Here is a 121,896-nt window from a genome sequence, read left to right as displayed (position 1 = left end):
CTAGCATTCTATTTCCAAGTTAGCAGTTTTGCAAAACAATCTGTCACGCAAGTAAAACAGTCCCCGCGAGATACACGCGAAGCGGCAAATCAGCTTCTAAGTGGCTTTATACAAGTCTAGGCATGTATTTTCAATATGAACATATTGGCCACGATCAAGGCATGTATATTGTGATTTAGCCTTCAAGTTGTTGTAGAGTTCACTGGTCATGCCAGGTGTTTCAATGTATGTAAAGTGACATATAGTCATATGGCGTGTTCATTCAAATCTCAGCCATTTTGCTAAAGTATTTAGTTGGAATTGACAAACATTATTGCGCTTTTATTCACAATTGATAGAAACCAATCGATTGTTACCATATTAGTGATATGTGAGCTATGGCTAGTTATATTATGATCATGTTGGGCCATTGAAATGTAAGAATGATTCACAAATCTTGTCAAATTGAAGAAAACTTAATATATTTCAAATATCAAGTAGGCTATTAGCCTTTTCTAGAATCATTTAGATTGAAAATGTTGATTTATAAAAGGAGCTTTCACTTGGCAGTTATTTTCATCTTGATTCAAGACTACACACCAATCATTCTTTTATGCTTCAAACTAATTTCATCTTATATTTGTTAAAGAAATATAAATTAAGGTATTTTTTATGTACAACTATTTAAAGCAGAGTGAAAATGCCAGTGGTTTCGGGGTTTTTGCTTCCTAATTTGGCTAGTGTTGCAAATGACTTTCTGCAATCGCTCTATCAAGCTCTATGTTGGCACGTGATCGTCATTCACAAATCATTAAGGTATTCTTGCTTTCTATTGGCTAATGGTATTCATACTCATGTCTTTGAAAATGACCTTGGTTTGATTCATTGCATTCATTACATTCAAGTAATCGTAGTGGCGAGTTTGCAATTCTGTGTTTTTGAAGATGACCAAAATACTTTCCATGAGATTGAATCTGCTCAGCTAAATATTTCAACCGAAGGTTAATATCATTCGTTATCTATTAGCTGCTCAAATTATAGTTACTTTTTAGAATTATGGCATTCGGTTGTTAATTGGTATTGCGCGTTGTACATGTTAATTCCTTGGACATTCAACGTCAATTTGTTGCTAAAAATTCGTTAAAATGTATTGTCGTAGTTAATCCTATCATACAAAATACACAAGTTAGTATTTTTTGTGGTTCGTGAGATTTCATTTCATTTACTTTCTGTTTAAAAAGTATTTATCTTCCTTGTTGCTGTCTCCAATCACAAATGAGCATGAACTGAAGTTCGAACTAGACAGACGCGCAAAAATGTGTTCACCATTATCGATTTCAATGAAATTCGAAGGAAAAAGAACAAAGAAGAAAGGCTTGGAATGGAAAATTGGGGAAAACCCAGAAAACGGGGAATTACCGTTTAACAAAAAATTTCGGGGAATTACCATTAAATGAGGAAATACATTTATCGAAATCTTTCTATGTATTGACGAAATTCCTTCTTATTTGATAACGCAGTCTTAGTTCTGGTGAAATGGGAATTTATCCTTCGAATTGAACTCCTTACTGCACAAATTGGCGTGCGTGCGTGACCGTGTTGAATATAAATTATAAGCCTTTCGCACAACCTGTACGAAGTGCTGGTTCACTGCTCTCGAGACTTCACTCGAACGATGGGACTGTGTTTTGACAATTGTATTTAACACTTGATAGGATATTTACAGTGGTTTGTGCACGATTTGTGACACGGAGTTCCAAACGTTGGTTCTTTGCGACACAAATATGTTATTGAAACGTTGACATTACGGCCAACCGTCAATCTTAAACTTGAAACTTATTCAAATGCTATCGCCTCCTGCGATACGACTTCTAACTTATCACTTTTGTACGTCTAACAACGTCTGTTTTTCCGAACGACGAACCAACGCTTGCAAGCTCTTATTTATATTATAATTATTAGGACATGATTTTTGGGCGTTTCCATGACTTGCAACTACGCCATTCCGTTTATAGAGTACCGTCGTTACCTACATCCTACCTCAATGCCACATTGGGTAGAAAAAGTGTTCCTAAGTATTTTGAATTTACGTACAGGATTTCCACTGAAACCACAGTTTAATAACTATATACGTATTTTCCTATTTGTCTAGTAATATATGACTAACATTTTACAATTTATCATACAATATCATATGACAATTTACAACAAAGCCTATTCCGGTCGTATGATGTTCACACGTCTTAACACTTTCCTTTTCTAGTAATTGCCATCATTGTCAGTTCTTTATAAACTCAATCGCTGATTGTTGTGGAGAACGCGTCTTTCGAAAACTTTAAAGAGATTGTGCTTTACTGATTCAACCGAAGGTAGATCTTGTTTATTTAATCATTTATTGATTTTATTTGAGTTTTGGTAGCTTGTACAGAAGATTGTCTCCTACTTCAAATTCCTAGTTGTCGTCGATATTGATACATCAATGATTGCACATGTGATTTCACAGACAATCATAGACATTCCACAGTAAATATATTGCTGAAAAAGTGTTAAATATGTTTTGTCCACACTATCGTTAAAAATTTATTGTTGATATTTAAACGAGTCGAGAAGATTCTACGCTCGCGGAAACTCATCCACTTACCGTTGTTGATGGTAAGATATACAGTAAAATTCAAATTTGATCTTTTTGAGAACTTAAACCTGGTAGTGTGGCCATCATTCGACTTCTTTCACGATTTTAAAGCGCAATATTCATTCCTAGTTTAATTACCCAGAAAATTCGGTGCTGTACCGAAATTTATGGCTCAGACGTCTCGCAAAAAGCCAAAATTGGCGTGTAATATTTTGAGTGTATCCTAATAATCCTATTTCCTAATGCCTTAGCCGAGGTTATCCTCAAAATAAGGAACGGAGGAAAGAGAAAGGGGACTCCGACTAAACAACTAGAGAATTACCGTTGGGCATTTATATTGACAACTTTACTTGTGTTGTACATCTGATGAAACAAGAAATTCGTCTGTCAAATCTGAAAGTTTTTTTGCAATTATTTATTGGTTAAGAAGATAGTGCTTTACATAAAGAAAAGGTAGATCTATTTTTAACAAGTATTATCTGCTTAGATGAACATGAGATTCAACATGAAAAGAGTATTTGGTTTCGATTCCGCCATGATCAAACGTCAAAGGCATACAAATTTTAGAAGCTCAGCTCTTTCCACCAAAGAAAATGACGAGAAAGAAAAAATCGAGTTGTCAAAAATTTACGATGTGACGAACGAAGTAAAAGGAAATATTTTGATTGCTGGCGGTTTGCCGAATGATTCCCAGAAAAGAACAGAAATATATTCCTGGAAGGACAAGAAATGGTTTGAAATTTCAGCAATGGAAAACAATCGTTTGCGGGCTGCGTCGTTCAATTATGGTGATAGTATATTTGTTGTTGGAGGTTGCAAGTCAATCGAGTCAATCGAGATGATGAATTTCAATTTGTTGCCCTTGACATGGCAGACATTCCCCATAGGGCTTGATTACAAATGCGGAAGCCACAAAATAATTGTTTTTAAACAGCAGGTTATTTGCATTGGAGGGTACGACTTGGATAACAATTCGATATCCTCTCTGATATGTAAAGTGCAGATTTGCGATGCCGCGTCTGATCTTTTCAAAGAGTTGTGTCATATGCCTGAACCACGAAGGAACTTTGGAGCTGAGATTGTTGATGATAAAGTTCTTATTTTTGGTGGATGGGGAAAATATGGCAATACTTTGTCCAGTGTAATTGAGTTTGATCCAATGACGCACACATTTAAGAAAATGCCTTCGTTACCTCATTCTATGACTGGAATGTCAACAGTTACATGGAGAGATCAGGTTGTCCTTCTTGGCGGTCGCACTGGTCATGGGAGATTCTTAAACGACGTCAAGATGTACGATAGTAAGACCGGTAAGATCACAACCTTACCACCAATGTTGGAAAAAAGATTGGAGTGTTGTGCTATTATTACAGGAGATACAATCGTCGTGATGGGGGGTCAGAATGAGGAAGGTAAATTTCTTAAATCAGTTGAGTGTTTTAATATTGAGATTAGTGACTCATGGACATATCTTCCTTCGATGAACAGTCCAAGACATGGAGCCATTGCTGAAGTTCTACCCTTAGGACAAAGGTACAAATAAATGCCCAACATATCGTCTAAATGTTAGCTATAACTTGGGAAAATTCTTCATATTTTTTGTCGATAAACATTTATACCTTCAAGGCTCAAGTAACGTTTGACTATTCAAATAAACTATTGCAATGATCAATGACATTTGTTTTTAAGGTAAAATTTGTATATATATTTTCAGATACGGTGAACTTGAATGTTAAATAGTTAATTATCTGTATAAATAAGTCAATTGATTAATTGACGAATGATAAAATTGATTAATGAATAAATAATGTATTGAAACAAATAGACCACAACTAAACAGACAAACAGTTTGTTTTGCTTCCTTCGACGTTAGCAAACCAGTTTTTTCCTTTTTTCTCAAATACGTCAACTGCGTCAACTAGGTAAACTAACAACAAGAAAACACAATAGGACCATCTCCCTTAAGTTAACACGTTGTTTTTAGAAAATGCTCTCCCAAATCAATGTTTATAGCAAGCTTGAGATTCAGACTAATAAGTCGCTGCGGAACGGATAGTATTGTTTAAATTTTTAGAACAAACTGAGAGCCAGCTTTAACAGCCATCGATTCTTCCAGAAATTTCTTGATATCTCCAAATTGCACAAGTCACTGATAATAAACCTTCCGCATTGACCTGCAGCGAGTCTAGCTATATGACCTTTGCGCTTTATACATGTTAGATCCTTTCATGAATGTTTAGCCTAGTAGCTTTCCCTCACAGCATTGCCGTATTGCAACATCATAGGAACCATCCAAAACTCAAAGGACTAAAAAACTTGTGAAGTAAAAGGTTGTATAATCGGACCATAAGCTGGCGAAAGTAAAGAAAATTCAAAATTATTCTCATTAAAACAAATTTTACCCAAAATTATACGGGCATAAATTGGAATTCCTTAGAAGGGGTATTTTGCCCCAGGCCTCCATTGTTAGTTTTTTAAGTTTCAGGACATGTTGCACAAATTTCTTGCAGTCTTTAATATTCAATATTGCATAAAGTCACAGGCCATTGGGAAATATTTTTTCCCGGATATAAATGTGACTTGTTCCAAAGCCATCATCTGAGAATATATAATATATTAATCCTAACACAGTTTTAATATGCACATGGAAAACATGTGACTTGGACGAGATTTGAAATTGCACCTTCGGGATACGAGTCCGCCGCTCTATCTGTTGAGCTACCAAGCCCACAGGGATTGGAGACGAGTCAAATCTCTTTTAAACTGCGTAAGGACGAGAGATTTTCGCCACTATAGCAGTTTTACTGGATGTTAATGGCTTGGTATATTAAAAACCGTGTTAGGATTAATATAGTATAATGTGACTTGCTGGTAAGAGCCTTGTTAACGGAATAGGGGAGATCTTGCATCAGGTCTCAAAGTGAGCTTAATTGACCTTGGGTCATGCTTTTTGCAAGGTATTTGCTTTATTGCATTGCGAAGCCAACAAGCCAGCTCAGTTTCATTGCTTTGCACAAATGTATTGTATTTACGGCTATTGAACTGAGAAAAAAATTGCATAGCAAGACATAAGTGGGCTGGTAGTGCTGTTTCACAGCAGAATTCAATGTGATTTGTATCTTTTATTTTAAGATCAAACATGCAGCTAGGCGTTCGAACTGGAATGGTTCGCTCTAAAGTTAACTGTATCTCTGGTATTAACTCGTTCAAACAGATGTTTAAGAAAATTTCGAGTGAAAATAACGCCAGAGAAGTGGTTAACGAGTGGTTTGTTTATGTCTACGTTCGAGACGAGTTCGGTAAAGATTTTTCGGCGAAAGATCGAGAGAAATGGATGGTAACGTACAAGAAAAATTTTAGCCAATCCGTTAAAGAAAGATTAATCGAAGATAATTAAAGGGAAAAAAATTCGAAACTTGAATAGTTCTCAGTCATCAAGTGTTTGATATTGTCAGTGTATTTGATAGCCAAATATTGTTTGAAAAGTGACCTAAAGCGGCTAAACTCGTTCCTTGGGTCTGTATTTTTTGGAAATGTGCAGGAGCGAAGCTAGAACATTAATTGGGAGAGTAAATATTCAAATAGTCATCTCTACCTTACTGATTTGGTATGTTAGCAAGCCATAGCTGAAGATTTTATTATTCACCGTCACGCCCCACTCACCCAATTGGTATTTTAGTTTTGCCCCTGGTAATGTGGTCTCGTGGCGGTTGAAATCCATCTTAATACTATTTATGAAAACATCGTGTATATCTACTATTTATCGCCATAATGTATAAAAAATTTTAACATTACATCACTCCTAATGAAGACAGTAGACTAAAGTGTATAAGAACTCAACTTTCAACATTAGATCATTCCTGATAAAGACACTACAATAGTAAGTCAGGACATACTAGTATATCTACACTAGTATATCAGTCATACGACGTTAAAATTAAACCTTGTTTTAGGAATTGGAATGCCTGTAGTCGATCTTGTTAAGTACATGGAAAATGTACATCTACGACATTGCCTTCCATTAAATCATGCCAGTGGTCTTGCCAATCTTCCAGTGAAGTATATATATGTCGATGGAAAGAGAAAAGATAATCGCACTACCAGGAGACTTCCTATCACAAACACGATTATTGATGGAAAGAAATCGTACAAAGACATTTTGGCTTTTTTTACTACGAGTGACATTACTCCTGAAAGAATAAACGAAATCGGACATAAACGATTAAATGTTCTCTATCCTCAGGTGAAGATTTTATTCTTTTGTGATATAATGAAGGAATATCTCAAACAAGGTTTTATCTCTTAAACGTAAAGAAGCGTTGGTTAGGCACACATTTAGAAAAAATATTAAACTCTCCCATATAGGATGGCTTTATCGAGTGTTAGTTTATTACATATGAAGGACAGACGAACTTAAGAATGTCCTTATTATCTTATAATTTGTCCTTTATTTATTTTTGCGTTCAATTCTCCTATGATTACTTCAGACTCTCCTATATAGGAAGGTTTCATCAAGTACTGGTTGAACATAAATGAAGGACAAATAGACTAAAGATTGTCAACTTTATTATCATTTCAAAAACTTCTTGCCTGTCTATTTACGTAAAATCCTTTTGGCGCCTTAGAAAACGTACCAAGTGCTGTAAAACTTTGTTCCCCTTTCCTTTGCAATAGGTTGTAGAAATAGCTAAAAATGTCACTGGACTGTCACATGAAGCCGCCGCCATAGCAGCTTTTCGTAAGATACTAGCAAATCAAACGCTATATTATAACAAGGAGCCTTTTCCTGAGATCGAATCAAATGCTACCGCCCACAAGCGCTGTACAGACATGGAAAGTGCTCGAAAGTTTTGTCCGGAACGCTACAAATCATTAAAAGTGTGGATGACGTCATGTCGAGAGGTCATGAGCATGCTTGCACCAAAAGTCATCAATTTATGTTATTGTACTGGTGAATGGATAACAGTACCTAACTGTCCTATTGAAATGGAGCCTAATTTTAATCCTTCATCCGGAGCCCAGTACTTTCAGAGCACTACAAAGGCGTGTACATTTCCAGCAAAGTTTGGTCTACCTTTTTTTCTTGAAAATCATGGTCCTAGGTTTTCGGAGTGGTCCGTAACTGCGCATGAGGCTTGGCCTGGACACCACACTCAAGTGCAAAGTGAGTTTTTAGTTCAACCCTGAAGTTAAAGCTTGTCAGTGTAGGTAGTGATAAATGAAAAAAAGAGAAAAAACAGCCTTAACATTATCTCAGATTTAAGAAATAAGGTAATATGTGTTAGTGTTGGTCAAGAGACTGATTATAAAAGATTATTGAATGAGGTAGAACATTATATGAAAAACTGATACACTTTATTTTATTTCTTATACTCTATATTTTAGATAGTAAAAAGATTGTCCTAGTTCTCTCTTGTTCATTCATCATTCATCCCTTCATGCACTGACACACGTTATCTTATTTCTTATACATTTTAGATGGTAAAAAGACTGTTCTCATTCTCTCTTTTTCATTCATCACTACCTACACTGACACACGTTATCTTATTTCTTATACATTTTAGATAGTAAAAAGATTTTTCTCGTTCTCCATTGTTCATTCATTACTACCTTTACTTACATATAACAGTTTATAACTTGGAACAGGACGATGCTTTGTAAAATATAAGCTTTTATCGCGGAATGTCGTGCGTGTGCTTGGCATTACGGTGTAGAATGGCTTCAGTTCGTTTCTCATAAAATGACATAATGATATTTGTTGAACGTTACATATTAATTGAGTCGAGAGTGGACTCTATAAAGGGGAATGTTGATTCGTACAGTTGCACATCATGATACGACTGAAAGCAATATGTTACAGAGGCTTAGGAATATGCCAAGTGCTTTAATGCATCCTTACTTGAAAGGCGACAGGCGTGTGTCTCTGTCTTTCAAATCACAGCAGTCTTTTATCTAAAGAAGAAACGTGGCTGGCAATTTACTTGTCGTGCAAGTTAATACTTTATGTACGCTATTGTGGGCACCGGCCGTCGTAGAATGATGGTGGTGGTGTGTGGGGGGGTCATTTTATAATTCTGTGGAGGTTGGTTGCAATCCAAGAATAAGAGCGAACGCTGTTCAATATTTTTTAATAACCTCTACTATTTTATACAAAGCAACACTGAACATTTTTGAATGCAATATTTGCAAAATATGTCTAGATACATTTGGGATTTGGGATGATAAAATAGCTATTAAACACTTTCTAATTCGCTCAGCATAAAAACTGAAATGACAAAACTTCGTTGAATTTTGCAACTTTTACTACTTTTTCAACTCGAATCTCAGCAATCAAAGTTATGTTTGTATTAACTATCTTAATTAGATATATATTAGTATCCCTTCATTTTTTGAAACGCGGTTTTTTAAAATTAGTATTGACTGCAAAACACAGTAGGGAAAGTTATCATTATCATATGAAAAAGTACTTAAGTAAAATTAAAAAGGCAAAAACGAAAAATGAGAAAACGAAAAATGAGAAAACGAAAAACTGGTGTGTAAAACAAAGGCAAAAAAATTCAGATAGAATCAGAGAAGCTTAAAGTATGGATGTTCATTTTATAAAGAAAGATAGCGTTAAAACATATCATTCCTTCCACAAAAAAAACCAATAAAATGGCTGTCACGCTGCGATTAACGCGCAATGCATCTTGATTGACACACATTCTTTAGAGTGCCTATGATGCGAACATTTTGCTAGTTTTATGTTGGCATTGACTAAAACTTTAGAAATGACAGCGTACTTTCTAAAACAGCTTATGCATGTCTACTTTTACTGTCGAAATTTTGAAGTTTTTCTTATTTCTAATTTATCGTCGCTCCCAGGCGTATTATGCCTGGGAGCGACAGACCTTGCGTCAAAGGAGATCACTCGGTATCAGGGTATACCAGGACTAGCTATAGAGTACTTTTTGAGTGGGATTGAGCTGTATTATAAAAGGTGATTTTCAACTTCTTTGTTCGTAGTACTTTAAAAAAAATCAAAATACGTCACTGAAAATCAGTTTGATTTCATTTGATTTTTAACCTTTTGGGTGAGAAGAGACTTTTTTCATTTGGGTTTCTATAATTCTATTAGCCTCTTGATTTTTGCTCCTGAGGAACGATGGCTACTAGAATTAATGGTGTACAAGCTTTTGCAACGTTAATAGATAAAATGTGCCGATTTATATTACGGAAACAGCCCACAATTGTTGGTATATTTGCCTAGGGAGGACCAGCTTTAGACAAGTTATAGTACACCAGCCCTATTAATTGATGAAATATTTTTTTTGAAATTCATAGCGAAAATGGCAAATATAATTTATTTTAACGATGGATACGTGAAGTACAACATGAATGCAATCAGACTTGGTTTGTAGTAACTATGAATTAGTAACCACAGCTTACATGAATATTCGTCAATTGTTGGTTCAAACCGCTGACAAGTAAACTTAAATTTGGGGGGCGCGTACTTTCAATAATTTCTATTGCAGCACAATGTACAACACAATTGACGGCGCTGTAGCAGAGTGACTGAATTTAAGCATATAAAATTAAAATATGTGCTTGTTTTTTAATTACGAGATAAACTCCGCAGAACGTTACCATGATTTACTTATTATTATTATTTTTTTTGTGGCAAACATTTGAGGTAAGACAAAGTTTGACTATAATTTTGTATGAATAGTTTGATCGTTTACATTTCATAATTTCTTTTATTTTGCTGCCTATCGGCAACATTCTTTGAGCAATCGTCTAAAATTTCATATTTTATTACATTTTCCTTCAAATATTTGTTGAGCATAGTAATGAGAGAGGAGAACGGATTATATAAAACAGAGTTTTGGTCACATAGGGTTGAAAGCAACATGGGTCATGCCACGTGTTCCAATGTATATAAAGTGACATATAGTCATATGGCGTGTTCATTCAAATCTCAGCCATTTTGCTAAAGTATTTAGTTGGAATTGACAAACATTATTGCGCTTTTATTCACAATTGATAGAAACCAATCGATTGTTACTATATTAGTGATATGTGAGCTTTGGCTAGTTATATTATGATCATGTTGGGCCATTGAAAGGTAAGAATGATTCACAAATCTTGTCAAATTGAAGAAAACGTGATATATTTCAAATATCAAGTAGGTTATTAGCCTTTTCTAGAATCATTTATATTGAAAATGTTGATTTATAAAAGGAGTTTTCACTTGGCAGTTATTATTTTAATATTGATTCATGACTATACACGAATCATTCTTTTATGCCTCAAACTAATTTCATCTGTGAAGATGAGTTTTCTTGATTAAGCTGTCGAAAGCATTCTTCTAAGATTTAAGTGAAATACTTTTTTCAATTTGGAAGTGGTTATGAATCCTACATTGGACCTTTAGGTTTTATGGTTATTGTTGATTATTATATAAATTTACAATTTAGGGAATTGTTGTGAAAGCTTATGAAGCTTGATGTTGAGTGTGCCTACCACTAGTCAGAGAAATCCCCACTGTAAGGGGATTTCCCCACAGTAAGGGTATTTCCCCTACAGTGAGGGGATTTAGTTGTTTGTAGGTAGTAGGGGAAAACTTTAAAATGTTGGTGGAGTGTAGGGGATCTTTTGAAATGAGAATGTCTATTCTCATTTTTGTGCAAAATACTCTTTTCTTCCTGTTTTCTCCCCATTTAACATGTGATTATAACAGAATCTTTCTTTTGGCACATTTTGTGACCATATATGGCAATAGAAATTTAGCCAATTTAGGATAAACTCAGTATGTCATTTAAGTCACTTGCATGTCATTACTTTTTGTGCCAAATTACTAACTTTGTCATCCACTTGTTCTTAGTTTTCAATATAATCTTTTTTTTAAAAACATACTAAAAAGTTCACTGGTCCAACCCGACATAGGTATATAATAAAGGGATATGTTATTGTGTATGGGAAAAGTAGGGGAAAACAAGGAAAATGGTCGTAGAGGAGGTAGGAGGAAAATAAAATTTTGGTAGGTGAAATGTGCATACACAGAATGGCAGGCAGGTTGGGATGACATGCAGGATGAATTTGAATTCCAAGCACATTGTCATTTATTTGCCATTTATGATAGACATAATTTCCTTATTAATATTGATTTAACTGTCCATTTTTATCAATGCAAAAGCTATGAAATATGAATAATCTTGATTCCTATGAGAATTCCACTGCATAAGCAAAATTAAAGCACATTAACCTGAGGATTATCGATATTTGTAAAAGTTATGGTTTTTAGGAGATGTTGCATCATTACATCTCAAATCAGCAAATTTTTTAGCAAAATTTAATCCCGAACTTTTGTTTTTTTTCAGATTTACATAAATCATTTTGGTAACAAAATGAACATATACAAAATTTGAGATTAATGTCTTAAAAGGTTGTTAAATTAAGGCTGTTTGAAAAATTGCTAATGTCACCTCATATTCATAAAATAGCACTTCCGCTGAGAGACTTCACTTTGAACAAATAATGTTCAATTGTTCTAGGGTTGTTCTATTGTTCGAATACTTCGCTACAGTAACGCGTATATGCAAGACAATAAATAAACAATATTAAAATTCGAGTTGTAAAAGTATGCGCTTGAATTTATCACTTCCGGTTGTAACACGTTTTTTATGTCGTTCCTTGGGTCCAATTTTTAACATTTCTCGGATTAAATTGAAGCAGACCTTTAACTTGGGTGATTTAATTAGGTGATGCAGAATACTTTTGCCAGACCAAACACAAAAAGGGCGTTGCCCAACAACAAATAAGGGGCACAACATTTGGGCGTTGTTGTCTTTCTCTTTAATTTTTTTGATTGCATTACTCTCCTACATAGGAACGTTTCATCTTGAGTGAACACCCATGAAGGACAGAGAGACTAAAGATCATCTTTATCATCTCGTTATTTGTCTTTCGTTTATCTTTGTGTTCAATTTACTTATGATTGCCCCAAACTCTTCTACATTGGAAGTTTTCATCAAGTCCTGATTCAACACACACGAAGGACAGATAGACTGAGAGTTTTTAAACATGGCGTATTTGCAAGCAATATTGATGCTTACAAGCTTTTAAGACTTCGTTTGTACGAAGTGATGTTTGCCAAACATTTTCATATCGTCTTCAATTGGTGAGGAAACAAGGCTTGAAAAGTAATTAAAATGCCAGGGGACGTCGTATGCTGTGTAACCGAGTTTTCGTACGGTTGCCTCATTGATGTTGCGGTACGATTTTCTAAAACGCGCGTATTATCGTTAAAATCTACATAGTAAAACTGATATTTGTAAGGTTGTAGTTTATCAATAGTATATAAGCGAAAGTGGAAAAATGGCGACAATGCAAAGAAAAATACATGGCATGTGTTAAATTAAACGGGGTGTAAATGATGAGGGAATAATGTGAAGACGTCGTATGCGAAGAAATGAATATCTGTTTGTCAATTTGTCATTCGAAGTGTTTGCAACTAAACGCTACTCTGTCCTATTAGATGCGAGCAATGATAAACAGCAGCAAGCTTAGGTTATGTACTGTCAGTGACTCAACCAATTCTGACACCTAAGATGGGTTGTGGGGGCTACATAAGTAGAAATCGAATTGAAAGCGAATTGCATCGTATTGTGTTTGTCATCGGTCTGACTTGGCTTATGATTCAGTATAAGGCAATATTTGATGATTGATTTAAAACTGTTGAGCATCAGCGATTCGGATAAAAGGGCTTTAAATGGTAGCTGATTAGCCACGTCTTTTTGAACAACGTTTTGCAGAACACACTTGCCAATTATTGAAAGCAATGCTGACCAATCTTGATGCTTCTAGGGAATTAAGGACTGCCTTTTGGAAGTATGGACGGCTAGAAACGATCTGGAGTTCAACAGGCTGATCGATTTTGTAACAGAAACATGACGGAGTCATGATTTTTCTGCACTTTCTGCATGTCTTCTATTGATCCTGTTCATTTTATTTTCAAAAAAATATTAAAATTTGTACGTTGGGTTTGCATCACTGCTTTATTGTTCGATGTTTGAAAAATCTTTTTTAGTAACCTTAAAGAGCTGTCGCAAACGAAAGACACCACCTTAATCGACAATAGACCTGTTCAAGTGAAGAGTACAACTTTATAACTACCTCTTTCATGCATAATCCTATCGATCACAGGGACACAAAGTATCATAGTTCATATGTCCTATGATATTTTGTGTCTCTGTAATCGAGGTTTGCGAGCAGATTAAATTACTGAACAATTGCAATGCTTGGTATTTAAGTTTTTATGTATAATGTTTGTAATTGAAGTCCTTGTATGTTAAAAAACATTACTTTTTATATTTGTTAAAGAAATATAAATTAAGGTATTTTGTATATACAAAAGCAGAGTGAAAATGCCACTGGTTTCGGGGTTTTTGCTTCCGAATTTGGCTAATGTTGCAAATGACTTTCTGCAATCGCTCTATCAAGCTCTATGTTGGCACGTGATCGTCATTCACAAATCATTAAGGTATTCTTGCTTTCTATTGGCTCATGGTATTCATACTCTGTCATTGAAAATGACCTTGGTTTGATTCATCGCATTCATTACATTCAAGTAAGTGTAGTGGTGAGTGTGCAATTCTCTGTTTTTGAAGATGACCAAAATACTTTCCATGAGATCAAATCTGCTCAGCTAAATATTTCAACCGAAGGTAAATATCATTTGTCATCTATTAGCTGCTCCAATTATTGTTACTTTTTAGAAATATGGCATTCGACTGTTAATTGGTATCGCGCGTTGTGCATATTAATTCATTGGACATTCAACGTCAATTTGTTGCTAAAAATTCGTTAAAATGCATTGTCGTAGTTAATCCAATCATACAAAATACATAAGTTAGTATTTTTTGTGGTTCGTGAGATTTCATTTCATTTACTTCCTGTTTAAAAAGTATTTATCTTCCTTGTTGCTGTCTCCAATCATAAATGAGCATGAACTGAAGCTCAACTAGACAGACGCGCAAAAATGAGTTCACTATTATCGATTTCAATGAAATTCGAAGGAAAAAGAACAAAGAAGAAAGGCTTGGAATGGAAAATTGGGGAAAACCCAGAAAACGGAGAATTACCGTTTAATAAAAAATTTCGGGGAATTACCATTGCATAAAAAAACGGGGAATTACCATTAAGTGAAAAAATACATTTATCGAAATCTTTCTATGTATTGACGAAATTCCTTTTTATTTGATAACGTAGTCTTAGTTCTGGTGAAATGGGAATTTATCCTTCATTTTGAACTCCTTACTGCACAAATTAGCGTGCGTGCGTGACCGTGTTGAATATAAATTATAAGCCGTATGACGTTCCGGTCGTATGATGTGCTCACGTCATCAACACTTTCCTTTTCTAGTAATCGTCATCATTGTCGATTCTTTATAAATTCAATCGCTGTTTGTTGTGGAGAACGCGTCTTTCGAAAACTTTAAAGAGATTGTGCTATACTGATTCAACCGAAGGTAAATCTTGTTTATTTAATAATTGATTGATTTTGTTTGAGTTTTGGTGACTTGTACAGAAGATTGTCTCCTACTTCAAATTCCTTGTTGTCGTCGATAATGATACATCAATGATTGCACATGTGATTTCACAGACAATCATAGACAATCATAGACATTCCACATCAAATATATTGCTGAAAAACTGTTCAATATGTTTTTTCCACACTATCGTTAAAAATTTATTGGTTGATATTTTAACGAGTCGAGAAGATTCTACGCTCGCGGATGAAGTTGCTCCAATATGTTCATTTTGTTTACTGCTTTTTATCAAGAATTTCACGAATTAGACGCTCAAAAAATGTACCATTATTGATTTTTATGAAATTTCGATGAAAAGAGGGCAAAGAAGAAAGCAAAACTGGGTAAAACCCAGAGAACAAATGGGGGTAACTTTATTGAAAAAGTTGATTTCTCGAGGCCTTTCTGTTTATTTTCGATCTTTATATTTGATATCGTAGTGTTAGTTCTGGTTAAATGAGAAATTTGTTGATAAAATTTCACAGATTTTATTCAATTATTGAGAGAAATTAGCGTGACTATGGACATGAAACATAATTTTCTATATTTCTTGTCACGCAGAAGTCACATGGCACTTCTCACGTGATCTATATTTTAATTTTTAGCTGTTGTATTTCCAGTTTTTTCGTCATTCAATTCCTGCTTGTGTTGGAGGGAAGGTCTTACGGAAAGTCGTGCTCAATATTGTCAATTGAAGGTAGATCTTATTTAATAGCAATGAGCTGTTTGAATTTTTGTATTTTGTAACATGGAATTATTCTTCATATTCTCGAATTCCATTTGTCACTGAGTGACTATAGTCTATAGATAGAACGTTTTATTTCCATGTACTTTCGACATTGATTATTTGCTTTTACGTTTATTATATTATTGTTGTAACGCTTTCGGCTAATATTTCCTGTGGCTTGTTAGGTTTTCCTCACTCTGTAATCTTGTTTATCGTCACTATATGAATTTATATGAAAGTCTGTTTTCTTTACCATTGATTTTGAAACTTATATTTTGCCATTTATTTCGTGGACAAAATACATTCGAAGAAATATTTTGGACTTTTGACAAAATTATCTTTCGTTTTGGCATTTTCGTCCAAAGATCCTAGTGATTATACGCATATGCTGATCTAGCGATAATGAATAGTTTTTTTATTGCGTTATCTTTCGAAACTCAGAAAGTTTTGATGAAGAAATGGCTTTCGGTTTTGGTATATACGCCATTGAGAATGACGAGTGTATTTTAGTGTACATTACGTCAGTTAAGAATGATGTAATATTTGTCTTGTATTCGCGCAATTCCCTACAACTAGAATTTTTTCATGTCAGAGGGAAACTTTTCACATTGCTTTACTGGTTATGAGAAATGAGAAATCAGTTGACGAATATTCACGCATACATTTTATTAAAGTATTATAAAATAGCGTGACTTAGGCTATCAAACATAATCCTGTACCATTTCCGGTCACGCAGAAATGACGCGGCATTTTTTGTGTGATTAATATTTTCATTTTTATTAGTCGTTTTCATTGCTGTTTCGTCATTCAATTGCTGCCTGTATTGGAGAAGAAGTCTAACGGCAATTTCAAAACGTCCCAAGAAATTTTCTAGAAAGTCGTGCTCAAGATAATCAATTAAAGGTAGATATCTTATTTCATCATCATCATCATCATCTTGCGGCCTAAGCCGAGATATATCTTATTTAATAACACTGAGCTATTTAAATTTTTGTGTTTTCAAATATGTAATAATTTTTCCCAACTCGAATTCTCACTCGTCTCTGAGTGACTATCGATTTCACATTTTATTTCCATGAACATTCGACATTAACATTTTGCTTTTAAATTATAGTATTGCAAATTTTAACCTTTAGGCTAACATTTTCTATAGCTTGTGAGGTTTATCCTCACTCTGTAATCCTGTATTAAATAAATTTCCCATGATTGCCATGATTGTTCATATTGGGACTATATAATGGCTAAATGATTCGATACATTAGCAATAAGTTTGCTGTTGTCGATTTTCCTACAATTGAAATATATTGCTGGTGGCAATATAAATTTACATAGCTAAAAGTCTGTTTTCCTGACTATTGATTTTGAAACTTCTTTTTCGTAAACAAAATAGATGAGAAGAAATATTTTTGACTTCTTGACAGAATGTCCTCTTGTTTTGGCATTTTCGTCTAAAAATCGATTGTTTTTGATGATCTATCGATGAAGAGTAGATTCTTATTATACTATGTTTTGAAACTGAGAAAATTTTGAGGAATAAACGGCTGTCATTTTTAGTGTGCATTACGCCATCAAAGAACGATGAAAATTTTGAATATGTATTTTTGAAACATTACCTCAGTAAAGGATGACATTTTTTTGTTGCAAATGCGACACTGCATGAGTTTGTAATTGTAATCAATTTCATTTAACCTTAACCAGAACTTTTTCACGTCAGAAGGAAATATTTGGCTTTGCTGTATTGGTTATAATTCGATATTAATGATAATTGCAGTATGCTTCAAATTATTACGGGTATTAAGTGCCTTTTTTAAGGCAGGCTCATGTACAAGCTTGACGTTTTATTCTTTATATAGTCAATCATGACGGATAACAATTGTAACGAGAAAGTTAATATTTTTTGCAACCAAAGTAAGTTGAATTATAATAGCGTTTTAAATATTCTAGAATGAGCCTGAAATGAAAATGAATGATAAATTGTTAATGGTTGTTATAATAATTTGAACATTTTTCATGATATTTCTCCCTAATAAACACATAACTAAGTATTTTTTACTTGGTTCCAGATGATATTAGTGAAAATGGTATTCAAGTGGAAAGTCGTCGTGAACTGAATCCTGTGGATCATATGAGACTACCTATAGATGATGTCCCTGTTAGCGAAGCCAATACTGAACTGATTTATGTGGACAAACAGATGGATCTACCCAATGTTGATATTCCTGTTCATGCTGAAAGTGAACTTGTTCCTGGGGACCAACATATGAACCCACCTGAAGATGATATTCCTGTTGAAGCCAGTAGTGAAATAGTTTCTGGTGATCAACACATGAACCCACCTGAAGATGATATTCCTGTTGAAGCCAGTAGTGAACTAGTTTCTGGGGACCAACACATGAACCCAACTGAAGTTGATATTCCTGTTGATTCTGGTAGTGAATTTGTTTCAGCATACCAACACATAAACCCACATGAAGATGATATTCGTGTTGATCCTGGTAATGAATTTGTTTCTGGGGAGCAGCGTATGAATTTTCCTGATTTTTGCATTTCAGTTGAAGCTAGTAGACTGGAACTGAATGTTCACGACACAGAGACACAAAATATCATATCTGTTGATGAACTAAAGCAACCCAATTCTCTTGTTGAGACAGAAGAAGATTTCTCTCAGGGAGAGCAGAATTCTGAATCAATGTACCTCGGCGTCGGCCTTCAGGTTGAGGACATCGGAGAAGAGGAAGTGATGTTTCATGATATGAATGAAGAGAGAGGTACATTGCTTGATTCAAGAGTATTGGTTGCTGAAAATTGGTCCATTGAAGAAGAAACAAGGGATCAGCCAATGAATTTTCATCACACAGAGACACAAAATATCATTTTGGTTGACGAATCTGATCAACCCAGTTTACTGGGTGAGATTGAAGCACACCTTCAGGGGGAGCTGAACTCTGAATTAATGCAGCTCTACGTCAGCCTTCTTATTGAGGACATGAGAGAAGAGGAAGTGATGTTTGATGATATGGATGAAGAAATGGGTGAAGTGGTTGACTCGAGAGATTTGGATGTTGAGTTTTGCTCCAGCGTGGAGCTTGATTGTCCATTAACTACGCCTGAGGTTTGATAATGAACTCGAACAAGGCATTTAAAAGTTATTATATTAGTAATTTTTTGACAGGGTTCGATTTAGGAGAAAAAATCGATTTGCAACGTTTTAAAACGTGCGTTCACTGAAAGTTCAAAATTTGTGTTCTAGCTAATACGTTGGCTCTACATATGCTTATGTTTGAATTTGGATAACAGCAGTAGAAGTTACGGCAGTAAAATTGTCACTGTAAACTGGTCGTAACGTTTTGGCATCGATCCATGGGCCAAACTATACTTCAGCACCAACATGTGGCAAAGGATTTTAGGATTTGAAAATTTGTAATACCTTTTGTCTTATATTATTTTTACCACGGTCTTTATCTGCGTAGCATTATTTATATTTGTGCTATTAACGTAACTACAGTAAATTATATGTTGAATGTTGAATGTAATTGCTGTTTTTTTGTAAATTCTTTTTCATCAAAACATTCACTGTACTGCGCTATTTCAATAAAACTTTTTCCGCTCGCGTATGAAGCATTCGCTACTGAACAGACAAAGCATATGAAAACGGCAGCCGTACTGTTCCACGTATAAAAAATTTCAAAATCGCGCTCTAATTGCATATTTTCAAATTTCTGTTCGCCAATTATTCATCTTCGATACGCTAAAGCACAATATTGGCTTGTAAAATGCGATGTGCTGATTCGAACCCTGTCACTCATTTGTATTGCAACCATAAGAAACAATGTTACATTCTTATGGAATACATAGAGTAAATCAGAACATGAATAGATTAATTCTTAGTTACATGCTTACTGTAGTGGTGGGAGTCGGTTGAGATTTCACAATCGGTTATTGAAATTGCCCAAACCGATAAATCGTCGATTATAATCTGACAGATCTCCTGCTCTGCCATTATAGCCGCCATGTTGGATTCGTCAACAACTGGTAAACCAGGCAGAGTTTCGAAAGGCCATTGGATTTAGCGAAGCGACATTTCGCGACTTTTAAATCGTTATTGTACCTTTCATCCGAAAAAACCCAAAAAAGTGAGGTTGAAATTTGTGTTTTGGTTCGGACGATCACATAAAAGTATTAAATGCACATTTTTATTGATTTTGATGCTTTTTACTTATCAATAAATTCAATAAATTTTCAACTTTTATGGCGATAGTAGATTAAGAAAAAACATAATCGATTGTCACTTTGCTTGAAATTTTTGATCAATCATCGATGATAATCGACCAGCGTCCCACCACCAATGTTTACTATAGATAGCATGAATCATTTACTAATTCTTTTTATCTTGTGTAAATATTCATTAATAATGATTTTGTATATTAATAATTCCATATAATTAGTTCACAGTAAAATGAAAGTTTACTAATGAATGTTAGTTATAAAAAGCCTTTTAAAAACACGAGTGCTGAGTGGTCAAATGCTATAAATACCGTGCTTACATAATGTACGAGAACTTTATTCTAGCAAAAATATAATCTTTTTAGAATATTCTAAAAAAAAGTCGTGGTGTATATTAAATGTGCATTAAAAATATAATCAGTATGTTGTTAAATATAGAGAATCAACAAATTTTTCTTTTTAGTATTGTTTTCAAAAGGCTGCTTTATAAATGAAATAGAAAACATATTTACTTGTTTCTATTGAGTTATAGAAACTCATGGAAATCTCTGGGAAGATAAAAATGCTATCCACACGAATTGAATTCAAAATAATTTGAGGGACTTATCAGTTCAGGTTTACAGTTTATTTTAGTAAGATTTGAATACTAGCAATCTTTGTATTTTAAACTGTCTGCCCAATGCGTTATAATTGGTTTTAATTCATTATATTTGTAATTGAATTCATTGCATGTTAAAAAACATAATCAGTCAGTGCACTTATTTTGCGCTATTGATTTTGGAAAATCCCAACCCCAGTCGGGAACTTTTTCTAGAACTTTGTCTTAGTTGGAAGGGGAATTCCATTAGTGGCTCGCCCTTAAACAGGAAACCTTAATTGTGTAACTAAAGTGATCGCTATTAAAACAGGAATACTATTTTCTCTAAGGAATTTATTAAATCTAAACATTTTCAATAAATTTGAGTGCAGTGAACCCCGTTAGCAATGCACCCCAAACATAAAGAAACGTTTACATAATATTACGCTGTTTCAAAAATCTTTAATTTAAAGGCAAGTAGCTATAAGTTGAATTTTGATATCTTACCGTTGTTGATGGTAAGATATACAGTAAAATTCAAATTTGATCTTTTTGAGAACTTAAACCTGGTAGTGTGGCCATCATTTGACTTCTTTGACGATTTTAAAGCGCAATCTTCATTCCTAGTTTAAATACAGAAAATTCGGTGCTGTATCAAAACTTATGGCAGTCCAGGGGCGTATCTAGACTTGAAGTAATGGGGGGGTGTGGAGAAAATTTGCCCTGCAAAAGGGCGTTGCCCACAAAAACCCCTTAAATCATTATGGCTAACAAATTATAATCATTTCTATTATTGCATACGTTGTTTATTAGTAAACATTATCGAAGATTAGGTTTCTAACACATACATTATTACAAAATCTGTTTTTGAAATATAAACCTTAACCGTTTCGGACATAACAGTAAAACAATGTATATTTGTTCTCATATCAAGAGTCTTAAGTGAGAATAATCTCAACGTAGTCTTGAGATGTTGCTTTTTACTTGAATTTTAATCTGAGTTTACGGTTTTTTCTGGCTGCCCAAGACTTTAGTACTACATCCAGATGAATTGTATCTGTTAAATCCTTCTCGGTTGAGAGGACAATGAGTTCTTCCAGCCTTTCACCTTTCATTGTTGAGCGCAAATAGTTCTTGACAATTTTCATTTTGCTGAATGATCTTTCAATATCAGCCACACTTACTGGAGCAGTAAACAGAAGTTTGTAACATTTACAAACGTTTGGGAAAATTTCTTTATTTTTGAAAGCAGTGTTTCCGGCGTCGTGGACTGTCTTACATTCTTTCTCTGTCTCATTTACAAAGTTAACAAAAATCTCAAGTTCTGCATACTGCGACATACAATCTACGCTAATTGATGGAGGAAAAAGTTCGGTGACCTTTTGAACTTGTTCAAAATTTGGTTTAGTCAGTCGAGGCTGAAGGATAACAGCTAAGGGTTTTATTTTTTGCAAACAACTTTTTATGTTATCTCTACATTCTCTGATGAGGGAATCGAGGACCTCAATCATGCATTTTCGATAGTTAGTTTTTAGTGACATAATTGCCAAAGTCTCAGGGTTGTCATCCAAACGTCTACTTAATCTTTTATTACTCTTTCTAGCAAACTCTTCCTCGGGATTAGAGCCTAGAGTCTTCGCAAACTCAACACTCGCATCTATTTGGTCATTCAATTCCGATTCATTGTGCCGTATTCTTTCCAGTGATCTAAAAGTTTCATCAATCAGTTGAAGACCATCAAGGATATTGAGCTCTGGCTTCTGCATCTGTACTGTCAGGATCTTGGTCTTTCTCATGATAAACCTCATAAACATAACTTCAAAAACAAACTCAAATTTGACCATTTTCTTACAGAGCGAGGTTGCTTTGGTTCTGGTTAATGAGTTGTTGTCAATTTTTGCTATTTCCGCTAAGGCATTTCGTATGGCTTCAAAAGATCTCCATACCGCTTCAATTGATTCACTTCTATACACCCATCTCGTCTTTGAGAGATTGCGCAATTTAAGAGCATTTTCAATTTTTTCCACATGTTCTTGCAACATAGAATCTCGTTTACAACTTCTGCTGAGAAAAACATACAGCTCTTCGAGCAAGCTATACATCTCAACAAATGTAGAGGCCTTTGAGCAATGCTCATTGAAATGGTTTGATCTAAAAACATATAATTGAAAAATTATTCAACGCAGAGACTAGTCTTAGAAATATTTAAAAAGATATAGTTAATGCCTAAGTAATTTATACGGCAATGTTTAATGCTGTGCATTTGACACATACCTATGGCCTTGACATGGGATGAATGGACATTTCCTGAAAATGTTGTTTCCTGAAAATGTTGTTGAACTCCATTAAAAGTCCCAGACATTGAAGCTGTGTAGTCGTAAGACTGATACACTAACCCATCGTGACAAATAGGTAATCGTGATTTAAGGGAATCAAGAATCTCTTTTTCTTGGCCTTCACCTGTTTTATTCCTTGTTTCTTTCATCTCCAATATTCTCTCGTTGGGCACGTTGTTTTCGTCAACGTAGCGCACTGCCACTACGAGGCGGTCCGCATTTGAAGTGTCAGGAGACGTGTCGGCCATGACTGAGTATATTTCAGATGAAACGATATCTTTTACGATGCGATTCCTTATGTCTTCAGTCAAAAGGCTAATAAACTCATTTTGTGAAATAGGTGATGGGTATTTTACTGAATAAGGTTTCATGTTCTTGTCTGACAGCCATGACTGAAGTCTAGGGTTATGCCTGGCAACAAGATTTGATATTTGGATAAAGTTTCCCTCGTGCTTTTCATTATGCCCTCTGAAAGCTAGCTGTTGTCGTGCCAATGTTCTTGCGATGTCTAAAAGGATCTTTATGGCTTCTTGGTTTCGCAAATTGTTTTCTTCTTGTTGTATTCTTACTTCTCTTAACTTCTTTTCCAACATTACATCAACGTTTTTCATATTGCATGCAAAGTGTGCCAAATCACTCAAAGCAATTTTGTGGGATTCGGAAGAGAAATGCTGTTGCATCTTTCCTTTTTTATCTTTACCCACGCTTCTCATCTTATCCCATGATCGAATTATTTCCACTTAGTAATCAATTAGTTGTTTTCGATGGTATGTCAATTTTTCTACTTCCTGAACACTGCCCTGCCACTTTACGGCAATATGCCCTGCAAAAACACTGTTTTCAGCAATTGGGGGGGTGTCACACCCCCCCACACCCCCCCAACAGTTACGCCCCTGTATGGCACAAACATCTAGCAAAAAGCCAAAATTGCGCGTGTAATATTTTGAGTGTATCCTAATAATCCTATTTCCTAATGCCTTAGCTGAGGTTATCCTCAAAATAAGGAACGGAGGAAAGAGAAAGGGGACTCCCACAAAATAACTGGGGAATTACCGTTGGGCATTTATATTGACAACTTTACTTGTGTTGTACATCTGATGAAACAAGAAATTCGTCTGCAAAATCTGAAAGTTTGCAATTATTTATTGGTAAAAATTATATGGATATAAAATTTAGTCTTTATTATTTCTAGTCACGAAGAGATCATATGACATTTTTCACGTAATTAATACTTTCATTTCCTAGTAATTGTCTTTAATTACCATGAAGGAATTTATTGTTGATTCAATTGCTGCTTATGGTGAGGAAGACGTCAAGCAGCAATTTAAGAAGATAGTGCTTTACATAAAGAAAAGGTAAATCTAGTTTTAACATGTATTATCTGCCTAGATGAACAAGAGATTCAACTCCCAACTTCGAACTTCTATATTTGTCACATATAGATCATACATCATACACATTATTTCCGTGGACATTCAACGTCATTATATTGTCAAAATCGTGGTCGAAAAGATTGCGCTAAATTTTTTAAGCAAAGGGTAAATAATGTTTAATAACTATTAACTGATTGAATTTTAGTGGCTTCAAAACATGGGATTGAACGCCCAAATTCGAATTCCTATTTGTCGCACAGTCGCAGATATATGTAGTTAGTAATTATTCTTTCCGTGGACATTTGTCATCAGTATATCTCTAAAAGTTAAACGCTATCACAAACAAGTATATTAGTTAACATTTTATAGCTCTTAAAGTTAGGCTCACGCTGATGCTCATCCATTTTGCTGACGATGTTGGTCTAAACTTTTTACTTTTGTTTTCTGCTTTCTTGAAACGGCAGGAACTGACCTTGTTCTTTACATAATAAGTCTGATTTGCAATAAAGACGAAATATTACACCATCTTTTGTTTCAAACTCATGTAATATCTTGAATATCAAGAAAACAAGATGTCGCTCTACGGAATTTGTTTTATTTTGTATTATTTGAAATTGTCTGCTTGTCCTGGTTATTGTAAAGACATTACGACCAACAAATTTGACATTCTTTAATAACTTTATTAATTTCGATAAAATGGAAAAATATTCATTTTAACTATCATTCTATAAAAAAGGTAGCACAGGGCCGGAATTAAAAACAATTAGATTCGGATCACCATGTCCTTTTAGTCGAATGTGACCATATGCGATTTAGCCATAAAGTCAAATGCCTTTGTCCACGTGTTACTAAGATTATAGTATATTACAACATTCCTACATTCATGTTCTACATAAGTTACCTTGTAACGCGTGGTTGAGAATTGTGTCCTTTAACGCAAAATAACCATGATTAAAAAGTTATTTCATGAACAATATATCAGGCGGAAAAAACTTGTTAATTTTGGATATCATTCTCGATTTCCATAAGTTTTCAATGATTTTGTTACGTATGCATGGACAAAAAACTAGAAAAATTTTTTTCCTCAAATTCATTTTGAGAAAGGCCTGCGTTTTAATTTAGAGCATTTAGTCAACATATGTATATTTCATGTTTATGTAAATTTCGTAGTTTCGAAATTTGAAAATGACAAAAAGTTAGTTTCCTTTCACTTTAATATGCATTACGTCAATAATAAATGACGTAGTTTTCATTTACCTCATAAAGCATAGATTTGCAAACGCAAAATTATTTAAATCATGATCTCCAACGTCATTTTGATTATTGTGGTTAAATGACAATTACGTAAATTGCTGACGTCAGGGGTGCATTTGTAGAGAAGTACTTCAACATGCTTTAATCTAGGAAACTACATTGCACTTTGTATCTAGTTTGGTCGTTTCGTTTTTTATAGAACACCAAAAGCGCTGAAAGTTTTCGAGAAATGATCGAGGAAGATGAAAGGAGTCAAGACGGAGGTCGTTAATTAATTACAATATTTCTAGAAAAAATGCGTGATCCGATATCAGGATTATACATAATGCAGTAAAACGTTCACTGATATAAAAAATTTTTATTGAACAAGCTTTTGCATGGTTCTAAAGTTTTTCTAAAGTTTTTCAGAGGAAACTACAGAACACAAAAAACTTTAGAATCATGGCACACTGGAATAACTAAAGCAGCTGATAACAACTCAAGAACACTTCCACCACATTATAATATTCTTTTAAAAAAACAGTGACTATACCTATCACATAGAACATTGTATCATATTACTTTATTTCCGCTTTTTTATTTATGTGTTTATATCGTGTTACACCCCATTCGTTTCTTTTATAACCCGTCGAAAGCTGTAGACAGACAGCCGAAAGCTTGTTCGATAAAAAAATTTTATATCAGTGAACGCTTTACTGCATTACAATGTTTTTGTTAAAAATATTGTATTATTGTCAATTCTAATTGCTCACATGTTTATAGTGTTTTTCAGAAAAAAAAAACATATTGAAACTCATGGAATTGGTGACAAATACAAATTACAAAAAATTACAAATACTTCTCGAAAGAGAAGAAGATATCTGTATGCTGATGAAAGAAATGGAAATCTTAAAGAAGTGGTACCACCACACTATTCAGGGCTTTCAATTTCAATTATTTCTGTATTTATATATACGTGCTTCGTCACTATAAAACATTTGGTTGCACTTGCAATCTTCATCTTTGCATTTCTCTAAGGCTGAAGCTAATCGCTGACCCAGTTTACTCTGGGCGCGTGTGCTTAGGTTATTTAAGAATTTATATTCACAATGACTTTCACATGTCACAGATTAGATGCTTCTCACACCTGTCATTTTTTACCATTCCTGTATCACAATAAAAGTTTGTTTCAGGTGGATATAGTGAACTTAATGCTGAAGAGACTAGAGATGACAGGCTTCCAAGCCAAATAATTGAACTGATGACGGTCGACCGTTTAACTGAACAAAATTTTAGCTTGGTCGTTGAGGAAATTGTGGAAGAACACGACACGTTAAATTACAGTGATGAAGATAGAAGCGGGACGTTGGATCAGAGAGTGATGAATGATGAAAACGAGTTGTACGTTTCGTCCATTGAAAGCTTCTGGGATGACTGGGAGCTTCCTTCGAGATTGTCAGCTACGTCAGAACTTTGAGGACCATTGACCTTTGGCAAACATTGTTGTAAAATAGTGCAAATAAAAACACTGCAATCAACACTAAAATGTCTTCAAGTAGATTTGCATTCGTGAAGAAAATTGATGACTTTGAAACAGTTTCAAAAACGTGAACATATGTTGTTAGATAGATAGATGGATAGATAGATGATTTATTTCTTAAAACTGGCAGCCATATTGCTGAAATACGTTTAAGATTACATATAATACATACATAAATAAATTAACTAAATTGCATCTTCAATGAGTTATAAGTTATAAACTATTTCTAAAACGTTTGGTATTAAAGTTAGTTTTAAATGAAGATTGAGTCCTAAGTTCCATAGTTGAACGTTCTAAAAGAGGAGGCAAAAGGTCATGAAGCTTATGTAAGGAATCTGCTACTATCTTCTGAAAGAACGCTGTTGTTATATCATTCCTCCTTTCGCTAAGGCGTTGCAAGTTAGTAAACTGCAGAGCGTTTTCATATTCTTGATGAGGCAGGATTATTTTAATGCTCGCTTTTGGACTGACTCTAGGCCTTTCCACTGCACCAGCCACTTTCCAACGTGTAACAGACATCGTGTTATCCGGGTTAACTTATAAAATCTACTTGTGTTACCTTGATGATGTCATTATTGTCTCGACTAAGACCACATCAAGGGGAGCCTGAAAAGCCAGCTAAAACCTGTGCAACTGTCCACTCAGATAGTATGAGTGCACCTGTTTATACAACTGTACGACTGCAGCTCTCAACTGGAAAAATTGTCATAATAAAGTTTGAAAGTGCGCAACCCTTAAATATTTCAGATTTAATAGTGCCCCATGTTACTAAGTTAGGAAACGAAAGCAAAAACCTACCCTCTGCAAACTGAAAGAACTTGCAAGGATCCTGTTTAACCGCCAAATAGTCTTGGAAGATCAGCATGCGGTTTATCCATTGATCCTACTTTGAAGTTGCATCATGAGTATTTAAGTGACCCCTGTCTTTCTAAACTAATTAACATGAAAAAGCGTGGAGTTACTCGCCCAACACGGGCAGAGGCTGACAGCCCCCTGTTGAAAGCATGGTACACCCACTACCCTCGCCTTTTCTTGCATGACGGTTTACTAGAGCTGTCCATACGAAAGCACACTACCACGCTTCCACATTATGTCATGACGGTACAACGAATCTGCATGAGACAATTTTAGCGGTAGTGCACGATAACCCCTTTGCTGGCCATTTAGGCATCACGCGTACAGAGGAAAGACTGAGAAAACGGTTTTCTGGCCTGGCATACGTCATGATTTTCAACAATATACTAAGAAATGCACCACATATGCTCACAATACAACACCAGGAACAATAAACCGAGCCCCCATGGAAAATATTAGTGTAGGAAAACCATTTACGTTTTGGGCAATGGATTTTATGGGACCATTGTCAGAGACTAGTCGCGGAAATAAACATATTCTTGTCATAGTCAACCACTTTACAAAGTGTTGTGAAGCATTCGCCCCCCTCCCCCAATAAAAAAGCAACCACAGTAGCACCACTTTAAACAAATAAGATATTTTCTCGTTTCGGTCCACCCGCTGTTTTGCACTCTGATCAAGGTCGCAATTTTGAGAGCGTTCTAATGAACGAGGTATGCGATGCAAAGGGGATTACAAAGACCAGAATGACTGCATACCATCCCCAGTGTGATGGCCAGACAGAAAGACGAAATAGGACACTTCAGCACATGCTTGCATCGTTCGTTTCCGAATGTTAAAATTATTGAGATTTACGGCTAGACAGTGTTGTTTATGCATATTACACCAGCAGACACGACGTTCTAGGATGTTCCTCTTATGAGGTCGTGTTCGAAGGCACTCACCGTATGCCACTTGAACTAGAAATTGAGATGCCGCTGTTCCACCCGGTTTCTCGTAACGATTACATTCGGGAATTAAAAGAGGTATTTCGTGACATTCGGAAGATTGCAAAGAAACAGTTAATGCGCGTAACTGAGGAAAGAACACGTCGAATACCAGAAACAAACACTTGGCAGTCCTCTCAAGAGGGTCAAACGACCATGTTGAGAAGGCCTAAAGGTTGGAAATTTGGGAGTAAGTGGGAAGGGCGTTTCAAAATTCTAAAAAGTACGGGAGTTGATTACAGAATTGTTTCTCAGGGTGGTAAAGACAAAGTTGCTCATCATAATCAACTTAAATTAACTTGTGTCCCTTTTCGACCGAGCGAAACACTTTGCCCAACTAGGGAAGTAGGTGAGTTCCAGGTGGTTGACAATATGCATGCACAAATGGAAAACCGCAGACTAAGGCCTGCTAGACTCAGACAACATGTTTGCCTCCCTGATTGGTATGGATAAACTAACTAATTTGCTTGTGAGCATGTTCTCGGGATGAGAACACTTAAGGAGGAAGGTGAAAATCTGTTCAAAACAGCTGTGTAAAATAGTTCTCTTTGTGTTGCCAAAAATAACATAAGCTTGAAATAATCCTCCCTTCCAATACACTCTTCCATTACGTTGTACATATACATATTTGATATAAAATGTTTCCTTTAGTCATAGTTAACGCCTAATGTGTTACATTATAAATATTGCTACTAACGTTAATAAAGTCAGTCCTGAACTGGAATCGTTTCTGTTATTGTCTCGGTACGCTACAGGACAACATTGGTATATGTATCCTTTAATCCCGTAGAAACAATTCATTTTAAATAAACTTAATACAGAAAAGCATGCATAATGAATAAAATCCCCTAACCTATATCTAGCTGATGACACCACTGGTCATTTATTCGTCAGCTCAATGAAGTACACTATGGTATATAGCAAATTTATAGATAGTACAAATAGAGAATAAATATAAATTGCTATGTTCAATTGTAAACATTGCCCGTGTTTTACTCTTGCAAGTCAAATATTTTTGTGTTCATTTACTGAAAAAACAACGATTGGAATTAATCTTCTAATGAAATGAATAATAACTTTGATGAAAAATATGTAACCCAGGAGTAGAAATTCGGGCGGGCTTCTTCACTGATGGCTTTCAACTTCTATAATAAGGTATATAATTAAATTGTTTTACAAAGTACTTATAGCACATTTTCGTTATACTGACGAGAGCATCAAAATAAAGAGCCTGGGTACTAATGATAAATTGACAAAATCAAAAGTTCCATTGGGTTGCTTTCTAGAAACGCGTTTGTTTGGCAGGAGAGCCTTAAATTCTGTAAAAGAATGTGTTTCTATTTGATAATATTGTTATTGGCATTTAATAAGCGTTCAGTCGTGCGATTTCAAACATAGGAGGACAGACAAGAATATGAAACGACGTATTGGTATTGTATTGATGAATGTCTGCATGAATTCAAGCCATGCGAGACATAATTTTCGCGAAAGAAGCTCATAGTGATTTGCTGTTGTTGTTGTCTTTTATTGACGAGCAGCAAGCGACAGACGTCTAAACATCGAAGTTATGAAGCAACCATAGAATAACTTCAAAATTTATCGAAGATACGGTTTGATTCACATGCAAATTTTAATTAAGGTAACAAATTTGAATTTTGACAATTTCAACCGCTGCTGCGACGTTGCCTTCAAGTAAAGAAACCTTTGTTTACACGCGTGATATATGAACATCTAAAGAAGGAAAATCCTTGTGTTGCTATTGAAGGGGTTGAAAAAAGCCCCTGTACTATTTATCATCATGTTATAAATCAGGACGCATTATTTTTCGCCTGTTACACCTCTTATTTCATGCATCTTACGACCTCCATCTCTGACCTTGAATGCGACTAGTTGTCACACTAATTACCTGAGAGACATGAATGTTTAGAATTAACATCGATAGATAAAGAACACTGCAATCTTCTTCGAATGAATGCAAAAAATTACAAGAGAATTAGCATTAAGCAGAAAATATTTGTACACATAACATGCCTTTATACAGTTAAGAATATCCTTTGACGATAATTACAGTTTCTGTTAATTTTTGTTTACACTTTGAATAACAATTATTTTATCTGAAAAGATAAAATATTCAGTTGTAAGTGGAGACGTCCGGTTTTTTCTTTAGTAAATTATGATAAGGCATTTCAATAGGGTTAGCTTCAGCAATATTTTATCGTATGATTTCATCGATTAATAAGAACTGTAAACGAGTCACCTTCATTTGAACAGGACTTATACATACTGTACTTTACACTGAATAACAAGTGCATGGGTGACTGCAATCATTATAGTTGCAAATTACAGCGTTTTCTTTTACCAAACTTAAAATGCACATAACATAATTATTTTATTATAATACACGACAGTTCTAACTTTTAGGTATAATTTATAGCATCGAGTACTTGTCTAACTACGTTAATTGTCCTAGTTTGATGTGAAGAGCACAAATTTATTTGCTTGTAAGCTACTTATGCGTGCACTCTTTTTAAATAAACAATCTACATTGCCTTTATTGCAATAGTGATTACGTATGGCAAAATGAATTCGTTCAAAATACTTCATGAAAGTCTATTTTCGTATACGCTTTCCGGAGAATTTCATCAAGTTATGCTTTTCTAGACATATTTCACGTAGCTAGAATCAGTTTGTTTGCCGGAAATTTTTAACCGTTTCTTGAATCTGCTTGTCTGAGTAATGAATAAGAAAAGGCTTTTACCTTACAACAATATACTCGATTTTTGACGAAAGTCTTTGCCACTGTTTAGCAAATTTAGACACAGTGACGTAAAAAGCCCACAAATTTAGTCGTGCTGTATTAATTTTTTTTGTTCAACAAATGTAAAAACAACAAATTTCTAAATAATTTAAATGTTCTGAAATTTACTCGATCAGCGGGACCAAAACTTGCAGGCTGACAGCGCTACATCCTAGAAAAGCTAAAACCACTATTAATTTTGAACCCTATACGTATCAAAAATGTCGAAGTGATAAAAATTAATTTGGGCTTTGTGGAGAAATGTCTAAGTTGGTAATCGTTTCTTTGATAAGGAACAATGAGATGTTCAAAAAAAGTTATGAGTAATTCATGTCACGCCGGGTTCCTTCAGCAAAGCTCTGTAAAAAATTAATTTTTAAAACAAAGGCTCTTTACAACTTAAAATATTTTTGTAGCAAAATACCTGCATGTATGTCATATAAATCTGTATTTAGAAAACTTGATTGCAGACGTCTCCCGTCACCGACAGTGTACGTCGAAGCATTTTTCTAGCTTACTCGTTATAAGTTTGAATACTAGGAATACAGGAGAATATAAGAAAATTAGCAGCAGATTTACACTGTTTACTCGGTACAACATGAGACTTTTCTTGGTGTTTCTTTTCATCTTGTTAGTGCATGATGCAGCGGGTTGGTGGAGAAGACGACGTTGGAGACGACCACGGTACAGGAGACGTTGTACACTAAGTCATTGGTCCAGTTGGAGTTCGTGTAATCATCAATGTGGGAATTCAGGTGTACAGACGCGAACAAGAAGGAAGATTAGTTCAGGCTGGTGGTTCGGACGCTGTTATGGTTACAGTTTACGCCAAACAAGAGCATGCAACAGAAATAAATGTCGAAATAGAGGATGGTCATGGCATGGTAGATGTATCTGTTATAGTGGCTGGACAGGAAAATGTTGCAACAAACGTAAGTGTTATGATGTTATTTCACCTTACCTTTCGCCGTGCATTGAAATATTGGGATTAACCATACTGGCTTCAAACTATGGTTGGGTAATAGCCATGTATATAATTATTCATTTCAAAATAATAACCCTGATTTCAGTTTCAAACATTTGCCACGTTGTCGTATATTCGGGATTATAATTTCAAGCTCTAGTGGTCTCCTCATAACTGCGATTAAATTTTTAAGAAAATATGATGTACCTGTATACTAAAGACAGAAATAAAAAAATGTATTGTGTTTCAGTAAAATTGTAACACCTGCTCGTATATCTAAGTATTGGGCAAATTTTACTTGGACATTGAGCTACAACAAATAAATTTTTTTTAAGGGCGTGCAAGAAATTGTGTAGTCAGTCAATGGTCCAGTTGGAGTTCTTGTAATCATCAATGTGGAAATGCAGGTGTACAGACACGAACAAGAAGGAAGATTAGGTCAGAATCTAATGGCGGACGTTGTCCATACAGTTTACGCAGAACAAGAGCATGCAACAGAAATAAATGTCGCAATAGAGGATGGGCATCATATGGTAGATGTATCTGTTATAGTGGTTGGAAAGGAAAATGTTGCGACAAAAGTACGTGTTGTAACATCATATTATTTTCCTTGCGCTTTGCGCGGAAAGATTGGGACTTTCTTCAATTTGTGGCGGGGAGGGTAGCCATCTAGTTATATTTAATTTAATGTGATAACCATGATTGCAGCTTCCAATATTCACTCCTTGCCATATGACCCTTATGATAAATTCAAGCTTTCGCGGTCTCCTCATAACTGCAATAGTATTTTTACGAAAAAATACTGTACTTGTCTACTTAAAGACAATATTCAAACAATTTTTCCGTAGGGGCATTGAGTAGTTAGATGATTTATAGTGCTAACTTGGGTGAAATTTATTTGAACATTGACTTGCAACCAAAAAATTTTTTTCAAGAATCTCCCATAAATTGTGTGGTGAGCAGTTGGACCAGTTGGAGTTCTTGTAGTCATCAATGTGGAAATGGAGGTCTACAGACGCGAACAAGAAGAAAGATTAGGATAGAATCTAATGGTGGAAGTTGTTCATACAGTTTTAGACAAACGAAAGCATGCAACAGAAATAAATGTCATAATGGCGGAAGACCAACCTATGGTAAATGTATCTGTAAGAGTGGTTGGACAGGAACATGTTGCAACAAAGGCAGGTGTTATGATATTTTTTCACCTTACCTTTCTCTGAATAGTTTAGTGCTCAATGCCAACCATTTTGATTAAATACTGCTATATGTATGTAAGGGGCACTGTTGATGAATAACTATCTGCTTTCGTGTATAATCATCAATTGAGGGAATAAAATCCAAGCGGTTGATTCACAGATTATTTGGAGGAACACTCTTTTCTACTAAAGCCAATTTGATTTTCAAAATTTGTTGTCATGCTTTATTATTACGTGTAGGCAATACTGTTTTTGCATTAAAAAGCAAACATTGCATGTATTTCTATGTAATTAACTCTGCAAGCACGACACACAGGTATGCAAACAAACAATATTTAAGCTCTAATACATTTTCAAACAGGCCTATTATCAAAATTAATTTTGATACCGTTCAAAATGAGTTTTCTCTTAAATTGTACTTCGCAAAAGGGTAAAAACAACAAGGGGAAAAGAGCAAACTAATACAAATTTTTGATAAAAATGAAGTAGAATAAAGCTTCAAGAAGTTTTCAAAGCTTTAAATCTGTAATTTAATTATGCAGTTATATTTTACATGTGCACATACACGTGCACAGTGTAAACATATCTAGTGTGGCGAATCTAATGCAGGTCAAAGTGAATTACTGGGTCTCATTTTTAATTCAAAATACTTTTTTGAGGAGGCTGTTTGTTAGCAATTTCTAATGATTATTTATGGCTGAAATACTTCCATTAAGAAAAGGTCTAAGTTTTTTGAAAGTGAAGATATCTTTTTTGTAATTTTCTGAACTTCTCCCAGATCTGCTGATGAATATCTGTGGTTTTTGACAAACCTTGTCCTAAATTTGACTAACTGAACAGGCTAAAGTTCTACTAGACTTTGATTTCTATTATTTTCCTCTGGCTTCATGAAACATGTAATGACGTAATCAGATCTAAGCGAGTCACGTGAGTGATTGAAGGACTTAGTTAGGCAAATAAGGAAACCCGCAACAGGAAAAAATTCATGGCAAACCGCATTCTTCCCCTTAGAAAAGCTTGTATTGCAATTTCCTATTTTTAATCAATTCTTTAACTTACTAGATTTTCGAAATTGCCAAAATTTTACCAATCATTAAGAAGTGGTTAATATGATTTTCATGAGATGTCGAAACATGTCAATTTTAAAAAGATCATCGTATATATTAAATGCATAATATGATTACACTGCATGCACAAGTAAATGCGGTAATTTGACTTGAAAATATGAATATTGCATGACATTGAACAAAATAGCTGATTTGTTTAGGTACCGAGTTATAATTCAATGTTTCTGTTGATAATGGCATCAAAAACATACATGGAAAGGGTCACAAAACTAAGATTATTTACAATAACAGTAGAATTACGTAAAGTTCTACGTGGGGCTTATGGTGACCGGTGACATTAAAGAAATGCAAAGCATTTTGACGATTTTAACAAAAGTAAAATGCCATATTGTTTTTTTATCTCAAAAACCATATGATATGATATACGATACTAAAATTAACAGTTTACGTATTTCTTTACAGATATTAATGAATGTACCCTTTCTACCCATAACTGTCACAAGAATGCCACCTGTACCAATAACTTAGGATCATTTTCATGTAAATGTAATGTTGGTTCTTCTGGAAATGGAATTGCGTGTAACGGTCAGTGTTTTAAAATCTGCTTTTGACAGTGCTCTATTGAATTGAATAGAGCTTCTGTGTATATGTTTATTATTGTTAGATATTGGTGAATACCTCGTTCTGTTCATTTAAAAGTTGTGTTCAAACTCATCATAACCATGACTACACTTTAAAACAACTTGCTGCCTCATCATAACCATGATTACAGTTTTAAACATTTGCTGTCTCATCATAACCATGGTTACATTTTTTAAACATTTGCTGCATCATCATAACCATGGTTACAGTTTTAAACATTTGCTGTCTCATCATAACCATGATTACAGTTTTAAACAGTTACTGTCTCATCATAACCATGGTTACAGTTTTAAACTTTTTCTGTCTCATCATAACCATGATTACAGTTTTAAACATTTGCATCATAAGCACGTAATGACGCAATCATCTCAAAATTTGTAATTTTGCTTTCTTTGCAGATATCAATGAATGTACCCTTTCTACTGATAACTGTCACAAGAATGCGATCTGTATCAATAACTATGGATCATTTTCATGTGAATGTAAGAGTGGTTATTCGGGAAATGGTGTTATTTGTACAGGTTAGTGTTTCAAAATGAGCTTTCTGCTGGGCTAAATTGAATTAAAACAATTTTTGTACAAGTGTGTATTATTTAAGAAATAATTAAGATGTTTACTGCCCTTACACGGGCTTATACAAACCTAGGAGACCTTTGGGAGAACTCCATAGCAGATCAGTACAAGCCCAAGACCGATGGTCAATTGTTGCTTCTGCTCGAGAGTTCTCACAAGCGAGCGTCTCCGAGGTTTGCATAAGCTGGTGCAAACACGATAAACATCTTTTATTTCTTAAATGTAATAACAATAATGCGAAGCAGACAAATTTAAAACAAACGTTTTAATTTCTCGTCCATAATGTGCTCATAATCAATTTGCAAATTCTTTTTGATTGATTGATTTAATTGGTTGATCCCAGATCTGTTTTGCACAAGCTAGCTAATACAAACACTGCTATAGACCAATCACCGTACGCGTTTAATTGTTTTTATTTTATAATGTTGGATATTGATGAGTTGATGGTTTTAAAATCTGTCTAATGAATCACATATGAAATGAAAATGCGTGCACTTTTTGTTATAGATATTGATGAATGTTCTCTTTCAATCGACAATTGTCATCAAAATTCAACCTGTGTCAACACCAATGGATCTTTTTCATGTAATTGCCATATTGGTTTTTCTGGAAATGGAACAGTTTGTGAAGGTCCGTTTTGTAAACTCAATGATTTTTTAAAATCTTCCATTCGTAATACATAAACGAAATTTAGTGCAAATACATGTATTGTTGTCAGATGTTGACGAGCTAGACAACTATCCAGTTATAATCAGTTTAATGTTATAACCCTAATAATAGTTTCAAACATTTGCTGCTTCATCATAACCTTCATTACAGTTTTGAACATTTGCTACCTCGTCATAACCTTCATTATAGTTTTCAATATTTGCTACCTCGTCATAACCACAGTTTTTAACTCTGGTTGTTTCACAACTACGATTACGTACACTTTAAGAAACCATACTGATACTGGGTGTTGGTCTATTAATATAGAATTTAAACAATTTATCATGTTTCTGTAAAAACGTCTGCACATATATGCAAATATTGGGTAAAAGTTATCAGAACATTGGAATGCAACAAAAAATTGTTTTCTAGAATCTGTAATAGATTGTGTACCGAGTCAATGGTCCAGCTGGAGCTCTTGTAGTCATCAATGTGGAAATGCAGGTTTACAGACACGAACAAGAGGAAAGATTGTGACAGAATCGGGTGGCGGACGTTGTCTGTATCATTTCAGACAAACAAGAGCATGCAACAGAAATAAATGTCGCAATGGAGGAGCACCTGCCTATGGTAGATGTATATGTAAAAGTGGTTGGACAGGAACATGTTGCGAAAATGGTAGGTGTTATGATAATATTTTCCTCGCCTTTCTCATTGGCAGTATTACTATCAATAATTGGCGCAGGGAGGGTGGGTGGCTCATATTTGTGTATAAATTTTATAATCCGTAGAGAACAATAGACTTCAAAAGAACTTAATACGCCATAACATACATACATGAATGCGAGCACCCTCAATTATCGATAGCACTATACAGCTCAGCCTTAATGGAAATATATTTTCGATCACTGCAAACTATTTCAATTAAAGAACGTAGTATGCAGAAAAGTAGCACTTCCGATAAATATCTGACTGTCGGTATATCTGCCTGTCGGTATATGATCATTCATTGAATAAAGATAGTAGCGGTTGATTAACTAGGGTTGTTCCATTGATCTAAATATATAACTGGAATGCTCTCCTTAGGGAAACATACCTATACTTGATGAAGCCAAATTTGAACTCTGACACGCGTGTTAGTGGGGGGGGGGGTTGAGAATCACGCAGATCGTTCAGCTTAGTAGAGTCCTGAGAGGGACTGTTGGTGCTGATGTTGACTGACGTTTCGACAACCTTAGTGCTAGTCGTCATCAGAGTCAAATGAAGTGTCGAAACGTCAGTAAACATCAACGCCAACAGACCTTCTCAAGACTCTACTACCCTGGACGATATACATTAACAAATATGTAACGATACTCCCGGTTTCAAACCATTCACTTCAGTTCAACGTGTTTTTCTGAGAAATTAAGGGACCTGGACCACAATTAAGTATTGGGCCCACATTTCTGTAACCCGTTGACACATATTACGATTTTCCTTTGCGTCTGTTTCCGTTTCGGGGTACAGGAGCAATCTCCTAGCAGCAGAGAATATTTCGTTCATATGCAGTTCCATAAGAAATTTGACTCTTTAAATTTCTTGGTAGCCTAAAAATTAGAGCGGTTGTCCTGTACCGAAAGGTGCAAGTTCAAACCTTGTCAAAGCCATATAGTTTTATGTGCGTATACAAATGCTTTGGAATTCACGTTTTAAGTTTTTTAAAGATTGCAACAAAATATCGTGAATCCGAAGAACTGAGTGCAGGTACACATTTCTACAGACCAATAACACATTTTAATCACGCAATTACTGATGAACTGCACTGCAATCAGCCAATCACAGACGAATAATATCTCAAAGTAGATTATTTTTAATGATGGTGAACAAAATGGTGCATTTGGTAGCAAAATTATGATTCACTTATTCCATCGATGATCACATGAAAAACATACACGGAAAGCATTTGAAAAACTTAGATATTTTACAATTCCAATAGCATTTCGTAAAACTATTTGGAGTATCTGACGAACAGTAGCGTAGCCAGGACGACTTTTTACTCCCGCTATGCAAATATCTTTGTGTTCACTGACCGTGAGAGCAATACATTTGTAAAGAAATCAATAACGGTAATCTTTCAGAATTTACATAGCGGGAGTAAATATGGAAGCTGGCTTCGCTACTGATGACGAATTTATAAAAAAATGGGCGGATTTAAGCAAAAGTTGATATGCATTTTTTCACTAGTGAAAAATTCGTCTATCCAATCAGAATGCAGATACAACGTTTTTCACTAGCGAAGAAAATCGTATGTCCAATCAGATTCTGAGAAACTTTAGCCATATGATTTTTTTCCCCCTTTTTGTTGCGCATAAATTCAATACTCGTATGATAAATGATAATAAGCATTATTGGATGAGGTTGAGCATGATATCAAGAATTATTCAGACCGAGGTCAACGTTATCTGCCAAAGCGAAAAACGAATTCAATACTTGTTTTATTATTCACTTCAACTAACTGAAGTATTATTAAAACTGATAGATGTAAAACATTTTGAAACCTTCGCTAATTTGTCGCTGAAACAAAACAGTTTTTTCAGTTCCTTCTCGTTTAAATATGCTGTAAATGTGCTCAAAACCAGTTTCGTCCCTTTTTTAGTGTGTTTCCCATGATTTTGCTCAAAAGCTTTCGTTAATCAAGTACTGTGGTACTCATCGCTATTATTTCATTTTTTTAAAACCGGCTTTTAATGGCGTCAATAATTGTAGAAACTGTTATCTGTAGATATGAAGTCATAGTTGCAGATATCGAGAATGATGACCAATCACAGCCGACATTGCTTGCATAGTGAATACTAATAAGTTTTATATATTTTTAATTTTTTCACAGATATCGATGAATGTGCACTTTATACCGATAACTGCCACAAGAAAGCGATCTGCATCAATAACAATGGATCATTTTCATGTAAATGTAACAGTGGTTATTCGGGAAATGGAATTAATTGTAAAGGTAAGAGCTTTAAAGTCAGCTTTCTGCAGTGATAAATTGAATTAAAACTATTTGTTGTGCACACGTCTATTATTTTCAGATATTGATGAATGCTCTTTTTCAATCGATAATTGTCATCAAAACTCTACCTGTGTCAACACTAATGGATCGTTTTCGTGTAGTTGCAATGTTGGTTTTTCTGGAAATGGAACAGTTTGTGAAGGTCCGTTTTGTAAACCATGAGTTTAAAAATAACCATTCCTAATATTTAAATGAAATCTAATGCAAATAATTCTATTATCGTCAGATATTGACGAATGTTCTCTTTCAATCGACAATTGTCATCAAAATTCAACCTGTGTTAATACCAATGGATCGTACTTATGTAATTGCAATGTTGGTTTTTCTGGAAATGGAATTGTTTGTGAAGGTCCGAGTTGTAAATTATGCTTTTGAAATTGAACCACTCCTAATATATAAGTTAGATCTAATACAAACACTTGTATTATTGTCAGATATTGACGAATGTTCTCTTTCAATCGACAATTGTCATCAAAACTCATTTTGTGTCAACACCAATGGATATTATTCATGTAATTGTAAAGCTGGTTATTCTGGAAATGGATATGTTTGTGAAGGTTCGTTATAAAAATTACGCTTTTGAAAATCATCCATACCTAATATGTAAATAATATCTAATGCAATACTTTTATTATCGTCAGATATCGACGAATGTTCTCTTTCAATCAACAATTGTGATGAAAATTCAACCTGTGTTAATACCAATGGATCGTATTTATGTAATTGCAATGTTGGTTTTTCTGGAAATGGAAATGTTTGTGAAGGTCCGATTTGTAAATTATGCTTTTGAAAACGAACACTCCTAATACATAAGTGAAATCTAATACAAACACTTGTATTGTTTTCAGATATTGATGAATGTTCTCTTTTAATCGACAATTGTCATCAAAATTCAACCTGTGTCAACACTAATGGATCGTATTTATGTAATTGCAATGTTGGTTTTTCTGGAAATGGAATTATTTGTGAAGGTTGGTTTTGTAAATAAATTATGATTTTGAAGGCGGTCTTTTGAACTATATATATGAAATGCAAATGTGCGTATTTTATTATTGTAGATATTGATGAATGTTCTCTTTCAATCAACAATTGTCATCAAAATTCAACCTGTGTTGATACCAATGGATCGTACTTATGTAATTGCAATGTTGGTTTTTCTGGAAATGGAATTGTTTGTGAAGGTCCGATTTGTAAATTATTCTTTTGAAAACGAACACTCCTAATACATAAGTGAAATCTAATACAAACACTTGTATTGTTTTCAGATATTGATGAATGTTCTCTTTTAATCGACAATTGTCATCAAAATTCAACCTGTGTCAACACTAATGGATCGTATTTATGTAATTGCAATGTTGGTTTTTCTGGAAATGGAATTATTTGTGAAGGTTGGTTTTGTAAATAAATTATGATTTTGAAGGCGGTCTTTTGAACTATATATATGAAATGCAAATGTGCGTATTTTATTATTGTAGATATTGATGAATGTTCTCTTTCAATCAACAATTGTCATCAAAATTCAACCTGTGTTGATACCAATGGATCGTACTTATGTAATTGCAATGTTGGTTTTTCTGGAAATGGAATTGTTTGTGAAGGTCCGATTTGTAAATTATTCTTTTGAAAACGAACACTCCTAATACATAAGTGAAATCTAATACAAACACTTGTATTATTGTCAGATATTGACGAATGTTCTCTTTTAATCGACAATTGTCATCAAAATTCAACCTGTGTTAACACTAATGGATCATATTCATGTAATTGTAATGTTGGTTTTTCTGGAAATGGAACTGTTTGTGAAGGTTGGTTTTGTAAATAAACTATGTTATTGAAGGCGGTCTTTTGAACTATATATGAAATGCAAATGTGCGTATTTTGTTATTGTAGATATTGATGAATGTTCTCTTTCAATCGATAATTGTCATCAAAACTCTACCTGTGTCAACACTAATGGATCGTTTTCGTGTAGTTGCAATGTTGGTTTTTCTGGAAATGGAACAGTTTGTGAAGGTCCGTTTTGTAAACCATGAGTTTGAAAATCATCCATTCCTAATATTTAAATGAAATCTAATGCAAATAATTCTATTATCGTCAGATATTGACGAATGTTCTCTTTCAATCAACAATTGTCATCAAAATTCAACCTGTGTTAATACCAATGGATCGTACTTATGTAATTGCAATGTTGGTTTTTCTGGAAATGGAATTGTTTGTAAAGGTCCGATTTGTAAATTATTCTTTTGAAAATAAACCTTTCCTAATATATAAGTGAGATCTAATACAAACACTTGTATTATTGTCAGATATTGACGAATGTTCTCTTTCAATCGACAATTGTCATCAAAACTCATTTTGTGTCAACACCAATGGATATTATTCATGTAATTGTAAAGCTGGTTATTCTGGAAATGGATATGTTTGTGAAGGTTCGTTATAATAATTATGCTTTTGAAAATCATTTATACCTAATATGTAAATAATATCTAATGGAATACTTTTATTATCGTCAGATATTGACGAATGTTCTCTTTCAATGGATAACTGTCATCAAAATTCAACTTGCATCAACAGCCATGGATTGTTTTCATGTAATTGTGATGCAGGATTTACAGGAAACGGAACGGTTTGTGAAGGTCAGTGTTTTTGAAACAGTTTTAAAATTTATTTAGAGTGGCCAGTACTTTAAATTGTCATTCTAAACGTATGTAGTTTATACATTAAATATTAGGGGAGATTCATATTTTCCCTGATACGATAATCTTTTTACAGAAATAAAACCGTGCGAGTCGAGTCCTTGCAAAAACAATGGTCTTTGTACAAACATGGGAGGTACATTCTCCTGTGAATGTGCTGATGGTTTTAAAGGCAAAACATGTGAAGGTTCGTTCATTTATGAGTTTTTGTTTGATAATGTGTAACGAAAATATTCTGACATGTTTATAAAATTGTCGAGGAAAAGAGAAGATACGTTTGCTATTAAGTATCACTATGAAATTTTTAAGGCGCTTTATATCTTCGCACTATCAAGCAAAGTACAAAATTTTACGTTATAATGGTATTATAAGATATAGTCAAATGTAAAATGTTGTCAAGTTTTGTACTTGGCTTGATATTGCGAAGATATAAAAGCGCCTTGAAAGTTTTGTTGTGATGCTTAAAATGCATATAAACCTTATAGGATTTTAGTATAGTTTGAAAGAGCAGTTCATGAAAATTACAAATTTAAAATACAAATGAACTGAGATCAAACTTTTCGTCGCATTTGCGGTTTAAAAGTCCAGATTTTCACTACATTTTTCCCCTAATGGGATCTGTAAGGAACACAGTCGTGTAGGCTCTATTCAAATCAAAGTATTTACTTTTTAAAATAGTCAATATTTTAACCAATTTTTCGAGTATTGCGTCGTTTTTTTTAAATGTCCTTATCCGGGTCGGAACATCATCTTCAAATTCATCAAAAAATGAAAATTGTGATATAGAGTTGGAGGACAGTGTGTTAGCGGTGTCTGTCCTTGCAAATTGGTATATCTCCTTGCGAATACATGGGCATTTGGCATAATGTGACAATAGTAAAGAAAAAAAATTGTTAAATCACTATAATGTTCAAACAAGCGGTTACCTACATGACGTGACCCATCCGCGCAGGCCCAGCCACTTAGCGGTAAAACCGAGCGCTTAAAATGGTATATTTTTGCGACTTTGACTGATTGTACAGCGCACAATATTTGTCCGATTACAATAAAATTTTAAATATAGCTTTTCACACCACTTACAATGGATAGTGTAAAAACCACATAAGGTTTATATGCATACTTATCCTCTGCGATCTTTAATAGCATACTTATATTCTGCGATCTTTTTCTTACGTTCCCAGTATTTCAATGTTTATATGGAAACTGATCATCGAAATTATGTGGTCCGAATTCAAAATTTTTTGACTTGCTTTTTCACTAGTAGTGTCAATGAAAATTTTCGAAATAATATCTTGGGTTCTAACTTAGTTTTTATGTTTGTTGAAATGTATCAACGAAATTTCCTTTCTCTTCTAAGATAATTTTTTATTATAGTTGGTGTTTGTGATCATTCTCCATGCAAAAATGGTGGCTCATGTCTTGTTTGTGGCAGTTCGTACAAATGTGTTTGTCTTCCTGACTTCATTGGTGCTCACTGCGAAAAAGGTAATTAGGTATTTAAATTTATATAATTCCTTATTAAGTCTCTATATTTCGAAAGATAAGAAAAGATAAGGAAAAAATAATTAAACAAATTAAACAAATCGAGAGATGATTGTGAACATGCGATACAAAGCTACAAATCATATTTCTTCAAGTAAAGACTTTGCTGTTTTACGCTATAATATTATATTTATAATTCCACCATCTTTACCTAAACTTCAGGCCAAAAGTTCATTTCCACTTCCGGTAATTAAACTAATAACAACGATGAACGAATGTTTGTGTTCACACACACAGCGTCATGAACAAACTTCACTTTAAAAAAGTTGCTTTTTGATTTTACAACTATTGCACAAATTTCGACAATTAGGTGCTATTATTTTTGAAATACTATTACAAACGAGCATTTACGTTTTTGGAGTAGTTTATTTTATGCTCCCATCAGATTAGGAAATTGTGTAGATCTCTCACCGATCCTTATGAAACACATTATGTACCTTCAAACGAAATTTTATGGTCATTTGAGGATACTCAAAAAGCCCATTATGTACCCGCAATAGATGTAATGACGGTTGTGACCATTCCATTATCCTCATAAAACACATATGCACCTGAAATGTAAATTGAATAAGAGTGTAATACAGCATTAAAACCATTAGGCAACGGGCGAAAATATTGTGGTATTTTAAACAATAATGCATGTATAATAATTATATTATAAGAATACAACATGAAACATTTAAGAATTTTCTATAATATTTCAATGCTTATTGTGTCAATATAAGTCGCATAAAATACCTCTTGTATGTAAACTTAAATGACATGTATTGCACTCTTTTTCCATCAAAAGTAAATTCCCCGAAAGTGGCCTTTTGAATAAAAAATTGCCCCAAAAGCTTGAGCACCCTCACCCCTAAGAAAAAGACTTTCACTTGATTCCTACGCCCTAGCTATTTAGTGCCTTGCTAAAATTTAGCTTGTTGCGTTTTCATATCTCGTTTCTGTTCATTTCAAAACAACTCTGAAAGAGGCCTTAGCACTTTATAAATGGGTTATTTTCATTATTATAATTCTGTTATTGTAGTTAAGCACAACTCCATTATTTATAGCTGTTTCTTCAAAAAATATAGGTTTACTCTGCTTAAGGGAAGATCATTTTTTACACAATTTCTTTTTTACTTTATTGACATAAAGTAAAATGTCTAAAATATAGTATTTTACTCTTGTTTCAGAGGTTCCAAATCCCTGCAAGCCAAATCCCTGCAAAAATGGTGGACAATGCAACGTATTGGGCAACATTTACACCTGTAAATGCAAGCCTGCGTTTGGTGGTAACAATTGCGAGCATTCTCAAAGTAAGTCGAAACCAAAATTATATTTATATGCAATTTTTTTCTAATTTAAAAGTCACCAATGATTTCTCTTGTTTAAATGATTTTTTCAAATTTGTTTACGGAAAATTGAATTTAAGGGGCACTCCTTATACCTTGTAGTACATGCTAGTCAATTTTGTTTTTTCTTTATAAATTATTTCAGCTATAATGACTGTATGATATGGTTGAAAAGATAAATGCACTGCGGAATACCGAGTGTGATGTGTTCGTTTACATTTGACAAATCATTTCACAACCGACTCTCCATTTTGAAACATGTTAAGATCTTACACGCTTATCATTCAATCCTTATAATCTAATTCCAACCCATCCAACATCTTCTATCGCTGTAATAATAATAATCCAAACCAACTCATCATCTTAGAAGCGCTTTTGATGAAACGCAATATGCCACAACTCAAAAGTTGTCTCAACGCTTCTAAGAAATTATTTCTATATTAAATGTAAATATTCCCTAATAAGTCTTGAAGCTCTCTTTTGCAATTATGTAACTGTCACTTTCATTTCTGCTTGTAAATAATAATATATAAGTTTCACAGCTTGCATTGTCAACTATTAGTCTGATGATGTCTTTGGAATAAAGACGAAATATTGCACAATCTTGAAAACAGCTGTTTTCTAAGCTCTTGTATCATCTTGAATATCAAGAAAACGAGATGTCTATATTCGGCATCTGTTTTGTTCTTTTCTATTTGAAATAAATGCACTCAGTCGATTTAGGGATTTTTAAGCTAGCCTCCGGCATCGTTGTTTTTAAAGACAGCTTTTAAAGAGATATTCATAATCAAAGGAACATTTCTAAAATAACTCTGCAATTTCAATGCAGCACCCGGGAGGACATAGTGAAAAATGCAAAATCAGTTATTTAAATAATTTTCAATCGTAAATGAACACTTCACACACTCTAGTCTGCCATTTTCATTATACCTACTTATTTTACTATCAGAAATAATCAAAGCTCGTGTTATTTTACAAAGTTGAATTTTTTTTCCTTTAATAGCAACATGTTCGGCGTCTGGTGATCCTCATTACACCTCATTTGATGGCAAAAGATTTGATTTCATGGGAGATTGCGAATACGAGTTTTCAAAAGACTGTAGCAAAAACAAACTTTTTACTGTCCTTACCAAAAACGTGCGTTGTGGACGGCGTGTGACCTGTACAGCAGCTGTAAAGATCATTATAGCTGGATACTTCATTCAGCTGACACGTCAGCGTGGTACAGCAGTTGTAAATGGAGTTAGGCTGTCAAAATTTCCAATAATTCGTCCTGGTATAAGTTTAAACGCTTTTGTTTTTATTATAAATATTTTTAAATTATTCTTAACACTAAATATATCAAAGCTCAATACGGAACTTTTGATTCAACATAGAAAGTAATCCTCTATTTTTACCTCTCATTTTTGAATCGCTTTAAGCAGTGAATAGAAAAAACTTGTTTTTAATTTATATTGGAGCATCTTTTATTTCAGGTTTCAAAATTACCAATCCCAGTTGGAGTTGGCTGATTTTCACTGCAGATATTGGAATGTCCGTGAGTTGGAACTTTTGGTCGTACGTAAAAGTCACCGTTTCTGGAAAATACAAAGGAATGATGTGCAACACATCTTTATGTGGCAACAACAATGGTCGTCAAGACGACGACCATTACTACAGTAGAAAATGTGCTCCATCACCAACACCATGTATCCCTGATTCCAAAAAAAAAGTTGTGATAAATAAATGTCATTTGATGAGCGATCCTAGCTCTCCATTCCACGGTGCATGTAACCGTTATGTAGATCCAGCAAATTTGATCAGTAATTGTAAATATGACGCATGTCGTTGCACCGATCCAATGGAATGTGTTTGTAACGCTTTTGCTGCTTACAGTAAACTTTGTGTTGAATATGGTGGTCTTATTGACTGGAGATTTAAGGGAACTTACTTATATCCAAAACTCAAAGAATGTGGTAAGAATAATTGTTTAAAATAATATTCTTTTTGCTAACATCTATTTTTTTCTTTGAAGTGAAAAACTGCGATACAATGGCACAAAATTAGTTATTTGTGCATCAATAAATGCATTGCTAAATGTTCATTCTTTTTTCTGTGTAGAGCAAACATGCAGTAACAAAGGAGAAATTTTCACAGAATGTGGATCTGCTTGTGCAAAAACATGTCGCGATATATCACGTGGTATAAAATGCAGTGAAACCTGTATTCCCGGATGTCATTGTCCAAAAGGATCTTACTTGGACGACAAGAATCATTGTGTTCCTATGAAGAACTGCTCATGTTTCTTTGAAGGAAAATATTATAAAGCAGGCGAAAATGTCAAAGTTGGACGTTGTAAAACCTGGTAGATATTTTTTTTCGATAAGATTGTTACATAAATGTATTTTTTCTGTTTCCATCAATTCTTTTTGTTTTGTATTTTGTTTTCAGTACGTGTAATATGGGAGCCATGGCTTGTGTTGAAGATCGAAACTGTTCTTCTAAAGGTAAGAATGACATTGGCTTTTTAAAAATTTTTAAGGCTTTTAAACATTGGCACATAAAATGTACTGTTTTAAAGAACATTTGAGGAAAATTAAGATGTAGCTAAGTATTTTAGTAATTGTGAATATTTTTGAAACCCAATTTATTACGATTAGTCGTTTGACCATTTGGCTTTTACATTTGGACTGTAAAGTTTTTTCAACACATCGGATTTCTTTTTCTCATTAAATGCTGGCATGAACACTTTTCTAAGAAGCGTCATGAACTAACTAAATACGTTTATAGGTCCTTGTGAGTCTTTCCCGTGTAAAAATGATGGTGTTTGTACGGAGAAAGGAAATATTTTCACTTGTATTTGTACCAAGGAATATCAAGGAAAAACATGTGAAGGTTTGTTATTTTGTATATATAGTCCCTTTTGAACGATGCAACTGCGCATGTCACGGCATTAATATTGCAACATAAATGCTAGATGGCAATGAATTGGTAGCATTTACATGAAAAGTTGTCAGCTCTGTATAGATGACTCTCAAGCATCAAATTTTCAAGATCATGATTAATATATAAGTCAATTTCATCCGATGGTCAAAAATATAAAATTATTAAACTATAATGTGTTTTTGATAAGAAAATTGAATAAGATCAAGTAGCTCAGTAAAACAAATTTAAATGAATGGGTTTTTTATATTGACGGTAACTGGATTGACTGAGTTTTTTGAAGCTCAACTTGAAAGAGTGTCAAGTGTGCTGTTTGTAAATTGCATTTATAATTAAAAATGTTGTTGTATAAGGAACTTCTCGTGTTTTTTTTTAATTTATGCATGCCTTAAACAAGCAAACTATTTTTGCCCTAACCAAATAATTTTGCTTCGTAGTTCCAGTACCGAAACCGTGTGACTTGCGTCCTTGTAAAAACAACGGTATTTGTACAAACAACGGAAGTACATTCTCGTGTGAATGTGCTGATGGTTTTAAAGGCGAAACCTGTGAAGGTTTGTACATTTATGAGCTTTTCAATATGTGACATAAAATACTGTTGCGTGTCACATGGATATCAAATTGTTTAATATGTTATAATGGCACAATACTATAGTCTAACCTGAGGTGTTGTCATAGTTTTTAATTTTGCTTGATAAATGTGTTCATATTGCGTTGATGTCATGTCCTTCGCTGAAAAATTCAGCGTGAAGTATCATGGCTGTTTAAAGCATACTTACGATCTCCTTCCCTTAGTTTCACTAGCGTTTTAATGTTCATACGCAAATTTTCCCTCGAAATTATCTTTTTGGACTTTTTAACTTTTCAAAGAAGTCAGTCTTGTTGGAAAAATTTTTTCGAAACTTCATAGTCTTTGCTAATTTTGTCAATAAAAGTTGCAAAAATAAGTTTTAGGTTTTAAATATAATTTTGATTGTAGTTGGAGTTTGTGATCATGGTCCTTGCAAAAATGGTGGCTCGTGTCTTGTTGATGGCAATTCATACAAATGTATTTGTGTTCCTGACTTCATTGGTGCTCACTGCGAAAAAGGTAATTAGGTATTTAAATTTATATAATTCCTTATTAAGTATCTATGTTTCAAAAGATAAGAAAAGATAAGGAAAAAAATAATTAAACAAATAAAACAAATCGAGAAATGATTGTAAAGCTGCAATAAAAAGCTACAACTCATATTTCTTTATTTAAAGACCTTGCTGTTTCACGCTGTAATATTATATTTATAATTCCACCATCTTTACCTAAACTTCAGGCCAAAAGTTCATTTCCACTTCCGGTGATTAAACTAATAACAACGATGAAGGAATGTTTGTGTTCACACACACAGCGTCATGAACAAAATTCACTTTAAAAAAGTTGCTTTTTGATTTTACAACTATTGCACAAATTTCGACAATTAGGTGCTATTATTTTTGAAATACTATTACAAACGAGCATTTACGTTTTTGGACTAGTTTATTTTATGCTCCCATCAGATTAGGAAATTGTGTAGATCGCTCACCGATCCTTATGAAACACATTATGTATGATCATTTGAGGATACTCAAAAAGCCCATTATGTACCCGCAATAGATGTAAAGACGGTTGTGACCATTCCATTATCCTCATAAAACACATATGCACCTGAAATGTAAATTGAATAAGAGTGTAATACAGCATTACAACCATTAGGCAACGGGCGAAAAGATTGTGGTATTTTAAACAATAATGTATGTAAAATAATTATATTATAAGATAAAAATACAACATGAAACATTTAAGAAATTTCTATAATATTTCAATGCTTATTGTGTCAATATAAGTCGCATAAAATACCTCTTGTATGTAAACTTAAATGATATGTATTGCACTGTTTTTCCATCAAAAGTAAATTCCCCCAAAGTGGCCTTTTTGAATAAAAAATTGTCCCAAAAGATTGAGCACCCTAACCCCTAAGTAAAAGACTTTCACTTGATTCCTACGCCCAAGCTGTTTAGTGCTAAAATTTAGCTTGTTGCGTTTTCATATCTCGTTTCTGTTCATTTCAAAACAACTCTGAAAGAGGCCTTAGCACTTTATAAATGCGTTATTTTCATTATTATAATTCTGTTATTGTAGTTAAGCACAACTCCATTATTTATAGCTGTTTCTTCAAAAAATATAGGTTTACTCTGCTTAAGGGAAGATCATTTTTTACACAATTTCTTTTCTGCTTTATTGACATAAAGTAAAAAGTCTAAAATATAGTATTTTACTCTTGTTTCAGAGGTTCCAAATCCCTGCAAGCCAAATCCATGCAAAAATGGTGGACAATGCAACGTATTGGGCAACATTTACACCTGTAAATGCAAGCCTGCGTTTGGTGGTAACAATTGCGAACATTCTCAAAGTAAGTCGACACCAAAATTATATTTATATGCAATTTTTTTCTAATTTAAAAGTCACCAATGATTTCTCTTGTTTCGATGATTTTTTCAAATTTGTTTACGGAAAATTGAATTTAAGGGGCACTCCTTATACCTTGTAGTACATGCTAGTCAATTTTGTTTTTTCTTTATAAATTATTTCAGCTATAATGACTGTATGATATGGTTGAAAAGATAAATGCACTGCGGAATACCGAGTGTGATGTGTTCGTTTACATTTGACAAATCATTTCACAACCGACTCTCCATTTTGAAACATGTTAAGATCTTACACGCTTATCATTCAATCCTTATAATCTAATTCCAACCCATCCAACATCTTCTATCGCTGTAATAATAATAATCCAAACCAACTCATCATCTTAGAAGCGCTTTTGATGAAACGCAATATGCCACAACTCAAAAGTTGTCTCAACGCTTCTAAGAAATTATTTCTATTTTAAATGTAAATATTCCCTAATAAGTCTTGAAGCTCTCTTTTGCAATTATGTAACTGTCACTTTCATTTCTGCTTGTAAATAATAATATATAAGTTTCACAGCTTGCATTGTCAACTATTAGTCTGATGATGTCTTTGGAATAAAGACGAAATATTACACAATCTAGAAAACAGCTGTTTTCTAAGCTCTCGTATCATCTTGAATATCAAGAAAACGAGATGTCTATATTCGGCATCTGTTTTGTTCTTTTCTATTTGAAATAAATGCACTCAGTCGATTTAGGGATTTTTAGCTAGCCTCCGGCGTCGTTGTTTTTAAAGACAGCTTTTAAAGAAATATTCATAATCAAAGGAACATTTCTAAAATAACTCTGCAATTTCAATGCAGCACCCGGGAGGACATAGTGAAAAATGCAAAATCAGTTATTTAAATAATTTTCAATCGTAAATGAACACTTCACACACTCTAGTCTGCCATTTTCATTTTACCTACTTATTTTACTATCAGAAATAATCAAAGCTCGTGTTATTTTACAAAGTTGATCTTTTTTTCCTTTAATAGCAACATGTTCGGCGTCTGGTGATCCTCATTACACCTCATTTGATGGCAAAAGATTTGATTTCATGGGAGATTGCGAATACGAGTTTTCAAAAGACTGTAGCAAAGACAAACTTTTTACTGTCCTTACCAAAAACGTGCGTTGTGGACGGCGTGTGACCTGTACAGCAGCTGTAAAGATCATTATAGCTGGATACTTCATTCAGCTGACACGTCAGCGTGGTACAGCAGTTGTAAATGGAGTTAGGCTGTCAAAATTCCCAATAATTCGTCCTGGTATAAGTTTAAACGCTTTTGTTTTTATTAAACATTCTTAATTATTCTTAACACTAAATATATCAAAGCTCAATACGGAACTTTTGATTCAACATAGAAAGTAATCCTCTATTTTTACCTCTCATTTCTGAATCGCTTTAAGCGGTGAATAGAAAAAACTTTTTTTAATTTATATTTGAGCATCTTTTATTTCAGGTTTCAAAATTACCAATCCCAGTTGGAGTTGGCTGATTTTCACTACAGATATTGGAATGTCCGTGAGTTGGAACTTTTGGTCGTACGTAAAAGTCACCGTTTCTGGAAAATACAAAGGAATGATGTGCAACACATCTTTATGTGGCAACAACAATGGTCGTCAAGACGACGACCATTACTACAGTAGAAAATGTGCTCCATCACCAATACCATGTATCCCTGATTCTAAAAAGAAAGCTGTGATTGATAAATGTCACTTGATGAGCGATCCTAGCTCTCCATTCCACGGAGCATGCAACCGTTATGTAGATCCAGCAGCCTTGATCAGTAATTGTAAATATGACGCATGTCGTTGCACCGATCCAATGGAATGTGTTTGTAACGCTTTTGCTGCTTACAGTAAACTTTGTGTTGACTATGGTGGTCTTATTGACTGGAGATTCAATGGAACTTATTTGTATCCAAAACTCAAAGAATGTGGTAAGAATAATTGTTTAAAATAATATTCTTTTTGCTAACATCTATTTTTTTCTTTGAAGTGAAAAACTGCGATACAATGGCACAAAATTAGTTATTTGTGCATCAATAAATGCATTGCTAAATGTTCATTCTTTTTTCTGTGTAGAGCAAACATGCAGTAACAAAGGAGAAATTTTCACAGAATGTGGATCTGCTTGTGCAAAAACATGTCGCGATATATCACGTGGTATAAAATGCAGTGAAACCTGTATTCCCGGATGTCATTGTCCAAAAGGATCTTACTTGGACGACAAGAATCATTGTGTTCCTATGAAGAACTGCTCATGTTTCTTTGAAGGAAAATATTATAAAGCAGGCGAAAATGTCAAAGTTGGACGTTGTAAAACCTGGTAGATATTTTTTCGATAAGATTGTTACATAAATGTATTTTTCTGTTTCCATCAATTCTTTTGTTTTGTATTTTGTTTTCAGTACGTGTAATATGGGAGCCATGGCTTGTGTTGAAGATCGAAACTGTTCTTCTAAAGGTAAGAATGACATTGGCTTTTAAAATTTTAAGCCTTATAAACATTGGCACATAAAATGTACTGTTTTAAAGAACATTTGAGGAAAATTAAGATGTAGCTAAGTATTTTAGTAATTGTGAATATTTTGAAACCCAATTTATTACGATTAGTCGTTTGACCATTTGGCTTTTACATTTGGACTGTAAAGTTTTTTCAACACATCGGATTTCTTTTTCTCATTAAATGCTGGCATGAACACTTTTCTAAGAAGCGTCATGAACTAACTAAATACGTTTATAGGTCCTTGTGAGTCTTTCCCGTGTAAAAATGATGGTGTTTGTACGGAGAAAGGAAATATTTTCACTTGTATTTGTACCAAGGAATATCAAGGAAAAACATGTGAAGGTTTGTTATTTTGTCCCTTTTGAACGATGCAACTGCGCATGTCACGGCATTAATATTGCAACATAAATGCTAGATGGCAATGAATTGGTAGCATTTACATGAAAAGTTGTCAGCTCTGGATAGATGACTCTCAAGCATCAAATTTTCAAGATCATGATTAATGTATAATTCAATTTCATCCGATGGTCAAAAATATAAAATTATTAAACTATAATGTGTTTTTGATAAGAAAATTACAAATTTAAATGAATGGGTTTTTTATATTGACGGTAACTGGATTGACTGAGTTTTTTGAAGTTCAACTTGAAACAGTGTCAAGTGTGCTGTTTGTAAATTGCATTTATAATTAAAAATGTTGTTGTATAAGGAACTTCTCGTGTTTTTTTTTTAATTTATGCATGCCTTAAACAAGCAAACTATTTTTGCCCTAACCAAGTAATTTTGCTTCGTAGTTCCAGTACCGAAACCGTGTGACTTGCGTCCTTGTAAAAAACAACGGTATTTGTACAAACAACGGAAGTACATTCTCGTGTGAATGTGCTGATGGTTTTAAAGGCGAAACCTGTGAAGGTTTGTACATTTATGAGCTTTTCAATATGTGACATAAAATACTGTTGCGTGTCACATGGATATCAAATTGTTTAATATGTTATAATGGCACAATACTATAGTCTAACCTGAGGTGTTGTCATAGTTTTTAATTTTGCTTGATAAATGTGTTGATATTGCGTTGATATCATGTCCTTCGCTGAAAAATTCAGCGTGAAGTATCATGGCTGTTTAAAGCATACTTACGATCTCCTTCCCTTAGTTTCACTAGCGTTTTAATGTTCATGCGCAAATTTTCCCTCGAAATTATCTTTTGGACTTTTAACTTTTCAAAGAAGTCAGTCTTGTTGGAAAAATTTTTCGAAACTTGATAGTCTTTGCTAATTTTGTCAATAAAATTGTAAAAATAAGTTTTAGGTTTTAAATATAATTTTGATTGTAGTTGGAGTTTGTGATCATGGTCCTTGCAAAATGGTGGCTCTTGTCTTGTTGATGGCAATTCATACAAATGTATTTGTCTTCCTGACTTCATTGGTGCTCACTGCGAAAAGGTAATTAGGTATTTAAATTTATATAATTCCTTATTAAGTATCTATGTTTCGAAAGATAAGAAAAGATAAGGAAAAAAATAATTAAACAAATAAAACAAATCGAGAAATGATTGTAAAGCTGCAATAAAAAGCTACAACTCATATTTCTTCATTTAAAGACCTTGCTGTTTCACGCTGTAATATTATATTTATAATTCCACCATCTTTACCTAAACTTCAGGCCAAAAGTTCATTTCCACTTCCGGTAATTAAACTAATAACAACGATGAACGAATGTTTGTGTTCACACACAAACAGCGTCATGAACAAACTTCACTTTAAAAAAGTTGCTTTTTGATTTTACAACTATTGCACAAATTTCGACAATTAGGTGCTATTATTTTTGAAATACTATTACAAACGAGCATTTACGTTTTTGGACTAGTTTATTTTATGCTCCCATCAGATTAGGAAATTGTGTAGATCGCTCACCGATCCTTATGAAACACATTATGTACCATCAAAAGAAATTTTATGGTCATTTGAGGATACTCAAAAAGCCCATTATGTACCCGCAATAGATGTAATGACGGTTGTGACCATCCATTATCCTCATAAAACACATATGCACCTGAAATGTAAATTGAATAAGAGTGTAATACAGCATTACAACCATTAGGCAACGGGCGAAAATATTGTGGTATTTTAAACAATAATGTATGTATAATAATTATATTATAAGATAAAATACAACATGAAACATTTAAGAATTTTCTATATTTCAATGCTTATTGTGTCAATATAAGTCGCATAAAATACCTCTTGTATGTAAACTTAAATGATATGTATTGCACTGTTTTTCCATCAAAAGTAAATTCCCCAAAGTGGCCTTTTGAATAAAAATTGCCCCAAAAGCTTGAGCACCTTCACCCCTAAGAAAAGACTTTCACTTGATTCCTACGCCCTGCTATTTAGTGCCTTGCTAAAATTTAGCTTGTTGCGTTTTCATATCTCGTTTCTGTTCATTTCAAAACAACTCTGAAAGAGGCCTTAGCACTTTATAAATGGGTTATTTTCATTATTATAATTCTGTTATTGTAGTTAAGCACAACTCCATTATTTATAGCTGTTTCTTCAAAAAATATAGGTTTACTCTGCTTAAGGGAAGATCATTTTTTACACAATTTCTTTTCTGCTTAAAAGTCTAAAATATAGTATTTTACTCTTGTTTCAGAGGTTCCAAATCCCTGCAAGCCAAATCCATGCAAAAATGGTGGACAATGCAACGTATTGGGCAACATTTACACCTGTAAATGCAAGCCTGCGTTTGGTGGTAACAATTGCGAACATTCTCAAAGTAAGTCGAAACCAAAATTATATTTATATGCAATTTTTTCTAATTTAAAAGTCACCAATGATTTCTCTTGTTTCAATGATTTTTCAAATTTGTTTACGGAAAATTGAATTTAAGGGGCACTCCTTATACCTTGTAGTACATGCTAGTCAATTTTGTTTTTTCTTTATAAATTATTTCAGCTATAATGACTGTATGATATGGTTGAAAAGATAAATGCACTGCGGAATACCGAGTGTGATGTGTTCGTTTACATTTGACAAATCATTTCACAACCGACTCTCCATTTTGAAACATGTTAAGATCTTACACGCTTATCATTCAATCCTTATAATCTAATTCCAACCCATCCAACATCTTCTATCGCTGTAATAATAATAATCCAAACCAACTCATCATCTTAGAAGCGCTTTTGATGAAACGCAATATGCCACAACTCAAAAGTTGTCTCAACGCTTCTAAGAAATTATTTCTATTTTAAATGTAAATATTCCCTAATAAGTCTTGAAGCTCTCTTTTGCAATTATGTAACTGTCACTTTCATTTCTGCTTGTAAATAATAATATATAAGTTTCACAGCTTGCATTGTCAACTATTAGTCTGATGATGTCTTTGGAATAAAGACGAAATATTACACAATCTAGAAAACAGCTGTTTTCTAAGCTCTCGTATCATCTTGAATATCAAGAAAACGAGATGTCTATATTCGGCATCTGTTTTGTTCTTTTCTATTTGAAATAAATGCACTCAGTCGATTTAGGGATTTTAAGCTAGCCTCCGGCGTCGTTGTTTTAAAGACAGCTTTTAAAGAAATATTCATAATCAAAGGAACATTTCTAAAATAACTCTGCAATTTCAATGCAGCACCCGGGAGGACATAGTGAAAAATGCAAAATCAGTTATTTAAATAATTTTCAATCGTAAATGAACACTTCACACACTCTAGTCTGCCATTTTCATTTTACCTACTTATTTTACTATCAGAAATAATCAAAGCTCGTGTTATTTTACAAAGTTGATCTTTTTTTCCTTTAATAGCAACATGTTCGGCGTCTGGTGATCCTCATTACACCTCATTTGATGGCAAAAGATTTGATTTCATGGGAGATTGCGAATACGAGTTTTCAAAAGACTGTAGCAAAACAAACTTTTTACTGTCCTTACCAAAAACGTGCGTTGTGGACGGCGTGTGACCTGTACAGCAGCTGTAAAGATCATTATAGCTGGATACTTCATTCAGCTGACACGTCAGCGTGGTACAGCAGTTGTAAATGGAGTTAGGCTGTCAAAATTCCCAATAATTCGTCCTGGTATAAGTTTAAACGCTTTTGTTTTTATTAAACATTCTTAATTATTCTTAACACTAAACATATCAAAGCTCAATACGGAACTCTTTTGAGTCAACATAGAAAGTAATCCTCTATTTTTACCTCTCATTTCTGAATCGCTTTAAGCAGTGAATAGAAAAAACTTTTTTTAATTTATATTTGAGCATCTTTTATTTCAGGTTTCAAAATTACCAATCCCAGTTGGAGTTGGCTGATTTTCACTACAGATATTGGAATGTCCGTGAGTTGGAACTTTTGGTCGTACGTAAAAGTCACCGTTTCTGGAAAATACAAAGGAATGATGTGCAACACATCTTTATGTGGCAATAACAATGGTCGTCAAGACGACGACCATTACTACAGTAGAAAATGTGCTCCATCACCAATACCATGTATCCCTGATTCTAAAAAGAAAGCTGTGATTGATAAATGTCACTTGATGAGCGATCCTAGCTCTCCATTCCACGGAGCATGCAACCGTTATGTAGATCCAGCAGCCTTGATCAGTAATTGTAAATATGACGCATGTCGTTGCACCGATCCAATGGAATGTGTTTGTAACGCTTTTGCTGCTTACAGTAAACTTTGTGTTGAATATGGTGGTCTTATTGACTGGAGATTCAATGGAACTTATTTGTATCCAAAACTCAAAGAATGTGGTAAGAATAATTGTTTAAAATAATATTCTTTTTGTTAACATCTATTTTTTTCTTTGAAGTGAAAAACTGCGATACAATGGCACAAAATTAGTTATTTGTGCATCAATAAATGCATTGCTAAATGTTCATTCTTTTTTCTGTGTAGAGCAAACATGCAGTAACAAAGGAGAAATTTTCACAGAATGTGGATCTGCTTGTGCAAAAACATGTCGCGATATATCACGTGGTATAAAATGCAGTGAAACCTGTATTCCCGGATGTCATTGTCCAAAAGGATCTTACTTGGACGACAAGAATCATTGTGTTCCTATGAAGAACTGCTCATGTTTCTTTGAAGGAAAATATTATAAAGCAGGCGAAAATGTCAAAGTTGGACGTTGTAAAACCTGGTAGATATTTTTTTTCGATAAGATTGTTACATAAATGTATTTTTTCTGTTTCCATCAATTCTTTTTGTTTTGTATTTTGTTTTCAGTACGTGTAATATGGGAGCCATGGCTTGTGTTGAAGATCGAAACTGTTCTTCTAAAGGTAAGAATGACATTGGCTTTTTAAAAATTTTTAAGCCTTATAAACATTGGCACATAAAATGTACTGTTTTAAAGAACATTTGAGGAAAATTAAGATGTAGCTAAGTATTTTAGTAATTGTGAATATTTTTGAAACCCAATTTATTACGATTAGTCGTTTGACCATTTGGCTTTTACATTTGGACTGTAAAGTTTTTTCAACACATCGGATTTCTTTTTCTCATTAAATGCTGGCATGAACACTTTTCTAAGAAGCGTCATGAACTAACTAAATACGTTTATAGGTCCTTGTGAGTCTTTCCCGTGTAAAAATGATGGTGTTTGTACGGAGAAAGGAAATATTTTCACTTGTATTTGTACCAAGGAATATCAAGGAAAAACATGTGAAGGTTTGTTATTTTGTCCCTTTTGAACGATGCAACTGCGCATGTCACGGCATTAATATTGCAACATAAATGCTAGATGGCAATGAATTGGTAGCATTTACATGAAAAGTTGTCAGCTCTGGATAGATGACTCTCAAGCATCAAATTTTCAAGATCATGATTAATGTATAATTCAATTTCATCCGATGGTCAAAAATATAAAATTATTAAACTATAATGTGTTTTTGATAAGAAAATTACAAATTTAAATGAATGGGTTTTTTATATTGACGGTAACTGGATTGACTGAGTTTTTTGAAGTTCAACTTGAAACAGTGTCAAGTGTGCTGTTTGTAAATTGCATTTATAATTAAAAATGTTGTTGTATAAGGAACTTCTCGTGTTTTTTTTTTAATTTATGCATGCCTTAAACAAGCAAACTATTTTTGCCCTAACCAAGTAATTTTGCTTCGTAGTTCCAGTACCGAAACCGTGTGACTTGCGTCCTTGTAAAAACAACGGTATTTGTACAAACAACGGAAGTACATTCTCGTGTGAATGTGCTGATGGTTTTAAAGGCGAAACCTGTGAAGGTTTGTACATTTATGAGCTTTTCAATATGTGACATAAAATACTGTTGCGTGTCACATGGATATCAAATTGTTTAATATGTTATAATGGCACAATACTATAGTCTAACCTGAGGTGTTGTCATAGTTTTTAATTTTGCTTGATAAATGTGTTCATATTGCGTTGATGTCATGTCCTTCGCTGAAAAATTCAGCGTGAAGTATCATGGCTGTTTAAAGCATACTTACGATCTCCTTCCCTTAGTTTCACTAGCGTTTTAATGTTCATGCGCAAATTTTCCCTCGAAATTATCTTTTTGGACTTTTTAACTTTTCAAAGAAGTCAGTCTTGTTGGAAAAATTCTTTCGAAACTTGATAGTCTTTGCTAATTTTGTCAATAAAAATTGTAAAAATAAGTTTTAGGTTTTAAATATAATTTTGGTTGTAGTTGGAGTTTGTGATCATGGTCCTTGCAAAAATGGTGGCTCTTGTCTTGTTGATGGCAATTCATACAAATGTATTTGTCTTCCTGACTTCATTGGTGCTCACTGCGAAAAAGGTAATTACGTATTTAAATTTATATAATTCCTTATTAAGTATCTATGTTTCGAAAGATAAGAAAAGATAAGGAAAAAAATAATTAAACAAATAAAACAAATCGAGAAATGATTGTAAAGCTGCAATAAAAAGCTACAACTCATATTTCTTCATTTAAAGACCTTGCTGTTTCACGCTGTAGTATTATATTTATAATTCCACCATCTTTACCTAAACTTCAGGCCAAAAGTTCATTTCCACTTCCGGTAATTAAACTGATAACAACGATGAACGAATGTTTGTGTTCACACACAAACAGCGTCATGAACAAACTTCACTTTAAAAAAGTTGCTTTTTGATTTTACAACTATTGCACAAATTTCGACAATTAGGTGCTATTATTTTTGAAATACTATTACAAACGAGCATTTACGTTTTTGGACTAGTTTATTTTATGCTCCCATCAGATTAGGAAATTGTGTAGATCGCTCACCGATCCTTATGAAACACATTATGTACCATCAAAAGAAATTTTATGGTCATTTGAGGATACTCAAAAAGCCCATTATGTACCCGCAATAGATGTAATGACGGTTGTGACCATCCATTATCCTCATAAAACACATATGCACCTGAAATGTAAATTGAATTAGAGTGTAATACAGCATTACAACCATAAGGCAACGGGCGAAAATATTGTGGTATTTTAAACAATAATGTAGATATAATAATTATATTATAAGATAACAATACAACATGAAACATTTAAGAATTTTCTATATTTCAATGCTTATTGTGTGAATATAAATCGCATAAAATACCTCTTGTATGTAAACTTAAGTGATATGTATTGCACTGTTTTTCCATCCAAAGTAAATTCCCCCAAAGTGGCCTTTTTGAATAAAAAATTGCCCCAAAAGCTTGAGCACCTTCACCCCTAAGAAAAAGACTTTCACTTGATTCCTACGCCCTGGCTATTTAGTGCCTTGCTAAAATTTAGCTTGTTGCGTTTTCATATCTCGTTTCTGTTCATTTCAAAACAACTCTGAAAGAGGCCTTAGCACTTTATAAATGGGTTATTTTCATTATTATAATTCTGTTATTGTAGTTAAGCACAACTCCATTATTTATAGCTGTTTCTTCAAAAAATATAGGTTTACTCTGCTTAAGGGAAGATCATTTTTTACACAATTTCTTTTCTGCTTAAAAGTCTAAAATATAGTATTTTACTCTTGTTTCAGAGGTTCCAAATCCCTGCAAGCCAAATCCATGCAAAAATGGTGGACAATGCAACGTATTGGGCAACATTTACACCTGTAAATGCAAGCCTGCGTTTGGTGGTAACAATTGCGAACATTCTCAAAGTAAGTCGAAACCAAAATTATATTTATATGCAATTTTGTTCTAATTTAAAAGTCACCAATGATTTCTCTTGTTTCAATGATTTTTTCAAATTTGTTTACGGAAAATTGAATTTAAGTCGCACTCCTTATACCTTGTAGTACATTCTAGTCAATTTTGTTTTTTCTTTATAAATTATTTCAGCTATAATGACTGTATGATATGGTTGAAATGATAAATGCACTGCGGAATACCGAGTGTGGTGTGTTTGTTTACATTTGACAAATCATTTCACAACCGACTCTGCATTTTGAAACATGTTAAGATCTTACACGCTTACCATTCAATCCTTATAATCTAATTCCAACCCATCCAACATCTTCTATGCTGTAATAATAATAATCCAAACCAACTCCTCATCTTAGAAGCGCTTTTGATGAAACGCAATATGCCACAACTCAAAAGTTGTCTCAACGCTTCTAAGAAATTATTTCTATTTTAAATGTAAATATTCCCTAATAAGTCTTGAAGCTCTCTTTTGCAATTATGTAACTGTCACTTTCATTTCTGCCTGTAAATAATAATATATAAGTTTCACAGCTTGCATTGTCAACTATTAGTCTGATGATGTCTTTGGAATAAAGACGAAATATTACACAATCTAGAAAACAGCTGTTTTCTAAGCTCTCGTATCATCTTGAATATGAAGAAAACGAGATGTCTATATTCGGCATCTGTTTTGTTCTTTTCTATTTGAAATAAATGCACTCAGTCGATTTAGGGATTTTTAAGCTAGCCTCCGGCGTCGTTGTTTTTAAAGACAGCTTTTAAAGAAATATTCATAATCAAAGGAACATTTCTAAAATAACTCTGCAATTTCAATGCAGCACCCGGGAGGACATAGTGAAAAATGCAAAATCAGTTATTTAAATAATTTTCAATCGTAAATGAACACTTCACACACTCTAGTCTGCCATTTTCATTTTACCTACTTATTTTACTATCAGAAATAATCAAAGCTCGTGTTATTTTACAAAGTTGATCTTTTTTTCCTTTAATAGCAACATGTTCGGCGTCTGGTGATCCTCATTACACCTCATTTGATGGCAAAAGATTTGATTTCATGGGAGATTGCGAATACGAGTTTTCAAAAGACTGTAGCAAAAACAAACTTTTTACTGTCCTTACCAAAAACGTGCGTTGTGGACGGCGTGTGACCTGTACAGCAGCTGTAAAGATCATTATAGCTGGATACTTCATTCAGCTGACACGTCAGCGTGGTACAGCAGTTGTAAATGGAGTTAGGCTGTCAAAATTCCCAATAATTCGTCCTGGTATAAGTTTAAACGCTTTTGTTTTTATTATAAATATTTTTATATTATTCTTAACACTAAACATATCAAAGCTCAATACGGAACTTTTGATTCAACATAGAAAGTAATCCTCTATTTTTACCTCTCATTTTTGAATCGCTTGAAGCAGTGAATAGAAAAAACTTGTTTTTAATTTATATTGGAGCATCTTTTATTTCAGGATTCAAAATTACCAATCCCAGTTGGAGTTGGCTGATTTTCACTACAGATATTGGAATGTCCGTGAGTTGGAACTTTTGGTCGTACGTAAAAGTCACCGTTTCTGGAAAATACAAAGGAATGATGTGCAACACATCTTTATGTGGCAACAACAATGGTCGTCAAGACGACGACCATTACTACAGTAGAAAATGTGCTCCATCACCAACACCATGTATCCCTGATTCCAAAAAAAAAGTTGTGATAAATAAATGTCATTTGATGAGCGATCCTAGCTCTCCATTCCACGGTGCATGTAACCGTTATGTAGATCCAGCAAATTTGATCAGTAATTGTAAATATGACGCATGTCGTTGCACCGATCCAATGGAATGTGTTTGTAACGCTTTTGCTGCTTACAGTAAACTTTGTGTTGAATATGGTGGTTTTATTGACTGGAGATTTAAGGGAACTTATTTGTATCCAAAACTCAAAGAATGTGGTAAGAATAATTGTTTAAAATAATATTCTTTTTGCTAACATATATTTTTTTCTTTGAAGTGAAAAACTGCGATACAATGGCCCAAAATTACTTATTTGTGCATCAATAAATGCATTGCTAAATGTTCATTCTTTTTTCTGTGTAGAGCAAACATGCAGTAACAAAGGAGAAATTTTCACCGAATGTGGATCTGCTTGTGCAAAAACATGTCGTGATATATCACGTGGTATAAAATGCAGTGAAACCTGCATTCCCGGATGTCATTGTCCCAAAGGATCTTACTTGGACGACAAGAATCATTGTGTTCCTATGAAAAACTGCTCATGTTTCTTTGAAGGAAAATATTATAAAGCAGGGGAAAATGTCAAAGTTGGACGATGTAAAACCTGGTAGATATTTTTTTATTTTGATGAGATTTTTACTCAATTTGACAATATATTTTAATTTGTTTCCATCAATTCTTTTTGTTTTGTATTCTTTTTTCTTTAGTACGTGTAATATGGGAGCTATGGCTTGTGTTGACGACCGAAACTGCTCCTCTAAGGGTAAGCGAAACATTGCTTTTTGATACTTTGAACATGTTAGATGTAGCTAAATAGTTCAGTCAATGTGAAAGTTTTTGAAACACAGTTTATCACGGCCATTTGACCATTTACCTCTTTTAAACAGACCTTATCTTTTTTCTCATTAAATACTTCTATGAAAACTTTCTAAGAAGCGTCATGAACTAATTATGTATGTTTATAGGTCCTTGTGAGTCTTTCCCGTGTAAAAATGATGGTGTTTGTATTGAGGAAGGAAATAAGTTCACTTGTATTTGTACCAAGGAATATCAAGGAAAAACTTGTGAAGGTTTGTTATATTTCACTTATATTCAAAAGCCATCATCAGAGAATATATATAATATATTAATCCTAAAACGGTTTATAATATGCACATGAAAAACATGTGACTTGGACGAGATTTGAACTCGCACCTTCGGGATACTAGTTCGCCGCTCTACCTGTTGAGCTACCAAGCCCACAAACCCTGTTTTTCATGTGCATATTATAAACCGTGTTAGGATTAATATATTACACTTATATTCACATGCAGAAATGCCTGTTTGAACTGTACATGTCACGGGTTAATTATTACAGCATAAATGTTATTGTTAGCGTATATATGGACCACTGAATGACATTCAAACTTGAAATTTTGAATGCAGCAACAATATACATGAATTCCTTTAATTGAACGAACAAAATACGAAAATTTAAAACTGCAAAGCTGGTGTGTGTTTGATAAGAAAAATACACTACCTCAATAAAACAAATTTAAATGAACTTCTTATTTCTTTGATACTTGCAACGTTAATAAAAGTGTTTACATTCAGGATAACTCGATAGGTTACAGTTTTTTAAAGTTTAACTCAGATATTATAAATTTTCACTGAGTAAAACGGTGTCGATCCCACTGTTTGTAAGTTTTGTTTACATTGAAAAAGATAACATTCTTTAAATAAATTTACGTGATTTTATTTGTATTTCGTTCGTTAAATTGAGAAACTATTATTTGCTCTAAGCTGATATTTTTTCTATAGAGTTAAAGCCAACACCGTGTGACTCAGGTCCTTGTAAAAACAACGGTACTTGTACAAACAAAGGCGATAACTTCACATGTGAATGTGCTGATGGTTTCGAAGGCAAAACTTGTGAAGGTTCGTTTAAAACTTGAAATTTGTGTAGTGATATGTACAAAACACTTTGTGTGTGTTGGTCATATTTCTAACTGGGAATGATTTTGATTATTTGAATATTGGATAGAATGTAGTTTCATACTCATTGTAACTGACACGTGTTGTATTTCACGAACATACTTTGAATGTTTATGGCAAAGCTTGAATTAGAACATAAACAAAAGGATCATATGAGAAAACCAGCAATTATGATATAAACCACAGTTTAAAGAAGCATTTCATCGTAAAGTATTGTATAAATATTTTTCACATTAAGTCATGAACGCTTGTGCCAAAGAACCATGTAAGAATGACGGTGTTTGTGCAAGTAATGGATCTTCTTATCAATGTGAATGTAAATTTGGTTTCATAGGAAAGAATTGCCAATGTGAGTATATTTTTTTATTTTCGCTTCTCTTTATTTTGTATTTTCTACCTTAGATATAGTATCTTTATGTCTTAGCCATGACTGTGAAAGTATTGACATTTTGAAATTTTTGTGAGAACTCCCTTGAAATATGCAAATGATTAGCCATTATTTGATGAGGTTGTGCAATATATTGAGAACTATTTAGACCAAGGTCAAATGATTTCTGAGATAGCGAAGAGGAGGCGGATAACGTGCGGTCAATAACGAAGCTGAGGGGGAAATAATTCTTGACCATGCTCGACCATGTCTACTTCATTTTGCGTCCATTTATTTGACAGGCCAACTGCATACATGTACGCACTTCGTACCTATTTTTCTATTTAGATATGGATGCTTGTGCTAAAGAACCATGTCAAAATAATGGTACTTGTACAAGTGTTGGGTCTTCCTATCAATGCAACTGTACATCTGGTTTCAATGGAAAGAATTGTGAGGGTAAGCATGTTTTGTAAAATTTACACTCATAATTTTGTTACTCGTGTTTTGGAGGGCCACTAGTATAAGTTTCGGTTGTTGTAAGTCGTGAAATCAACTTTCTTCACCCAGAATGCATTGCATCGTAATTTTGAAAATGTATACAAACAAATAAGAAGAATGAAAAATATAAATGCGTCCAAAACGTGTAACAGCATAATGCACGTTTATGCATTTTTGATTTTGTACAAATGAAACTAATCAAACGTGCCTTCAGTCATTCCGTTGTTATTTTTGTTCTACTAATGAGTTCCACGCGTTTTCAATTCCATTTTAACATATGAACCTACACCATTGCATTTAGTTATGATCATTTCATCGTATAAAGAGTGCAGACAGTATCAATTGTTGAACGAGAGTACCAGAAATGTTGAATATCGTCATGGTGGAAGTTTACAATGTGACTTTCATCTCACAAAAGGATGGTACAGATTTAGTGGTGGAGCTGGAACCAAAATGCCTGAATCTTGCGTTCCAAAAAATCGATGTGGTACGCATGCCTCTGGATGGTTAAATGGAACTCATCCCACTGTGGATGAAGGAATAGTGACAAGAAAAGTCTGCTATCATTGGGTGAGAATGTGCTGCGATTGGTCCAATCATATTAAGGTCATCAACTGCGGTCCGTATTTTATTTACAAATTAGTCCCGACTTTTGGTTGCTATTTCAGGTATTGTGGCACAGACTAAAACACAGAAATTTTGTTGGACACAGAAATTTTGTAGTCGTACTGAGCTTATTTTTATCCTTTAAAGTGCACCAATATTATGATTTATAGAATTTACGTTAAATCTACATATCTTTGTGAAATTTAGTTCTTGTATTTTGATTAATTGCACGTTAGACCATTAATGTTTTGGCATAAAATGTATTGTTGTGGAGCAACAACAGTTTAGAAATCGTCGATTTTTTTAAATGAGGAATGTGAACGGTAATGAAATAATGTATTGGTTTTGCTATGTTATGAAAGATTGAATTCGTCTGTCTGAAAGATATGTTATTTAAAAAACGCAGTCTGTTAAACGTGGAATTTAGGACCATTTTTAGCTTTGGATCTTACTTAACCATCAAAATTTTGATTTTAGTTGATGGCTGTATGTCAATTTTTCTGTGCAAGAAATAATATCTATTAATAAGCCAAAAATTTCCATATTTAGAATATAGGAGTGCATGCATTCAAATACTGAAATGTCTATTGACACCTCCGTCTTTGCAAAAATCAATTTTCATACATGTGATGCAAAATCAAGTCTGCGCATTCAGTCATGTCCTTCAAAATCAAACATAACCTTCTAACTCTTTTGCTCAGATTATCTATAAATGTGTATCATACAAAATTCATAATGAAGATTAACAATCGAATATATATGAAAATAGGAAAGTTCGTCTTCGGCCATTTTGTTGTAACTATATTTACAGCGTTGTAAGAATTTGCGATTGTTGTTTTTTCTTGTCTGAAATATCCGATCTAAATTGAAAAGGAGAAGCTCGGGATACGCAAAATACGGAAATTTTTTTGAAATCGCCATAAAGCAGTGGTATAATAACAACAAAGACGAGAGGTTTCCACAGATCATTATCATAATCGAATTTCATGATGGAGATATCCTGCCACGGATGTGAATCAATTAATATATGTTACATTGCACTGAATATTTTGATCATGGTGAACTGATAGCAAGTCTGAAGATGTCTAAAACAGTAGTGATAATTGTTCGAAGTAGAAGAGAAAGAAGTGCTACTTTACTCACAGAATGATTGATAAACTATTGGCATTGCCATGTAAGTAACCCTGAAAACACCGTTCAACACATCTCAAAACCACTAACATTGCCCTTTGAACCAATCTTATATTCAGATCATGTGGGTGGTATAGATCATACACTTTTCAACAAATTACCTGCATGCTGTTTTCTCATTGATATTTGTCGAGTGAGGACGAATAGCTGTAGAAGTCAAGACTTTCGATGTGTTGATGAAACGTTTGGGAAAGCTATTGGTACAAACGTTAAGGCAAATGATACAGGCTCAGTGTATTTTGAATAGATCGCGGCTACAAGTGAAATTACTCAATGCTTCTAGAGTGGTTAAAGCGAAGAGAGGTTCTGTTGCAATCCGAAAGAAAGGTGAATAATGAAAAAATGATAAAATTTTTCGGAAGGTCTTTTTATTGGAGCATGAGCTCGTTGCGGTAATACCTAAATTAAGAGTTAAAGATTTTCCGTTGTAGTGTTTACGTTGTACTTCAGTGGAAGAATTTTAGTCGTTTTTAATGAAAGTAAGTATTCGAATAATTAAAGTTCGCCGTTAATACTGGGGTCATCAATGCCTGGTTTCAGTAGTAAAATTGCCATGAACAAGGAACCCTAAGTTTCTTATTTTGGTAATAAGCTTAAAAAGACAAAAAAATACGGAGCTTTGCTCATCATTTAGCTCGTGTTTATCATCTTGATTGTGCTTTTGTCAAAGCTAATCTACCCTGCCATACTTATTGTCTTTGTTTGATACTTTACTGTTGAATGGTGACTTATTTCAATTTGTAAAACTTAAGTAATTTACTGTTGTATTACCATGAGTGTTTGTAAGACGGATCAGACAAAGAACAACACTTTCTTGTGTAACTTTGCTATTGCATGAAAACTGCCCTATAGACAGCAAAATTATACTTCGGGTTTAGATGCTTTTAAATACAACTATCTCGTTGAACATTAATTTTTAAACCAAATAGCTAATTCAAAAAGGGAATATCATAATGAATGGTTGAAATTCGAAGAAGATGAAGAGGAAAGATGGCACAAAGTGAGTGATATCACGACAACTCTTGAAAACGGATAAACAAACAAAAACCATGACGTTTTACATAAATACTTATACATTTGATCAAAATGCCATTTTAAGGAACCAAGATTATCTTAAGGAAGTCCAGACAGTCTATATCTATCAGCTCGCCAGGTGCTCTCTCATCGCTTAGTAACATTGTCGATAACAGCTAATGTTATCGTTACTGTACGTTATTACAGAATATGGTGGTTCATATTTTTAAAGCTCTTCAGTTATTCTCTCTTTTCAGTAATAATTCATAACTATTTCTATTGCTTTCTTGAACGAGCAATTGTAGGTAAAACTCGACATTAAAATCATGTATAAAGTCTTCGGGTACTCTTTCATCACTCAGTAATTCTTTACTATTTTCGACACTTTCTTCAATGGGCAATTGTTAGTGAAACTCATTATTGACATCTATATACGTTCTACCGGTATTCCCTCATTACTTAACAATTCATTACTATATTATTTTCACCGATTTCTTCGTTGGGCAGTTGCAGATGAAACACGATGTTACTATCATCTGCATGCTCGCCAGGTGCTCTCTAATCACTTAGTCCTTCATTACCTTTGTAACCGCTTTCTTAATGAAAACATGCGCGTTCAGCTCAATGCTAATTGTTTTAACACATATTAATAATTGATGTAACAAACTATTCAATTGGACGTCATTCGCAATAAAAATAATCCCACACTGTCGTCATTTTTATACAATTCTGCACAGGTACTTATTTAATTGCGACATCTTTGGCCACTTTATTCTTCGAAAATAAGCCGCTAAGTATTTAACATTTTTCATGAAATTTTTATTTCATTTTGAACCAAAAATCAAACATAAGCAATACTAAACCAAAATAAGTGAAGATTAATAAAAAATTAATAATTTTTAAAATACGACGTTTGACGTTGGCGAATTTTCGTAATTAAAAATAAATTATAAAAAAGGCAGTTTTCAAAACAATGCTGTTAATTTTGAAATACTAATCACATTATCATCTCACGCTAAAATGTTCTAAGGTTTTTGTTATCGTTATTTTAAGAAAAATTTATTAAAAATTGCTTGAACCCATCTATTGTGTTTTATTTCTGTCTGTTCTACGTACGAGAACACTATAAAATTTTTGAAATATTTATTGAAATAAGTATGTCGATTAACAATTTAAAATAGATTGTTACAGTCAGCACTAAAGTTTCATCATAGAAATGTGTCCAAGTGCTAAGATATAGAGTTATTTTCTACAAAGTGATATTTCCATCAACGATTTTGTTATTATGTGATATTGTTATGAATGCTATGAAAAATAATTAACTTTAAATGAAACTTCTGGTCGTTTTCTTTTAATAAATGTATGTCTCAAGGTCATTACCCATTAGTTTGAAACCAAGAGAAAAGAGAAAGTAGCGAATACATTCACAATGTTGTTATCAACGAGACGGCTTAAATTGAGGTCAATTAAATTGACATTCAGCTCTCTATGGTGAAGATTAGTGTTCATCTCATTTGTTTTGCTGGGATAGTTTTCTACTTCTGTATATTTAAGCGTCTTAGCAACACTTTTTTGATTAGATTCATTCACAATTACACTGATATTTAGTGTCTCTCTATCGACATTTTTTTTTGTCTTTTTAGATCAAAAAGGCCAACTTTGACAAACATTATCTAGATGCAAGTAGAGATTAATTTAGTCATATGGGTTTAAACGATATATAATTATTTACTGCTATAAACATTTTCATCGTCCAATTTATTTTGAGTCCTTTTAAAGTATTTGCACATTCAACTTACCATGATTGCCAAATTTCTTGAGGAAAACGTTTTTTTGAACAATGTCATACCTGGCGATGAATTCTATGACAAATAAAATGTCAAAATTTTGAATTCGCCTGCAAGAATTAAAATTTACCTTCTACTGAAGATTGAAGTATAAATTTACCTTGAACTTAAAAATCAAGTGCGCAAGGTTAAAAGATACGGAAACTGTTTATCGTTGTTCTGTAGAGCTGTTTTTGCAACCAAACTTCTTCTATCACTTGAAATGGAATGAAACCTAGGTGTGGTTTGACTAAATTTTGTGTCATATGGATGATCACACGACTAACGTAAACCAATGAGAAGCAAGAATCTCATTGTAATTAAAAATGCTGTTCACGTGAACTATTCTTGTGGGATAAACTTTTCACTTCTTGAAAAAAAGTCCACGAGAAGATTATACCATTCTTAGAATATTTGCTTTTAAAATACTTTAAAACAAACAAAGATTCAAATTGTTAGTGAATGGGAAATATAGTTAGTGATAACACTTTTTCTAACTGAAAATGGTTTAAATTGATTGAAGACTGGCTCTGGTGCAATTCACATTCAAAACAACTTTTAAGAACAATTAGGAATTTCTTTAAAATGTTTTAGGTCCAAAATGTAAAAAATGGCATATTTAGTTATCGCGCTTAAGCGTCATCGTTTTAGAGAATACCCTTTAACTAATAGGGAATTCACCTTTCCATAGAAGAATCGGAAAGGAAAAACAAATATTTGAATTTTCAGTGGATGCAAAGCGAATGCAAAGAGATAGATGTAGCTTTTGTTCAGCGAGTTGTGAATAGTATAAATTGGTTTTTGAAGTGTAACCAACACATGTGAATGCAAACAACACTGGCTCCTTAATGATAAGACGCAAAAAAATCGGTATACTTGTTCGTGAGTCTAATGAAGAAAATGTTTCCAGTGCGTTTGAGGAAACTTTCAACTGGAAGGATCGCAATCAAATTAGTGAGATGACAGTAGATCTTCATTTGAGAAAGCAGAATGACAACTCGATCAAACTCAACCTTAGCCTTGAAATAAAAATGCGAGCTAGCTACTAAAGAATGCTTACTCTAACCGTTGTACTATTCCCATTGACGACTTTATTTTATAATAATGGAAAATTTACAACATTCAATTATAATTAGTTTAGATTAGTACTAAGGTCGCATTTGAGGTCGCCACAATGAGCCATCACCCTCAAAATTCCGTGAAAAATAAAATTCATGCATGGTTATTTCAACCGTGTCTCAGTCACTTTTGATTTTTTTGTACATGAATTTTTAATGGTGTTTTACATTTTCAAGAATTTCTCAAAATACGTCATTTGAAAGCCCTACATTTTGCAATTTTGTTTGTATTACAAAATTGTGCCGGCCTGTATGCTCATGATTTTTTAAAATATCAAAGGCTTCATAATTTCATAAGCCTCGTTTTCCAGGCTTTCTTGTAAACCTAACGCAACCTTAAGAGATCGCAATATCTTTCTATTATGAAGTTATGTAAGATGCATGCAAGGGTGGATTATCTAGTAGGCTAAGTAAGCTTAAGCCTACAGACCCGGGCTTTCGAGAGGCCCATTGTATCTAGACATAATTAGGATTTAACATAGATCATTTATGCTGTTCTTACGAGCAATTGAATACAGGGGGAAAATAACTTCCCTGACCATGTCAAAGATTTTCGCCATTTCGTTTGAACTTTAAAATTAACTTTTTCCCATTTTCTACCCTATGGAAATAACAAACGCCTTTTTGTAAAGCGCTAGCATGCATTTATTTTTATTTAAAGAATTTTGTTCCATGATTCATGCAATAACTTTAGTAAAAGAGTATCATACAATCATACAATAAACAATGACAAACGTAAAGTTCAAAAACGTTTGTGAAAATGTAACAAATGCATCAAAGATTGTTTTACCACTATCTGCAGCTCTTTAATGAAATCATTTTTAGTCATATCAACTTCAATTATTATTGTGTCGATTAATCCAAAACCATTGATCAATATCTTCTTTCCCACTCTCCTGAATAGTTTGAATCTTAATGCGATGGTCAACTCTATAAACTTCTGTAATACTTGGTACCAAGTCACCACTATCGTTCCTTTGCCTATATTCTGCTTGTTTTTTGTTAATGCTCTTTTTTCATCTATGTTAGTAATCAAGCAGAGCCTGCCTCTCCAATTCACCCGAGTACAATTACAATGTGATCATACGCAATCGTAATGAAATGAATTTTTCACATTTTTGTCACTCTTCTCTCATGGTGATCAATAGAAAGTTTCAGCTTTTATCTCCTGTGAGCACAAAATTGATTCATCTTTGACACTAAAGAACAAGGTTGAAAACAAAGTTTTAAAGAACAAGGTTTTAAACAAGGTTGAGTATAGCGCACTGCCGTGCAGACTCCGTGAGTTTATGCAGAACATTACAAATATGACATTAGCTAGAGGAGTATATGTAAACCATTTGTCCTTGTGGTGGTATTGACTGGTTTTTCAAATATTGTAATGACGAAACTTGTTACATTTACAAAAATTCCATAAAAAGTAAAGGGTTTGAATGATTGGAAAGCTTGAATCGGACTTTGACTTCAGTAAGACCAAGTGTTGTGATCCAGAATCTCCGTATGCTATGAAATTGTCACAATGGGAGACAATTCTCACCAATATACGTTATACTACAGCGCAGAATCAGTATCGAATTGTTGGTGGAGAAAGATGTTGAGATAAATATGTAATTAAGGAGCTGTTCACATGAGCCCGGTAACCGGGATTCAGCGAGGCGAGAAATGATTTTGAGTCATTGAAAGGAGTAAAAAGAAGTCTTACAACCTTTCCTTAAGCGTCATAAGTCATTTTAGTCGTAATTTTCAAATTAGGCTAGATTGTTAGTTTTCATATTAAAAGTTTTGTGAACTTGCTAAGTCCGAGCATTGAGAAATTCCTCAAATAAGTTTTTTATTGTGAAGTATTTAATCTTTTCCATTTGCCAAAATGATGTAACGCTTCGCTGAGTCCCGGCTACCTGGCTCACGTGAACAGCCCTAAATGAGGATGAAAATTAGACACTAATTTTTCGAAAATGGAAACACTTTCAAGTATTTTAAATAATTGGCGGGACTTCTAAAGGAAAGGAAGTTGACATTCTTACCACCGGTCAGCTGGCAAGTGGCAACATGGCAGAATCACTAAAGATATTAGATGTAAAAATCTCAGCTGCTTGTTTGCTTGAGAAGATTGTATTGTATCCAAATATCACTGTATTTACTTGGAGTTGCCCAGCATTATTGTATTTTTACACACGAATGATAGAAACCATTGGAAATTTGATATTAGTGATAAGCTTTGAAATATCTTGATCAAGCGAACGAGTCCATTGAAAGGTGAGAAAGAATAGCGAATTTCTTCAATTTTTGATAAGCTTTACAGATTTTCTAAAAAAATAGGTAACAAACCCTCTTTAGATTCAGTTTAGTTCAAACGGTTGATTTATGTAACACTTCGATGTAGATCTTCTCACTCGACCTTGAGGCTTGAATAAAAGGCTGAGAGAAAGTTGATCTGTCACGACAAACTTACTATAGTCAACAATGATTAGCTTGAAAGCAATGCTCTTGATTTGAAATATTAAAGTGAAATACTTCATGTACTCATGAGCCATGTGACTGTGTCATAAGTTTGTCATTTTATACACAGAGAATAGGTCATTGTTTTCAAATTGTCCAACATTTCTACAAAACATATCAAAAATAGCACACAATTTCAGTTTTAAATTGAGAATATCTGCCACAGGAACCACGATCTGGCAATATGAATGTGGCTTCTTGATATGGCTACCTAAATAATGATTACAGAATGGTAATAGGAAGTTTTACATTAGGTTTTGGGTTAAGCCTTGTCCTCACTTGCGACCTTTGCATAAGCATAAACATAAGTGTCCTTGCTTGCAATAAATTTCAATAAGCACAAACATAAGCATAAACACACATAAGAAGAATGAAGAGTTTTGATAATCTTTATTCTTAAATGTTTATGTTGCAACTGAGGACCTGGCTTTAATTGTCAGATTTAGTGTGTGCACATTAGCTAGTGTATGCATGGGGAAATATCAGTTGTGATTGTGTACTGTTTTGTCCATGTTTGCTCGCATAAATTCAGGGTTTGAAGTACATGAGGTTCATCGCCTGCAATTTTTGATTTCAAAGTAAAGAAAATTGATGAAAATATATATTTCCCTATGATTCATTTGAAAATATACTTAACAGTAATATATATAAATATCATTGTGACATCGACTATCTTGGCAACAATTTAATTGAGTTGTTGTGTAACTTTCCTTCTAAATTTTGTATTGACTTACCTCCCAAATTTTTGGCATATGATGTAAAAATAACCAGCAAAAATTTTCATCATCAAAAATGGCGTTAAAATTTGACATATTTTTGCCACATTATTTCAAACAGTGAAATAATTATTTATTAGTTTGAACAAAGCTAACTTTTGGTTGTAAATCAATATGCATCAATTTGAAGAACCTTATGAAACTTGAGGTTTTCAAATATTTTGGCCTTAGCTGTCGGTCTCATTGGTCTTTGGTGCCATGCTCATCTATATTGAAGCAATTGACAATGATGGTCCTCTCCGTTAAGATTGGTTACAAATCTTTTTGAATTAATATAATCCTCATGTCGTATGTCACATTCGTCATGAAAGATAGAGTAAAGAATGTCTTCTTCGTCTCATAATTTGCCCTTTATTTGTCTTTGTGTTCAATTATCTTGTGATTACATCAAACTCTTCTATATAGAAAGGTTTCATCAAATCCTGGTTAAACACACATGAAGTACGAATAGACTAAAAGATATCTTTATCATCTCATTATTTGTCCTTCATTTGTCATTGTGTTCAGTTTACTTTTGATTACATTAAAAAATCAGGTGGTGCACCCCCTAAAATTTTACTTAACTTTTCATCACTATTCATCAATACAAAAATTTGAGCTAAAAAGCTAATCTCACTTTCATTCCTCGAGGTTCACTCATCTTTAAGCCTAAAGATGTACAATATACATGCTAGGACACCAAGGCACCCCCCTTGAAAAATCTGTGTCCCTCCTGTCAAGTAAGGATTGATCTGCCCTACCACAGAAGTACTAGACATCTTTATAACAACTATACCATTAGTTCTGCATATACCTGTCTCTGTTCAGCAACATGCTCTCATTATACAAACATACCAAAGTAACTGCAAATTCAGCTTAGAAAGCACTTCGTATTCTGTTTCAAATTATTTTAACATTGTTTGATTTTAAAGTATATCGTAGTTAACAAAACATATATGTACTAGTACATGCGAGCTTTGATTTATCAGAGTTTCACAGATAATGGCAAGCCATGAAAACATGAACATGACTTATGTTGAAGTAATCTTGAACAGGCTGCTGTGTTAAAAATTTGCAAAGATAAAGAGAATTTAGACTTTAATTTTGCACTATGCTCTGTATCCTTAAACAACTGTCTCACAACCAGGAACCTGCTCAAAGCAACATTGAACCTGTTCAAGTGCAAAGTACACAGTTTGGACAACCTCTTGGAACCTTAATGTATCGATTACTGGGACACAAAATATCAGTGAATATAATTTTCATGTACACTGATATTTTGTGTCGCTGTGATCAGGATCATAGACGTGGAGATTTGTTTTGCTGCAGCTGCGTCATCATTACCCACCTAAACATCTTTATTTTAAGTCCACAGAATATTGTCATATGAAAATATGTTGTAGACAAACTGGCAGAAACTTGGAGTAAGCCACATAAATGGTTGAATGAGCATAGAGGAATATTTAAATTTCGTAAAACGAGGAAAACCAAGGTGGAGAAACGTTTATTCCAAGTCAAGCAAGATCAGCCAAGATGTAACTGCAGCCTTGTCTTGTTACCTGTGTTTCCAACCAGTAGCCAGTTAAGGGAAGGAAACTGGTAGTTTTGGGACAAGTGAGTTGGTCGAAACCTCCAGATGATCACTTTCATTTCCTTATTTTGATAAGTTCACTCAGCCAGGAAATTAACTATGTGCACAGAACTTGAAGGAGAAAATTTTGAGCTTAATGATGAGCGTGTCGTAAAATTTCCGAAACGTAAGTCGCAAAGATTTAAAATTCCTTGATTAACATCTTTGTCAGATTTAGACGAGTCCAAGCCTAGCGGACAAGCTCATTCGAAAATGACAGAAATGGACCACGAAGTGATGCAGATATGTAAATTTTCTTTGAGGAAGTTGCTCGCGATGGAATGTCAATGATCTTTAATCGTCCCTGCAGAGCAGACAGCAGAAAAAACGAATATCTTACGTATGTGAGTACTTCAACGCCATTTAAACTTTCGTGCAATATTGCTATAGGCTCCTATCAGAGAATTAGACCACCTATTTGATTGCTAGGTGTTATGACTCTGAGAGTTCTAGCTGATTGGTTATCTTTTTTAAGGCAACGTCTCGCCAAAATTTGAAGCTAGCCATTTAACTATTCCCAATCTTTCCACGCACGGCCTTAAGAAATGTCATATTTTTGAACTAAAAATACATGGAACTCTAAACACGTAAACGATTAAGCATGCTTAGAACTTTAATTCTTTCCTGTCATCAGTCTACGTCACTACGAATTAACATGAGAAGCACGCGCGCGCTTTTCAGCTATCGGGGAGTGTCTTTTACACACAAATAAAATCTATACAACAGTACTTATCATATCGTTTTACTAAATTCAAAGCAGGTAATTTTAAGCATTGCATAGAAAACTGGTCAACATTACTTCAGATGTGGAAATATTGCAAATTGTCAAGGGCGCCAAATGAATTTTTTGAGACCCCTTGTCAACAATCTTGCCCTAAACAAAGAATATTCCATACCGACATAGATATAATTGATAAAGAAATAGCGCAGATGCTATCACACGGAATCATTAAAAACAGCTTGCCATAGCGAAGGCGACTTTATTTCGACTGTGTTCACTAGACCAAAGAAGGATGGTCGTCACAGACTTATTCTTAATTTAAAAATGCTGAATGATTTCATAACTTTCCACCACCTTCAAAATGGAAATTTTTCGATCTATTACTAACTTGATAGAACAAAACTGTTACATGGCGTCTCTAGACATTAAAGATGCTTATTATTCTGTTGCAGTTGACGCTGCAGATAGAAAATTCCTTCGATTTATATGGAAGGGGGTTTTATACCAATTTACTTGTTTGCCAAATGGGTTATCCAGTTGCCCTAGAATGCTCACCAAATTGTTAAAATCACCATTAGCAGAACTCCGTCAGCTTGGACACACGATTGCTAGTTACATTGACGACCTCTTCCTCCAGGGTAAAACATATAACGAGTGCGTAGTTTGTGTAATTGCTACTTTGAAAAAGTTTCATGCTTTAGGCTTTATCATTCACCTTGAAAAATCTGTTCTTAACCCAAATCAAATTATTACGCTGTTAGGATTTGTTGTAAACTTGATTGACACGACTATATGCCTAACTGCATTAAGAGCAACTGTGAAACCATCTTAAATTCGGATCGCGTGGCAATTCGAGATTTAGCACAATTAATAGGAAAACTGATAGCATCTTTCCCTGGCGTGATGCACGGGCCACTTTTTTATCGTGCACTCAAAGCAGATAAGACACATGCTCTTCGCGCGTTGAAAGGGATTTTCGACGATGCATTGTGTTTGAATGATGCATCTCGCCATGCGATAATGTGGATAAGAAATATCGATAAGGCATGCAATGTAATTACACACGGCAAACTATTATATATTCAAACAACTGATGCCTCTCTTTGTGGCTGGGGCAGTGTTTTATGATAAACAGACTGGGAGAACTTGGAACTTACACGAGAAAAATAGCCACATAAATTATCTAGAGCTTTTAGCTTTATACCTGGGATTGCAAACATAGTGCAAGTCCCTGAACAACACGCACATTAGAGCACCACTAGATAACACCACAGCTGTAGCTTTAATTAATCACATGGGTTCGAGTCATTCTCCGCAATGCAATAATATAGGTTAGAGAGTTTGGGAATGGTGTATGGAGCATAAGATATGGCTTAGCGCAGCTCACATGCCAGGGATTGAAATACTGACTCAGATTTTCAATCCAGAAATAGACAATGTATAATACTGAGTGGATGCTTAAACGGGAACGCCTTAATGAGGCATTAAAGCTAAATTTTTTCCCCGACACGGACGTGTTTGCTTCACGACGAACACACAGTTCCTTACTTATATATCTTACCGACTTGACCCAGGGGCCAAGGCAGTTGTCGTATTCTCAGTTGATATATCCAATATGAAGTTTTGTACTTTCCCTCCGTTTAGTGTAATAGGACCTTTTTTACCAAAGATTCAAGAACAGACAGCAACGGGAGTATGCATACTTTCAAACTGGCCGACACAGTCGTGGTACTCGAAAGCAATGAAGATGTGCATTCGAGACCCAGTCCACTTGAAACGGAACGGTTCCTCTTCAGCCTACCAGAGACACCACATGTAATTCATCCATTACACAAATCGCTACGCTTTCTGGTTTGCCTAGTATCAGGGAAAAATTAACAAGGATTGGACTATATCAGGAGACGATTAATGTAATGTTAGCGCCTTGTAGAAACAGAACGTTTGCTCAATGGATAGGGAAATCACCTAAATCGATGACGCCTTGAAAGCGATAATATCTCACTTACAAGTCACTTTAAGCAATTTTTTACCATCAATTATTGATGAATTACACAAAATCTAAATGTCGGCTAATTTCAAAGATGAGTAGTTTTTTGTGACACCTTCTAGTAGGCTAGTTTCTACTGAACGATTTAACTGCTTGAAATTCAATCGATGAAGATTTAAGTAAACAACAGATTCATCGAGAACTTTATTTATCGAATTTAACGTATTTGTCATTTGGACAAATACGTTACTGCTGTGAATAGAAGTTTTTAATTACTTCCGACTCACGCAGAGATTACATGTGGACTTCGTTCTCTTTGGATTTTTACTTCACGTATGTGCCAATAGTCGTGGGTAGAGGAATAAATGTCGTGTGCTGATTTCGAATGTCGTGGGTCTTGAGAACTGCGCAGATAAATTTTCATGTTGTAAAAAACTAAAAACCTAAAAGAATATTATTTCGTAGGAAGAGCGTGCAGCTTGCTCTATGTGCTCTATGTCTTGTCCTTTTAACGATTTCCTTCGGACAGAAATTCAATGTTCTTCCTGCAGCACAATATATAATAGAACAGATTGATAAGTAAATATTTATTGTTGAATAGTATGTAAAGTACTTTCTACTCCTGTACATATTACGCATATTTTGAAAATAGATTATATAGAACGGGTAGGAAAAATCTGTATTAGTTAACTTTCGGTATGTTTTTATATCTAAATTTGTGTAAATAGTTTTCTTAAGGCATGCGACACTTAACCTCCAAATCCGAACTACGATATTCAACCCACGGCCCACGACTCACGATTTGTTAGCACATCCTTTCACGTGAACGCCATTTTCAAATCATGAAGGAATCCTTGCTTCCTATTGGCTCATGCTAGTCTTTCCTATGTCATAAATAGTTGGCAAATAATCATAAAGTGCTTTGTCTGCAACATCTCTGGTCCTTCGTCCATTTAAAGATACTTACTTTAATATCGAATCTCGCGTTCTTGGTTCTCCAACTGGTAAGTTTTATTCACAATAAAGTTTAGTCACTAACAAGCACTTGATGCCAATGTGTCAACTTAAAAACATTGGATTAAACTCGCGGCCTCGAATTCCTAGTTCTCGCTGATAATAAATGATTGTACCGATATTTCCATGGACATTTTACATCGATTTTGGTTGAATTTTATTAACTGTATATTGTGGTGTGTGTTCATAGCAAATTTATTGTTCAATAAATGATTATTTTATAGTTTACCGAGGGGTTTACCTCATCCATATTATTGATGACGTTTGTCAAAAATGTTCGTTTTGCTTTTCTATATAGAAAGCAAGAATTGACTTTGATTGTCGATTGTCCGATGTGCTGATTTATATTTAACGTATCGAATTCGACTTTTATTTCTTTTTAAATTCACAAGAAAGTCGATTTTACTAATTGGTGTTTATTTCAAAACTGCGTGAGAGAACTGCGTCTAGTGTAAATTTATGGACAAAAATTACATGCCTAAAATGTTCATCGAACATTTCTTTTTAATAAAAGCTCTTTCATGTTAAGATCTGAAAATGATGTTATCTTAAGAACGAGTTTTGTGACTCTGTAATCAATAGAAAAAATTATCATGGAGAGCAATAGGCTATTAATTTTTATAAGTGTTGAGTGCCTTGTTGCAAAATCATGAAAAAGTTTGACATCTGATTCTTTATAGAGTTAGTCATGAGCGATTACATTGATCAAGAGGAGGTTCCCTCGAGAAGGTTCCCATTCTCGTTAACAACAGAGAAGAAGACATGTTTCCGGATGAAGAGATATGTTCAATCTTTGATCGAAATGTATTCGGTACAGAAAATTGTTCCTTTGAAGTGAATCCAGTGGATCAAGAAATAAATGTCCCTAAAACGACACAAAGTATCAGTGTATTTGTTGGTGAACCTAATCAACGGAATGTTTTCAGTTCGCTTGAACAAACTGGTGACGGGAGTTATCGCAACCAGACAAGTGAGATCAAACCTTACCATCAAGGAGAACCAGATTTTGAAGCTATGCAGCTCGACGATAGCCTTCTCGTTAAAAACAGAGAAGAAGACCTGTTTCCGGATGAAGAAATAAGTTTAATCTTTGATCGAAATGTATTCGGTACAGAAATTTGTTCCTTTGAAGTGGATCCAGTGGATCAAGAAATAAATGTCCCTAAAACGACACAAAATATCAGTGTATTTGTTGGTGAACCTAATCAACGCAATGTTTTCTGTTCGCTTGAACAAACTGGTGACGGGAGTTATCGCAACCAGACAAGTGAGATCGAACCGTACCATCAAGGTGAACCAGATTTTCAAGCTATGCAGCTGGACGATAGCCTTCTCGTTAACAACAGAGAAGAAGACATGTTTCCGGATGAAGAGATATGTTCAATCTTTGATCGAAATGTATTCGGTACAGAAAATTGTTCCTTTGAAGTGAATCCAGTGGATCAAGAAATAAATGTCCCTAAAACGACACAAAGTATCAGTGTATTTGTTGGTGAACATAATCTACGCAATGTTTTCAGTTTCCTTGAACAAACTGGTGACGGCAATTATCGCAAACTATGGTAAATGCTTACGTATGTTGACTTTGGTCAACACCTAATACATTGCATTAAAGCATTAATTGAGAAACCTAAATATGTTGTCTGCTTAGTTATGTAAATAAGCATAAATTTCTGAATAGTTATGTAATTAACTGTTCTAACATTAAATATAATCTCAGATTATAAACAGAAAACCAGTGCAAATTGTCGATGTTATTTTAGGGGGGGGGGAGATATCCATTTAACTTATTTTCTTTCCAAGTCGACACAAGTCTTCTATTGACAGGAATGAACTGTGCCTCGAGGTATTCGCAGTCATAGGTATTAAGTATACATATGCAGGCTTCAAAAACAATGAACATTTTTCCAACTAATCAATATAAACACCAGGTAAAAAGAAAGTTCCTCCAAAAGTTTTTTTTTACAAATTATAATTGCATACCAAATAGACAAACAAAGTGCTAGACTTATAATAACTTGCCAAATGCCTTGTATAGATTGGGGTCACGTAAAGTGGTACAATCAGTTTTACTCATTATTCAGTAACATTATTCGTTGGTTGACGTTGTCGTGTTAAGCAGTCTGAAGTTTCTCAGACAATGTTCTCTTAGCAGTGCTCCTTTATATTACTAAAAGGTGAATGGGAATTCCCAAGTATTAATTGGGGAATCACCGTTGAATGAGAAAATTGCTTGTACCGTGGTAAGTCTTACTTTGTATTGACATCTTTCCTTGTGATGTTACATCTGATAAAATAAGACATTTGTCTGTCGAATTTAACAAATTCAATTCATTTATTGGTAGAAACACAACGACTCTACGGATATGAAATTTAATCTTTATTATTTCTAGTCACGCAGAGATCATATGACATTTTTCACGTGATCAATACTTTCATTTTCTAATAAATTTATTGGTTTACCAAATACAAGGAATTTATTGTTTGTTCGTCATTCAGTTGCTGCTTATCACTTATGGCGAGGAAGACGTCAAGCAGCAATTTTGAGAAGATAGTGCGAAACACAGGAATTCGAAAGAAAGGTATATCTCGCTCCTCGGTATGTGACTATGTGCACTTGAGCCATAAAATAAAACGTATTACTGATATTATGGTATATATGTAGTTTACGACATTCTTATACCTTTATGTTCTATGTGTTAGCTTGTAGCGCGTTGTTTTGCTGATATCAGTAATACTAACACTTTGACTAAGACTAATTCTTTGCAACAGAAGTCTTCGCCATTGTCTTTGTCAGTTGCTTATATTTTGACGCTTACTTTATGAGCAAAACATCAGCGAAAATACATGTTAACTTTTGATACCCAAATTGTCTTTAGTTTTGATAATATTGGTGGGAAGATCACTGCGATTTTTCGATTTTCGTTATACTGTGGGAATCCATCGATAACAAATATTTTCTAATTTCGGTCATGCAGAAATCATACGACATGATGTAAAAATACACGCGATTCAAGAGTTTGATTTTTATGAATTGTCAATGATGAATCTTTTTTAGTTATTGGTTGTCATTCATAATAATAGAAAGGACAGTTTCCATAAGTTGAAACTTCGTGCATGAAATATCTTCAATAGCAATGTGAATACATAATATTTGACAAAACATGTATGTCATGACGTCATTCATGTTTTTATGAAGTCATTTATGGATTAATGACGTTATTTTGGTTCGATGTCAAAAATATTCATCTTGTGTGTGGTACCACTCTCTTCACTGAGGCACAATTGAACAAGATTTTCCTTTTTGGGACTTTAGCGTGGTTAACTGATTTGGAGCACGAACGTGATTTAATGATGTTGATTTCCATTAAATTGCACTGATTTTGTTACCTTTGCATTGACAAAAAATCCATCAAAATTTCTTCTTAAGTTTTTAATGAAAGGACTGCACTTTAATATAGAGCATTTAGTAAACTTACGTATATTACATGTTCATGTAAATAAGTAGTTTCGAAACATGACAATGGTTATTTTCCTTCAATTTAATATGCATTACGTCAATAAAAATGACGTAATTTTCATTTACGTCATAACGCAAAGTTTTGCAAACGCAACATTCTGTAATTCATAATCTCCAACGTCATCATCATCATTCTGGTCAAATTACAATGACGTGAATTACTGACTTCAAAGGCTCATTTTTAGAGTAGTACTTTAACATACTTTATTCTAGGAATTTACATTGCATTTTGTATCCAGTTTTTGTATCCAAAAATGTTATTGTGTTTTTCAACCTTTCCTCAATCTGCTACTGGTTTGAACGATGGTGCAATACTCTAAAATCTTCTGGAACGTTTGCTCAATGGATAGGGAAATCACCTAAATCGATGACGCCTTGAAAGCGATAATTTTTCACTTACAAGCCACTTTAAGCAATTTTTTACCATCAATTATTGATGAATTATACAAAATCTAAATGTCGGCTAATTTCAAAGATGAGTAGTTTTTTGTGACACCTTCTAGTAGGCTAGTCTCTACTGAACGATTTAACTGCTTGAAATTCAATTGATGAAGATTTAAGTAAATAACAGATTCATCTAAAACTTTATTTATCGAATTTAACATTATGTCATTTGGACAAATACGTAGCGTTACTGCTGTGAATAGAAGTTTTTAATTACATCCGACTCACGCAGAGATTACATGTGGACTTCGTTCTCTTTGGATTTTTACTTCACGTATGTGCCAATAGTCGTGGGTAGTGGAATAAATGTCGTGTGCTGATTTCGAATGTCGTGGGTCTTGAGAACTGCGCAGATAAATTTTCATGTTGTAAAAAACTAAAAACCTAAAAGAATATTATGTCGTAGGAAGAGCGTACAGCTTGCTCTATGTGCTCTATGTCTTGTCCTTTTAACGATTTTCTTCGGACAGAAATTCAATGTTCTTCCTGCAGCACAATATATAATAGAACAGATTGATAAATAAATATTTATTGTTCAATAGTATGTAAAGTACTTTCTACTCCTGTACATATTACGCATATTTTGAAAATAGATTATATAGAACGGGTAGGAAAAATATGTATTAATTAACTTTCGGTAAGCTTTTATAATATCTAAATTCTTCAGGCATACGACACTTAACCTCCAAATCCGAACTACGATATTCAACCCACGGCCCACGACTCACGATTTGTTAGCACATCCTTTCACGTGAACGTCATTCTCAAATCATGAAGGAATCCTTGCTTCCTATTGGCTCATGCTAGTCTTTCCTATGTCATAAATAGTTGGCAAATAATCATAACGTACTTTGTCTGCAACATCTCTAGTCCTTCGTCTATTTAAAGATACTTACTTTAATATCGAATCTCGCGTTCTTGGTTCTCCAACTGGTAAGTTTTATTCACAAAAAAGTTTAGTCATTAACAAGCACTTGATGGCAATGTGTCAACTTAAAAACATTGGATTAAACTCGCGGCTTCGAATTCTTAGTTCTCGCTGATAATAAATTATTGAACCGATATTTCCATGGACATTTTACATCGATTTTGGTTGAATTTTATTAACTGTATATTGTGGTGTGTGTGTTCATAGCAAATTTATTATTCAATAAATGATTATTTTATAGTTTACCGAGGGGTTTACCTCATCCATATTATTGATGACGTTTGTCAAAAATGTTCGTTTTGCTTTTCTATATAGAAAGCAAGAATTGACTTTGATTGTCGATTGTCCGATGTGCTGATTCATATTTAATGTGTCGAATTCGACATTTATTCGTTTTAAATTCACAAAATGTCGATTTTACTAATTGGTGCTTATCTCAAAACTGCGTGAGAGAACTGCGTCTAGTGTAAATTTATGGACAAAAATTACATGCCTAAAATTTTCATCGAACATTTCTTTTTAATAAAGCTCTTTCATGTTAAGATCTGAAAATGATGTTATCTTAAGAACGAGTTTTGTGACTCTGTAATCAATGGAAAAAATTATCATGGAGAGAAGTAGGCTATAAATTTTTAAAAGTGTTGAGTGCCTTGTTGCAAAATCATGAAAAAGTTTGACATCTGATTCTTTATAGAGTTAGTCATAAGCGATTACATTGATCAAGAGGAGGTTCCCCTCGAGAAGGTTCCTATTCTCGTTAACGACAGAGAAGAAGACATGTTTCCGGATGAAGAGATAGGTTCAATCTTTGATCGAAATGTATTCGGTACAGAAAATTGTTTCTTTGAAGTGGATCCAGTGGATGAAGAAATAAATGTCTCTAAAACGACACAAAGTATCAGTGTATTTGTTGGTGAACATAATCTACGCAATGTTTTCAGTTTCCTTGAACAAACTGGTGACGGCAATTATCGCAAACTATGGTAAATGCTTACGTATGTTGACTTTGGTCAACACCTAATACATTGCATTAAAGCATTAATTGAGAAACCTAAATATGTTGTCTGCTTAGTTATGGAAATAAGCATAAATTTCTGAATAGTTATGTAATTAACTGTTCTAACATTAAATATAATCTCAGATTATAAACAGAAAACCAGTGCAAATTGTCGATGTTATTTTAGGGGAGATATCCATTTAACTTATTTTCTTTCCAAGTCAACACAAGTCGTCTATCGAAAGGAATGAACTGTGCCTCAAGGTATTCGCAGTCAGAGGTATTAAGTATACATGTGCAGGCTTCAAAAACCATGAACATTCTTCCAACTAATCAATATAAACACCAGGTACAAAGAAAGTTCCTCCAAAAGTTTATTTTTACAAATTATAAATGCATACCAGATAGACAAACAAAGTGCTAGACTTATAATAACTTGCCAAATGCCTTGTAAAGATTTGGGTCACGTAAAGTGGTATAATCAGTTTCACAGTGTATAAATCAGTAACATTATTCGTTGGTTGACGTCATCGAGTTAAGCAGTCTGAAATTCTCAGACAATGTTCTCTTAGCAGTGTTCCTTTATATTACTAAAAAAGGTGAATGGGAATTCCCAAGTATTAACTGGGGAATCACCGCTGAATGAGAAAATTGCTTGTACCGTGGTAAGTCTTACTTTGTATTGACATCTTTCCTTGTGATGTTACATCTGATAAAATAAGACATTTGTCTGTCGAATTTAACAAATTTAATTCAATTATTGGTAGAAACACTACGATTCTACGGATATGAAATTTAATCTTTTATTATTTCTAGTCACGCAGAGATCATACGACATTTTTCACGTGATCAATACTTTCATTTTCTAATAAATTTATTGGTTTACAAAATACAAGGAATTTTATTGTTTGTTCGTCATTCAGTTGCTGCTTATCACTTATGGTGAGGAAGACGTCAAGCAGCAATTTTGAGAAGATAGTGCGAAACACAGGAATTCGAAAACAAGGTAAATCTCGTTTTAATTAGTATTAGCTATCTGAATGAACATGAAATTAAACTCTCAACGTCGAATTTCTCTTTGTCACATATAGATCATAAGTTGCGCACATTATTTCCGTGGATAGACGTCAATATATTGTTACAGATTGTGGTCGAGAAGGTCGTGCTTAATATTTTCAACAAAAGGTAAATCTTGTTTAATAACTGTAGAAGACTGCTTGGATTTCAGTGACTTAAAACATATCGAATCGAACTCATAAATTCAAATGCATATTTGTCGCAAACTATAAATTTTAAATGTTATTTCCGCAAACATTCGCTATGATGTATTCCTAATGGTTTAATGCCGTCACAAACAAATATGGAGGTTAACATATTATAATTCGTAAAATTCTTTTACATGGAAACTCATCTATTTCGCTGATGATTTTGGGCTAAATATTTTGTTTGTTGCTACCTTAAATCGACAGCAATTGACCTTGATTTTCTACAATACGACCAACTAATTTGACCAACTTTAAATATATAAATCACCATTTCTATTAAATAGGAAGATATTCATCTTTAAAGTCAGTTTTATATGAGAAGTGCAGCGTAAGGCCGCAATTGAAACAGTTAGATTTAGATCACCAAGCTCCTCAGTATTTGACCATGAGCATTTGAGCTATAAAATCAAACGTATTATTGATATTATGGTATATATGTAGTTTACGACATTCTTATACCTTCATGTTCTATGTGTTAGCTTGTAGTGCGTTGTTTTGCTGATATCAGTAATACTAACACTCTGACTAAGACTAATTCTTTGCAACAGAAGTCTCCGCCATTGTCTTTGTCAGTTGCTTATATTTCGACGCTTACTTTATGAGCAAAACATCAGCGAAAATACATGTTGACTTTTGATACCCCAATTCTCTTTAGTTTTGAAAATTTTGGTGGGAAGATCACTGCGATCTTTCGATTTTTGTTATACTGTGGGAATCAATCGATGACAAACATTTTCTAATTTCGGTCATGCAGAAATCATACGACATGATGTAAAAATACACGCGATTCAAGAGTTTGATTTTTATGAATTGTCAATGATGAATCTTTTTTAGTTACTGTTTGTCATCCAGAATAATAGAAAGAACAGTTTCCATAAGTTGAAACTTCGTGCACGAATTATCTTCACGAGCAATGTGAACACATAATATTTAACAAAACATGTATGTCATGACGTCATTCATGTTTTTATGAGGTCATTTATGAGGTCTAATAAAATCTCTTTCATGTTAAGATCTGAAAATGATATTATCTTAAGAACGAATTTTGTGACTCTGTAATCAATTTAAAAAAATATCATGGAGAGCAGTAGGCTATAAATTTTTTAAAATGTTGAGTGTCTTGTTGCAAATTCATGAAATTGTTTGACATCTGATTCTTTATAGAGTTAGTCATGAGCGATTACACTCATCAAGAGGAGGTTCCCCTCGAGAAGGTTGTCATTCTGGTTAACAACAGAGAAGAAGACCTGTTTCCGGATAAAGAGATAAGTTCAATCTTTGATCGAAATGTATTCGGTACAGAAAATTGTTCCTTTGAAGTGAATCCAGTGGATCAAGAAATAAATGTCGCTAAAACGACACAAAATATCAGTGTATTTGTTGGTGAACGTAGTCAACGCAATGTTTTCAGTTCGTTTGAACAAACTGGTGACGGGAGTTATCGCAACCAGACAAGTGAAATCGAACCGTACCATCAAGGAGAACCAGATTTTCAAGCTATGCAGCTGGACGATAGCCTTCTCGTTAACAACAGAGAAGAAGACCTGTTTCCGGATGAAGAGATAAGTTCAATCTTTGATCGAAATGTATTTGGTACAGAAAATTGTTCCTTTGAAGTGAATCCAGTGGATCAAGAAATAAATGTCGCTAAAACGACACAAAATATCAGTGTATTTGTTGGTGAACGTAGTCAACGCAATGTTTTCAGTTCGCTTGAACAAACTTATGACCGGAGTTATCGCAACCAGACAAGTGAGATCAAACCGTACCATCAAGGAGAAACAGATTATGAAGCTACGCAGGTCGGCGATAGCCTTCTCGTTAGAAAGAGAGAAGAAGACCTGTTTCCGGATGAAGAGATAAGTTCAATCTTTGATCGAAATGTATTTGGTACAGAAAATTGTTCCTTTGAAGTGAATCCAGTGGATCAAGAAATAAATGTCGCTAAAACGACACAAAATATCAGTGTATTTGTTGGTGAACGTAGTCAACGCAATGTTTTCAGTTCGCTTGAACAAACTTGTGACCGGAGTTATCGCAACCAGACAAGTGAGATCAAACCGTACCATCAAGGAGAACAAGATTTTCAAGCTATGCAGCTGGACGATAGCCTTCTCGTTAACAACAGAGAAGAAGACCTGTTTCCGGATGAAGAGATAAGTTCAATCTTTGATCGAAATGTATTTGGTACAGAAAGTTGTTCCTTTGAAGTGAATCCAGTGGATCAAGAAATAAATGTCGCTAAAACGACACAAAATATCAGTGTATTTGTTGGTGAACGTAGTCAACGCAATGTTTTCAGTTCGATTGAACAAACTGGTGACGGGAGTTATCGCAACCAGACAAGTGAGATCGAACCGTACCATCAAGGAGAACCAGATTTTCAAGCTATGCAGCTGGACGATAGCCTTGTCGTTAAAAGAGAGAAGGAAACCTGTTTCCGGATGAAGAGATAAGTTCAATCTTTGATGGAAATGTATTTGGTACAGAAAATTGTTCCTTTGGCGTGAATCCAGTGGATCAAGAAATAAATGTCGCTAAAATGACACAAAATATCAGTGTATTTGTTGGTGAACGTAGTCAACGCAATGTTTTCAGTTCGATTGAACAAACTGGTGACGGGAGTTATCGCAACCAGACAAGTGAGATCGAACCGTACCATCAAGGAGAACCAGATTTTGAAGCTATGCAGCTGGACGATAGCCTTCTCGTTAACAACAGAGAAGAAGACCTGTTTCCGGATGAAGAGATAAGTTTAATCTTTGATCGAAATGTATTCTGTACAGAAATTTGTTCCTTTGAAGTGAATCCAGTGGATCAAGAAATAAATGTCGCTAAAATGACACAAAATATCAGTGTATTTGTTGGGGAACCTAATCAACGCAATGTTTTCAGTTCTCTTGAACAAACTGGTGACGGGAGTTATCCAACCAGACAAGTGAGTTCGAACCGTACCATCAAGGAGAACCACATTCTGAAGCTATGCAGCTCGACGATAGCCTTCTCGTTAACAACAGAGAAGAAGACATGTTTTCGGATGAAGAGATAAGTTCAATCTTTGATCGAATGGATTTTCAATCATTGCAGCTCGTCGTCAGCCATTTCGTTGACAACACAGAAGAAGATACGATGCATAATGATAATGACCCTGAAAATTGGTTCTACTTTTCTTTCAGTGAAAGATACGAAGAGCTCGATTTGATGTCAACGATTTCAGAACTTTGACTATTGATACTTGACATGGCATGTATAGCCTCTGCCCTTTAGTAACTGTCGTCTTTATAAAATGTTACCATAAGCATTACTGTTGCATTATTACAGAATAGTGTAAATTAGAACGTCATGAACACGTAAATCTATGGTAAATACTTACCTACTTAAGTATGTTGACTTAGGTCAACACCTAATTGATTGCATTAAAGCATTAATTGAGAAACATATGTATGTTGTCTTCTTAGTTATGTGAATAAACATAAATTTCTGTATAGTTGTGTAATTAACTGTTCTAACATTAAGTATAATCTCAGATTATAAACAGAAAACCAGTACAGATTGTCTATGTTATTTTAGGGGAGATATCCATTTAACTTATTTTCTTTCCATATCGACACAAGTCTTCTATTGACAGGAATGAACTGTGCCTCAAGGTATTCGCAGTCAGAGGTATTAAGTATACATGTGCAGGCTTCAAAAACCATGAACATTCTTCCAACTAATCAATATAAACACCAGGTACAAAGAAAGTTCCTCCAAAAGTTTATTTTTGCAAATTATAATTGCATCCCAGATAGTCAAACAAAGTGCTAGACTTATAATAACTTACCAAATGCCTTGTAAAGATTGGGGTCACGTAAAGTGGTATAATCAGTTTCACTCATTATTCAGTAACATTATTCGTTGGTTGACGTCATCGAGTTAAGCAGTCTGAAATTCTCAGACAATGTTCTCTTAGCAGTGTTCCTTCATATTACTAAAAGGTGAATGGGAATTCCCAAGTATTAACTGGGGAATCACCGTTGAATGAGAAAATTGCTTGTACCGTGGTAAGTCTTACTTTGTATTGACATCTTTCCTTGTAATGTTACATCTGATAAAATAAGACATTTGTCTGTCGAATTTAACAAATTTAATTCAATTATTGGTAGAAACACTACGATTCTACGGATATGAAATTTAATCTTTTATTATTTCTAGTCACGCAGAGATCATATGACATTTTCACGTGATCAATGCTTTCATTTTCTAATAAATTTATTGGTTTACCAAATACATGGAATTTATTGTTTGTTCGTCATTCAGTTGCTGCTTATCACTTATGGTGAGGAAGACGTCAAGCAGCAATTTTGAGAAGATAGTGCGAAACACAGGAATTCGAAAACAAGGTAAATCTCGTTTTAATAAGTATTAGCTATCTGAATGAACATGAAATTAAACTATCAACGTCGAATTTCTCTTTGTCACATATAGATCATAAGTTGCGCACATTATTTCCGTGGATAGGCGTCAATATATTGTTACAGATTGTGGTCGAGAAGATCGTGCTTAATATTTTCAACAAAAGGTAAATCTTGTTTAATAACTGTAGAAGACTGCTTGGATTTCAGTGACTTAAAACATATCGAATCGAACTCATAAATTCAAATGCATATTTGTCGCAAACTATAAATTTTAAATGTTATTTCCGCAAACATTCGCTATGATGTATTCCTAATGGTTTAATGCCGTCACAAACAAATATGGAGGTTAACATATTATAATTCGTAAAATTCTTTTACATGGAAACTCATCTATTTCGCTGATGATTTTGGGCTAAAATATTTTGTTTGTTGCTACTTTAAATCGACAGCAATTGACCTTGATTTTCTACAATACGACAAACTAATTTGACCAACTTTAAATATATAAATCACCATTTTCTATTAAATAGGAAGATATTCATCTTTAAAGTCAGTTTTATACTGAGAAGTGCAGCGTAAGGCCGCAATTGAAACAGTTAGATTTACATCACCAAGCTCCTCAGTATTTGACCATGAGCATTTGAGCTATAAAATCAAACGTATTATTGATATAATGGTATATATGTAGTTTACGACATTCTTATACCTTCATGTTCTATGTGTTAGCTTGTAGCGCGTTGTTTTGCTGATATCAGTAATACTAACACTCTGACTAAGACTAATTCTTTGCAACAGAAGTCTTCGCCATTGTCTTTGTCAGTTGCTTATATTTCGACGCTTACTTTATGAGCAAAACATCAGCGAAAATACATGTTGACTTTTGATACCCAAATTGTCTTTAGTTTTGAAAATTTTGGTGGGAAGATCACTGCGATCTTTCGATTTTTGTTATACTGTGGGAATCAATCGATGACAAATATTTTCTAATTTCGGTCATGCAGAAATCATACGACATGATGTAAAATACACGCGATTCAAGAGTTTGATTTTTATGAATTGTCAATGATGAATCTTTTAGTTACTGTTTGTCATCCAGAATAATAGAAAGGACAGTTTCCATAAGTTGAAACTTCGTGCACGAATTATCTTCACGAGCAATGTGAACACATAATATTTAACAAAACATGTATGTCATGACGTCATTCATGTTTTTATGAGGTCATTTATGAGGTCTAATAAAATCTCTTTCATGTTAAGATCTGAAAATGATATTATCTTAAGAACGAGTTTTGTGACTCTGTAATCAATTTAAAAAAATATCATGGAGAGCAGTAGGCTATAAATTTTTTAAAATGTTGAGTGTCTTGTTGCAAATTCATGAAATTGTTTGACATCTGATTCTTTATAGAGTTAGTCATGAGCGATTACACTCATCAAGAGGAGGTTCCCCTCGAGAAGGTTGTCATTCTGGTTAACAACAGAGAAGAAGACATGTTTCCGGATAAAGAGATAAGTTCAATCTTTGATCGAAATGTATTCGGTACAGAAAATTGTTCCTTTGAAGTGAATCCAGTGGATCAAGAAATAAATGTCGCTAAAACGACACAAAATATCAGTGTATTTGTTGGTGAACGTAGTCAACGCAATGTTTTCAGTTCGTTTGAACAAACTGGTGACGGGAGTTATCGCAACCAGACAAGTGAGATCGAACCGTACCATCAAGGAGAACCAGATTTTGAAGCTATGCAGCTGGACGATAGCCTTCTCGTTAACAACAGAGAAGAAGACCTGTTTCCGGATGAAGAGATAAGTTCAATCTTTGATCGAAATGTATTTGGTACAGAAAATTGTTCCTTTGAAGTGAATCCAGTGGATCAAGAAATAAATGTCGCTAAAACGACACAAAATATCAGTGTATTTGTTGGTGAACGTAGTCAACGCAATGTTTTCAGTTCGCTTGAACAAACTTATGACCGGAGTTATCGCAACCAGACAAGTGAGATCAAACCGTACCATCAAGGAGAAACAGATTATGAAGCTACGCAGCTCGGCGATAGCCTTCTCGTTAGAAAGAGAGAAGAAGACCTGTTTCCGGATGAAGAGATAAGTTTAATCTTTGATCGAAATGTATTCGGTACAGAAATTTGTTCCTTTGAAGGGAATCCAGTGGATCAAGAAATAAATGTCGCTAAAACGACACAAAATATCAGTGTATTTGTTGGTGAACGTAGTCAACGCAATGTTTTCAGTTCGCTTGAACAAACTTGTGACCGGAGTTATCGCAACCAGACAAGTGAGATCAAACCGTACCATCAAGGAGAACCAGATTATGAAGCTATGCAGCTCGGCGATAGCCTTCTCGTTAGAAAGAGAGAAGACCTGTTTCCGGATGAAGAGATAAGTTCAATCTTTGATCGAAATGTATTCGGTACAGAAATTTGTTCCTTTGAAGTGAATCCAGTGGATCAAGAAATAAATGTCGCTAAAATGACACAAAATATCAGTGTATTTGTTGGGGAACCTAATCAACGCAATGTTTTCAGTTCTCTTGAACAAACTGGTGACGGGAGTTATCGCAACCAGACAAGTGAGTTCGAACCGTACCATCAAGGAGAACCACATTCTGAAGCTATGCAGCTCGACGATAGCCTTCTCGTTAACAACAGAGAAGAAGACATGTTTTCGGATGAAGAGATAAGTTCAATCTTTGATCGAATGGATTTTCAATCATTGCAGCTCGTCGTCAGCCATCTCGTTGACAACACAGAAGAAGATACGATGCATAATGATAATGACCCTGAAAATTGGTTCTACTTTTCTTTCAGTGAAAGATACGAAGAGCTCGATTTGATGTCAACGATTTCAGAACTTTGACTATTGATACTTGACATGGCATGTATAGCCTCTGCCCTTTAGTAACTGTCGTCTTTATAAAATGTTACCATAAGCATTACTGTTGCATTATTACAGAATAGTGTAAATTAGAACGTCATGAACACGTAAATCTATGGTAAATACTTACCTACTTAAGTATGTTGACTTAGGTCAACACCTAATTGATTGCATTAAAGCATTAATTGAGAAACATATGTATGTTGTCTTCTTAGTTATGTGAATAAACATAAATTTCTGTATAGTTGTGTAATTAACTGTTCTAACATTAAGTATAATCTCAGATTATAAACAGAAAACCAGTACAGATTGTCTATGTTATTTTAGGGGGAGGGGGGGGAGATATCCATTTAACTTATTTTCTTTCCATATCGACACAAGTCTTCTATTGACAGGAATGAACTGTGCCTCAAGGTATTCGCAGTCAGAGGTATTAAGTATACATGTGCAGGCTTCAAAAACCATGAACATTCTTCCAACTAATCAATATAAACACCAGGTACAAAGAAAGTTCCTCCAAAAGTTTATTTTTGCAAATTATAATTGCATCCCAGATAGTCAAACAAAGTGCTAGACTTATAATAACTTACCAAATGCCTTGTAAAGATTGGGGTCACGTAAAGTGGTATAATCAGTTTCACTCATTATTCAGTAACATTATTCGTTGGTTGACGTCATCGAGTTAAGCAGTCTGAAATTCTCAGACAATGTTCTCTTAGCAGTGTTCCTTCATATTACTAAAAAAGGTGAATGGGAATTCCCAAGTATTAACTGGGGAATCACCGTTGAATGAGAAAATTGCTTGTACCGTGGTAAGTCTTACTTTGTATTGACATCTTTCCTTGTAATGTTACATCTGATAAAATAAGACATTTGTCTGTCGAATTTAACAAATTTAATTCAATTATTGGTAGAAACACTACGATTCTACGGATATGAAATTTAATCTTTTATTATTTCTAGTCACGCAGAGATCATATGACATTTTTCACGTGATCAATGCTTTCATTTTCTAATAAATTTATTGGTTTACCAAATACATGGAATTTATTGTTTGTTCGTCATTCAGTTGCTGCTTATCACTTATGGTGAGGAAGACGTCAAGCAGCAATTTTGAGAAGATAGTGCGAAACACAGGAATTCGAAAACAAGGTAAATCTCGTTTTAATAAGTATTAGCTATCTGAATGAACATGAAATTAAACTCTCAACGTCGAATTTCTCTGTCACATATAGATCATAAGTTGCGCACATTATTTCCGTGGATAGGCGTCAATATATTGTTACAGATTGTGGTCGAGAAGATCGTGCTTAATATTTTCAACAAAAGGTAAATCTTGTTTAATAACTGTAGAAGACTGCTTGGATTTCAGTGACTTAAAACATATCGAATCGAACTCATAAATTCAAATGCATATTTGTCGCAAACTATAAATTTTAAATGTTATTTCCGCAAACATTCGCTATGATGTATTCCTAATGGTTTAATGCCGTCACAAACAAATATGGAGGTTAACATATTATAATTCGTAAAATTCTTTTACATGGAAACTCATCTATTTCGCTGATGATTTTGGGCTAAAATATTTTGTTTGTTGCTACCTTAAATCGACAGCAATTGACCTTGATTTTCTACAATACGACAAACTAATTTGACCAACTTTAAATATATAAATCACCATTTTCTATTAAATAGGAAGATATTCATCTTTAAAGTCAGTTTTATACTGAGAAGTGCAGCGTAAGGCCGCAATTGAAACAGTTAGATTTACATCACCAAGCTCCTCAGTATTTGACCATGAGCATTTGAGCTATAAAATCAAACGTATTATTGATATAATGGTATATATGTAGTTTACGACATTCTTATACCTTCATGTTCTATGTGTTAGCTTGTAGCGCGTTGTTTTGCTGATATCAGTAATACTAACACTCTGACTAAGACTAATTCTTTGCAACAGAAGTCTTCGCCATTGTCTTTGTCAGTTGCTTATATTTCCACGCTTACTTTATGAGCAAAACATCAGCGAAAATACATGTTGACTTTTGATACCCAAATTGTCTTTAGTTTTGAAAATTTTGGTGGGAAGATCACTGCGATCTTTCGATTTTTGTTATACTGTGGGAATCAATCGATGACAAATATTTTCTAATTTCGGTCATGCAGAAATCATACGACATGATGTAAAAATACACGCGATTCAAGAGTTTGATTTTTATGAATTGTCAATGATGAATCGTTTTTAGTTACTGTTTGTCATCCAGAATAATAGAAAGGACAGTTTCCATAAGTTGAAACTTCGTGCACGAATTATCTTCACGAGCAATGTTAACACATAATATTTAACAAAACATGTATATCATGACGTCATTCATGTTTTTATGAGGTCATTTATGAGGTCTAATAAAATCTCTTTCATGTTAAGATCTGAAAATGATAATATCTTAAGAACGAGTTTTGTGACTCTGTAATCAATTTAAAAAAATATCATGGAGAGCAGTAGGCTATAAATTTTTTAAAATGTTGAGTGTCTTGTTGCAAATTCATGAAATTGTTTGACATCTGATTCTTTATAGAGTTAGTCATGAGCGATTACACCCATCAAGAGGAGGTTCCCCTCGAGAAGGTTGTCATTCTGGTTAACAACAGAGAAGAAGACATGTTTCCGGATAAAGAGATAAGTTTAATCTTTGATCGAAATGTATTCTGTACAGAAATTTGTTCCTTTGAAGTGAATCCAGTGGATCAAGAAATAAATGTCGCTAAAATGACACAAAATATCAGTGTATTTGTTGGGGAACCTAATCAACGCAATGTTTTCAGTTCTCTTGAACAAACTGGTGACGGGAGTTATCCAACCAGACAAGTGAGATCGAACCGTACCATCAAGGAGAACCACATTCTGAAGCTATGCAGCTCGACGATAGCCTTTTCGTTAACAACAGAGAAGAAGACATGTTTTCGGATGAAGAGATAAGTTCAATCTTTGATCGAATGGATTTTCAATCATTGCAGCTCGTCGTCAGCCATCTCGTTGACAACACAGAAGAAGATACGATGCATAATGATAATGACCCTGAAAATTGGTTCTACTTTTCTTTCAGTGAAAGATACGAAGAGCTCGATTTGATGTCAACGATTTCAGAACTTTGACTATTGATACTTGACATGGCATGTATAGCCTTTGCCCTTTAATAGCTGTCGTCTTTATAAAATGTTACCATAAGCATTACTGTTGAATTATTACAGAATAGTGTAAATTAGAACGTCATGAACACGTAAATCTATGGTAAATGCTTACCTACTAAAGTATGTTGACTTAGGTCAACACCTAATTGATTGCATTAAAGCATTAATTGAGAAACATAAGTATGTGGTCTGCTTAGTTATGTGAATAAGCATAAATTTCTGTATAGTTGTGTAATTAACTGTTCTAACATTAAGTATAATCTCAGATTATAAACAGAAAACCAGTACAGATTGTCTATGTTATTTTAGGGGGAGGGGGAGGGGGGGGAGATACCATTTAACTTATTTTCTTTCCATATCGACACAAGTCTTCTATTGACAGGAATGAACTGTGCCTCAAGGTATTCGCAGTCAGAGGTATTAAGTATACATGTGCAGGCTTCAAAAACCATGAACATTCTTCCAACTAATCAATATAAACACCAGGTACAAAGAAAGTTCCTCCAAAAGTTTATTTTTGCAAATTATAATTGCATCCCAGATAGTCAAACAAAGTGCTAGACTTATAATAACTTACCAAATGCCTTGTAAAGATTGGGGTCACGTAAAGTGGTATAATCAGTTTCACTCATTATTCAGTAACATTATTCGTTGGTTGACGTCATCGAGTTAAGCAGTCTGAAATTCTCAGACAATGTTCTCTTAGCAGTGTTCCTTCATATTACTAAAAAAAAGGTGAATGGGAATTCCCAAGTATTAACTGGGGAATCACCGTTGAATGAGAAAATTGCTTGTACCGTGGTAAGTCTTACTTTGTATTGACATCTTTCCTTGTAATGTTACATCTGATAAAATAAGACATTTGTCCGTCGAATTTAACAAATTTAATTCAATTATTGGTAGAAACACTACGATTCTACGGATATGAAATTTAATCTTTTATTATTTCTAGTCACGCAGAGATCATATGACATTTTCACGTGATCAATGCTTTCATTTTCTAATAAATTTATTGGTTTACCAAATACATGGAATTTATTGTTTGTTCGTCATTCAGTTGCTGCTTATCACTTATGGTGAGGAAGACGTCAAGCAGCAATTTTGAGAAGATAGTGCGAAACACAGGAATTCGAAAACAAGGTAAATCTCGTTTTAATAAGTATTAGCTATCTGAATGAACATGAAATTAAACTCTCAACGTCGAATTTCTCTTTGTCACATATAGATCATAAGTTGCGCACATTATTTCCGTGGATAGGCGTCAATATATTGTTACAGATTGTGGTCGAGAAGATCGTGCTTAATATTTTCAACAAAAGGTAAATCTTGTTTAATAACTGTAGAAGACTGCTTGGATTTCAGTGACTTAAAACATATCGAATCGAACTCATAAATTCAAATGCATATTTGTCGCAAACTATAAATTTTAAATGTTATTTCCGCAAACATTCGCTATGATGTATTCCTAATGGTTTAATGCCGTCACAAACAAATATGGAGGTTAACATATTATAATTCGTAAAATTCTTTTACATGGAAACTCATCTATTTCGCTGATGATTTTGGGCTAAAATATTTTGTTTGTTGCTACCTTAAATCGACAGCAATTGACCTTGATTTTCTACAATACGACAAACTAATTTGACCAACTTTAAATATATAAATCACCATTTTCTATTAAATAGGAAGATATTCATCTTTAAAGTCAGTTTTATACTGAGAAGTGCAGCGTAAGGCCGCAATTGAAACAGTTAGATTTACATCACCAAGCTCCTCAGTATTTGACCATGAGCATTTGAGCTATAAAATCAAACGTATTATTGATATAATGGTATATATGTAGTTTACGACATTCTTATACCTTCATGTTCTATGTGTTAGCTTGTAGCGCGTTGTTTTGCTGATATCAGTAATACTAACACTCTGACTAAGACTAATTCTTTGCAACAGAAGTCTTCGCCATTGTCTTTGTCAGTTGCTTATATTTCGACGCTTACTTTATGAGCAAAACATCAGCGAAAATACATGTTGACTTTTGATACCCAAATTGTCTTTAGTTTTGAAAATTTTGGTGGGAAGATCACTGCGATCTTTCGATTTTTGTTATACTGTGGAATCAATCGATGACAAATATTTTCTAATTTCGGTCATGCAGAAATCATACGACATGATGTAAAAATACACGCGATTCAAGAGTTTGATTTTTATGAATTGTCAATGATGAATCTTTTTTAGTTACTGTTTGTCATCCAGAATAATAGAAAGGACAGTTTCCATAAGTTGAAACTTCGTGCACGAATTATCTTCACGAGCAATGTGAACACATAATATTTAACAAAACATGTATGTCATGACGTCATTCATGTTTTTATGAGGTCATTTATGAGGTCTAATAAAATCTCTTTCATGTTAAGATCTGAAAATGATATTATCTTAAGAACGAGTTTTGTGACTCTGTAATCAATTTAAAAATATCATGGAGAGCAGTAGGCTATAAATTTTTTAAAATGTTGAGTGTCTTGTTGCAAATTCATGAAATTGTTTGACATCTGATTCTTTATAGAGTTAGTCATGAGCGATTACACTCATCAAGAGGAGGTTCCCCTCGAGAAGGTTGTCATTCTGGTTAACAACAGAGAAGAAGACATGTTTCCGGATAAAGAGATAAGTTCAATCTTTGATCGAAATGTATTCGGTACAGAAAATTGTTCCTTTGAAGTGAATCCAGTGGATCAAGAAATAAATGTCGCTAAAACGACACAAAATATCAGTGTATTTGTTGGTGAACGTAGTCAACGCAATGTTTTCAATTCGTTTGAACAAGCTGGTGACGGGAGTTATCGCAACCAGACAAGTGAGATCGAGCCGTACCATCAAGGAGAACCAGATTTTCAAGCTAAGCAGCTGGACGATAGCCTTCTCGTTAACAACAGAGAAGAAGACCTGTTTCCGGATGAAGAGATAAGTTCAATCTTTGATCGAAATGTATTTGGTACAGAAAATTGTTCCTTTGAAGTGAATCCAGTGGATCAAGAAATAAATGTCGCTAAAACGACACAAAATATCAGTGTATTTGTTGGTGAACGTAGTCAACGCAATGTTTTCAGTTCGCTTGAACAAACTTATGACCGGAGTTATCGCAACCAGACAAGTGAGATCAAACCGTACCATCAAGGAGAAACAGATTATGAAGCTACGCAGCTCGGCGATAGCCTTCTCGTTAGAAAGAGAGAAGAAGACCTGATGAAGAGATAAGTTTAATCTTTGATCGAAATGTATTCGGTACAGAAATTTGTTCCTTTGAAGGGAATCCAGTGGATCAAGAAATAAATGTCGCTAAAACGACACAAAATATCAGTGTATTTGTTGGTGAACGTAGTCAACGCAATGTTTTCAGTTCGCTTGAACAAACTTGTGACCGGAGTTATCGCAACCAGACAAGTGAGATCAAACCGTACCATCAAGGAGAACAAGATTTTCAAGCTATGCAGCTGGACGATAGCCTTCGTTAACAACAGAGAAGAAGACCTGCTTCCGGATGAAGAGATAAGTTCAATCTTTGATCGAAATGTATTTGGTACAGAAAAATGTTCCTTTGAAGTGAATCCAGTGGATCAAGAAATAAATGTCGCTAAAACGACACAAAATATCAGTGTATTTGTTGGTGAACGTAGTCAACGCAATGTTTTCAGTTCGATTGAACAAACTGGTGACGGAGTTATCGCAACCAGACAAGTGAGATCGAACCGTACCATCAAGGAGAACCAGATTTTCAAGCTATGCAGCTGGACGATAGCCTTGTCGTTAAAAGAGAGAGAAAACCTGTTTCCGGATGAAGAGATAAGTTCAATCTTTGATCGAAATGTATTTGGTACAGAAATTTGTTCCTTTGAAGTGAATCCAGTGGATCAAGAAATAAATGTCGCTAAAATGACACAAAATATCAGTGTATTTGTTGGGGAACCTAATCAACGCAATGTTTTCAGTTCTCTTGAACAAACTGGTGACGGGAGTTATCGCAACCAGACAAGTGAGTTCGAACCGTACCATCAAGGAGAACCACATTCTGAAGCTATGCAGCTCGACGATAGCCTTCTCGTTAACAACAGAGAAGAAGACATGTTTTCGGATGAAGAGATAAGTTCAATCTTTGATCGAATGGATTTTCAATCATTGCAGCTCGTCGTCAGCCATCTCGTTGACAACACAGAAGAAGATACGATGCATAATGATAATGACCCTGAAAATTGGTTCTACTTTTCTTTCAGTGAAAGATACGAAGAGCTCGATTTGATGTCAACGATTTCAGAACTTTGACTATTGATACTTGACATGGCATGTATAGCCTTTGCCCTTTAGTAACTGTCGTCTTTATAAAATGTTACCATAAGCATTACTGTTGCATTATTACAGAATAGTGTAAATTAGAACGTCATGAACACGTAAATCTATGGTAAATACTTACCTACTTAAGTATGTTGACTTAGGTCAACACCTAATTGATTGCATTAAAGCATTAATTGAGAAACATAAGTATGTTGTCTGCTTAGTTATGTGAATAAGCATAAATTTCTGTATAGTTGTGTAATTAACTGTTCTAACATTAAGTATAATCTCAGATTATAAACAGAAAACCAGTACAGATTGTCTATGTTATTTTAGGGGAGGAGATATCCATTTAACTTATTTTCTTTCCATATCGACACAAGTCTTCTATTGACAGGAATGAACTGTGCCTCAAGGTATTCGCAGTCAGAGGTATTAAGTATACATGTGCAGGCTTCAAAACCATGAACATTCTTCCAACTAATCAATATAAACACCAGGTACAAAGAAAGTTCCTCCAAAAGTTTATTTTGCAAATTATAATTGCATCCCAGATAGTCAAACAAAGTGCTAGACTTATAATAACTTACCAAATGCCTTGTAAAGATTGGGGTCACGTAAAGTGGTATAATCAGTTTCACTCATTATTCAGTAACATTATTCGTTGGTTGACGTCATCGAGTTAAGCAGTCTGAAATTCTCAGACAATGTTCTCTTAGCAGTGTTCCTTCATATTACTAAAAAAGGTGAATGGGAATTCCCAAGTATTAACTGGGGAATCACCGTTGAATGAGAAAATTGCTTGTACCGTGGTAAGTCTTACTTTGTATTGACATCTTTCCTTGTAATGTTACATCTGATAAAATAAGACATTTGTCTGTCGAATTTAACAAATTTAATTCAATTATTGGTAGAAACACTACGATTCTACGGATATGAAATTTAATCTTTTATTATTTCTAGTCACGCAGAGATCATATGACATTTTCACGTGATCAATGCTTTCATTTTCTAATAAATTTATTGGTTTACCAAATACATGGAATTTATTGTTTGTTCGTCATTCAGTTGCTGCTTATCACTTATGGTGAGGAAGACGTCAAGCAGCAATTTTGAGAAGATAGTGCGAAACACAGGAATTCGAAAACAAGGTAAATCTCGTTTTAATAAGTATTAGCTATCTGAATGAACATGAAATTAAACTCTCAACGTCGAATTTCTCTTTGTCACATATAGATCATAAGTTGCGCACATTATTTCCGTGGATAGGCGTCAATATATTGTTACAGATTGTGGTCGAGAAGATCGTGCTTAATATTTTCAACAAAAGGTAAATCTTGTTTAATAACTGTAGAAGACTGCTTGGATTTCAGTGACTTAAAACATATCGAATCGAACTCATAAATTCAAATGCATATTTGTCGCAAACTATAAATTTTAAATGTTATTTCCGCAAACATTCGCTATGATGTATTCCTAATGGTTTAATGCCGTCACAAACAAATATGGAGGTTAACATATTATAATTCGTAAAATTCTTTTACATGGAAACTCATCTATTTCGCTGATGATTTTGGGCTAAAATATTTTGTTTGTTGCTACCTTAAATCGACAGCAATTGACCTTGATTTTCTACAATACGACAAACTAATTTGACCAACTTTAAATATATAAATCACCATTTTCTATTAAATAGGAAGATATTCATCTTTAAAGTCAGTTTTATACTGAGAAGTGCAGCGTAAGGCCGCAATTGAAACAGTTAGATTTACATCACCAAGCTCCTCAGTATTTGACCATGAGCATTTGAGCTATAAAATCAAACGTATTATTGATATAATGGTATATATGTAGTTTACGACATTCTTATACCTTCATGTTCTATGTGTTAGCTTGTAGCGCGTTGTTTTGCTGATATCAGTAATACTAACACTCTGACTAAGACTAATTCTTTGCAACAGAAGTCTTCGCCATTGTCTTTGTCAGTTGCTTATATTTCGACGCTTACTTTATGAGCAAAACATCAGCGAAAATACATGTTGACTTTTGATACCCAAATTGTCTTTAGTTTTGAAAATTTTGGTGGGAAGATCACTGCGATCTTTCGATTTTTGTTATACTGTGGGAATCAATCGATGACAAATATTTTCTAATTTCGGTCATGCAGAAATCATACGACATGATGTAAAATACACGCGATTCAAGAGTTTGATTTTTATGAATTGTCAATGATGAATCTTTTTTAGTTACTGTTTGTCATCCAGAATAATAGAAAGGACAGTTTCCATAAGTTGAAACTTCGTGCACGAATTATCTTCACGAGCAATGTGAACACATAATATTTAACAAAACATGTATGTCATGACGTCATTCATGTTTTATGAGGTCATTTATGAGGTCTAATAAAATCTCTTTCATGTTAAGATCTGAAAATGATATTATCTTAAGAACGAGTTTTGTGACTCTGTAATCAATTTAAAAAAATATCATGGAGAGCAGTAGGCTATAAATTTTTTAAAATGTTGAGTGTCTTGTTGCAAATTCATGAAATTGTTTGACATCTGATTCTTTATAGAGTTAGTCATGAGCGATTACACTCATCAAGAGGAGGTTCCCTCGAGAAGGTTGTCATTCTGGTTAACAACAGAGAAGAAGACATGTTTCCGGATAAAGAGATAAGTTCAATCTTTGATCGAAATGTATTCGGTACAGAAAATTGTTCCTTTGAAGTGAATCCAGTGGATCAAGAAATAAATGTCGCTAAAACGACACAAAATATCAGTGTATTTGTTGGTGAACGTAGTCAACGCAATGTTTTCAATTCGTTTGAACAAACTGGTGACGGGAGTTATCGCAACCAGACAAGTGAGATCGAACCGTACCATCAAGGAGAACCAGATTTTCAAGCTATGCAGCTAGACGATAGCCTTCTCGTTAACAACAGAGAAGAAGACCTGTTTCCGGATGAAGAGATAAGTTCAATCTTTGATCGAAATGTATTTGGTACAGAAAATTGTTCCTTTGAAGTGAATCCAGTGGATCAAGAAATAAATGTCGCTAAAACGACACAAAATATCAGTGTATTTGTTGGTGAACGTAGTCAACGCAATGTTTTCAGTTCGCTTGAACAAACTTATGACCGGAGTTATCGCAACCAGACAAGTGAGATCAAACCGTACCATCAAGGAGAAACAGATTATGAAGCTACGCAGCTGTTTCCGGATGAAGGTGGATCAAGAAATAAATGTCGCTAAAACCATATCAGTGTATTTGTTGGTGAACGTAGTCAACGCAATGTTTTCAGTTCGTTGAACAAACTGTTATCGCAACCAGACAAGTGAGATCAAACCGTACCATCAAGGAGAAACAGATTATGAAGCTCGGCGATAGCCTTCTCGTTAGAAAGAGAGAAGACCTGTTTCCGGATGAAGAGATAAGTTTAATCTTTGATCGAAATGTATTCGGTACAGAAATTTGTTCCTTTGAAGGAATCCAGTGGATCAAGAAATAAATGTCGCTAAAACGACACAAAATATCAGTGTATTTGTTGGTGAACGTAGTCAACGCAATGTTTTCAGTTCGCTTGAACAAACTGGTGACCGGAGTTATCGCAACCAGACAAGTGAGATCAAACCGTACCATCAAGGAGAACAAGATTTTCAAGCTATGCAGCTGGACGATAGCCTTCTCGTTAACAACAGAGAAGAAGACCTGTTTCCGGATGAAGAGATAAGTTTAATCTTTGATCGAAATGTATTTGGTACAGAAAAATGTTCCTTTGAAGTGAATCCAGTGGATCAAGAAATAAATGTCGCTAAAACGACACAAAATATCAGTGTATTTGTTGGTGAACGTAGTCAACGCAATGTTTTCAGTTCGATTGAACAAACTGGTGACGGGAGTTATCGCAACCAGACAAGTGAGATCGAACCGTACCATCAAGGAGAACCAGATTTTCAAGCTATGCAGCTGGACGATAGCCTTGTCGTTAAAAAGAGAGAGGAAAACCTGTTTCCGGATGAAGAGATAAGTTCAATCTTTGATCGAAATGTATTTGGTACAGAAAATTGTTCCTTTGAAGTGAATCCAGTGGATCAAGAAATAAATGTCGCTAAAATGACACAAAATATCAGTGTATTTGTTGGGGAACCTAATCAACGCAATGTTTTCAGTTCTCTTGAACAAACTGGTGACGGGAGTTATCGCAACCAGACAAGTGAGTTCGAACCGTACCATCAAGGAGAACCACATTCTGAAGCTATGCAGCTCGACGATAGCCTTCTCGTTAACAACAGAGAAGAAGACATGTTTTCGGATGAAGAGATAAGTTCAATCTTTGATCGAATGGATTTTCAATCATTGCAGCTCGTCGTCAGCCATCTCGTTGACAACACAGAAGAAGATACGATGCATAATGATAATGACCCTGAAAATTGGTTCTACTTTTCTTTCAGTGAAAGATACGAAGAGCTCGATTTGATGTCAACGATTTCAGAACTTTGACTATTGATACTTGACATGGCATGTATAGCCTTTGCCCTTTATAACTGTCGTCTTTATAAAATGTTACCATAAGCATTACTGTTGCATTATTACAGAATAGTGTAAATTAGAACGTCATGAACACGTAAATCTATGGTAAATGCTTACCTACTAAAGTATGTTGACTTAGGTCAACACCTAATTGATTGCATTAAAGCATTAATTGAGAAACATAAGTATGTTGTCTGCTTAGTTATGTGAATAAGCATAAATTTCTGTATAGTTGTGTAATTAACTGTTCTAACATTAAGTATAATCTCAGATTATAAACAGAAAACCAGTACAGATTGTCTATGTTATTTTAGGGGAGGAGATATCCATTTAACTTATTTTCTTTCCATATCGACACAAGTCTTCTATTGACAGGAATGAACTGTGCCTCAAGGTATTCGCAGTCAGAGGTATTAAGTATACATGTGCAGGCTTCAAAACCATGAACATTCTTCCAACTAATCAATATAAACACCAGGTACAAAGAAAGTTCCTCCAAAAGTTTATTTTGCAAATTATAATTGCATCCCAGATAGTCAAACAAAGTGCTAGACTTATAATAACTTACCAAATGCCTTGTAAAGATTGGGGTCACGTAAAGTGGTATAATCAGTTTCACTCATTATTCAGTAACATTATTCGTTGGTTGACGTCATCGAGTTAAGCAGTCTGAAATTCTCAGACAATGTTCTCTTAGCAGTGTTCCTTCATATTACTAAAAAAGGTGAATGGGAATTCCCAAGTATTAACTGGGGAATCACCGTTGAATGAGAAAATTGCTTGTACCGTGGTAAGTCTTACTTTGTATTGACATCTTTCCTTGTAATGTTACATCTGATAAAATAAGACATTTGTCTGTCGAATTTAACAAATTTAATTCAATTATTGGTAGAAACACTACGATTCTACGGATATGAAATTTAATCTTTTATTATTTCTAGTCACGCAGAGATCATATGACATTTTCACGTGATCAATGCTTTCATTTTCTAATAAATTTATTGGTTTACCAAATACATGGAATTTATTGTTTGTTCGTCATTCAGTTGCTGCTTATCACTTATGGTGAGGAAGACGTCAAGCAGCAATTTTGAGAAGATAGTGCGAAACACAGGAATTCGAAAACAAGGTAAATCTCGTTTTAATAAGTATTAGCTATCTGAATGAACATGAAATTAAACTCTCAACGTCGAATTTCTCTTTGTCACATATAGATCATAAGTTGCGCACATTATTTCCGTGGATAGGCGTCAATATATTGTTACAGATTGTGGTCGAGAAGATCGTGCTTAATATTTTCAACAAAAGGTAAATCTTGTTTAATAACTGTAGAAGACTGCTTGGATTTCAGTGACTTAAAACATATCGAATCGAACTCATAAATTCAAATGCCTATTTGTCGCAAACTATAAATTTTAAATGTTATTTCCGCAAACATTCGCTATGATGTATTCCTAATGGTTTAATGCCGTCACAAACAAATATGGAGGTTAACATATTATAATTCGTAAAATTCTTTTACATGGAAACTCATCTATTTCGCTGATGATTTTGGGCTAAAATATTTTGTTTGTTGCTACCTTAAATCGACAGCAATTGACCTTGATTTTCTACAATACGACAAACTAATTTGACCAACTTTAAATATATAAATCACCATTTTCTATTAAATAGGAAGATATTCATCTTTAAAGTCAGTTTTATACTGAGAAGTGCAGCGTAAGGCCGCAATTGAAACAGTTAGATTTACATCACCAAGCTCCTCAGTATTTGACCATGAGCATTTGAGCTATAAAATCAAACGTATTATTGATATAATGGTATATATGTAGTTTACGACATTCTTATACCTTCATGTTCTATGTGTTAGCTTGTAGCGCGTTGTTTTGCTGATATCAGTAATACTAACACTCTGACTAAGACTAATTCTTTGCAACAGAAGTCTTCGCCATTGTCTTTGTCAGTTGCTTATATTTCGACGCTTACTTTATGAGCAAAACATCAGCGAAAATACATGTTGACTTTTGATACCCAAATTGTCTTTAGTTTTGAAAATTTTGGTGGGAAGATCACTGCGATCTTTCGATTTTGTTATACTGTGGGAATCAATCGATGACAAATATTTTCTAATTTCGGTCATGCAGAAATCATACGACATGATGTAAAATACACGCGATTCAAGAGTTTGATTTTTATGAATTGTCAATGATGAATCTTTTAGTTACTGTTTGTCATCCAGAATAATAGAAAGGACAGTTTCCATAAGTTGAAACTTCGTGCACGAATTATCTTCACGAGCAATGTGAACACATAATATTTAACAAAACATGTATGTCATGACGTCATTCATGTTTTTATGAGGTCATTTATGAGGTCTAATAAAATCTCTTTCATGTTAAGATCTGAAAATGATATTATCTTAAGAACGAGTTTTGTGACTCTGTAATCAATTTAAAAAAATATCATGGAGAGCAGTAGGCTATAAATTTTTTAAAATGTTGAGTGTCTTGTTGCAAATTCATGAAATTGTTTGACATCTGATTCTTTATAGAGTTAGTCATGAGCGATTACACTCATCAAGAGGAGGTTCCCTCGAGAAGGTTGTCATTCTGGTTAACAACAGAGAAGAAGACATGTTTCCGGATAAAGAGATAAGTTCAATCTTTGATCGAAATGTATTCGGTACAGAAAATTGTTCCTTTGAAGTGAATCCAGTGGATCAAGAAATAAATGTCGCTAAAACGACACAAAATATCAGTGTATTTGTTGGTGAACGTAGTCAACGCAATGTTTTCAGTTCGTTTGAACAAACTGGTGACGGGAGTTATCGCAACCAGACAAGTGAGATCGAACCGTACCATCAAGGAGAACCAGATTTTCAAGCTATGCAGCTGGACGATAGCCTTCTCGTTAACAACAGAGAAGAAGACCTGTTTCCGGATGAAGAGATAAGTTCAATCTTTGATCGAAATGTATTTGGTACAGAAAATTGTTCCTTTGAAGTGAATCCAGTGGATCAAGAAATAAATGTCGCTAAAACGACACAAAATATCAGTGTATTTGTTGGTGAACGTAGTCAACGCAATGTTTTCAGTTCGCTTGAACAAACTTATGACCGGAGTTATCGCAACCAGACAAGTGAGATCAAACCGTACCATCAAGGAGAAACAGATTATGAAGCTACGCAGCTCGGCGATAGCCTTCTCGTTAGAAAGAGAGACCTGTTTCCGGATGAAGAGATAAGTTTAATCTTTGATCGAAATGTATTCGGTACAGAAATTTGTTCCTTTGAAGGAATCCAGTGGATCAAGAAATAAATGTCGCTAAAACGACACAAAATATCAGTGTATTTGTTGGTGAACGTAGTCAACGCAATGTTTTCAGTTCGATTGAACAAACTGGTGACGGAGTTATCGCAACCAGACAAGTGAGATCAAACCGTACCATCAAGGAGAACCAGATTATGAAGCTATGCAGCTGGACGATAGCCTTCTCGTTAAAAGAGAGAGAAGACCTGTTTCCGGATGAAGAGATAAGTTCAATCTTTGATCGAAATGTATTCGGTACAGAAATTTGTTCCTTTGAAGTGAATCCAGTGGATCAAGAAATAAATGTCGCTAAAATGACACAAAATATCAGTGTATTTGTTGGGGAACCTAATCAACGCAATGTTTTCAGTTCTCTTGAACAAACTGGTGACGGGAGTTATCGCAACCAGACAAGTGAGTTCGAACCGTACCATCAAGGAGAACCACATTCTGAAGCTATGCAGCTCGACGATAGCCTTCTCGTTAACAACAGAGAAGAAGACATGTTTTCGGATGAAGAGATAAGTTCAATCTTTGATCGAATGGATTTTCAATCATTGCAGCTCGTCGTCAGCCATCTCGTTGACAACACAGAAGAAGATACGATGCATAATGATAATGACCCTGAAAATTGGTTCTACTTTTCTTTCAGTGAAAGATACGAAGAGCTCGATTTGATGTCAACGATTTCAGAACTTTGACTATTGATACTTGACATGGCATGTATAGCCTCTGCCCTTTATTAACTGTCGTCTTTATAAAATGTTACCATAAGCATTACTGTTGCATTATTACAGAATAGTGTAAATTAGAACGTCATGAACACGTAAATCTATGGTAAATGCTTACCTACTAAAGTATGTTGACTTAGGTCAACACCTAATTGATTGCATTAAAGCATTAATTGAGAAACATAAGTATGTTGTCTGCTTAGTTATGTGAATAAGCATAAATTTCTGTATAGTTGTGTAATTAACTGTTCTAACATTAAGTATAATCTCAGATTATAAACAGAAAACCAGTACAGATTGTCTATGTTATTTTAGGGGAGAGATATCCATTTAACTTATTTTCTTTCCATATCGACACAAGTCTTCTATTGACAGGAATGAACTGTGCCTCAAGGTATTCGCAGTCAGAGGTATTAAGTATACATGTGCAGGCTTCAAAACCATGAACATTCTTCCAACTAATCAATATAAACACCAGGTACAAAGAAAGTTCCTCCAAAAGTTTATTTTGCAAATTATAATTGCATCCCAGATAGTCAAACAAAGTGCTAGACTTATAATAACTTACCAAATGCCTTGTAAAGATTGGGGTCACGTAAAGTGGTATAATCAGTTTCACTCATTATTCAGTAACATTATTCGTTGGTTGACGTCATCGAGTTAAGCAGTCTGAAATTCTCAGACAATGTTCTCTTAGCAGTGTTCCTTCATATTACTAAAAGGTGAATGGGAATTCCCAAGTATTAACTGGGGAATCACCGTTGAATGAGAAAATTGCTTGTACCGTGGTAAGTCTTACTTTGTATTGACATCTTTCCTTGTAATGTTACATCTGATAAAATAAGACATTTGTCTGTCGAATTTAACAAATTTAATTCAATTATTGGTAGAAACACTACGATTCTACGGATATGAAATTTAATCTTTTATTATTTCTAGTCACGCAGAGATCATATGACATTTTCACGTGATCAATGCTTTCATTTTCTAATAAATTTATTGGTTTACCAAATACATGGAATTTATTGTTTGTTCGTCATTCAGTTGCTGCTTATCACTTATGGTGAGGAAGACGTCAAGCAGCAATTTTGAGAAGATAGTGCGAAACACAGGAATTCGAAAACAAGGTAAATCTCGTTTTAATAAGTATTAGCTATCTGAATGAACATGAAATTAAACTCTCAACGTCGAATTTCTCTTTGTCACATATAGATCATAAGTTGCGCACATTATTTCCGTGGATAGGCGTCAATATATTGTTACAGATTGTGGTCGAGAAGATCGTGCTTAATATTTTCAACAAAAGGTAAATCTTGTTTAATAACTGTAGAAGACTGCTTGGATTTCAGTGACTTAAAACATATCGAATCGAACTCATAAATTCAAATGCCTATTGTCGCAAACTATAAATTTTAAATGTTATTTCCGCAAACATTCGCTATGATGTATTCCTAATGGTTTAATGCCGTCACAAACAAATATGGAGGTTAACATATTATAATTCGTAAAATTCTTTTACATGGAAACTCATCTATTTCGCTGATGATTTTGGGCTAAAATATTTTGTTTGTTGCTACCTTAAATCGACAGCAATTGACCTTGATTTTCTACAATACGACAAACTAATTTGACCAACTTTAAATATATAAATCACCATTTTCTATTAAATAGGAAGATATTCATCTTTAAAGTCAGTTTTTATACTGAGAAGTGCAGCGTAAGGCCGCAATTGAAACAGTTAGATTTAGATCACCAAGCTCCTCAGTATTTGACCATGAGCATTTGAGCTATAAAATCAAACGTATTATTGATATTATGGTATATATGTAGTTTACGACATTCTTATACCTTCATGTTCTATGTGTTAGCTTGTAGCGCGTTGTTTTGCTGATATCAGTAATACTAACACTCTGACTAAGACTAATTCTTTGCAACAGAAGTCTTCGCCATTGTCTTTGTCAGTTGCTTATATTTCGACGCTTACTTTATGAGCAAAACATCAGCGAAAATACATGTTGACTTTTGATACCCAAATTGTCTTTAGTTTTGAAAATTTTGGTGGGAAGATCACTGCGATCTTTCGATTTTGTTATACTGTGGGAATCAATCGATGACAAATATTTTCTAATTTCGGTCATGCAGAAATCATACGACATGATGTAAAATACACGCGATTCAAGAGTTTGATTTTTATGAATTGTCAATGATGAATCTTTTAGTTACTGTTTGTCATCCAGAATAATAGAAAGGACAGTTTCCATAAGTTGAAACTTCGTGCACGAATTATCTTCACGAGCAATGTGAACACATAATATTTAACAAAACATGTATGTCATGACGTCATTCATGTTTTATGAGGTCATTTATGAGGTCTAATAAAATCTCTTTCATGTTAAGATCTGAAAATGATAATATCTTAAGAACGAGTTTTGTGACTCTGTAATCAATTTAAAAAAATATCATGGAGAGCAGTAGGCTATAAATTTTTTAAAATGTTGAGTGTCTTGTTGCAAATTCATGAAATTGTTTGACATCTGATTCTTTATAGAGTTAGTCATGAGCGATTACACTCATCAAGAGGAGGTTCCCCTCGAGAAGGTTGTCATTCTGGTTAACAACAGAGAAGAAGACATGTTTCCGGATAAAGAGATAAGTTCAATCTTTGATCGAAATGTATTCGGTACAGAAAATTGTTCCTTTGAAGTGAATCCAGTGGATCAAGAAATAAATGTCGCTAAAACGACACAAAATATCAGTGTATTTGTTGGTGAACGTAGTCAACGCAATGTTTTCAGTTCGTTTGAACAAACTGGTGACGGGAGTTATCGCAACCAGACAAGTGAGATCGAACCGTACCATCAAGGAGAACCAGATTTTCAAGCTATGCAGCTGGACGATAGCCTTCTCGTTAACAACAGAGAAGAAGACCTGTTTCCGGATGAAGAGATAAGTTCAATCTTTGATCGAAATGTATTTGGTACAGAAAATTGTTCCTTTGAAGTGAATCCAGTGGATCAAGAAATAAATGTCGCTAAAACGACACAAAATATCAGTGTATTTGTTGGTGAACGTAGTCAACGCAATGTTTTCAGTTCGCTTGAACAAACTTATGACCGGAGTTATCGCAACCAGACAAGTGAGATCAAACCGTACCATCAAGGAGAAACAGATTATGAAGCTACGCAGCTCGGCGATAGCCTTCTCGTTAGAAAGAGAGAAGACCTGTTTCCGGATGAAGAGATAAGTTTAATCTTTGATCGAAATGTATTCGGTACAGAAATTTGTTCCTTTGAAGGGAATCCAGTGGATCAAGAAATAAATGTCGCTAAAACGACACAAAATATCAGTGTATTTGTTGGTGAACGTAGTCAACGCAATGTTTTCAGTTCGCTTGAACAAACTTGTGACCGGAGTTATCGCAACCAGACAAGTGAGATCAAACCGTACCATCAAGGAGAACCAGATTATGAAGCTATGCAGCTCGGCGATAGCCTTCTCGTTAGAAAGAGAGAAGAAGACCTGTTTCCGGATGAAGAGATAAGTTTAATCTTTGATCGAAATGTATTCGGTACAGAAATTTGTTCCTTTGAAGGGAATCCAGTGGATCAAGAAATAAATGTCGCTAAAATGACACAAAATATCAGTGTATTTGTTGGGGAACCTAATCAACGCAATGTTTTCAGTTCTCTTGAACAAACTGGTGACGGGAGTTATCGCAACCAGACAAGTGAGATCGAACCGTACCATCAAGGAGAACCACATTCTGAAGCTATGCAGCTCGACGATAGCCTTCTCGTTAACAACAGAGAAGAAGACATGTTTTCGGATGAAGAGATAAGTTCAATCTTTGATCGAATGGATTTTCAATCATTGCAGCTCGTCGTCAGCCATCTCGTTGACAACACAGAAGAAGATACGATGCATAATGATAATGACCCTGAAAATTGGTTCTACTTTTCTTTCAGTGAAAGATACGAAGAGCTCGATTTGATGTCAACGATTTCAGAACTTTGACTATTGATACTTGACATGGCATGTATAGCCTTTGCCCTTTATTAACTGTCGTCTTTATAAAATGTTACCATAAGCATTACTGTTGCATTATTACAGAATAGTGTAAATTAGAACGTCATGAACACGTAAATCTATGGTAAATGCTTACCTACTAAAGTATGTTGACTTAGGTCAACACCTAATTGATTGCATTAAAGCATTAATTGAGAAACATAAGTATGTGGTCTGCTTAGTTATGTGAATAAGCATAAATTTCTGTATAGTTGTGTAATTAACTGTTCTAACATTAAGTATAATCTCAGATTATAAACAGAAAACCAGTACAGATTGTCTATGTTATTTTAGGGGAGATATCCATTTAACTTATTTTCTTTCCATATCGACACAAGTCTTCTATTGACAGGAATGAACTGTGCCTCAAGGTATTCGCAGTCAGAGGTATTAAGTATACATGTGCAGGCTTCAAAACCATGAACATTCTTCCAACTAATCAATATAAACACCAGGTACAAAGAAAGTTCCTCCAAAAGTTTATTTTGCAAATTATAATTGCATCCCAGATAGTCAAACAAAGTGCTAGACTTATAATAACTTACCAAATGCCTTGTAAAGATTGGGGTCACGTAAAGTGGTATAATCAGTTTCACTCATTATTCAGTAACATTATTCGTTGGTTGACGTCATCGAGTTAAGCAGTCTGAAATTCTCAGACAATGTTCTCTTAGCAGTGTTCCTTCATATTACTAAAAGGTGAATGGGAATTCCCAAGTATTAACTGGGGAATCACCGTTGAATGAGAAAATTGCTTGTACCGTGGTAAGTCTTACTTTGTATTGACATCTTTCCTTGTAATGTTACATCTGATAAAATAAGACATTTGTCTGTCGAATTTAACAAATTTAATTCAATTATTGGTAGAAACACTACGATTCTACGGATATGAAATTTAATCTTTTATTATTTCTAGTCACGCAGAGATCATATGACATTTTCACGTGATCAATGCTTTCATTTTCTAATAAATTTATTGGTTTACCAAATACATGGAATTTATTGTTTGTTCGTCATTCAGTTGCTGCTTATCACTTATGGTGAGGAAGACGTCAAGCAGCAATTTTGAGAAGATAGTGCGAAACACAGGAATTCGAAAACAAGGTAAATCTCGTTTTAATAAGTATTAGCTATCTGAATGAACATGAAATTAAACTATCAACGTCGAATTTCTCTTTGTCACATATAGATCATAAGTTGCGCACATTATTTCCGTGGATAGGCGTCAATATATTGTTACAGATTGTGGTCGAGAAGATCGTGCTTAATATTTTCAACAAAAGGTAAATCTTGTTTAATAACTGTAGAAGACTGCTTGGATTTCAGTGACTTAAAACATATCGAATCGAACTCATAAATTCAAATGCCTATTGTCGCAAACTATAAATTTTAAATGTTATTTCCGCAAACATTCGCTATGATGTATTCCTAATGGTTTAATGCCGTCACAAACAAATATGGAGGTTAACATATTATAATTCGTAAAATTCTTTTACATGGAAACTCATCTATTTCGCTGATGATTTTGGGCTAAAATATTTTGTTTGTTGCTACCTTAAATCGACAGCAATTGACCTTGATTTTCTACAATACGACAAACTAATTTGACCAACTTTAAATATATAAATCACCATTTTCTATTAAATAGGAAGATATTCATCTTTAAAGTCAGTTTTATACTGAGAAGTGCAGCGTAAGGCCGCAATTGAAACAGTTAGATTTACATCACCAAGCTCCTCAGTATTTGACCATGAGCATTTGAGCTATAAAATCAAACGTATTATTGATATTATGGTATATATGTAGTTTACGACATTCTTATACCTTCATGTTCTATGTGTTAGCTTGTAGCGCGTTGTTTTGCTGATATCAGTAATACTAACACTCTGACTAAGACTAATTCTTTGCAACAGAAGTCTTCGCCATTGTCTTTGTCAGTTGCTTATATTTCGACGCTTACTTTATGAGCAAAACATCAGCGAAAATACATGTTGACTTTTGATACCCAAATTGTCTTTAGTTTTGAAAATTTTGGTGGGAAGATCACTGCGATCTTTCGATTTTGTTATACTGTGGGAATCAATCGATGACAAATATTTTCTAATTTCGGTCATGCAGAAATCATACGACATGATGTAAAAATACACGCGATTCAAGAGTTTGATTTTTATGAATTGTCAATGATGAATCTTTTAGTTACTGTTTGTCATCCAGAATAATAGAAAGGACAGTTTCCATAAGTTGAAACTTCGTGCACGAATTATCTTCACGAGCAATGTGAACACATAATATTTAACAAAACATGTATGTCATGACGTCATTCATGTTTTATGAGGTCATTTATGAGGTCTAATAAAATCTCTTTCATGTTAAGATCTGAAAATGATAATATCTTAAGAACGAGTTTTGTGACTCTGTAATCAATTTAAAAATATCATGGAGAGCAGTAGGCTATAAATTTTTTAAAATGTTGAGTGTCTTGTTGCAAATTCATGAAATTGTTTGACATCTGATTCTTTATAGAGTTAGTCATGAGCGATTACACTCATCAAGAGGAGGTTCCCCTCGAGAAGGTTGTCATTCTGGTTAACAACAGAGAAGAAGACATGTTTCCGGATAAAGAGATAAGTTCAATCTTTGATCGAAATGTATTCGGTACAGAAAATTGTTCCTTTGAAGTGAATCCAGTGGATCAAGAAATAAATGTCGCTAAAACGACACAAAATATCAGTGTATTTGTTGGTGAACGTAGTCAACGCAATGTTTTCAGTTCGTTTGAACAAACTGGTGACGGGAGTTATCGCAACCAGACAAGTGAGATCGAACCGTACCATCAAGGAGAACCAGATTTTCAAGCTATGCAGCTGGACGATAGCCTTCTCGTTAACAACAGAGAAGAAGACCTGTTTCCGGATGAAGAGATAAGTTCAATCTTTGATCGAAATGTATTTGGTACAGAAAATTGTTCCTTTGAAGTGAATCCAGTGGATCAAGAAATAAATGTCGCTAAAACGACACAAAATATCAGTGTATTTGTTGGTGAACGTAGTCAACGCAATGTTTTCAGTTCGCTTGAACAAACTTATGACCGGAGTTATCGCAACCAGACAAGTGAGATCAAACCGTACCATCAAGGAGAAACAGATTATGAAGCTACGCAGCTCGGCGATAGCCTTCTCGTTAGAAAGAGAGAAGACCTGTTTCCGGATGAAGAGATAAGTTTAATCTTTGATCGAAATGTATTCGGTACAGAAATTTGTTCCTTTGAAGGAATCCAGTGGATCAAGAAATAAATGTCGCTAAAACGACACAAAATATCAGTGTATTTGTTGGTGAACGTAGTCAACGCAATGTTTTCAGTTCGCTTGAACAAACTTGTGACCGGAGTTATCGCAACCAGACAAGTGAGATCAAACCGTACCATCAAGGAGAACCAGATTATGAAGCTATGCAGCTCGGCGATAGCCTTCTCGTTAGAAAGAGAGAAGACCTGTTTCCGGATGAAGAGATAAGTTTAATCTTTGATCGAAATGTATTCGGTACAGAAATTTGTTCCTTTGAAGGAATCCAGTGGATCAAGAAATAAATGTCGCTAAAATGACACAAAATATCAGTGTATTTGTTGGGGAACCTAATCAACGCAATGTTTTCAGTTCTCTTGAACAAACTGGTGACGGGAGTTATCGCAACCAGACAAGTGAGATCGAACCGTACCATCAAGGAGAACCACATTCTGAAGCTATGCAGCTCGACGATAGCCTTCTCGTTAACAACAGAGAAGAAGACATGTTTTCGGATGAAGAGATAAGTTCAATCTTTGATCGAATGGATTTTCAATCATTGCAGCTCGTCGTCAGCCATCTCGTTGACAACACAGAAGAAGATACAATGCATAATGATAATGACCCTGAAAATTGGTTCTACTTTTCTTTCAGTGAAAGATACGAAGAGCTCGATTTGATGTCAACGATTTCAGAACTTTGACTATTGATACTTGACATGGCATGTATAGCCTTTGCCCTTTATTAACTGTCGTCTTTATAAAATGTTACCATAAGCATTACTGTTGCATTATTACAGAATAGTGTAAATTAGAACGTCATGAACACGTAAATCTATGGTAAATGCTTACCTACTAAAGTATGTTGACTTAGGTCAACACCTAATTGATTGCATTAAAGCATTAATTGAGAAACATAAGTATGTGGTCTGCTTAGTTATGTGAATAAGCATAAATTTCTGTATAGTTGTGTAATTAACTGTTCTAACATTAAGTATAATCTCAGATTATAAACAGAAAACCAGTACAGATTGTCTATGTTATTTTAGGGGAGATATCCATTTAACTTATTTTCTTTCCATATCGACACAAGTCTTCTATTGACAGGAATGAACTGTGCCTCAAGGTATTCGCAGTCAGAGGTATTAAGTATACATGTGCAGGCTTCAAAACCATGAACATTCTTCCAACTAATCAATATAAACACCAGGTACAAAGAAAGTTCCTCCAAAAGTTTATTTTGCAAATTATAATTGCATCCCAGATAGTCAAACAAAGTGCTAGACTTATAATAACTTACCAAATGCCTTGTAAAGATTGGGGTCACGTAAAGTGGTATAATCAGTTTCACTCATTATTCAGTAACATTATTCGTTGGTTGACGTCATCGAGTTAAGCAGTCTGAAATTCTCAGACAATGTTCTCTTAGCAGTGTTCCTTCATATTACTAAAAAAGGTGAATGGGAATTCCCAAGTATTAACTGGGGAATCACCGTTGAATGAGAAAATTGCTTGTACCGTGGTAAGTCTTACTTTGTATTGACATCTTTCCTTGTAATGTTACATCTGATAAAATAAGACATTTGTCTGTCGAATTTAACAAATTTAATTCAATTATTGGTAGAAACACTACGATTCTACGGATATGAAATTTAATCTTTTATTATTTCTAGTCACGCAGAGATCATATGACATTTTCACGTGATCAATGCTTTCATTTTCTAATAAATTTATTGGTTTACCAAATACATGGAATTTATTGTTTGTTCGTCATTCAGTTGCTGCTTATCACTTATGGTGAGGAAGACGTCAAGCAGCAATTTTGAGAAGATAGTGCGAAACACAGGAATTCGAAAACAAGGTAAATCTCGTTTTAATAAGTATTAGCTATCTGAATGAACATGAAATTAAACTATCAACGTCGAATTTCTCTTTGTCACATATAGATCATAAGTTGCGCACATTATTTCCGTGGATAGGCGTCAATATATTGTTACAGATTGTGGTCGAGAAGATCGTGCTTAATATTTTCAACAAAAGGTAAATCTTGTTTAATAACTGTAGAAGACTGCTTGGATTTCAGTGACTTAAAACATATCGAATCGAAGTCATAAATTCAAATGCCTATTTGTCGCAAACTATAAATTTTAAATGTTATTTCCGCAAACATTCGCTATGATGTATTCCTAATGGTTTAATGCCGTCACAAACAAATATGGAGGTTAACATATTATAATTCGTAAAATTCTTTTACATGGAAACTCATCTATTTCGCTGATGATTTTGGGCTAAAATATTTTGTTTGTTGCTACCTAAAATCGACAGCAATTGACCTTGATTTTCTACAATACGACAAACTAATTTGACCAACTTTAAATATATAAATCACCATTTTCTATTAAATAGGAAGATATTCATCTTTAAAGTCAGTTTTATACTGAGAAGTGCAGCGTAAGGCCGCAATTGAAACAGTTAGATTTACATCACCAAGCTCCTCAGTATTTGACCATGAGCATTTGAGCTATAAAATCAAACGTATTATTGATATTATGGTATATATGTAGTTTACGACATTCTTATACCTTCATGTTCTATGTGTTAGCTTGTAGCGCGTTGTTTTGCTGATATCAGTAATACTAACACTCTGACTAAGACTAATTCTTTGCAACAGAAGTCTTCGCCATTGTCTTTGTCAGTTGCTTATATTTCGACGCTTACTTTATGAGCAAAACATCAGCGAAAATACATGTTGACTTTTGATACCCAAATTGTCTTTAGTTTTGAAAATTTTGGTGGGAAGATCACTGCGATCTTTCGATTTTGTTATACTGTGGGAATCAATCGATGACAAATATTTTCTAATTTCGGTCATGCAGAAATCATACGACATGATGTAAAAATACACGCGATTCAAGAGTTTGATTTTTATGAATTGTCAATGATGAATCTTTTTTAGTTACTGTTTGTCATCCAGAATAATAGAAAGGACAGTTTCCATAAGTTGAAACTTCGTGCACGAATTATCTTCACGAGCAATGTGAACACATAATATTTAACAAAACATGTATGTCATGACGTCATTCATGTTTTTATGAGGTCATTTATGAGGTCTAATAAAATCTCTTTCATGTTAAGATCTGAAAATGATATTATCTTAAGAACGAGTTTTGTGACTCTGTAATCAATTTAAAAAAATATCATGGAGAGCAGTAGGCTATAAATTTTTTAAAATGTTGAGTGTCTTGTTGCAAATTCATGAAATTGTTTGACATCTGATTCTTTATAGAGTTAGTCATGAGCGATTACACTCATCAAGAGGAGGTTCCCCTCGAGAAGGTTGTCATTCTGGTTAACAACAGAGAAGACATGTTTCCGGATAAAGAGATAAGTTCAATCTTTGATCGAAATGTATTCGGTACAGAAAATTGTTCCTTTGAAGTGAATCAGTGGATCAAGAAATAAATGTCGCTAAAACGACA

General features: G+C 34.2%; 8 protein-coding genes and 3 long non-coding RNA genes across 20 annotated transcripts; 10 read left to right on the top strand and 1 right to left on the bottom strand.

The window, feature by feature from the left end:
* Positions 1-849: 849 nt before the first annotated feature.
* Positions 850-20,581, top strand: LOC124451076. Its single transcript, XM_047001710.1, has 4 exons — positions 850-980; positions 15,786-15,877; positions 17,761-17,815; positions 17,971-20,581. Exons 3-4 carry the CDS (start codon positions 17,767-17,769, stop codon positions 19,023-19,025), a joined length of 1,104 nt encoding a protein of 367 aa, XP_046857666.1. The 5' UTR covers positions 850-980; positions 15,786-15,877; positions 17,761-17,766; the 3' UTR covers positions 19,026-20,581.
* LOC124451073 (kelch-like protein 12) lies at positions 1,570-4,456 on the top strand. 2 transcript variants are annotated; one of them, XM_047001706.1, is made up of 3 exons: positions 1,570-1,707; positions 2,243-2,348; positions 3,099-4,456. In XM_047001706.1, exon 3 carries the CDS (start codon positions 3,099-3,101, stop codon positions 4,152-4,154), a length of 1,056 nt encoding a protein of 351 aa, XP_046857662.1. In that variant the 5' UTR covers positions 1,570-1,707; positions 2,243-2,348; the 3' UTR covers positions 4,155-4,456. The 2 variants fall into 2 exon arrangements, with proteins under 2 accessions (XP_046857662.1, XP_046857661.1); XM_047001705.1 differs by lacking the exons at positions 1,570-1,707; positions 2,243-2,348 and adding an exon at positions 2,369-2,631.
* LOC124451074 lies at positions 5,865-8,890 on the top strand. The gene is made up of 4 exons (XM_047001708.1): positions 5,865-5,948; positions 6,565-6,854; positions 7,286-7,775; positions 8,176-8,890. Exons 1-4 carry the CDS (start codon positions 5,942-5,944, stop codon positions 8,235-8,237), a joined length of 849 nt encoding a protein of 282 aa, XP_046857664.1. The 5' UTR covers positions 5,865-5,941; the 3' UTR covers positions 8,238-8,890.
* A 1,557-nt stretch (positions 20,582-22,138) lies between the features above and the next one.
* LOC124451078 lies at positions 22,139-22,727 on the bottom strand. Its single transcript, XR_006950334.1, has 2 exons — positions 22,655-22,727; positions 22,139-22,524 (listed from the first exon to the last, which is right to left on the bottom strand). It is a non-coding gene; the product is annotated as an uncharacterized LOC124451078 (long non-coding RNA).
* Positions 22,728-24,064: 1,337 nt separating this feature from the next.
* On the top strand, positions 24,065-27,452 carry LOC124451077. Its single transcript, XR_006950333.1, has 4 exons — positions 24,065-24,192; positions 24,290-24,399; positions 24,487-24,582; positions 25,871-27,452. It is a non-coding gene; the product is annotated as an uncharacterized LOC124451077 (long non-coding RNA).
* Positions 27,453-31,621: 4,169 nt separating this feature from the next.
* LOC124452103 (neurogenic locus notch homolog protein 1-like) lies at positions 31,622-54,268 on the top strand (the record flags this gene model as incomplete). The annotated part of the gene is made up of 38 exons (XM_047002695.1): positions 31,622-32,760; positions 33,128-33,373; positions 33,728-33,973; positions 35,518-35,640; positions 36,096-36,218; positions 36,778-36,900; positions 37,351-37,596; positions 39,785-39,907; positions 39,987-40,109; positions 40,194-40,316; positions 40,402-40,524; positions 40,609-40,731; positions 40,816-40,938; positions 41,026-41,148; positions 41,233-41,355; positions 41,443-41,565; positions 41,650-41,772; positions 41,858-41,980; positions 42,066-42,188; positions 42,274-42,396; positions 42,481-42,603; positions 42,740-42,850; positions 44,038-44,148; positions 45,378-45,500; positions 46,540-46,812; positions 47,012-47,491; positions 47,637-47,880; positions 47,967-48,022; positions 48,306-48,410; positions 48,896-49,012; positions 49,438-49,548; positions 50,762-50,884; positions 51,923-52,195; positions 52,391-52,870; positions 53,016-53,259; positions 53,342-53,397; positions 53,677-53,781; positions 54,234-54,268. Coding segments are annotated over exons 1-38 (6,210 nt in total), but the record flags the coding sequence as incomplete, so codon positions are not given.
* A 3,092-nt stretch (positions 54,269-57,360) lies between these two features.
* Positions 57,361-67,074, top strand: LOC124451070 (neurogenic locus notch homolog protein 2-like). Its single transcript, XM_047001700.1, has 17 exons — positions 57,361-57,524; positions 57,722-58,201; positions 58,347-58,590; positions 58,677-58,732; positions 59,016-59,120; positions 59,573-59,689; positions 60,115-60,225; positions 61,445-61,567; positions 62,606-62,878; positions 63,078-63,557; positions 63,703-63,946; positions 64,047-64,102; positions 64,305-64,409; positions 65,140-65,256; positions 65,552-65,662; positions 66,029-66,139; positions 66,483-67,074. The coding sequence occupies exons 2-17, from the start codon at positions 57,778-57,780 to the stop codon at positions 66,866-66,868; spliced, it is 3,063 nt and encodes a 1,020-aa protein (XP_046857656.1). The 5' UTR covers positions 57,361-57,524; positions 57,722-57,777; the 3' UTR covers positions 66,869-67,074.
* Positions 67,075-67,722: 648 nt separating this feature from the next.
* LOC124451064 lies at positions 67,723-70,733 on the top strand. The gene is made up of 2 exons (XR_006950328.1): positions 67,723-67,961; positions 70,636-70,733. It is a non-coding gene; the product is annotated as an uncharacterized LOC124451064 (long non-coding RNA).
* Positions 70,734-83,032: 12,299 nt separating this feature from the next.
* On the top strand, positions 83,033-91,244 carry LOC124450315. Of its 8 annotated transcripts, none has more exons than XM_047000954.1 (6): positions 83,036-83,141; positions 85,174-86,051; positions 86,129-87,096; positions 87,355-87,437; positions 87,523-87,616; positions 88,861-91,244. In XM_047000954.1, the coding sequence occupies exon 6, from the start codon at positions 88,869-88,871 to the stop codon at positions 90,150-90,152; it is 1,284 nt and encodes a 427-aa protein (XP_046856910.1). In that variant the 5' UTR covers positions 83,036-83,141; positions 85,174-86,051; positions 86,129-87,096; positions 87,355-87,437; positions 87,523-87,616; positions 88,861-88,868; the 3' UTR covers positions 90,153-91,244. The 8 variants fall into 8 exon arrangements, with proteins under 8 accessions (XP_046856907.1, XP_046856910.1, XP_046856912.1 ...); XM_047000956.1 differs by having other exon boundaries at positions 83,040-83,141; positions 85,174-85,439; positions 85,963-86,051; positions 86,129-87,437; XM_047000955.1 differs by having other exon boundaries at positions 83,041-83,141; positions 85,174-85,439; positions 85,978-86,051; positions 86,129-87,437.
* Positions 91,245-91,720: 476 nt separating this feature from the next.
* LOC124450314 lies at positions 91,721-98,461 on the top strand. Of its 2 annotated transcripts, XM_047000950.1 has the most exons (7): positions 91,721-91,739; positions 91,996-92,078; positions 92,164-92,257; positions 93,502-95,797; positions 96,055-96,137; positions 96,221-96,314; positions 97,562-98,461. In XM_047000950.1, exon 4 carries the CDS (start codon positions 93,510-93,512, stop codon positions 94,965-94,967), a length of 1,458 nt encoding a protein of 485 aa, XP_046856906.1. In that variant the 5' UTR covers positions 91,721-91,739; positions 91,996-92,078; positions 92,164-92,257; positions 93,502-93,509; the 3' UTR covers positions 94,968-95,797; positions 96,055-96,137; positions 96,221-96,314; positions 97,562-98,461. The 2 variants fall into 2 exon arrangements, with proteins under 2 accessions (XP_046856906.1, XP_046856905.1); XM_047000949.1 differs by lacking the exon at positions 91,721-91,739 and having other exon boundaries at positions 91,944-92,078.
* A 9,137-nt stretch (positions 98,462-107,598) lies between these two features.
* Positions 107,599-111,042, top strand: LOC124452102. Its single transcript, XM_047002694.1, has 5 exons — positions 107,599-107,823; positions 108,080-108,162; positions 108,248-108,341; positions 109,585-110,256; positions 110,328-111,042. The coding sequence occupies exons 1-5, from the start codon at positions 107,801-107,803 to the stop codon at positions 111,040-111,042; spliced, it is 1,587 nt and encodes a 528-aa protein (XP_046858650.1). The 5' UTR covers positions 107,599-107,800.
* The last annotated feature ends 10,854 nt before the right edge of the window (positions 111,043-121,896 follow it).

This window comes from Xenia sp. Carnegie-2017, unplaced genomic scaffold, assembly GCF_021976095.1.
Source record: "Xenia sp. Carnegie-2017 unplaced genomic scaffold, XeniaSp_v1 HiC_scaffold_24, whole genome shotgun sequence".
In the NCBI taxonomy this organism is placed as follows: Eukaryota; Metazoa; Cnidaria; class Anthozoa; order Malacalcyonacea; family Xeniidae; genus Xenia; species Xenia sp. Carnegie-2017.
The sequence above is the reverse complement of the archived record's forward strand: the minus strand, read 5'-3'. Positions and strand labels throughout refer to the sequence as shown.

What these genes read in the sequence shown, in the direction of transcription:
- LOC124451070 (XM_047001700.1), top strand. Translation starts at nt 57,778, where the DNA reads ATGTCCGTGAGTTGGAACTTTTGGTCGTACGTAAAAGTCACCGTTTCT. An exon ending in TAAAGGCGAAACCTGTGAAG is followed by an intron (nt 59,690 to 60,114) that starts GTTTGTACATTT and finishes TTTTGGTTGTAG; the next exon opens with TTGGAGTTTGTGATCATGGT. An exon ending in CAATTGCGAACATTCTCAAA is followed by an intron (nt 61,568 to 62,605) that starts GTAAGTCGAAAC and finishes TTCCTTTAATAG; the next exon opens with CAACATGTTCGGCGTCTGGT.
- LOC124450314 (XM_047000950.1), top strand. Translation starts at nt 93,510, where the DNA reads ATGAGCGATTACACTCATCAAGAGGAGGTTCCCCTCGAGAAGGTTGTC.
- LOC124451074 (XM_047001708.1), top strand. An exon ending in TAAATGTTCTCTATCCTCAG is followed by an intron (nt 6,855 to 7,285) that starts GTGAAGATTTTA and finishes CCTTTGCAATAG; the next exon opens with GTTGTAGAAATAGCTAAAAA. An exon ending in ACACCACACTCAAGTGCAAA is followed by an intron (nt 7,776 to 8,175) that starts GTGAGTTTTTAG and finishes TATACATTTTAG; the next exon opens with ATAGTAAAAAGATTTTTCTC.
- LOC124451076 (XM_047001710.1), top strand. Translation starts at nt 17,767, where the DNA reads ATGACGGATAACAATTGTAACGAGAAAGTTAATATTTTTTGCAACCAA. An exon ending in TAATATTTTTTGCAACCAAA is followed by an intron (nt 17,816 to 17,970) that starts GTAAGTTGAATT and finishes ACTTGGTTCCAG; the next exon opens with ATGATATTAGTGAAAATGGT.
- LOC124452102 (XM_047002694.1), top strand. Translation starts at nt 107,801, where the DNA reads ATGAGAAAATTGCTTGTACCGTG. An exon ending in CACAGGAATTCGAAAACAAG is followed by an intron (nt 108,163 to 108,247) that starts GTAAATCTCGTT and finishes TGTCACATATAG; the next exon opens with ATCATAAGTTGCGCACATTA. An exon ending in CTTAATATTTTCAACAAAAG is followed by an intron (nt 108,342 to 109,584) that starts GTAAATCTTGTT and finishes GATTCTTTATAG; the next exon opens with AGTTAGTCATGAGCGATTAC.
- LOC124450315 (XM_047000951.1), top strand. Translation starts at nt 88,869, where the DNA reads ATGAGCGATTACACTCATCAAGAGGAGGTTCCCCTCGAGAAGGTTGTC.